Source organism: Eulemur rufifrons, chromosome 5 (genome assembly GCF_041146395.1).
Source record: "Eulemur rufifrons isolate Redbay chromosome 5, OSU_ERuf_1, whole genome shotgun sequence".
NCBI lineage: Eukaryota > Metazoa > Chordata > Mammalia > Primates > Lemuridae > Eulemur > Eulemur rufifrons.
This window is the reverse complement of record NC_090987.1, coordinates 21,281,121-21,425,299: the sequence shown is the minus strand read 5'-3', so window position 1 is coordinate 21,425,299 and position 144,179 is coordinate 21,281,121. Positions and strand designations below refer to the sequence as shown.

Here is a 144,179-nt window from a genome sequence, read left to right as displayed (position 1 = left end):
CTCCACTCAGCTGGGGGAGACAGACAGTAAAATGCGCTTACCGCGGTAGGCATATTTGCTCCCAGTAAGCAAATTTTCAATACATAGAGAGCGTTTCTCACCACGGTGCTTGCTGGGAAGACAAGAGGCAGGGGTGGCCGTGGTGGGCTGCCATTGCTGAGTCAGGGATCGGCATCGCGTGGGGAGGAGACTTTGGGGTTAAAAACAAGTAAGGAAGGCTCGCAGGGAGCAATGTGAGAGTCTAAATCGGCCTGGGAAGTGTGGAGGCTAATGCAACTCCATCTTGGATGCTAACCCACCATGCTGACTTCTGATTAACCCTGTTCTGGGAATGCCTCTAAGATTTTGACTTTATCTACTGTTAGCACATTGAACAAGAGCTCCTGATAAATCCTGCCCTTAGGCAAATTCTGGGCTATGACGCACACAGCATTCCTGCCTTTCCCCGAGGGGTCGACTTCAGCCGTCCTAGGCACGAATACCCTTTCCCTATGGTATACGCCCAGGGCCTTGGCCCGAGACAGGGCTTCTGTTGTCAAGTCCCTACTAAATGTTTCTTTCTGAGAAACTGGATTTGTCAGCCTCTTTGTTCGGTCTTTGGGGGTAGGTTTGCGTAGACCTGCTGGCTGCGGAACAGAAGTCACCCCCAGAGAAGTGTTCTGGGGTATTCTTGGATTAAATGCAAGGGCATCTCAGGGACCTGGAAGTGTTTGACACTCATCCTAGATGAAATGTGAAATTCTTTGATTCTAAGATACCATCTAAAGTTCTTTAACTTCATATCTAAAATAAGTTTTTAAAAGTTAGTCTAATTTTGTGTGTGTATGTCTTCTCTCCCTAAGTGATTGAAAATCCCTTGAATACAAAAACCATATGCTTCTTTTCTTCTTTCTCTTCCCCCTGCAGCCTTGCACAAGTCCAGAAATCCGCTCGTGTCTCCCTTCGTTCCCGCGTCCGAGCATCCTTCCACTGCACAGGCCTGTGCCAGTTGCCACGGGCACCCGACGCTGTCCTGGGCTCCAGCGCAGGAGAGGAAGGAGACACATGGCTGCCCCTGACTGGCTAGAGAGGCCAGAGGAAACAGAAGCTGGAATAACTGCAGTTGTGACAACATGATGCAAAACTGGCCCCAAGAGCTGTCCCATCCCTGGGCTGCCCTAGCCCTGGCCTGGGGCCACTCTGCGTGAGTGTCCGACCCCTCGGCCCCTGCAGGTCTCTGCTCCAAGGCCTCTCCAGCACGAGGCCTCCTGACCACTCCCCAGGGCTCCCTCTCCCCTTACCCGCCCCGTGTCGCTTCATAGTGTGATCACGGCCTGATAGTGTATCGATGTATTGTCTTGGCAATTCCGTGAAGGCAGACCTTGTCCTGTTCACTGCGGAGTCCTCAGCTCCTAACACAGTGCTTGGCACACATGGTGCTCTGGAAATATTTGTTGAGAGAAGGAAGAAAGGTAGGGAAGGAGAGAGGGGAGGAAGAGGGTAGGGGAGGGAGGGAAGATGTGTGAGTTGCCAACACTGGTCGATCTGCGAAGGGCTTCCAGGTGGAGGTGGCCCTGGGCTGGGCCACACAGCACGAGCGGGATTTCTTTCCCTGGGTGGGGAAGAGAGGAACAAGCAGTTCAGGCAAAGGAAACCTGCAAAGTCAAGGAGGCCGGAGGAGCCACAGTGCTGAGTGCTGAGGGTTTGGGGCAGTGAGGCAGGAGGTGAGGCCAGAGAGCTAGATGGGGACATCTCCTGAAGGGCCTCGAGGCTGGCACAGGTGTCCTTGGGTTGTAGGGAATCATGTGGAGCCGTGGAGTGGACGAGAGGGAAGGGCGGTGTGCAGCGGCAGGGAGAGAGAAAACGGGGGGTGGGGGGTAGGGGGTGGGCAGGCTTGTTGGCAGGGGACGGCTGGATTCAGCAGCTCTGTGAGTGCAGCCCAGGGGCAGCCTGAGGGGCTTCATGGAGATGAACCCCTTGCAGGCCCTGCCAGAAGGAAGGTGAACTTGGGGCGCATCTCAATCAGCAGGGCAGGGGGTGGGGGAAAGACGGGCAAGGTCCCAGGGACAAGGTCCCAGAGGCTGACAGCCCTGCTCCTCCCATCTCTGCCTTCCAGACAAACACAATGGACTTATGCTAATTACCCACCCAGGAAACTCCTGCTTAGACAGGGCCCCTCTCCCAGGGGTTTATGACCAGACCTGCCCCTCATTACCTCCCCCGACCCCTACGGCACCCGCCCGGGTCGGCCTTGAGTGTTCCCTCCCCTCATGGTGCCCGGTGCCATCTCAAGGCCAGGATGCAGCCCAGACACAACTCAGCCCCCCACCTCCTTGGCCTGCTTGAAGGAGCGTTGGGGTTTGCTCCCTCCGGGGTCTGGGGGAGGAGGGGGCGCAGGGGCTGGGCTCCTCCCCTCTGTTTGCAGGGCCCCTGGCTGCATGACCCTCTGCACCTTCCCCCTCCACCCCCACAGGAGAGGGGGTCAAGGGTCACCCTGACTCAGGGGCTCCCCCTCAGGACCCTGCCAAGGGGCCAACATCAGGCACCTTGAAGAGGGCACAAACTACCCCAAAATCAGGACGCCATAGAAGCCATCCTGCCCCATTTGGGGGGCTGGGGAAGATCCATTACACTCATATAGCACTGCTCCTTATAGCTCTAAAGTCACTTTTTGGTGCAAAAACATAAAAATGTATTATGTATGATTTGGTATCACATTTGATATATTTAGATAATTTTTCAGAAAAGAAAACCAATCAAACCTCTCTGGGAAAAAGAAATTCCCTCTCCCCCAAATTTTCGAGTTATTTTCACAGCCTTCCTGGCTCTCCTTTGGAGAGAGGCGGGGCAGAGACCCCCGCCCCCGAGCCCGGCTGGGGAGAGGCTGCGCCTTCTGGTGCAGACACGCCCGCCCGGCCCCTCCGTGGGACGTCAAATTGATTAACTTCATCATGGTCGTGAGCTCCCTAATGTTTTTCTTTGAAATGTCTCGGCTCTAAACGATTGTGACCCAAGGCAATTTACAGTTACTTCCATTTTTTTTAATGAAGTCTGATTTAATAGTCGGAATGGTTAATGGCCTCGTCTGTCACACATAATAAAACAGAGCCTAATTGTATTTTAAAAAGGCCCTTTTGGTATGAACAGAAGCAACAACTTGATTGAATTGTGAGAGAGGACTTTGGGGTGTGCTAAGATGGCTTCCCAAAGGCGCCAGACACTTGCTCCCCGAGTTGCCGTTCATCCTCCCCCTCACTCCCAGCATCTTCTTTCTTCCAAAGGAATTTCATAACTCCCTCAACCAGTTGAGACCCACGGCTGTCTGCAGCTTCCTGGGACACCCCATCGAGGGCTCCCAGGGCTTCACACACCCTTCCATAATTACAGCCCTCCAGGCCCTCCCACGGAAGCAAATGGCCTTGCACCCATTTTATACCTGGGAAAACTGAGGCTGGCTTGCCCGACCTGCTCAGAGCCGCAGGGCGGTGAGTCAGTGCCTCAGTGGACACGGTTGCCAGCTGACACTCCCCTCCCAGCCAGACACCCCGCATGCCCTCCTGAGGTAGACTGAGGTCCAGGGACCGGGCCAGGCACCAGCTTGCATCCTGTCCTCTCAGAATCACTGCGGTCAACCCCTGCATCCAACACCCATGGGAAACTGAGGCAAACGGATGCAGTTTACCCAAGAGCCCAGAGCTCACTCAAAAGAACCTGAGGTTCAGTTTTGGGTGATTGAGCACATAACACACTTACCTTCTGTAAAATACAAAAGCGGGTCCCCTCCTGCAGGAGAGCCTGGGAGACCCGCAGAAGTCTGGCAGGAGCTGTCCCCTCACTGGCCTGCCCACCCTAAGTGTCTCTGCACTCTCTGAGCGAGCCCAGCCTGGAGCCTTGGGTCGGGGGCAGGTTTCCCAGTCAGCCAGGCGAGTGTCACAGGTGGGGCGCCGGGGCCTGCTCAGCTCAGGGGCACACACCGCACTGCGTGCCCTGTGGCTCTCCCCTGCAGTGAGGGACATGAGGGACATGAAATGAGCCATGCGACCCTGGGTGGGCGCTCCCCTCTAAGAGGGTCAGCTCCCCCTCTGTACACACGTCCTTGCCTTTCCTGCCCCATCCGGCGCTTGTGAGCTCACTTGGCGTGAACACCGGAGGAAGCACATCATGGGATCACTCGGGAGAGCCCCTGGCTGTGAGGTCACCTCGTGCACGCCCCGACTTCAGTGAGAGCTCGGCTGGGGGCGAGCGAGGGGGCCAGGTGGGCCCACAGAGCCAGCCTGAAGTGAGACTAGATTCCTGGGAGAAGTGCCCAGACCGAGGGGGCGGCTCGCCCAGCCAAGGCATGCACCCTGCAATCCTGGGAAACGGGGTTTGTCTGGACCCTCCCACTCCTCCTCAGGAAGCCTCTTTAAGGGCTGGTGCCTGGAGGAGGGGGAGTAAAAAGCATGTGGGCTCTCGTCCAGTGTCTTTGGCCGGAGGGGCAGCCCGGCAGGACTGCAGAGGTTCTCCTGAGCTTGGCTGGGCAAGAGGCCTGAAGCCAGAACTGGCAGACAGTGTCTAGGGGCAGGGCCCACAGGCCTGCAGGTCTGTCTGGCTTCTCAGTAAAGGAGGGGGCGTCACAAGCAAGGGGTGTCTCCCAGCCCCTGGGCAGTAAGGCGCAGGGAAAGAAGGGCGTGGAGTCAGACAGACCCTGCTCTACCCTGCCCCGCTTCCAAAGTGTGTGATTTGGACCTTGTCCCCGTCTGGAACGGACAGCCAGCGATCGGGACTTGGAGGGTGTGACAGACCACACAGGACCACCCCAAGCAGTCTGGCAGCCTCGTATCCGCATAGGGCCCTGCACTGTCTAAGCCACATCTCCAGCCTGGGCTAATTTCAGCTTCACACCAGGGTCCTCCTCCCTGTGGTTGGCAAGACAGGGCGGTGTTTTTAAAATATTTTCTTTTTAATCTCCATGTCACAGGCGAAGAAGTTGGGGACCAGGGAGATGCGATTTGCCCTCTGCCTTCTCTCCTCTCGCTGTGCTCAGCGCTGCTGCCCAAAAACCCTTCCGTGCCTGCACCACCCTCATCTCCCGCCGCCTCCTCGTGGTCATCACCCCATCTCCCGAGACCCTCCCTTCTCCCTCCTCTGCGGGATCCTTCTCTTTAGTATCAAACATGCGGCATCAACTCTCATCTTTAAAAACACCCATTCCACCCACCTCCTTTTCCAGCTACCACCTCAGTTCTCTGCTCCTGTTTATGGAAAAAACCCCCAAAATCTTACCTCTGTGCTCAAATTGCTCAACTTCCGTTCTCTCCAGGCATCCTCCGTTCAGGATTTTTGTCCACTACCCACAGAGACTGGTCTCGTCAACCACCCATGACCTCCACGTGTTCAGTCTCACGGTCAATCGACCCTCACCTTCTTACCCGCCCCCAGCACTGGACACCGACAAACTCTGTCTTCCTGAAACTTGGCCTCAGGGACAGAACGGTCCCTTCGTTCTTCTCACATTTCACTGGTCATTCCGCTCAGTCGCCTTTCTACTTTCAGCTCATCTTTCCAACCCTTAAACTTTGGAGAATCCAGGGCGTAATCCTCACACCTCCCTTCTACCCAGGCTCACTTCCCGGGTGGTACCTCAGTCCACGGCACCGAGGGCCACCTGCATCCTGCGACTCCAGACTTACATCTCCAGCCCCCGTCCTCCTCCCCTCAACTTCAGGTTTGTATGTTTGGTCGCCTCATCAACAGCTCCTCTTGGAAAAATTCAACACACCCAAAACTAAACTCTTGATTTAAACCCCTGAACTTACTATTCCTCCCAACCCCCAAGTCATCTGACTCGGTTATCGGCAACTCCATACTTCAAGTCTTTAGGTCAAAAACCTTGGGTTTTCAATTCATCAGCAAACCCAAAAGCTGAATCCTTACACCTCTTTTCTCTCTATCCATAACCACTTCCTTGAAGATCTTGCCCATCCCATGACTTCGTATTTACCCATATACTTATCAATTCTAGCCTGCTTCATCCTTTCCTACTTGGCATCATTTCTTTTCAACCTGAAGAGCTTCCTTTAGCATCTTTTACCATGTGGGTCTGCTGGCAACAAGTTCTCTTAGCTTTTATGTATCTGAAAATGTTTTTATTTCACCTTCATTTTTGAAATATATTTTTGGAAGATATAGATTTCTAGGTTGACAAAGGTTTTTTTTCTTTCAGCACTTCAAAGATTCTTTCATTGTCTAGTAACTTTTATTTTTCTGATGAGGAGTCAGCCATTATTCTTATTGGTATGCCCCTGTATGTAATGTGTCTTTTTTCTCTGGCTATTTTTAAAGATATTTTTGTATTTATTTTTGGTGTGCTGGCTTAATGGTTTAACTATGTGTACTCAGGTATGATTTTCTTTATGGCTGTCCTGCTTATGATTTACTGGTATCCTTGGATCTGTGGGTTGCTTTTTTTGAGGAAGCTTGAGAAACTTAGGCTAATATTTCTTCAAATATTTTTCTATCCCAATTGCTCTCTTCTTCTGGAATTCCAATTATATGTGGGTTACACTTCTTGACACAGATCATTGTTCTCTATATTTCTTTCAATATTTTTTCCTCTGTGTTCTTCATTTGGATGATGACTGTAAGTTCAGTGCCTCATTCTTTGGTTGTACCTAATCTGAATTTTCGATTACATTATGTTGTATATTGCAATTCTAGGGTTCCCACTAGGTTTTTTTTTTTGCAATTTCCATATTTATCCTAAAATTTTCCATATATTCACCAATTCATTATTCCTATTGAATCTTCAAAGAACTTATCAAACTTGTTTTAAAATTCTTGTCTGCTAATTCCAACATCTGCATTATCTATCTGCTTCTGTTGACTGATTTTTCTTTGACTGTGAGTCACATCTTCTTGTTTCTTTGTGTTTCTTATAATTTTAGACTGTACATTGGCCATTATGGAGGATTTACTGTACAGACTCTAGGATCGGTTATCTTTCTCTGAAGAGGATTCTTCTAGAAAGCTGTTAAATTACTAGCAGATCCTCTTGCTCCTGAGATGGCTAGATTTTAGATTCTATTATGGTGAGCCTCCTTCAGTTTGGTCTTTAGTCCTAGGGTAAATCCCTTAGTCCTGGGGATGTGTCCTTACTCTTAAGGTGTGGGCTTTCTGGAGTTTCAGTTGAAAGTCCGAGGTCCTTACTAAGCCCCTATACCTTGGAAGGGCTTACATTTTTGTGGGAAGCTGAAAATCTCTGCTCAGCTCTTTCAGTCTTCCTTATTTCCTCCTGGGCACCTTGGAGTTTTGACCCCCACACACACAGTTGAGGAGTCAGGCACGAATTTAAAAAGAGTTTATACCCAGTTTATGGAACTCCCTGCTTTATGATTTCTCCTTTCCTCTTCTATTTCCAGCTTCTCTAGAAGCCTCAGAACAGTAAGACTGCCACTTTCTTCTGCTTGGGTTCTATTCCCTACGTGAATAGGGGGAAAAGCTATTGAAATGTGAATCTTACCCAGCGTGTGGTTCCTTTTTCTCAAGGGTTGAATCTCCTCCAGTATATGTCTGCTTTAGGTCACTCTCCCAGGCTTCCAGAGTTTATAATTATGAATATTATCAGCAGAAGAGTTAGTCTGATTCAAGCTACTCTGTGATTACCAGAAGCTGAAGGTTCAATCTTTTGGTTTTAGATACTATCTCTAATCTGATAACTCCCAAATTTGTATCTATAGCCCCAATGTCTCCCTGATATCCAGATTTGTATATCCAACAGCTTCTGGAATATCACATAGGCTTTTCACACTACATATAAACAGAAGTAATCTCTCAGTCATTTCCCTCACAAAATTATTCCACCTGCAGCCTTCTCTATCTCAGTAGATTCTATCTCCATCCTTTACAGCAAACGTGGAAGACAACCTTGACTCCTCCCTTTCCTCACATTCCACATCCAATCCATCAGCAAATTCTTAAACACATACCCAGACTGAAATGATACAGCTGAGATTTGCATAAAAATAGAATGGTAGGGGGAAAATGGGTAGGAGTGTAAGTGAAACAAGATCAGCCATGAGCTGATAATTGTTGCAGCTAGGTGATGGTTCCACGATTGTGTTATTCTATTCTGTTCTATGTTTGAAATATCATATACATTTCTCAAACTGCTTCTCATCCTGATTGAAGCCACTACAACCTTGCCTGGATTGTTGCAATAGCCTCCTTACTGGGCACATGGCTTCTATCCTTGCCCCTGTATATGTTATTCTCAATTTGGCAGCTAGACCAAAGCAATTGTCTTAAAATTAATTCATATTATGTCACTCTCAGCTCAAAACCTATTAATGGATTTCCAGCTTATTTACTTAAAAAAACCAAAAATCTCACAATAGTCTAGAATGCTCACTGTTACCTACCTTATTAATACTTACTTCTCTACCCTCTTGCTCATAATTAGTTTGTAGAATGTCCCAGTATTTGGATTTTTCTGATGCTGTGTCATGATTAGATTCAGGTTCTATATTTTGGCAGAAAACTCACTGAAGTGATTGATGTGTGTCCTTCTCAGTACTTCACATCAGGAGGTGCATGATGTCTATCTGCCCCATTACTGGTGATGTTCAATTTGATTGCTTTGTTAAAGAGGTTTCCATCATGCCTCTCTTCTGTAAAGATGCATTTTCTCCCTTTGTAATTAATAAATAGTCTGTGCAAATATCCCCACCCCCAAATAACTTTGACCCAATTATTTTACTGTCCATTGATGACCATTGCCGTAGTTAGTTTTTACTATGGTGGCTACATAATGGTGATTTTTCCCACACTTACTGGTTGGTATTATTTGTAAGGACTTACTCTCTTCTCTCCAAGTGGGGACTATTCTGAGGGTTGAGGTTAGTGTCGACTTCTCTGAAATCTGAAGTGATGAGTTTTGGGCAGAGATGGAAACAACATAAGAGAAGTGAACTAGCAACACCAAGATCAAAGAAGACCAGGACAGGCAGAGGAACTAGCAAATGTAAACCCCTGGAGATGGGACAAGCCTGGTGCACTCTAGAAAGAACAAGAGGGCCAGGGGGACCAGAGCACAGTGAATGAGAGGAGAAGGGTGGGAGATAAAGCCGGAGAGGCAGCCCGTTTGGATCATTAGTACATTTTGGGCCATACTAAGGGAGTTTGGCTTCATTCTAAGAACAATAAGAAGGCAGTAAGAAGAATAACAATAAGATCTTGAGCACAGGAGCAACATGATCTGATTTACCCTCTGAAAAGATCAAATTCTCTTACCATTTTTCACCTCTTAGATTGAAAAAGTTGAATAAGTTTGGTAATACATTGGGTTAATGAGCACATAGACAAAAGAGGCATTCTTATTCATAACTAGTGGTAACATATACTGATGCAAATTTTATGGAAGGTAATTCTGCAATAACTCAAAATTGCAAATTTAATTTGGTCTAGTAATTCTACCACTGAGAATTTATCCTACTTGCATATGTGCAAAATGACACAGGTACAGTGTTACTCACTGCAACATTATTTATAACAGTAAAACACTGGCAACAATAGAAATGCCCACCAGCAGGGGACTAATTAAATATACGGTAATGCATCCATACAGTGGAATATTACGCAGTTGGAAAAAGAAATGAGAGTGTTCTTTATTTACTAATATGGAATAATTTCCAAGAAATAATAAATGACAAAATTAGGGTATGGAACAATGGATCTAGTATACTACCATTTAAGGTGGGATAAATATATATAATTGCTTGAATAGTCATGAGCTGCATCTTCGAAGGATAAAAAGGAAATTGGTAATATTGATTATCTCTGAAGAGGAAGAGAAAGACTCCAGTGTCCACCGTCTTAGACTTTTTCAATTTTATATATCAACTTATTTCCTATTTAAAAAAAAATGAAAATTAAAAGCTGACTCTGGCATCTATGTGGAAAAAAGCAGAAACTGGTAGACCAATTGGGGACCCATGTGGTCATTCCTGGAGAGTGGATGGTGGCTGAACCCTGGGGAAAATGGACAGGTGGTGTGTCCTCCACGGCCATTTGGATACTTTCTGTTCCAGAACTCCTGAGCGTTACCATCTCTCAGGATGTTTCTGAAGAAGAAATCATCTCAGTAAAGTCCCCTTGTCAGGCCCAGAGAGAAGGGCCTTGCCAAGACCACATAGCTAGTTGGTGACTAGTGTCTATGAGACTGTAGGTCTCCTGAGTTCCAAGTCAGTGCTGACTCATTTCCAATGATTATAGTCTTAAATCCCACCTGTCTCTTGGCCCACTCTCCAAGCTTCTACCTTTCCCACTGCCCCCACCTGTTCACCCACAGGCAGAACCTACAGATTCTGCTGCCTGCAGCTCTTTTCTCTCTTTAGCCTTCCTTCTTGCCTGCTGTCCAGCTCTGCCTTGGAACTCAGTTATCCCACCCTTCCTACTCTTCCTGAGATCCTGCTACACACGCACAGAGAGAGAGAAAGAGCACGCATACGCGCGCTAAGCTCTCTCAAGGACCAATACCGTAGTGTCTCCATCCACATGATCTCCCAGGGCGACCCTTCAGATCCCTAGCCTCCCTCTCATACACCTACCCCAACATCCTTTCCCACCACCCACCAGGCACAAAACTTGCCCATCCCATATCGCCATTCCTTTGAGTCCTTTTTGCTAACTAAGCTAATTAACAGCAATAGTTCTACCTTCCATCTGTAGCCAGATGTTCACTTCATCACTGCCCTAGGTGAGCTGTATAAAGGATCGGGCAGCTCAAGCTGCCTCCTTTCAGAGCCACCAAGTACAGGTGCTGCTAGGCTCTCCTGACCGCACCATCACTGCTCCTCCAGATGCCTCGAATGGGACCCAGGTCCCCTAAACCCAACGCTGGTCATGCTCCCTGTTCTACTCATTCTTACTTTAACATTCAAACTAAGAACTCAGTGGACTACTCCTGCTCTGCCCTGTAAATATTTGCATGAGGACCAGAGACTCTGGGAACCACTAATGAGAACAACTAATTTTGAGAATGACAGTCCCTTGGGAGGCAGACTGGAATGTTTTTTTCTGGGACATTCACCTAATTCCAAGGATACTGAATTCAACATCTGTCCCCTGTTTTCCTAGAATATTGCTGGGCTAGAGGGTTCTTGAGGCTGAGGTAAGATTTTGTATTTTGGGAGGCTTCCTGTATAGACTCTGTCTTGCTCATGCATCAACAATACTTTGACCCCAGTGACACCACACACAACTATGAAGGAAAGTAGAGTGGACAGCCTTCAGTGTAGGCAAATAAGAAACCACACACCTCAAGGTGGAAATAACTTCCCGTGTGCTCACAGGGTACGGGCTTTGGGCCTAATGCTGCCTTTCCTTGTTTAGTGCTTTATACAGGGGCCCACAGAGTAACGCAGGCAAATATGCATAACAAATGCTTTATTGATAACATACGATATGTTCAATGACATTCCTTGTTTGATATGTTGTCCTTCGTTAGCAATGCATAGTTCAATGTGCTGTGTAAAGTTGCAATGAACACAGTGCACTAATGCAACGTTTCCATCAACCCCTCACACCATGCATCTATATGTTGCCTCAAATAATTTGTATCTGGTTTTCACTGAATAAACCTGTCAGTGCCCTGTTGGGGAATTTGGCTATCATCTCCCCTTCTGATGTCTCAGGTCAGATAAACAACTTAGTTTCAGTTTGGTGACATGAAACATTATCATGAGTGACTTCACTTTGGTTGGTCTGTTGGGGCCTAGTGCAGGGGCTCAACGCAAACCAATGGCCTCCTATAAATTTCATTTAGCTGTACTATGGTACCTGGCTACACCTAAGGCCACCTATGTATCTCAGTGAGCTTGCTTTGCTCAAAATATTTCTGGATTTCTCTTTAAAAACTGTTACCAGAGTTGACTTATGGAGCACTCCGCCCCCCCCCCCCAAAAGCAGTTTCATTGCTTCATTTCCAACCTTTATTGCCAACACCAAATAGCATCTTACATGGTAATCAACTGAGTAATTCATGGCTGTTTCCAAAAGGGAACCTAATAAAGAATCAAACGTACCTAAGGCAGTGCTCAAGGAAGAATTCTCAGTTAACAATTCCTAACAGTAGCATCCCCAGAACAAGCACTGTCACCCAGGGCATCTCTAGAGAGCGAGAGATCAAGAGGATGGACAGGGTCTCTGCACTTCAGGGTCAGATCTTAAGGACTCCAGTTTGTCTGGTTTCTTCCTCCCCACTTCCTCTCTAGTTCCTTAAAGCATATGGCAGATGCCAGTTGGTGGCAAAGGAATGTCAGTTTCCCGGCCAGAAGCAAGCAGGGTGAGTGTGGGGGGTGGGTGGCATTCTATAACCCTGCAATCTGGAAACTGAACCAAGCAGAGGTTAAGGTAACCCGCAGGGGACCTGTGAAACAGACTAGCTGGTCTAGATGTGGGCACTCATGAAGACTGGCCTACCTGCCCCACCTCCACCCTACTCCCCTTCCCGGCGGGCTACAGAGGACTCAGAACCAGAGAGACAATTAAGCACTCTGGAGTCTGTGCCAGGTCTCGCCGATTCCTCTTCCCTCTAGGTCAGAGCTCAAGAACGGGCCAGTGACTCCAATCTTTTAAGAGCTTTGTTGGATGACAGCCAATGTTCAGCCTTGTCTGTCTGTAATTCTCTTTAAATCTTCTGAGGTTTCCCCATTACTGGGCACTCCCTTGCCCCTCTCTCTGCCTGATGATTAAGCTTTTAGGGAGATGTCATTTTTTCCCACCAAGTACCTGTTAGTTGGGCGGAGATGTCTTTTTAATCTCCAACCAAAAAGAACAAACTACCCACTTCCTTTTGATTCACAGCCTGAGACATTCTTGGATATGGAGTGGGGTGGACTTGCTGCAGAAACCTTTTAAAGAGACTGAGTATAATTTGAATGCATAACAGATTTCTACCCCATTTGCCAAAAGCCATCCCAAAGAGGGCTGATGTGGTCTGTTAAATGCTGGTAATTACAGAGTTGAAACACGTACCCTTTCAGACATGAAGTCAGAGGGCTTCTGCCATCTTGGCTGCCTGGACCAGCTGATCCGAGCAGTCACAGAGGAGCCACTGGAAAATAGCACGGCCCAGGTAAATGGGCTGTGAAATGGCTTCTCATCCTGGAAAGAAGTCACCTGACCCAGGAATACTAAGAATCAAGCAAATCCAAATTGTACACATGTGAAAATAAACTAAGTGGTCACCAACCGAGTCATTGCCCTGTTCCTGAACTTCCTGGGATTTTTCCTTGCCCCCTCCTCTCTCTTCCATGCCACTCTCCTCTTGTTCCCCTCCCCACTAAGCTCACCATCGGCACTGCGTTTGTGCTCAGGCTACACTCTCAAAGACAAGTGCTACCTACCTTCTGTGCCCACCTTGGCCCATCCTAATTGCTCCCACTGCTTCCCTGCTGCACTTTGTGCCAGACTGGGCTTTCCATCTTCTGATTCCACACTGCCAGCATTAGCTGCACCCATGACTGCAAATCAAGGTCTTCCCAAATATGGAGTGTCTTTCTCCTACTATGCCCACAATACTAGACACAAACTTGGTGCTTAAAAGGACTGACCAACTAACATACTGGATTTAGAAATATAAATAAAATGGCCCCATGTATCAGCAAGAGCAGCCATGGCTGAACCTTCATATCTTGCACCATCCTTACACCGTGGGGTGCAAATCATGGTTTTCATAATTATGCCAAAACAACTTCTGTGTCTGTCTTGTTCTCTGAAGATAGTACTTACTGACCTCCAGGTTTTTCTGTTGGAATGTGTACTACCATACCCTAAGGAGTGGAGTGCCATGGGGTGTTCATTAGGACCACACTGCAGTAGCTACACTTTCCAGAGACCAGTCTAACCTCTAGCCCCCAGCCCTGAATGTGCAATAAAGAAGGCAAGAACTATTTGCTGTCCATTTGGCTTCCAGGGACAGAGTGAGAACCTAGAGCTTATGGCCTCTCACATTGGAAGGCTGATGCTGCTTTGAAAGCTAACTCTGAAATCCACAGCAGTGCTTCTGCACCCCTAAGGGACCACTTTACATCTCTCAGTTGGATTGAGTGGGTTGGTCCCCAACCCTGCAACTCCCCCATCTCTACCCTCACTCTAAGCACATTTCAAAGCTTGTCACAATCGTTGATCACAAAAGAGAAAATGAGAGCAGCTCATCAAGATGGAACCCTCTGGTAGGCAAAAAACAACGGTATAGGGAGCATACCAAGCATTTCAAGGAAAACAACTTAAAAATTAATGAGCTCTCAGGAAAGGAAGGCATCATGAGAGAATCAACCAAGCTTAGTCTCTGGGCAGCTGCCAGTTGATCAGGCAGCATTTATTGCACACCTACTATGCATGAAACACTGCTGGAAATGAAGTGGACACAAAGATGCAGCACATACATATAAAAAAAAAGTTTGAAGAAAAGTGGTTTTAGTGTCTGACCTCAAGGGGTTTATACCCTACGTGGTACTAATCAAATCTAAAGCATTCCTCCTGAAGGCACCCTGTATTTACATAACCATTTTGTAGCACACAAACTCTCTATGTCAAGGTTTCTTTCAAGTGTCCACATCACTGTCTCCCCAGTGCCCCCATAGGAGTTCTTGTGCACATTTTCTCATGAACATCCAAATGCTGCCGCCAGTTACTACTATGGGAAGGGGGTAATTTTTAATAGGGATGGTTAAAGAAGACTTTGCAGAGGAGATGGAATTTAAACTGGAGCTTAAAGAAGGGATAAATTTAAAAGTGCAGAGGAAAGGTCAGAGAGCCTTCCAAGGCAGAAAAGAGCTCACAATTGAGGAAGAGAGTTAGGTATAGTCTGTTTCACACTGCTATAAAGGAATACCTGAGGCTGGGTAATTTATAAAGAAAAGAGGTTTATTTGGCTAATGATTTGGCAGGTATGATCAGCTTCTCTTGAAAATTTTAGCACTCATTCCATTTAGAAAAGAAAAAATACCAAAAGACTTTTTTCAGAGATGGGAGAGTGGAAATGGGTTTGAGATGAAAGGGAATCTTTCTTTTTTAAACTGTATTATTCATTGTTCAGAAGTTTTGGGTTTTACAAGAAAATGTTCTTAGAGATTATACACAATTGGTAGCTTTAAAAAAATACCAGAAATGAACAATGACCATCTTAAAACTAGTACTTTTTGGGATAGTATATTTATAAATTGGAAAATGAGAAAAGATAGATTCTGGTTTAATAACTGCCTAGATAATTTATTAAAACATTAACAGGCCGGGCGCGGTGGCTCACGCCTGTAATCCTAGCCTGGGAGGCCGAGGTGGGCGGATCGTTTGAGCTCAGGAGTTCGAGACCAGCCTGAGCAAGAGCGAGACCCCATCTCTACTAAAAATAGAAAGAAATTATATGGACAGCTAAAAATATATATAGAAAAAATTAGCCGGGCATGGTGGTGCATGCCTGTAGTCCCAGCTACTCGGGAGGCTGAGGCAGGAGGATCCTTGAGCCCAGGAGTTTGAGGTTGCTGTGAGCTAGGCTGACGCCACGGCACTCACTCTAGCCCGGGCAACAGAGTGAGACTCTGTCTCAAAAAAAAAAAAAAACAAAAAAAACAAACATTAACAAAGAAGAAATCACAAATGTAGCATGTTTAATACTATACATGTCCAAATATTTTCTATGTTTTGTGAAAGTTGTCAGAATCAAAATGGAGGCACTTGTGTTAAAAGAAAAAAAAAAAAAAGATCCTGACAAATAGAGCCGGGGAAGTCCATGAAGAGATGGCTCTCATGCATAAATTCCTGATATCAAAGACTATCACAAAAAACTCCTTAAAAACCACAACCTTGCACAAAGGCTATCACAATCTTACACACAAAATACTTCTGCAAGGACATCTGCCCTGCAACTGCCTGTCCAACCCCAGACTGGAGCCACCCTTGTTATTGATCCTGGTAGCCAAGGACAATCATCTCAAAACAACTATGTAATCCTCCTTTTAAAACCTGTCTTCCTTTACCTTTCTGAATACCCACATAGTTGGCTATGACACATGTATTCCCATTGCAATGCTCTGTTCTCAAATAAATACCATTTTCTTTTAGATAGCCTCTGTTTATTCAGGTTGATATAAACAGTGCCCAGAAGTGGGTCTGAAGCAGGATTCCTTTCAGAAGAAATCGGCAATTCTGGGAACCGGTGTGCAGTACTCACTTGAGCCCTTTGAGCTCTCCACTTACACAGCTCGCCTTTTCTCCCCTGAAGTCTCCTCTGAGGCCAAGCCTCCCTCTTTCTGGTAGAAGCTTTTTATTTGGGATTTGTTTTGGTTATAAGACCACCTTAATAAAGGACTTTACATCCTTCCTGGGATAAGACTTGCATCTCTTTTGGCAAGTCCTTTTTGGTGTAAAGGCAAGTGTCCTTCTGGTTTGGGTACTTTGGTTTCTACAAAATTTACTTTGTCTCTGAAGCATGTCTTTTCTGGTGTTTACTTTTGGTTCTTCTGCACACCCAATTTAATATTTTGTTTGATCGGCATACCTGGTTTAAAACTTCTGTAAATACTCTTGAGTTTCATTTTGGTTTGGTTACACGTGTCTGCAAATGATTTCGCTCTATTCCCTTGTTTCTGAAAACCTTCCAAGAACAAAAAATATTCCAAATGTCAGGCACAGAATGGCTAGTGAAAAGTCACTAGGGCAGTCACCGCCATCTAAGACATCAGTCCCAACTGCAGATGCTCTTTGACACAATTAATAGCATTTTCTTTGCTCTCAAGAGATAAGAAACAAAATGGGGATTCTCAAACATTAAGGCATGCCAGGTTTTCTGGGACTCCAGTCAGCTACATGAGTTTTCTTCAAGCATGTTTTTGGATCAAAGGCCAGTATGGAGATCATCTGAACTCACCAAGTTTATTTTTTCTTAGTAACAAGAGACTACAGTTATAGAGTTAACATGCAGAGTTTCCCAAGTTTTTAATTTTTTTTCTGCCTACTTTGAATCTGCTGACTTTTCCCACAGGTGTTGAGAAATTGCTTAGGGTGAGGGAACAGTTAATTGAAGGATTAACAGTCTAAAAGAAAAAGAACTAGATAAATGTTTATACAAGTTAGGCTCTCAAATCAAACAGGTCAAGATCTTGAGCTAAGGGCAATAATACAAAGTATCTATTTAGCATAAAAATTGCTTTGTCTGCCATGCAGAGGGCCTCCCTCCCCCCAAAAAAGCCAACCTTCCCCCAACAGCTGCTAAAACGCTTTGCTGCCTGCACTGACTTATCAAGCAAACCAAAATGGCAGACAAAAGATTTGTTACTGGGGCTACTTGGGATTTTTTTTTCCTTATACAATGCAGCCAGTCCTTGATAAAAATGTAAACATTTGAATATTTAACCCTAAACTCATTTGAAACTGAAAAAAGGGTAAAAGAAGTTTTTCTTTTAGAGACAGGGTCTTGTTAGTTGCCCAGGCTGGTCTCAAGCCATCCTCCTGCCTCAGCCTCCTGAGCAGCTGGGATAACAGGTGTGCACCACCAAACCCAACCTTAAAAGGGGATTTTTAAAAACCCAAATTGCTTTACCCAAAATTTTGGTCCACAGTCTTCATAAGATTACCAATGGGGCAAATAAAGTTTATCCATGTGAACAGGTTCCATTTTGCTAGAAATATAATTTGGACCCAACTGTCTTTTACAAACTAGTGTCTCTGTATTACTACCTCATGACTAAAATTCTAAAATGAAACATGTAAAATCTTCATGTATGTATATTTAGGTTTACACATATGTTCAAGTATTATGTTGTATGCTGTGTCTACATGGTAAAACCTGGTATTATTGGCCAGAAATCCCTTAAGGAATTCTATTCAGATTGGCTTAGATAAAATGAGTGGTCATACAAAATACATAGCGATTAATCCAAATGCCTTTTAGTTCACATTACTTACATAAATCTTTTGAGAAACAAGGTGGGTTTTTAAAATTGTTGGTAAAACAAAAATGTGTTAAATGGTTAACAGGGTAGTAACTTGAAATGGTGACTTTGTCTAATATCTCATTGTTCACAAGTAATCTAGATATAATTGTTAAAAATAAATTAGGGAAATGTAAATTGGATAAACAAGGCTAAGGGTGGTGGTATGAGCCTGTAGCCCCAGCTTCTCGGGAGGGTGAGGCAGGAGGATCACTTGAGCCCAAGAGTTTGAGACTGCTAATAAGATGGTGCTTGTGAAAATCCACTGCACTCTAGCCTGGGCAACATGACAAGACTTTGTCTCTATAAAAAAAAAAAGTTTAAAATGGGATGTTTATGTGATCTTTTCATGTAATTTGAAGTGTTAAAGTTATGGTAAATTAATATTTATTAACTGTCTGAATCATTTCCAAGTAAGATAAAAACTAAAACATAAATTGCTGAACTTGCATTGTCTTCTTACATTCTATAGAAAGACTAAATATATTCAGGTCTATTTATACACATAAAAATTACATTGGGGGAAAACAAGTTTCTAAAAATTACACAATGGTTCTCATCCATAAAATACTGATATAACAGCTCAAAAATTTTTGCTTCTCAGATTTTCACTAAAAATTAAGGTTAATGAATTGAAATTCTAATATAATTCTGTATACAAAGTGCATCAAAAAGATGCTTTGATGAGGAAAAATAACGCTTAAAAATGGTTTATTGAAAAAAATAATTTTGTCTAAATTCAGAGTTTATTAAAGGTTGTTTCCAAATATGGCCTTAAACAAGATAGAAAGGATACAGTAAGTAGGAGAGAGAAACGTGAAGCCATGGGTATGAGGATGTACTTTTGGTAGGGAATGTTAATAATTTTGTATGAGAAAGAATCTTGCATAGTATATGTGTCCCATAATTAGATAACTAATTATTTAAGAAAGAGAAAGTATAGGACAAAGTAGAGAGTCTAAGCAGGTCATCAAAGTTCTGTGCAGGTCGTGAAAGGTTTATGAAAGGAATTCTTTGTATAATCAAATTGGCTATAATTAGAAGGGGGATTATTTATAGATCTTTCTAAAGATTGAGCTTTTCATGTATATATGTACTGATGCAGCGTATAGTGTATATATAATTATATATATGAATTAGTGTGTATATTATATATACTAACATATACTATGTACATATATACTTACATATAAGGTATATACTAATATAAAACTAAAAAGGTGGGTCCCTAAGTTAGAACAAATTTTTTTTTTTTTTTGAGACAGAGTCTCGCTCTGTTGCCCAGGCTAGAGTGAGTGCCATGGCGTCAGCCTAGCTCACAGCAACCTCAAACTCCTGGGCTTAAGGGATCCTCCTGTCTCAGCCTCCCGAGTAGCTGGGACTACAGGCATGCACCACCATGCCCGGCTAATTTTTTCTATATATATTTTTAGCTGTCCATATAATGTCTTTCTATTTTTAGTAGAGGTGGGGTCTCGCTCTTGCTCAGGCTGGTCTCGAACTCCTGAGCTCAAACGATCCGCCCACCTCGGCCTCCCAGAGAGCTAGGATTACAGGAGTGAGCCACCGCGCCCGGCCAGAACAAATTTTTTTGAAGTACTGATCTGCTCTCAGAAAAATTGTAAAAGGTTTTGATTTTTAATTCTAAAATCTGTTTCTTTAATAGCCATCTTCTAAACCACAATTTCTGTTTCTGTCACATTTCTTCTGGAGAACCAATCAATTTCCCTAGATTCAAGTTAGAAATGGTGCCTTTTTCATTGAAAATGGTAATTTCATGTCTCAAGGTAGAGTTTTCCTCTGGAATCTTCTCAGATTTATATCTCAAAAGTTCAAGTTTTGCCATTTCTCACTGCATATGATTTGCAGGTCAGGCATCATTGCCTTCAGCTCTTTCTCCCTTTGAGAAGGTGCAAAACTTTTTCAATGGCTCTTGTAACTTTTCCCCTCTGGTTCTAACTCTGCTGTTATGACCTAATAATGAAATAATCTGTCTTGAAGGCCTAGAAAAGCAATGTTTTCTTCCAGTATAACTTGATTCTGTATCCTTGGCTCTTCTTAATGTATTTCGATTTTTCAATGTAACCAGGATATTTCTCACGTTTTTCTAAGATCCATGTATTCTCCTGCTCAAGGTACTAGTTTTCTTGTTTACAGTCCTCTATAATATGGTATACACTAATAACCTTGGACACATTCTTCCTGTGTCTGATTAAATTCAATTACCTTTTCAGGTTTGACTTCCATGATACCCAAATAGGCTCCTCATAAGGAGACACAATCACGTTGCAGGTTTTTCTCTACTTTTTAGTAACTGGCCTAAGAAACAAAAGATTTTATGTTTTGTCAAGGTAAATTGCTGCGTTGTCTTTATTAGTTTTTTTGATTACTTAGGAAACTTGAGTTTTGAAAGGGTTACATTTTTTTATCTATGTAACTTTTCTGTATTGCTTTTGAAGTCTTTTGATTATCACTCTGGTTAGATGTTACCAGTGACCTTGTTTTGATCAAGTGTGTTGAACTTTCTGACGTATCTATGACAGCATTCCCCAGGATAAAGTCCTAAATTAAGCCTTTCTGACCTAAAATGACCTTTGAGATTTTCCAGTTGGGTTTCTGGAAAGTTTCAAGGGATGTATATCTCATCTTGTAGAGATGTTAAAATAATGCTTGTTTGATGTATTAAGTTATATGGAAAGCACTGTCAAATGGTAAGTGATACTAGATCTTCTTTCAGGTTGCATTTATGGGTATGTTATTGATATGAATGTTCCAAAGTTGTGCTAAGACACTTAAAAACTATGTCCGTCAGTCCTAATTCTGGTTATGTTATATGCCACAAAAATCAAATTTCCTTGTCAATTTTTGGTTACAGTGAACTTTCATCAAATTTTTAATCATGGTTATTCTAGGTTTTTGTCATCTACAGTCATTGCTTTTTCTCTAAAAGCACCTGTAGTCAGATTCATGGAAAAGACTAACAAATACTCTTAAGCACAGATTTCTAATAACTCATAAACTGAATTTTTATTATTACACACCACTGGTTGTGTGTGTGCACGCACACACATGTGGTTGTCACACATTACTTTTGTGGTAATAGACAATTATGCAAATAGGTTTGAATTTATTTGACATTTCTGAGTTTGACATCTCACTTGCAACGTTTCTGGGAGAAAGATTTGTTAGTAAACCTTCACAGTTAGCATCTCCTGGTATTTTGTATACTGTGCAGATTGCCATCTAATATTGAGCAGCCACTTTCAACTAAATGCTCTCTCCAGTGCTCTCTTTTAATCCTCATAAACACACTGAAAATTAATTTCAACATTTTGGGGGAATTTGAGGAAACAGGGAACTTTGAGGCAGACTGATGAAATCATTTATCTAAAGTCACATAAATTGGCACAATCAGGGTCAAAGCCTCAGACCTCTAAGTCCAACTGCATTTTCCATTACATCAGAAATGATAACCAAAGCTTAAAACTACAGAATGTTATTCTGTCCCAAGTCATTAAAGACTGAGAAAGTTTGTTCAAAGAAGGCAATTGAGTTTTGATTCCACCATCTAAGATAACTGAAGTATTTGACTGTTACAGGACTATTTCTTCAAGCATTCCATCCTCAGCATTCTTGTTAAAATGGTCTTTAAGATACTGCTAATCCCAGTGGACAAAATACTCAGACAACCAAAGAGTCTAAATCGTATAGAACACCCATTTTCCAGTATAATCTTAGAAAGGATTTTATAATCAATACCCCTTTCCAGCCAAGATTAGTTATTCCTTGGTGGCAATGTTGGTTAGGAAAAAAAAAAAAAAAAAAATTCACTCTTACAATGGTCACATATAAATTGGGGAAGAGTGGATACACAAAATATATGCCCACTTTCAAAGGTGATCTTTTGAAGAATATATGAACAAGCCAGATTCTTAGACAGTTTTCCCTTTTGTAATTTCGATTCTGAAAAAATACTAAAACAAATCAAGTAAGTATTCTAAGATAAGGCAGTTTTTTTAGGGACTTCTTTAATTGCAGGGAATTAGGAATAGATTAGAACAAAAGGGGAAGCAGGGCACAGAAACAATGAAGTTGACATTTTGACAAATAAAAATGATACCATATGACATGCTATACAAAAACTGTTAGAAACTTTGAACCCCAAAATTTACTAAATCAAGATAAATTTTATTAACATTTGATTTCATCTTAAATTTAAGTGCCTGGATACTAAAATGATAAAGGATAGAAAACAATGCTAAACATTAAACTTTTAAAACACATTTTGTTAGCAGTTTTCATTTTAGAACTAAAAATTTGAACTTTCTTTTGCTTCTTACTTCTTCCTTCCTTTACGCTGTAACTTGTTGCAGAAAATCCCCCCTTTAACAACTTCAGAGCATCGCAAGAATCCAGTCATTTGGAAGCCACTAATTCTGTTACAGACGAAAGCATTCAATTATCTCTTTAAAATTCAATTCCTTAGAAAATGTGTTTGTGATTGACCCATATATGTTTTTAAAACGTGTTGATACCACATGCCATTATTCAAGATCTTGATTTAAAAGTTGGAATGAAGTAGCTGTGGTTCTTGGGTAAAACAAAGACACTAATCTGTTTTTTCAATATAAAAGGGCAACCTAGATATTTCTATAAAATACTTTTATTCCAGATGGTAAGCTAGGCTTGTTTAAATCTTCATTTTTTCCCACTGTAGTCCTAACAGACTTTTAAACAATCATTTACAAGTGGGTCATCATTTGTATTAAAATCTTATTTACATGGCACTTATACTTTAATAAATAGTGTGACCAAATATTGCCCATAAGTCAATACAGTTTAGAGATAAAAATCTCATGAAAAAAAAAAAGAACTAGTAGGATTTAAAATCAATACATGAATTTTTAGCTTATATTCAAGAGAGGTGGTCTCAGTAGAGAATTGCTGTTGGGCAGTGGTTAAGGCCTCTGATGATTTGATACTTACCAGAAAATCCACACATACATATAATTCTGCTAAAATTTCAGTAGGTTCTCTAAACAAACAATCTGTAAGTGAGCAAGCTATGAGTGAGCAAAATAACAAGTTTCACTTACACATACACATACGCTACCAGCGTTTAGTAGCAACTTTTCCATCCCCAAACATGTAGCCCATCCTTGGCTGGGTTATGGCTGGTATTCTCAGAACCATTATCCCAAAGCGCTCAATACTATAACTTCAATGTAGACTATGAAACCCAAAGCAAACAGATATCTATGGCTTTTAATTCCGAGCTACACCGTAGGTTCTATTATCAGATGTGGGCTTCACAGTAGCATCTATTCAGCCTGTTGTCAATTTTCTACTCACCATACATGGCAGTAGCTCAGTATTTTGTCCAGTTTTCATGCATGCACGTTCAGACATGAGCAAGAATTCTGTTCCAAAACCTCATTTTGACTTCCTTCCAAAGTCTTCTCCATCTCTCCAAATTGAATTTGCCACTGAAAACTGAGTTTAAACAGTATTTTGTCCATCTTCCTGGACCACATTGTTCAGTTCAGAAGCACCTTCTCTTTCCTCTGTGATTACATCTCCTTCATAAACCTCTTTAAAACTAATCTTATTACCACATAACATTAAGAAAGGTGCAGAGGCAGCCAACAAAACTTTTGAAGACAGAATGTAAAAACTGGCAAATCCCTACCTCAAAACTCCATTTACTCTATAACCAATATGATCACGTAAGCTTGAACTCTGGAGCACAATAACACATTCTCTTGTAGCTTCCTAAAGAGCTTGCTTAGTCTCTAAGCATACTGACTTATCATGAACTTGTTACCTGTAAGTCTGATTCCATCTTGCCTTCCACTGATCTGGTTGATTTTAAGACCATTATTACAAGTCTTAACTATGTGCAAAGTAGCATGACATTTGCTTTTTAATAAAATTATCAGTTAAACCAATTATAAAAATTTCCATGCATATTTATTGTAGAAGACTGCTTTTGTTATGTATAAAATTGGCTATTTATTTTTACATTTGTAAACTTTAATTTCTAGGTTGGACTAATTATATAATCTTTTTTAGAGCTAGAGTCTATGTTGTCCAGGCTGGTCTTGAACTCCTGGGCTCATGTGACCCTCTAGCACCAGCCTCCAGAGTAGCTGGGACTATGGATGCATGCTACCACGCCTGGCTATTCATTACATATTTTGATGAAAAGCATGAGTTTGTCAAAAAGGAAGCTGGACAACTATGTGGTACAAACACGTTTTTCAGCAGCAAATGAAGAGTCTTCATGCTAGGTCTTAGACATAGCTGGTGCTTAAAATGACTGCATTGGATCACATCTGTTCAATACTAATATGCCTGCTTCCTGCACTAAAGGGCTTCCAACCTTTGGAAAGAGGAAAAAAGAATATGCCAAGTGGGGAGAGAGGCCATAAACCTTAATACTTCTCCCAAACTCTTCAGTCACTTGATGAGCATGTGCAATCATGGACACTAGGGCCATTATAAAAATCTCTTGGTAGAGATAATCAGTGTCATTACAGCAGGCTAATCAGCAGGAAGTGTTCCCAGTGTGAGGTGACAATCAAGAAGGATCTCTTCTAGTCATTTGTCAACTAAAGGGATGTTGTAGATCAATGTTGAAAGAATCCTTTAAGATTGTTTACACAGTTGCATGTTGTAACAATTTTAGTAAACCTGTTTTAAGTTTTTTTCCAATATGGCAAGTGAGTGACATTCTTGCCTTGAAATAAAAAGTAAGTTTTCCCCCAATAAAAAATTTTTGATAAAACTATGTTAGTCCCTGGGCTGTTCACTGCCAAGCAGGACAGTGTATTTTAGCTTCTGAGTTCCCTTTTTGTTTCATCCTAAAGCATGTTTAAAATTGTTTGAAGAAAACAGTCTGCAAACCAGAAAAATACTAATTCATCTACAGAACTCAGCACTTACAAAGCACAAAGAAAGTCTGCCTGATCTAAAAAGTTTCTTCAGTTTTTCAATTATTTCATGCCAATGATATAACTAATTATGAGTAGAATATGTCTTATCTAGTATTTTTCAATGAAGACTTTAAAAAAAAATATTTGCTTTTTTGTTACAAGCACATTTCACGAGTAAACTTGTCACCTTCTAATTTTTGTTCATGGCAAAAATCTTATGTATTAAATCAATAATTTGGCACAGGAAAGCTCTGAAATGAACTAAAGTGCATAACTAGCACTGTGCAGTGTGTGTGTATGTGTGTGTGTGTAGTATGTTAAGCAGTACCTGTCTGTCTGTCAGAGGGCAGGGGATAATCTTTTTACATAACATCAAATTTAAAAAATAAAAAGATACACTCTTAAGATCATACTTCCATATGTGAAATATACACAATTTTTTGTTTCCTTATATAATTTAGGAAGTGAACACGAAAATGTAATCTCCTCTCAAAAAAGGTCAATTTAAATAAAAATCAATTTAAACAATTAAAAATTAGTCCCATAGTAACACAGTAAACAACTCAAATGGCTTTTTTTAATGCTAGGAAAACCGTCCACCTTTCAATGGTGACAGTACTGTTAACACAGGTAGACAGCAAACAAGGTAAAAAGTGAAAGCACGTACAGATGCACATAAATATATTTAAAAGTTGACCAGAAATCACAGGATATGTAAAGCAATGTTTTCTTTAGCAGAGTTTTTTTTTTTTTTTTTTTGTACTTTAAATAGACTAAAATATTTGGTGTGGGTGGGGGAAGGAAATCAGTATTCAACAATTTTAACTTGAAAACCAGCTGTAATAAAGCCTCAGCTCATTGTTTAATAAAAAGAACCACATCATACTTTTGACAATCATAGAATGAAAGCTTACAAAGAACACATTTAACATCTCCATCACAGTGCACAGAGGATGCAGCCACTGAGGACTACCAAAGGGAAACAAGAACAGAGTCTGCATCCATCATATTGCATTACAAAGTTAGTGCCATACTAGAAAAATCTCACCTCATGTGCTCAGTGTTCTAGCTGGTAAGCACCTTAGGAGTAGGAGGCTAAGGAATTGAGAACAACTGCTCAGTCTGTATCAGGACACTCAATTCCTTCACCTGCCATTGGCTGATGCATTTAATAATTTCAATACAACAGTCACCGAAAGAAATACAATACCACATTCTGGCTTCTTGAACAGGATAGACTGGAAAATGCAGTATAGGCCAGAGCATCAAAGGCTGTTATTTCCTCCCACAAGAAAAGAAATCCACAATCACACTCAGTTATCTTTTACTGTGAAAAATCTAAATTTCAGATTAAATTTAACCCCATAAGGACACATGATCTGTTCTGAACACATAGGTTCAGAAGAATTTAGCTATCTAGTTGCCTCTTCTCTGTTCCATTAAACCACCAGTTACCTTTGCTGGACCACTAAGTGTTAGTCTCACCACCATGATGGTACGTATAGCTATTACTTGATATAAATGTCATGCTCTACCCCTAATAATGTGATCAGAGAACACATACCCCATGAAATATCAGAAATGTTGACAACCACAGTTGCTACTAAGTTCAGCTGCCCTGTGACAACATAAGGAAGTGAGGGCAAATCACAAGACCACCTAAAGTGCTCAGCTCTTCCTGGTGTGCTCGGGACTTGCCTGAGTTTAGCAATGAAAGTCCTGCATCCAGAAAACCCCTCGGTCCCAGGCAACACCAGGGCAGCTGGCTCACTCTTCCCTTAAAATTGCTAGAGAAAAGGTAAGAATTTTCAAGAGCATAAGGCTACCTTTAAGGGCATTAGCCCCCACAAATATTTTTAGGTCACTTGCCAATGGCTAGTTCCTCCAAGCTTGCTAAAAGGCTAGGAAGTCCAGAAATAGCTTATTTAAAGGTGGTAACTTTAAGAATAGTTGGTAGTAATCAAGCAAATTAGTAAGCAGTGTATGAAAGTTCACTCTTGAAATCAGTTTTCAGCCAAATCTTCTAAAGGTTCTTCTGGCTTTGTCCAGTTATATAGTATTTTATTGTATCTTTTTGACATTAATCCAGTTTTGTAGGTCTTTTCACATTCTTTTTTTAGGTGAAAACATTCTTATGCCAACTATTTCCCACATTTTTGCGTCATATATTGAAAAGAAGATTGCCAACTGGAGATACTTCCCGCAGATTACAAAGGCCCAGAATGTTACTTTTAACTGTGCTCCACCAGAAGGTCTGGCCTTGGGAAAAGATGGCAAAAAGAATATTTTCAGATATGAACATTTTTATTTTGCCTACAATGCTATAATCTAGTTTAACAACTGAAGAACTGCTTCCATTTTAATCTCTATAGTTTTTCTTGCTTTTGTATAAAATGGTTAGTGTCACAGCTTCACTATCACTAATAAAAAGATACAAATATTTATGTCTTAAAAGTCAGGGTCAAAAAACCAAAAATGAGGTCTGAGGTAAAGCTGGTATAAGAAAATACTAATCTGGCTTCTGCATTTTGCCAAGAAATAAGGTTTTAAAAAAAAACCCTCAAAACTCATGCATGTTACCTACTTGTTACATATATGATAATTATTTCTCATAAGTTTAATTAATCTGTGTGTATTAGTTATACAAACCAACAAATGATCACATTTTTAAGGCAGGTACATATATTCACCAGAAAACGACCCTACAGTTTCTCGTCAACTTTTTTTTCAGTTTGAACAATCAAGAATGTGAATAATAACAATGGCAAACATATTTTCCTAAGGACTTACTGAAAAAAGGAAAATTTATTGGAAGAACAGAGACTTTAATAAGATTTCTATTCCTACAGACAAATGCTGAGAACCAACTTTGATACAGCATTGTAAAGGGTAGAACTTAATATAGAACTAGAAATATGTCAAGTTACCTAGTGACTAACATTATAAAATAGCCAAAAACTTTAAAGCCACAGGGAAAAAGGAGAACAGTCAATTGCGAGAAATGGAAAATATATAATAGCTAAGTATTTTTATAATTCTGTAACTTCATTTTTGTCCTAATATATTACAGATCTCACTGTTCAATAAATTATCATCTTTAATTAGAAATAGGAAGTAAATCCCTATCTCTATCCCCCACCCAGAAGAGCACATTGGGAATTTTGGAGAAACTAAGAGCTCTTACTTCTTTGGAGGGGAGAAGAATGTCATTTTCCTTGCAATGGTGAATTTTGGGGTCCATTATGGATCTCATGGCAGCAAACCAAGTGACACTGAAGTTAACTAAGGTTAATATGCTCTGGCCAGACCCCCTGTGGGTCAGGGATGGCCCAAGAAACCTTGGAAAATCCAATTCTGTTGAGCACACCTGAGAAAATCAGATCTGAACCACCTTTAGGCTGTAAGATACAGGAAAACTTGACCTTGCAGTGGTACTTCCCTGGGTAACTTAGGCAGTAATGTCACACACCAAGGGAAGAAGAATTAAGAAGGGCACAATCTAACAGGAAGGAAGGGAGGGAGGGAGGAGGGTAGGGAGAAAGAAGGTAAGGTAAGGTAAGGTAAGGGAAAAGGGAAAAAAGGAAGGGGAGAGGAAAGAGAGAAAGGGAGGGAGAGAAGAAAGAAAAGAAAGGAAGGAAGGAAAGGAAGGGAAGGAAGGAAGAAAAGTCAACCCTAAGTTAGTATGTCCCAGAGACCACTGGATGTGTAATAATTTAGTGAAGGAGTATATGACAGAGCTTTATTTGATGTTAATGAGTTCTGGCTGTGATTCTTAGTTTTCAAGTTGCCTAAAAATGGCATACTAACTGAACCGCCAAATTAGGACTCTGGCAGAAAAAAAAAAAAATCTACTCTGGTGGTCTGTCCGTAAAAGGAAAATGCCTACAAGCAAACTAAGAACTTTTTACCAAGATGTGAGATTAAAAACAATGGAATCATTTAACACTGTTAAATTGACCCCAACTGTTAGTTTTCTCTGTGTGTGTATGCGTATATAAATTCATACATATACATTATATACTTTATTTTCTACTAAAAAGATTGAGGCAGTTCTGCTATACATTAAGTTAGCTATAATATCCAAGATAAAATAGCTCCTACTCACAAAATTACATGAACATATGAGACAAGTTCTTATCATAAAGGCTATCATGAGGCTACTGAGTATAGCTCATATTTCCTGGCTGTGAGGCTCAAAATAAGAATTTTACTCCAAGAAATAATTTGCCCCTCAATTACTACATACAAAACATAGTCTATACAAATGAAATATTAATGAAAATTTGAAAAGGAAGGTATAAAAGGAATTCAACAGCAGGATTCTGAATACCTCTGGAGACCACACACTATCATCTTTGCTCCTAGTTGTACTAAATGCATGTTGTAACAATCCAATATGCTTCAAGATGGAAACAGGGCTGGTATTATAGGGAAAACACTGGCTGCAACTGCCAGAAAAGTTCATTAGCTTAAACATAAATTAAAATAGAATCTGATAATTTATGTCAATTGCCAGTCACAAAGACATTTAACTGGAAAGAATTTCTGAGCAATTTTGAGGATTTAAGTGATCGACCAGTTTGAGCTTATCAACCTTCATGGTAAAGAAATTAGGACTTGGGCATAGAAAAGCACCCTCCTTTTTTTTGTTAGTAAGTTCAAAGGAGAGAAACATTCTGATATATGCAGATAAAACATGGCTGACAGGAGAAAGGGCAACCAGCAAGTACCACCTGTATACATGTTGTTAGGAGAAGAGAGGAAGAATAAAATTCAGTTGATGAACAGAAAGAAAACATTTGATATGTCTAAACATCAACACCCTAGATGTGAGTAAGAAAAAAGATCACTCATTGCTCATGTCCACAGATTACTTAGTTATCTAAAGAGATACTTGCAGGGCGGGGTGGGAGTGGGAGGCTTTGGCATGGAGACCGGGACAAACTGGGAAATGGAATGTTCACCTTTTAAAGCAAAGATTGTATGTGAAGACAGATTTTAAGCACAGTGATGATTGCCTTGTGTTACTTTCTATGTCAACCTATTCTACCCTCAGATAAGGAGGGTGCCTAATATTGAATAAATGCCCAAAGTATTTAGCAATTAGAAAAAAAAGAAGGATCTTAAGGGTATATATGGGCAGCTTTTGGAAGAGGTAGAGAAACCAACTGGGTATATCCTCTCTTTTGTTTTTTATTTCCACTAGTAAAACACCAGACTGATTGTTTTTCACCTTCAAAGTCTTAGTCTTGAAGAAACTGACAATAAAAGCATAAATAAAGTGAAATTAAAATAACTTTAACAAATGAGAAAAATCTGATAATGTTTAAAAAGACAGATGAATCAAGCAAAACTGAATATAGTTTAGGTAAAAATTATAACTAGATATTAAGCAATTTGCAGATATATACTCAGAATAAGAATATTTAGTTTTCAAGAAAAGTTAGGCAGATTTCCTTCTGGCAAAATGATAGGTCTGGACTTCACAAGAGCAAGCACAGCTCAAGCGTCAGGACCACATCCTACTCATCTTTTCATTACTCAAAATTTATCACAGTGGCTGGGTAAACAATAGGTATCAACAAATGTTTATTGACTGAATGTATATCATAATGTATAATCAGTATATGATGGGTATAGTTCAAACCTAATCAGGAAAGCTTCTTCAAAGTAGAATGAAAAGAGCACAATCAGTGGTATTCTAAAAGGCTGGTCTAAATCCGGTTACATTTTCTTAGCCAGGGGTTATAAAGGCTTTTCAAACCTATTTTAGAAAACAATCAAACTCTTTTTTTCAAAAAAAGTCTTATGTAGGACTCGAATATAGAATAACACTAAAGCTGACGCTGGTTAGATCAAAGACAGTGGAAACTTCACCAGCCTCTAAGCCCCCAAGCCAGCCCCAAGGTATCTTTGTAGAACCCACTGGGAAAACCACCATTGATATTAGAAACGTGACAGAAAGCATGGTCATTCAGTTCTCAGGTTAACTGAGAAAATCACCAGTACTGTGGAGGATAAATTCTAAATAATGTTGTTAGTTTAATAAAGACAAAATTCAACAAAGAGGAGACCCTATCACTTAAAAGAAAGAAAACCATACCTAGAAAGGGGAGGGAAATCAATAAAAATTAGGCCACAGTAGATAAAATGCAAAAACCAGTATCTCATTAAAAAGCATTAAACATATTCACACAAATGTATTCACCACCATGATGAAGTCGACTGCTCAACAGGTATAACTACTCAATACAACAGGTATTTCCAAAGAGTCCTAATTTCTTATTTTACAGAAAAGTCACATCAGACTTGTAGAGATGTGCTCCACTACTGAAATGCCATAGTAGGCACCGCTTCATTTAACGTATCAATGCAGGAGTAACTGCCAGAATCTTCTACCACTTTCAAAGTTGTTCTATGCCCCCAGAACTGTTCCCTAACATCACTACAAGTTCTCAAGTAAGTAAAAACTTCCAAAGGGCAGAAGCACCACTCATTATCTCCAGCCAGCCTGATACCTGGGACATTTACTCTAATCACAGGATGGGCAGAAGTCATAGTGGGCAGCAGGAAGGCCGGGAGCAAGCAGCAGGTCACTACAATGGTGAGAGTTTGCACAGGGAAGGTTTGTTAAATTAAGTGCTACTGACCTGGTGCAAATGAGAAATTTTTACAGCAAAGGTTTGAGGAGGAAGATATACTAGTGAGAATGATATGAAGCAGACTATCACAAAATAAGGCCACCTTCAACATATTATAAACTGTAGAACCATTCTGATCTTCAAGTTTGGATTTGTATAGAGGTTTCTATATAAAGCATTAATACCTACTCATGAGTTTCCTTTAATATATGAGCCTTTGCATGTGATGCTGTTCTCTTCGCCAGAATGCTTATCTCCCCTGGCTCTCCACGTTGCTTGCTCCTTCAATGGCAGGTGTGAGTTCCAGCATCACTTCCTCAGAGGTGCTCCTTGATGTCCTACCTGAAGCATCCCATCTGTTATTCTCTAGCACAGTACCCTGTTTATCTCCTTCATAGACAAGTAAGATGATTAAGGGTTAGTGTAACTGCTGTTTCAGCAAAGGCAGGAACTGTAGTTGTCTTGTTCACCTTTACCCAAAGGCTAAGAAATAAGAAAGTTCCTGGCACATAACAGGTGAACAATAAATATTTGTCGAATGAATAAAAAATTACTATACCAAATTTACATGAACACATACATATACACACAAATATAGGAAAGTGGGGAGTTTCCAATAGAAAACAACCAAATGCTGGAAGTATCAAAATGATACTTATAGATACAGGTGAATATGATTTCCAAGAACAAGTACCAAAGACATCTATCTTCAAAAATATGAAAATTTACGAAAAGAGGATCAGGAGTGGTTATTTTCCATTTCTACTGAGATGCAAACAAGAAATTTTCAAATTGTAATGAGTCAACATTAGACATAGTAACTATCTGCTGCAGAATGGACTACCAACAGAGCTTCTGGAATCTCCTTGCACTGCAGAGCATAAAATATGGTCAACTACATATCCAGGATTAGTTAAGAACAGCTCAGACTGCAGGTAATAAGCTAAAAAACTTGCTAAATGGCTTCGCCCCCAATTTTTAAAATTCTGAATTCATAATTATATAGAGTAACATTCAATTTATAAATTGAATACAACATACTTTAAAAACAGATGACCCTTATCTGCTGATCATACCTTACCATTACTTTTCTAGGTATTTTGCAGAAACAATTATATTTACAAAAGGTCCATTTCATAATACAATCTGGTAATTAAATCAAATGGAACTATTCAAATCAAAGAGCAGAAGGTCTGCTCTTGAAATATTTTAAAATACCTTTTTAAAAAGGGTTATTTATAGATTAGCTTTAAAAAAAAGGATAAATACATTGAAGTAATTCTCGTATATCCCTGAAAATAATCATATTACCACCTGTGCATTTTCTACGAGGTGGAAGGATAAATCAATAGAGTGCTAGGTTATACAAGTCAATTATCACCTGTTGAAATTTGGTGTAAGACAAGGGGACTTACTCTGTATGAATTTTTACTGTACTCCAGAATTAACTGGTGCCAGCAATATCAGTGCAACTATTACTGGTGATGATGTCATGCTACGCTGTTTTGGTATCAGGACAAAAGGGGGAATGGAGACAAGAGGCTTGGAAAGATTTTCAGTATGGTTTCCTTATAATAACATTTAGCAGTAAATTAAAAAAAAAAAAAATACAAAAAGAATGACTGTTTAAGCCCCACTGAACACATTAAGGTCAAGGATTTCAAAAGTTAATCCACTTTTCTTCCCCCAAGAGTTTATTTTTGGTAAAAGGCAGAAAAATTAGTTTTTCTACAAGGAAAATTTGCTTCTAAATGATAATTTGAAAATCTTGATATATATTATATATTAAAAAAGACACACAAAAATAACAGAGAAGTGGAAATAACAGATTAAGTACTATAACTTTATAAAGGCTTGCCTAGATCGAGAAGCAGCACACACACACCTCATTTATGCAAACTAAAAATGTATATAAACAGCACAATACTGTGATACTGTATCATGATACATTACCTGTACACATAACTACTACTGTTATTAATAAACCTTTGGGACACTCAGTTTTATGCCCAACAAGACATCATTAAGTCTTTAAAATCTTCTCTTCCTCCTTTATGAGAGGGTATTTCTAGACACTAATTTTCCCATCTAATATTCAAATATAGGAAACAGATTCCACAAGGTGCTTTAATTGATGAGACCTCAAGTGCTGTTTTCTCTCTTGAATTTTTGGATAGTCAACAGTCCATGGGGACCACACACAAATACTATGACAGAAGAGTTGTTACATTAAGTCTTTTGATGGGACTTGACTGGTGACAAAGCTTTATGACATGCTTGAGCAACGCACTGACGGGGATCCCATCTGAGTTAATACTTTGTCCAACCACTGTAGAGGTCCATTCAGATGAAGTTCAATCCAGCACGGGGTACTTGTTACTGTCTGCCTTCTGTTTAAAAGAATACAAAAAAAAAGATTATGAAATTAAAAGGTTGTATACATTATAATCTAATTTCTTTGGAATAATAAATTCTGGACATCTGATTATTATTTTGAAAAATGGCTGATCCTTGAAGTACTTTCAGTGACTTTTTTTCTTTTTAAGAGATCTACAGAAGTATTCATTTCCCATCAAATTACAATTAGTAAGGTGACCTTATTATTTATCATGCATCCTAATAGGACACCTCTGAGAGAGAATGTATAAGGAGAGATATAAACCAGGACTGTCCCAAGCAAACTGAGAGAGACATATGGTCACCCCACTTATTAATTAAATCAACCACAGAATAGTGGATACAAAAATATCAAACAGAGTCTAAACGGAACGCAGTTCAAATTTAAAAGTCTACCAAAACAAAAACACAACTGTGACCCACGCTAAATCCTTATCAGAGAATGTTAGAGTTGAACTTACCCTGACAAAGCCAGTGAATAACATCCCTTTTAGCAACATCATTCAGACTCTTAATAAAAAACACCTCTGGTGCTTCAACAAAAAAGGCTACTCTCTGGGAATTACATATTCAATGCCATCTTGTCACTTCTATGCACTGATTTTAGTTCTGTCTTATTTGCTATATATAATAATAAACCTGCTTGTTTCTACAAAGTAATTGCCCTTCAAACACGAGAAAAGTCCATTATCAAGTCTTCATCTCCAAGCAACACAAGCGCAATACAGCTTAAAACTATTCCCAAGGATGTGATTTTCTGTAGCAGATAGTGTCAGTGCCCCCACTATACCCTTCAGATTTTTCACTGTGCTCTAGCCAACTTCCAATTGCAAGTATCTGAATTCTATGCCGGAGAACTTCTCTGTCATGCCCACATGTGTAGCAGGCTAAAGCTGTCAGGAAATTAACATCCCCAGGAGCAGCCCTCAACTAACTGACATCTACACAACCAGGGCTTCTTTCTCCCCTGGGTGGGATAGTTCTGTAGGTTCTCTGTTTCCCAAAATTTCCCTGAGGGTGCAAACTCTAATGACGCACCAACTGTGGCTTAATAATGGTACAGGCTACCTTCCCCTCCCCCCACCACTTCCCCTTCAGAAATAATTCTTAATCCAGGTCACAGAAAGGACGTAGGTTGAAGAAGACCGCCACTACACTTATTTGGGCACAACTGTACCATGATCCATCCCTCCTACCTGTTTATGCACTTCTGTTCACTTAACTCAGACATATTTCTCAATTTAAAATGAATTCTTCATACATGGAAATTCCTTGCTTACTACATTACCTAGTTGTTATGCTGACAATCAAGTTGGCATTAACAAAACTGAATAATAGTTTTAGAAACCTAACTATCAGGTCTACCTCCTCAGCTTTAGCATCATTAAAGATGACAAGTTCCTGGTAGCTACCCACAATTCACAGATATATGGGTATTTGACATTTTGATTTGTAAACGTTATAGGAAACTACTTGATTATCCAAAGTACCTGACTACAAATACCTATAAAAACATACTGTATATTACTGCTTATAATTATAGATTTTAATTTATCTCTGTGTTAAACAATGATAGAGTCCACAGTAAATGATGGGCAGTATCTCTTTCTACCAATTAAAAAAAATAAAACTATTCTTAGCAGAAGACCTATAGATATATATGGAATTCTCCCTGTCCTACGTAGTTCACTCTTAATTCCACTAAATTCCAACCATATTCTCTGCATTATTCTAACATTTTGAAGGAAAAGAAAAAGTCTGACCTGAAAACTTCCTATCAGATGTACCACTGAATCTGATTTTACTATCAACTCAGATTGAGTGAAGTCCAAAGTTTTGAAAAACAGCATTCAGCATTCTTTAAAGGTATCACATCTCAAAAGGGTACTGATCAAAAGAGAACCATAGCAAAATCACAAAATGAATTATTCGACCAATATAAGTCAGACAAAATAATGACAAGTCTTCATTCTAAGATATAAAGACTGGTATATAAAAGTATTATTCAACAAGCAGACCTCCAACCTTACCATCTCAATAGTCAGATGCCTCACAAAACTTGTTTAAGAGAGGGAATCAAGTCCAAATCAAATGAGATTAAGTTCTGAAGGGACCAAATTGCTGGATGAAGCAGGAATACAATTACGATACTGTATGAGTATTTCCTAAGCAGGCACGCAGAGAGAGTAAGCAATCAGAGTTGAAGAAAGACTAAGTATTTTACTTAAGTTCTATCCTTTAATATGGTGAAGAAGTCTTCTCTCTCTTTGATGTGGAATCCAGTCAATTATTTAATTTGGTAATAACCTAGTCTATCTCATCCACTGATGACAAATTAGTTTTTGTAAAACGCAGTTATGCAATTATCACTACTATCCTCAGAGAAGAGGTAAGAGTTAGGAGGGCTGTCTTCCAGTTCCATTTCAACCATTTACAATGAGACCCTGGGCAAATTATCAAACTTTTCTAAGCCTATTTTCAATTATGTATTAGTTTGAATCATTTGTTACCTACAAAGATTGCAATTTCACATATTTAAACCTCATAGGGAAAGGAGTAACAATAGAAACAGTAATTCTTAGATACTACATTTAAAACACAGCATGGTGCTTGGCATATCAGCAAGTACCCCTTCTACTCCTGAATAAAGTTCTACCTCTTCACCTAATTCAACTCATCTCAACCTATTTGTTCAGTCTCATTTTTCTCTACTTTCTATACTCCACATTAAACTGCTACTCTATTGTCAGAATTATCACTTCCCACCCTGCTCACCACCCCCATCTATGACTACTTAAATCCTACTGATCTTTTAGACCAGACCATGGGCCATCAACAGTGAAAATGTCTCTTTCCAGGAACTGACATAAACTTTCAAATATACCTCTTTTACGGTATAACACTCTGCATACGTTACAATACATACGTACATATGTTTTAATCATATCTTCTATAATGCCAGCCCAGTAACATGCAACAGTTTTGAATCCAGAGGCCACCAACTTTCTTTCATCATCTTACATAAACATCTACTGATTCCATTACCTCAATACACAGATAAAAATGAACTCCAGAAGATGCAGAGAATGAGATAAAAAGACATACTGTGAAAATTGAACTGAATATGTATTTCATACCGATATTCTGCTCCCCACCCTTTCACAAAACTCATTCTTATGGTGCACATTCTAGTTAGTTGATACACGGCTTCAAAACCCTGATTAACAGACTGAGCCAGAAGAGCAGCAAATTCCTGGTTGTTGAAGATCTTCAGATTACAGCCTATGATTGAAAAAAGTAAAAGAAATTGCGTAAAAAAGTATCATTATTGAGAAATAATTATAAAAGAGCTATAGGTTCTAGAATATGAGCATGCAATCATCTCCTAATTCCTAAAATTAGCAACTAGAAAAACTAAGCAAGTTGATGTATAGGTTTATCTACATTGTTCGATCCATACCTGGTGGAATTTTACACACTGTTGCAGGGTGCCAGCCATATCTCTGATTGCAATTGGGGCTCTGCACAAAGATTGCACTATCACTTAGGCACTCAGCAAAAACTTCCCCACCTATGTAATACAAGCGCACTCCTCTTCCTAAAATAAAATACATACAGGATTAGTTTATAACATTTACTATTTTAGTCTGATTCTTGAAGTCTTGTTGGAATTCTAAAATGATATAAGGCATTTCCAGGACCTTTTTCATACCTATGTTTTTCTGAAGTCTAACATTGAAATATATCATTTTATGTTTTTCCAAGTTTTTAAAATAATTTTATTGATTTTTAAAATACATACATACTTATCAAAAGTAGTTAAAGAATGAAGAAAAGTACATGAATAGCAAAATAGTCTCATACAGATTATACATTATTTTAAAATAAGTTAAAGAAATTAATTTAATTTTGAAGGAACTGGATAAATATATCTTCATTACAACAGTCTTTCATTAAAGAATCCACTAAGGTTAAGAAAAAAGATAAAAAAAAAAAGCAAGAGGTTTAGAATCATTTGCCCTTGCAAAAACCCTATGTTATGGTGGCAACTGAATCTCTAAATGTATAAGCAGAATTAGGTAAGAAAAAATTACGGGCCGGGCGCGGTGACTCACGCCTGTAATCCTAGTACTCTGGGAGGCTGAGGTGGGCGGATCATTTGAGCTCAGGAGTTCGAGACCAGCCTGAGCAAGAGCGAAACCCCACCTCTACTAAAAATAGAAAGAAATTATATGGACAGCTAAAAATATATATAGAAAAAATTAGCCGGGCATGGTGGCGCGTGCCTATAGTCCCAGCTACTTGGGAGGCTGAGACAGGAGGATCGCTTGAGCTCAGGAGTTTGAGGTTGCTGTGAGCTAGGCTGATGCCACGGCACTCACTCTAGCCTGGGGAACAGAGTGAGACTCTGTCTCAAAAAAAAAAAAAAAAAATTACGGAGAGATTTTAATATACTTCTTTCAGAATCTGACAGATCAAAGACACAAAATAACACGAGATATAAGGCTTTTTAAAAACAACTGTGATAGGCAGAGTTCTGAGATGGCACCTAAAAGTCTCAGCCCTGGTGCACACACACCTTTGTGATTCAAACACTAGGTGCTACCATTAAGGGATTTTTCAGATATACTCAGTCAACCTTAAGAAGGGAAGATTATCTTTGGTGGGCCTGACTTAATCAGACAATCCTTTAAAATGGACTAGGCACTCCTGAACTAAAGTGATTCAACACAAGAGGCACACTCTACTGCTAGCTTTGAGGATAGCAGGGACAAATGTGGCAAGGAAATGAGGACCTCAGTGCTACACCTGCAAGGAACTGAATTCTGCCACAACTATGTGAGCTTAGAAGAGGACCTCAAACTCCAGATGAAAATGCAGCCCAGCCAATACCTCAATTTCACCCTCGTTAGACCCTGAGGAGAAGGCCACCGAAACCATGTCTGGACTCCTGACCCACAGAAACTGAGAGACAATACATTTGTTTCGTTTTAGGCCACTGAGTGTGTGGTAATTTGTTACACAGCAAAAGAAAATTAACAAAACAACCAACAAGCCAGATTTAAATGTAGAACTTGGTACCCTGGTTCTGCGATTATACGATATTATAAAATAATCAATCACGTACTTGGCCATTAGAAAAACACTGAGTTTAAAAAGTAGAGATTTTTCAGACTATATTCTCTGATCAAAACCACCTATTACACTAGAAATCAAAAGTAAAAAGATGATCTAACTTCTGCATGAAGCTAAGTAACAGACTGTAGTCACTATCATTTTGCAGTATCAAAAATCACTCTGGTAATCAACATTATTTCTCACAGGAGGTGATGGGTAATAATAACTAAAAAAGTAGAAGCAAACTCTTATTAAAAGAAGTTACTTTAAGGTGATGACAATGATGTTCAAGCATTAGTAGCTATCAACCTTTTCCACCTCACTGTTAAAAAAAAATACTAAGGACCCCAAAGAGCTTTTCTTTATGTAGATTACATTATGGAAACTTACCATACTAGATACAAAAACTGAGATTTAAAAAAATGTATTAATCATTTAAAAATCAAAACAAATCCATTACATATTAACATAAATAATGTTTATGTAAACAACTGTATTTCCAAAGTAAAAAAATTACCGAGAAGACTGGCAATGTTTCACATTTTTTTAAATCTCCTGAATGTCTGGCCTAACAGAAAAAGAATTGGATTCTCAAATCAGATCTACATTTCATCTCTTATAAAATCACATGCCATGTAGCCTCTGGACTTACAAGAGAATGAGAGTGAAAATGGCAAACAGCATCTTACTACCATTATGAAAATAGTCTAGACTTCAAGAACTTGCTGAAAGAGTTTCTGGGACCACCAGAGGTCCCAGACCACATTTTGAGATCCTCTGAATTACATTTTGAATTATATTAAATGGTAGTTCTTGTTCTAGATATTTCAACTCAGAATAATAGGGAGAGGATTTGATTTAATATACGAACTCACCGAAGGGAGAAAAAACCCTGAAGATATAAACAAACTGGGGAAAAAGGGATTCACAAAAATCATAACCTCAAAATCAGAACATGGCAATTTTATGACTTGTAGAGACTCAGCAAATTCAAATTATTTCAACACACATTTATTGAAGGACTTTCCACTATCAAGGGTGCCAAATAAAGAACAGTCAAAAATAAGAGTCTGCTGATTGAAGAATCACCAGGATCTATTAGAAGCAATGAAGCCCGTGCACTTAACCAACAGAAAGAACACTGGTTTTTCTGTGCACAAGCTCTTGCATACCACATAATGCCCACAGTAGGAGTATATAGCATTATGGCATTGGTTTTCACACAGGAAAAATAAAGCATACCTATATGCCTTCTTGTCATTTCTACTGTAGCATTTCGGTTAACGTTGGAGAGTAAACCTAAGCAGAACCTCTCTGAATTTGATGGATCTGTAAAGCCATCTACAGTGAGTGAGGGCTGTGATGCATGGAAGGTTTCTCCAACCCTCTGGTTTAATTCGTAATACGCTATTGAACACCAAAATGCAGGTTCTGAGTAAGTAACTGGCTGCAAATCTGGAAAAAAAAACATAGAAAGAAGAAATGTGTGAACAATTCAAGCTAAAAATAGACTGAATACCATCATCCTTACACGTTCGATGCCAGCATACACTGGCAACAGCTCAGGAAGTAGACATAACATTTTTATCAGTTTCCAAAGATCATATCAAATTTTCAATATTTTTAATATAGAACTCCAGTTTCCATAGATCATACCAGATTTTCAATTTTTCAAATTTCCCATGTCATTAAGTCACTTTATGTTGGATTATTTGCTTTACCAACAGTTTTAGTCTAGTTCCTGTTCAAATATAAAACAATCGTAGACCAAAAAGGTCAATTTTCCCTATTTGGTGGATTTCTAAAATGCATTAAAAAGCTAATTTTTGGTAAGATAAACTATATAGAATAAAATTACAGCAAAGATTAATGAGTCAAAAGCCATAAGAAAAACTGTCATAACAAAAGGATACAAAATATGACATATTTTTGACATTTGTCTATTTTATCGTGAGATTCTCAGTGAGTTACCCTAGCTACAAAAACAGAAAACCTATGTAATACGTAAGAACCAAAAAGTAATAAAACACAAAGAATATGAAAGTAGAAACAGAATATGGAATCAAGAGAATACTTATTTCACTGGAAAACTGGATTACATGTATTCAACTTCTGTAATTTTGACTAAAACATACAAGAAATATTATGAACAAAATAAAATCCTGACAACTTTGTAGAATAAATTTTGAACATGGAGAAACTGAAGAGAAATTGTGAAATAGCAAGGCAAAATGAGGGCCAAAAATAGATTACAGAAGAGTTCATACAGTCAATCCCTCACTAGCTGAGGATATTGCTTCCAGGACCAACTCACACCAAAACCTGAAGATGCTCAAGTCCCTGATATAAAACAGCATAGTATGTACATAAAACCTATGCACATCCTCTCATATACTTTAAATCACCTCTAAATTACTTATAACTACCTAATACAACGTGAACAGTTGTATTTTTAATGTTTTATTTTCTAAAAATATTTTCAATCTGAGGTTGGTTCAATCTGCAGATGGAACCTGAAGATATAGAGGGGCTGACTGCGTACATACACACATACATATCTGTACATACACATACTCTCTCTCATATATATACCCCCGTACCACATTTATGTGATATTTGTATGTGTGTGTATGTATTTATACATACTTCTTACATTACAAGACATATCATAAAATAAACATACTCATAAAAATCTAGCCATATTAGTTTATAAAATTTTCCATGAATAAAGAATGTGATTCCAATGAATAAAAATATTGTTTCTTATACCCATATGTGCCAGTAGAAAACTTTTAGTAATATTGAGGCACACTATCAATATCCTTTTTAAAAAGCACTAATTTAAACCACTTCAATAATTATTTTAATATTCATTAAGATCCCTTTCTTATATATAAGACAAATAACTTCCAGAGAGGACTTTTCTTATTAAGTAAATGATATAGTAAAAAAGCGGTGGGAGGAAAGTATCTGCAACTTACCCAAGCTATGATTAACAGGGGAAAGAGTAGTAGGAGACAGTTCTGCTGGAGAACCTAAAACAAAAGGATTCAATTTCAAAATAGATGTTCAAGTATTTCCAGAACTTCTGATCAAGTAATAAAATTGGCTGTACCTGGTTGTAATTATCACCAATAATACACAGATTATTTAAATCCCCAAAATTCAAACTATATTAACTATTTTAGTTTAATTTGGGGGGCTTCAACATATAAAAGGTACAAAAGGTAATAAACAGTCTCATCTTCTACCTAGCCAGTTCACTGTCCCCAAAGCTTCTAATACTGAAAATTCCTTGTATAAGCAAACATATTTCTGTTGTGTCCTCCCCGTCATACACAAATGGTAACACAATGCTGAACCTCCATGTTACTTATACTATCACAGATTGTTTATGTTGATATGTTTCCTTAGTATTTCCTTGTCTGTTTATCTACCTATCAGCTACATAACATTACATTATGATCCCATATTGATGGATATGCAGGCTATTTTCAATATTTTGCTTTAAGAAAAAAGATTATGACTAATTTTGTACATTTTGCATAATTCCAATTATGTGTGAATTTTTTTAGTTCATTGTTACAAATACATTTTGACCTTTCTTAGTTGTACCTGTTGTACAGATTTTTCAACTGAGGAATAAAAGAGAACATAACTGTGTTTTGTAAGAATGTTCTGTCTTCTAAAAAATATTCATTATCTGTTCTCTATTTCTGATTCATCTAGTTATCTGGGTGCTGCCATTTCACCTTTGTTGCCTGGTATTTTGTCTTGGTTATAATGGTGTGTGATAAGGAGAGGTACATAAGGCGGTCTGACCTATCTTTTTCTACATTTAGGCCATTGGTGTAAGCTTGGGAGCTGTGGGTCTTTTAGATAACTTCCCCTAAATGTGTAAGAGAATGGTGATCATAAGACAAAATGTATTCTGTATTTATAATAAGATTATTTAACAACATTTACAGCATCTTTTCATGCCATTCACTTTTAAATGCCACAGTAACAGCTGTCCATCATAGGACAAAAAAAAGAACAATGTTGCTTCAAGGATAGAGTTCTTTAACATCTAGGCATCTTAGGAAGACATTTGGAAAGCCAAATATAATCTGCATGAAGACCTTTGCAATAAGATGTATGTTATTTTCAATGATCATTACAGTCTCTGACTTTCTTAGCTATCTGCTACACCTAACACCTGTGAGTATGATTAGCTGCAGCAGAAGCTCCTTTATCTGGGAGTCCTTAAAATGGAATGATTTAAACAACAAAATTACTGTAAAATTTCCCTCTTCCACCAATGTTAATTCATTTAAAAATAATTCAGATTTGCCTAACTTCAGAATGTGTTAGTGTAAGATGTACAGAAAGATCGGTGGTATAATTTGTTGGGTTGTGACATTAAGGCGTCTAATCCTTAAGATACAGACAGGGTAGAATCAATCAAAGAAGACAATTACAATGACATCAAAGTGATTTCACTAATAACCTATTAGGTCTGGTCAGTTATATATTTTATTACACAACTGGTTTAAAGCTTTAATGTATGTAATGTCTATATATGTTAAAATTTTTCTTGAGTTAACTAAATATGAGAAATTTAATCAAATTAGGTCAGATACAAGGTATTTTGTGTAAGCAATCTACTATAATTCAGAACTCACTATTAAGTTAAAGGAGCATTAAAAAGCTGATCCTCATCTCTCATCCTCAAATTCCTCTGAAAATCTGTTAGTGGGCTAATTATGGTGTTGTATCATGAAGAGATATTTATTCACAGAGTAACTAAAATTTTAAACAAGAGTGTTTAAAAAGAAATAAAAGCACATGAGTATTCTCAGATTTTCATTCACTCTAAGAAGAAAATTGTAACAATTATCCTGCAGAGTAGCATATGTTAATTCTTCAGTGATAACATGGCCCCCATTCACTGCAGGTTCAGATCTGGTTAAACAAAGATAGAAGAATTTGTTTGTTATGTTTCTCAACTCCAGATTTAAAAGGAGTATCTGTGGTGAGTTTCAAACAATTCAAGAAATGTATCTCTAATTATTAGGAATTCTGAAAGACATTTTTTACCTGTGTCCATACTTTGATTCAACTGTTGATCACTTGTTTCGCCATCTTCGCTGATATACCCAGGAGGTGGCGTTTCTACAAAAGTTATAAAAACCAAATCAAGTATAATTACAATGTAATCTTGCCACCTTTTCTTCCAACTACCAAAGATAACCAATGAATCACTCCAAATAACAAATAAGAATGTTATATAACATTATTATAAAAAGCAATACTGGATACTGAGGGCTTATGACTGAGGTTCTCAAACAAGTCTCAAAGGTGAATCCTTAAAACCTACTTGTTACACAATCCAGCTCCCTGGACATATTTTCTTAGACATTATTTACATATCTGGATCATTCCCATATGTATATATTCTGGGGCAAGAGCCAAAAATATAACTTCAAAGACACCTCAGTTCTGAATTAGTAGGCTTCAAAGACATTAGTACCTACATTTTTTTTAAAACTAATGAACAGCATGGATGGGTACTTAGGAGATCAAAGGACACACACACACATACACACGATTTCAGATTACAAAAGTAATAGAGGCTTACATCTTACACTAAATTCTATAAGGCAAAATATAATAGTACGGTTCAGGACTGGTCTAGCCTGAATTCTACCTAAAAAGTGTATTTCTCCAGGGATATCTAACTGGTAAATTCTAAGTGTTTAAAGTAGAAAATTCAATTCAAATATAGACTACTTCACAAAACTGAAGTAAAATACTCCCTGAAAATAAATATTAAGATTCTAATGTGTCATTTCCAACACACTTTGTGAACAAAATGTTTATATTCAGGAGGCATCTGAACAGCTGAATAAGCTTCTCATAAAATAAAAAACATCTAAACAATTTCATCAACTATAATTTTAAGGAGGAAAAATAGGTTCATAAGATTTAACAGTTTAACATTTACACTGCTGAAGAGTTTTAAGCAATTCAAGACAATGGAGGCACATACCTAAAAAGAGCTTTGTAATTACCAAAAAGGAGAGAGAGAAATGGGCATTAAAGAAGATTTCCTTTATTAACCCTTTACAATCTCTCTTCAGTAAGCTAACTAAAATTTTAAGTTTTTAAATATCGAACTTTTCATTTAAGTGTCAGTATCCCCAAATTTTTAATAATTTTAAATTTTTAATTCTAAGAATAAAATATCTTCATATAATCAAACAATAAAGAACACAAAATAAGAATAATGTATATCATTATGTTTGGTTAAAGCTAATAAATTTAAATAGAGCTAAGTTTTGCCAGTTTAACTGCCAATGTCTCAAAGATCTAAACAGAAAGAAATGTTGAACTTTAAAATACTTAGTATTTCCTTACTTTTCTCCATTATTATTTATGTATAAAATAATAAAGCTTTTAGCATTTTAGAGAAAAATGTAAAAATTTCTTCTGAAGTGGAATAAAAAGTGAAACTTTTAGTTTTGTTATCACTAGGAGATGGATAAAGCTTCACTGTTCTGAAAAGCAATATCCACTTCTGATTTTCTACTTCATAAAATTCTCAAAACTAAACAATTAAAAGAATAAAAAAGAAAAGTAAAAGCCACTAAATATTCTGATTAACATTCTTCCAAATAATTACTGGGTATGTGCCTTACAAGACAATATGCTTACAACCTAAGTTTCCTAGTACTGCTAAATAACAGTAATTCCTGCATCACACTTAAAATGCCTCCTCCCTCCCCCCACACATACACAAAACTCCACTCCAAGCTACATTTATAAAAGACAAACCACCCAGGAAATGCCCTGTTTTATACTCCCACATTCTCATCCTAGTCTATCATACGTCTCTCCCCTTTCCTCCTAACTTCTCAAAAAGTTTATATTTCCTAGCAACCCAAAAAGTAGGTTTAAATCCTTTTTTGGAATAAAATAGTAATCAAAGAAATGTGCATTAAAACACTTCCAAAACCACTTCCCATCTGTAACACTAGCTATTTTAAAAAAGCATTTCTTCCTTTTCTTCTATTTCTAACACTGTTTTCAATGAACAAACATTAGATGGGATACATTAAGAAATAATTATTTAATGTACTTGAAGGTCTTAATTTCTTACTTTTTTAATAAAAATATGTGTAAAATAGAAGAACATTAGGAAAGGAGAAAAAATTGAGACTAAAAATCGTCATCCTAATATCACACCTTTTGTTTGTCCTAGGGAGAAAAACCAAACATACAAAAAGGGAAACATAACAAGAGAAGTAACAAAATATTAGCTGTTGTCCTAAAAAATAGTAAAAACTAAAAGGGCAGGTATGGTACCATAGAATATTACTGTATCACATAATACAACAGTTCCAGCGAAATTTGAGAAGCATGTAGTTTAATTCATTTTTCATCAGGAGTTACTGAGGTGCAAATGAAATGTAATTAAAATAGAGGTTTTGTGATTTTCAGTATAAGTACTGCTAAACCTACAGAGCTAAAATATTATATCTCCTATAGAAATGTTACATTTCTCTTAAACATTTTCAAATTATCTAAGAAAAAGTGATTATTTGGTAGATTTTTAGTTACATGTATTTCAGGAATACTTTCTTCCTATTATCATTTATTTTGCTTACATTCTGCATCTCTCTCAGCTTCAACAACTAAGACAAACTTACTAAGATCTTTTCTTTTCTGCTTCTCACAGTACTTTGATTAAAGCCACTGCAAAAGAAAATGAAATATAAAGTAAAACTTTTCTCCAAACAAAACTGTTTAATGCACTAGGCTTATATATTTCACAAAATAATCACTCAACAAATCAGATTCTTCTATTCAAAATCCAGAAGCATTTTTTAAAAAGTGAAACAATTACTAATACTTGAATGTTTATGAACAAAATTTGTATCTATCCAAGTTCTAGGAGATTCAGAAGGCAAAAATACCTGGGATATAATTACTCTGCGGCTCAATTCCTGCTGGGAAATTAGTGTTTTCTGGAATGGAATGGGTATAATCATCCAGAGGCGGTAGTTCTGTTAGGATCTCAGTGTGCCGTGGCACTAATACTGGAGGCAAAACTGAAAAAGTTAATGAGAAATCCAAGTTAATGGCAAAAAGCAAAAGGGGAGGTGGATACTTTAATATAAGTTTTCACCAAGGAGAAGAGGAAAAAGAGGAAAAAGAAGAAAGTAGCTTAATTTTTAAAAGTTAGGATCCACCTATTTGGCATATAATAGTTACTGAGAAACTGACAAATCTGATTATGGCTTAAACTTATTGTGTACTCCACCATCTAACTTGCCACACTCTAATTATCTCGTACTTTCAGGAACAATGTGACCCTGGTAATAATATATTATCATAGAAGTTCATAAATTCCCATTGGAAAAGTTGAGGAAAGATTAATTTGATTTGTAAAATCAGATTCAGGGGATTTTCTAAAAATATAGCTATATGCTTTCTTTAAAAAGTTTCAAGTAGACAGCTAAAGAAATGAAGTCTTGCTACAAGCTTCACTAAACTGCTTATACACAAATGATGTCATTAAAGTACTTCTAAAAACACTCAAAGAACAAAATGCTTTAAAACAAGTCACTGCAGCAGAGAAGTTAGCAGTGTATCAGTTTAGCTCTAAGCAGACAGCAAATCTGTGGGATTTCCTGGGTATTACTTTGATGCCAAGTGATATGCTAGTCCAAGAAACTGACATACCTTTCCCTCTAAGATATGTTTTTCCATAAAAAAAAAATTCAAAAAATGAAAAGCATTTTTAATTACCACCAAATAATATGCTGAATTTAAAGTAAATTAGAATTTTACACTAAAATTTCCCTGGGTCACAAGAATACCTAAATATACGTAAGTTTAGGCATTTAATTTGAAATCAGGAAAAAAACCTGCTATTTTCCTACCTGGTGTCTCAACTCTCTGATAGTGGTAAGGGTTTACACATACTTCATCCTTTTTAAGATTAAAAGCATATTCGCAGTTTTCAATTGCCTTGAGTTCATGATGACTGTGAAGATCAGGCCAGCGCCACAATCGGCAATATATAACGTGTGGCAATCCTTTTCGGTGGGATACCTGAAGACGACCATCAAGAGACCTAGTGAAAAGCAAGGGGAAAAGGAGGGAACTTTAAAAAAAAATAGGTGCAGTCAAATGGGCTAACTAGTACAATAACAGCATAAAGAAAGAAATGATAGCCATTTAGTTAGTTTTAGTGAGAATCAGGAAGAAAAATGTACTTTTTAGTGGATCTGATAAAAAAAGTATGCAGCAGCACTAGATGTTTCTTATAAATATGCTACATAAATGACTCAAATGCCAATGAAAGGCTAACTACTTGGGAGAAACTGATTTTTACAAAAGAATATTATAACAATTATGCTTGAAAAACTTTGTCAACTTCTACATTTAGTATATCAAACTTTTTAGAGATGCTTCTAAGGGCATTAATTCTGTAGGTGACTAAATAGTCAAAAACAGAACTAGTTTGTGAAGAATGGTAAATACTAACAATGATGTGATAATAACTTACTCAGACTAATGTAACTCATTACCCAGTTGTGACTGCTTTGAGAACTGAGGTATATGTATATAGTTCACACATAAATGCAGATGGTGATGAATATGATGAGATGAAATGGACAAATATCATATACTCAAAAAAGAGAATGAGGTGATAAAAAAAGTAACATAAAACAAGCTAGCCTGCTGTTGATTGTGGAATAAGGGCTTCAGTAAATATGTATTTATTAGTATAAAGATGAGATTTCAATGATAACAAGAAATTTAGCAAAACTGGTCATGTATCCACTTAAAAATTAGGCCAACAACAGATTATAATCTAATCTCAAACTAAAATGAGTATATAGTTATAAAAGTTCTTATTCTTTAGGGGATGCAATAATTTAAAGAAGATTCAAAACTAGAATTGCATTGATCAAAACATCAGCTGAAACATTTAATATATTTTTAATACTGGCAAGCAGATATTTTAAATGCTATGCCTTATTTTACATTAAGGAAACATCCTAGACAAAATTATACTAAGCAACCCAGTATAGGTCTTCCAAAACATCCCCCCACCCACAAGATCTCTAAGATTTGATAGAGGGCAGAATATTCACCTGGTTTGTTCAGAGAAGCTGTAAAGGCCTGTTGTATCCCACTGATCTATCGTATTTGGTGTACTCAGTCCCCAAATTTCAGAGCAAGTGCTGTGCATAAATTGAAAAACAAAAAATTGATGTGAACATGGAAGCATGGTTATTCAAAGTACCATGATGTAAAACATGGAGAATGTACAGAATACTTCCTTCACCCAGAAAATATAAATTGCTTCACTTTTTCACAGGCATTTAGTGCTAGTTACTATATTTTCTATATGAAGGAAGCCAATAAAATGGAACATGTGACTCCAGATAAGTTATGATTATGTTTTTAAAATGTGAACACCAATGCTCTCTAGCTTAATGAATCATACCTAAAATGCCCTTTCTAATTTCCTCTACTCAAAACAAAAGATCTAATACCTATGCCATGGATCTTACTAACAGTGCTTCATATTATAATCCAATTTAAAAAAAAAAATTATCTGAACACAGATGCTAACTGATATTTTTAATGTAGGAAAAATCCCAAGTAAAATAGATACATATCCACAGTTACGGTTTTCACATTATTTGGTCATGATACTTAAATATTGAGTTTTACTGAAAATTATTACTGTAGTCTTATCACCAGTATGGACAAAGTAGTAGATTTTGAAGTCATTCTAATATAGCATACCATCTTAAAATTTTTCTTCACATTTCTTTGCAGAACATGGGCAGCCCAGAGACAATTCTTCCTATTTTCCGTGCCACTACTTCATTTCAAAGTAACTTCTGGTCAGTGGGAGATGGGAAGAAGAGCTTAAAAGGAAGTTTTGGAATGGAACTGCCAAGTCTCTCAGGTACTAAGCTGTACTTTTAAGTCAAAAGGTAATTTCTGAAATTCAGTTCTATTTCTCACATATGACAAAATCATCAAAATTTCAAGGAGTAGTAAGGAATGCTTCAAAACTACTTTTGAAAATAGATCAAACAACTGATTAAATTCCAAATGTACACATTGCTAGTGAGCTAACTAGACCAACATTTCAAAGGGAAATGGTAGAAAGTGCTGACTTCCTGTGGCCAGGCAACACAGTCACCTGGTATGCTGGGTTTCAGTGGTACAAGTTCTCTTGAACAGTCATCAGGCTGGAGGAAAATGTCATGCCCTGCTTTGGGGGCTACAGTAACTCAACAGGAAAAAAAAAAAAAAGTCAGAAAATTTCTAGCACCTCCCTGAAGTATTTTACAGATTCTCTTGCTTTTTCAGACTTCAAAATTTACCAGATTATAAAAGTCAGAAAAAGCCAACTAATTAGAAGATAACTTAGACCTTTTCTTTTTTCTCAAAGATATACTGATTTAAAAAAATGAAACAAATAGTTCCTTTACTTAAAAGATATTGATTAAATTTCTATTGGAAACATATAGCATGATGCAGTTTAAATCACAATCCAATCACTTAAATTCTAGAGACCTGTAAGTCTGAATTTAAGGAAGAAATATTATACAGTTGATACTTCTTTCTTTGAAAATGATTAACAGAAGTGTAGATATCAAGAGGCTGTTCTGCTCTTATGATACCAGAAAGAACATTTCACTTAAGTTATTCTGGGACTGACGTGAGTACCAGAATCTAAAATACAGCATGAAGAGCTTAAATTGTGCTTTATTTAAGCCATGAAAGGAATCAGAGAAGAATAAACAGTAATTGTTAAGAAATTGCAATCAATCTAGTGGCTAACAGAGGCCCCTAACTTAGCCACTTTCCAAATGCATCACAGGGCGTATTTATTTAAGCCTCAGCTCTATCATTTATTATACTATCTCCCTCACAGAATTGGAAGGTTTTTGAAAAAATGTTAAATTTGCCTCTAGCTAGTAAAAGCTCTATGTGTATATAAGAAAAAAACATTTTTAAAAAGAATCCAATTTATAACAAAACACAATTTGCCCTCCATATCCAAAGGTTCCACATCCCTGAATTTAGCCAACCATGAATCGAAAATATTAAAATCAAACAAACAAAACCCCTAAAGACTAAAAAAACAATGCAACAATAAAAAAAGACAAACTTAAAAATATACAGTATAACAACTATTTACACAGCATTTACATTGTTTTAGGTATTATGAGTAATTTAGAGATGATTTAAAGTATATGGGAGGATTTGATATCTATGGGGAATCCTAGAATCGATCTGCCATGGATACTGAGGGCCGCATACAAAGCTTCTAGATAAATATAAATGTGTTAAAACTATACAAAGAAACATTTTGAACATAACTGAAGACAAAAGTATATCAAGCGAAGAACAAAACATGTATGTCCCTAGACAGGAAGGTAACATCATAAAGATATTAATTCCATCAAATTTATATATTTGATGTAATCTCAATAAAAATAACAAATCATTTAAAGATGCAGATGAGATTATTCCAAATATTATAAAATGCCAAAATAAATAGGTATGACCAGGACAACTCTAACAAAAGAGTAAAGACTGGCCCTGACAGATTCTGAAACACACCATAAATTCTCAATAATTAAAACAGTATGCACATAAAATATTACAATATGTTGAAATAAGATGTAATACACCATAAACCAATTACGATGCTGGCCCTGCATCAATATACAGAGAGAGGAGCAGGCACACCTGTGTTTCTCATGCAAAGTCCTGAAGTTCTTCGTGTGGAACCCAATTTCTTAAAGGCAGATTATCCCCTATCAACTGTCTAACTTTCTTCCTTACATATCTAACTTGAATTAAAGAGATGTGGCGAAGAGAGGTGGAATAGATATTGAAATCATAAAGATACTAATATACCAATAACATTTGATGGCATACAGCATATCAGCTGATCACTAACAGGATGACTTGGTGGTAAAACTGGCAGAAATCCTTATCAAATTTACCTAGTAATCACTTTTACAATAAGTATAAGTAAAATTAATACACTGAAGACTTTCTTCATATAAGAATAAACTAACCTTTGAAAACTGAAGTTAAAATTTAAAAAATCTTGTGGGTGATTTACAAATTATATACTTACACACATTTAAATTAATATTTTTCACTTTGGTTCAATCACTCAGACATTACATGTTTGTGTGAATTAATGTACTTTTTTTGTATTAAGGACACGTATATTTATTCACATATTTGCTATAGAGAGATATAAGAGAAGCAATGAGAACCAAGTTCAAGAACACAACACCTACTTTGGGCAAAAGAGGGCTCGTATCACAGAATCTGTTAAACCTTTAAACTAGTTTTACTGTTCCTGCCACATTTGTATGATTTCCTGCTTCAGTTAAACAACTAATGTCAAAAGTAATATACCGGTTATATTCATTTATTATTTTTCCTAATCTTCTTGCCTAGAGTGTATTTCTTCTACAAATCAAAAGGGGTAACAATCTAGGTTGTCACTGTCGAAAGCGACAACCTAGTGCTGAACACTGAGTAAAATTAAAGGGGTTAATAAATTAACAGAACGACATCAACAAAAAAGTTACTTGAGTATCCAGCTCTTGGTTACTGATATATTCATGTAATACGGACTTCTAGGTAATAACTTGTAACTATGCATCCATAATTATTTCTACTTACAATCGGATAATTCTTTCATTTTTATATATGACTTGAGGCTAAAAGTTTGTATTTGAAATAGCTCAGGAATGAAGAGCTAATCATTGTAACAATAAAAAGAAAGTCTCCATATTTGTATGTTCTGTCTGAATACTCCACCATCACTACAAAAGTTGCTGGATGGGGAATGGAAAACAAGAAAACACCTTCCTCCTCCATAGCTTTTTACCTTCCCTCCACTACCCAAAAAGGATCTTTAGGAACCGCGTTATCCTTAACAAATTACCAAAGGATACAAGTGAACAAATTAAGAAGCTTTCATTGGCTACAGAAAACTTACCCAAAAGCTGCCCACACTTATTTTAAGCATTTTCTATGTGCTTTACAGACATTAATCAATTTATACATAAACCCTACAACCTAAATTAACATTACCATTGTTTTCAAAAAAGAATGAAAGAAACCTGAGTAATTAAATAACTCAAAAGGTCATGGAGCTAATGTGATAAAAACCAGAATTTGTAACTACTTCTGGCTGGCTTAAAAGCCTAAATTCTTCAGGGTACACACTTCTGTAGAATGATGGTTTAAATTAGTTGTTTCAATCTTTTATAAGAGTGGAAACTTTTTTTAAAGAAATGCAAATGTTACTGAAAGACAAAAAATAGACTGAAGTATTTAATTATAAATGTTTATATGTCATTTACTTATCATGTCACTGAAAACAATGTGATTGTTGATTAAACCAAAATTCTTAATTGATGATTAACAATGATACCTTTTATTTGCCTCACAATCTAATTTTTCCCTCTATATTTTGTTTTGTTTGCAAAACGTAGACAATCCTGAGAAATAAGTATTAATAGCTGGAAATCCAATTTTTTGTTACATTTGTAAATGCTAACAACTATATCTCTTGAAAATGGGATATTTTTGAATAAAAATTGAGAAATGTAAAAAAATATAGCAGGAAATTTGTTACAAAAATTTGAATCATCAATAATAGCTAATGAGCACTTGTATTCCCTCATAATTAAGGGATAATTGGGCAATAATTAAATCTGGAGACAGTTTAACAGGGCCCTTAACTGGCTTAAACCTTCACTCTGTACAGAAAATGTTTTTCAATTTTATCTTATAGCAATAAAATACTAATCATTCAAAAGCAAACTCCTTCAACAAATACGCATCCTAGGATATGAGGGTTTCAAAACAGAGTATGTCTACATTCTAGGTACCTGAGCTGTACTTAGCTCTCAATGGAGCTCACCACACTGTGCTATGGTACTCTTATTTGTATAATTTTATAAGAATGCACACAAAATTTTAAAAAAATATACTAATGCTGAGACTTCCTAATCAATAACACAATGTAAATTCAAGCATTATGTCCAGAGATGTCAGAAATAGCTTTATTCTAAAGTCTTTGATGCTTATGAAGTAAGGACAATTTTAACCATCCATTCTATTACAAAAGTTTGAGTAAAGCCTTGTAGAGCTGATGCCTATACATTTATAAGAATCAAGCAAACTTTTTTGGGGGAGACCTCAGAAAAAGTTCCACCAATTTCCAAGTATCTATTCCAACTTCTCAGATACCTCAGTGAACATGCATTCTATCCCCTCCTCATTTTTGTATTACAAAAAAATCTCAAACATCCATTAAAGTAAAAAAAAAAAAAAAGGGCTATAGAGTAAGCACCCATACATACTCATCAGCTAGATTCTACAATTAACAATTGTTTTATTTGCTCTATCATATATCTACCCACCTAACCTTCTCTCTATCCATTAATTTATATTATTTTTTGATATGTTAAAAATGAAGTAGCAAACAGTTCAACTCTAGACACTTAAGCATGCATATTAACTAGAGTTCACTGTTGACGGTTTTTTTTGAAGTAAAATCCACACAGCATGAAACACAAATCTTAATGGTACCATTTGAGATTTATCAAATGCATAAATTGTATAGCTCTCAACCCTATCAAGAGCATCACTCATGCCCTTTTCTCAGTCAATTTCTGCCATCCATTCCCCCATCCCTAGAGGCAACCATTAGTCTGATTTTTTTTTCACCATAGGTTTAGTGTCTTCTGGAACATCATATAAATGGAATTAAACAGCACATATTCTTTTAGGTCTGGCTCTTTTGACTCAGCAAAATTTTGAGAGTCATCTGTGTTAACATATATGATAGCAACCTGTTCTTTTTAGTGCTGAGGAGTTTTCCAATACATGAACAAATCATAATTTGTTCAGTCATTCTTATATTGACGAACATCTGATCTGTATTCAGGTTTTTAACTATTGTGAATAAAACTGCTACGAAAACTCAAGTGTGCACACATCTTTTCGTGGACATATGCTTTCATTTTTTGGGTAAACACCTAGAAGTGAAATTCTTGAGTCACTGGGTGAATGTATGTTTTGTTTTATAATAAAATGCCAGAACTTTTCCCAGGGCAGAAGTACCACTTTCTACTCCCTCCTTCCACATATGAGAGCTCCTGGTTGCTCCACAGCTTCATTCACATTTGGTATGGTCCCTTTAATTATAGATATTCTGGTGGTTGTGCAGTGGTATTTCATTGTGGTTTCAAGTTTTATTTTCCTGATGTCTAATAATAATGCACACTTTTCTATTATATTTCTTTACTGGATCTTTATATCTTCAGTGAAGTAACCAACTCTTTTGTTCACTTTAAAAATTGGGCTATTTTTCATTATTGAGTCATAAAAATTCTTTATAAATTCTAGATACAATCCTCTGTCAGAAGTATGTTTTGCAAATATTTTCTCCCACTCTGACTTGCTTATTCATTTTTTAGCAATGTCTTTTGATGAGATGCTTTTTATATTGAGGAAGTCTAAGTTAGCAACTTTCATGGTTATTGCTTTCTACATACTTAAAACAATTTTGTCTACCCCCAATCACAAATATTTTATTCTATATGTATTACAACAAGCTTTATAGTTTTAGCTTTCTGATTAGGGCTATAACTCATCTGGAATTAATTTCTTTTGAATGGTGTAAGGTGGAGATAGGCTCATTCTTCCATACGGATATCCAGCTATTCCAGCACTATTTGCTGAAAGACTTTCCTTTCCCTACTGGGTTAATTTGACAACTTTCTTGCAAATCAAATAAGGATACAAGTATTTATCTATTTGGGGGCTATTTTATGTCATTTATCCATTTGTTTTTATGCTAGTATTATCACACTGTACTGATTACTATGGCTTCAAAGTCAGGTGATTTAAATCCTCTAACTTAATATTACTGAGTTTTCCAATTCACAAATAAGATGTATCTGTCAACTTATTGTATAGTAATTCCAATATGTAGATTGTCTTGGGGTTGGTCTCCTCATGAGAAAGGGTCACGTTTTCTTCACTCTTCATATGTTAAGTAATTTAGGATTGTATGCTGGATATTGTGAGTTTTATGTGATAGAGGTTCTAGTTTATGTTACATTCTCCCAGTAAGTGTTAATTTTTGTTTTAGCAGACAATGAACCTGGTTGCACTGAAATGAACCCCCAAACTGCCTTTGAGCAATTCAGATCAGTGTTTTACCTTGAGCTGGGCTGTACTGTCTATCCTACACATGTGAGTTTAGCAGTCAGCTGATTTTGAAAAAGTTTATAAGCAGAATCTGGGGCTCCCCTTGCACAGCTCTTTCCTTGCTGTGATTTCCCCCCACTCTTCAGTAGCTGTGGTTGTCCCAACTCTTATCTCTGGTTCATCAGACCAGAAAGACAGTGGGTTTTTTATTGGCATTTGGCTAGCCTGCACTCTTAGCATGGACAAAAGCTACAAAACAGGAAATTCACTCATGTCATTCCCTTTTTCCAAGTGTCAAATCCCCTCTCCCCTCTAAAATAGGTCTGTTTTTGTTTATTCTCCAGGACCTTGTATTATTTTTAGAATTTTGCACAAAGTTTGTTATTTGAGGGAGTGTCAATCTGGTAAGAACATACCTGGCTATATGAGAATCAGAACTTCTTCATCACTTTTAATTTCTCAGCAAGATTTTGAAATTTCATGTAGAGATCATGTATCTTTTTTAAAAATGTATTCCTAAGGATTTATTTCATTGATGCTACTATTCATGGAATGTTCTTAATATCACTTTGATTTGTTTACTGCTAGTATTTAGAAAAATACAATTATCTTTTAAACATTAAACCTGTGTGTCTGGTTAAATTTACTCATTTGCTCTAGTGGCTGTATTTATAGATTCTTTAGGATTTCCTACATAAATCACGTCACCTACAAATAGAATTTTGAAACATTCTTTCAGATCTTTATACCTTTTATATTTTGTTTTCCTGATTCACTACACTTGCTGGGTCTTCCACTAAATTAATGAACTGAAGACACAAGAGTGGACATTCTTGTCTTGTTTTTGATCTTAGAGAAAACATAATATTTCATCATTAAGTATATTCTTTACTGTTAGCTTTTCTTAAGTATTCTTTATCAAAGGACGTATTTATATTTCTCAATTGCCAAGAGTGTTTATCATGAATGATGAATTCTGTTTGAGCAGGTGAGGTGATGGTATGGTTTTCCTCCTTTGTTAATGCAATGAATTACACTGATTAATTTCTGAAAGTCTAAAAACTAACCTTACATTGTTGGGATATACCCCACTCAATCATGATGTGGTCTCCTTTTTGCATACCACTAGCCTGTATTTTAACACTTTTTCCATCTATGTTCATGGCATATTAATCTGTAATCTTTCTCCTATTAGTGCCATCTTTGTCAGGTTTTGGTATGGGCCTCATAAAACAACACTTGTTTTCTGAGTTTCTATGAGACTGGTATTATTTCTTGCCCAAGTGTTTGAATTTACCAGTAAAACCACCTGCACACAGAGTTTGCCTTGTGGGAAAGATTTTGATTATGAATTCAATTTATTTAATCATTATAGGATAATCCAGATTTTCTGTTTCTTCTTGTAGTAGTTGGAGGCAACCTAAATTTCCTCTTACATATAGTCATCAAATTTAATGGTGTAAAGTTTATAATATTTGCTTATGATCCTTTTAACATCTGTAGGACCTACTATGATAATCCTTCTTTCATTACTGATACAGGCACTTGGTGGTTGTGGGCTCTCTCACTCTTTTTTTCTTAATCAGTCTAAGAGGACTTTATCTTTCTAAAGAACTAGCTTTTGGCTTTGTTAATTATTGTCTCTTTCTGGCCATTGATTTCTGCTCTTATTTTTAGTATTTCTTTCTCTATTTAGTTTCCATTTTATCTTTTTTTTCCTCCTAGTTTCTCAGATGAAATCTTAGGTAACTTTTTTCTTTAAAGCTCTACATTTCTCACTAAGCACTGTTTTAGCTGCATCCCACATATTTGGTATGTTGTATTTTCATTATCATTTGGCTTGAAATATATTCTAATTTATTTTGTGGTTTTTTTTCCCCCTAAATAACCCACAAGTTAGAGCTCTGTTGTTTAATTTCCAACTGTCAAGAGATGTCTTACTGGTATTAATTTCTAATGTATTCTATTAGTGGCAGAGAACATAACCTGTGGATTTCATCTTTTAAAGTTTATTTGCCACTCATGCCCTGCAAAGTCTTTCTTGGTGAGGTTACCACAAACACTTGAAAAGACTGTATATTCTACCAACATTGAGTTTAGTATCTGTAAGTATCAAGCAGGTAGTTAACAATGCAACTTAAAACCTCTGTGTCTTCACTGGTTTTTTTTCCTGTCTAACTGAACTCTCCAACTGTAACTGTGGAGTGATTGTGCCCCATTAATTCTATCAAGTTTTGCTGCATGTATTTAAGTTCCACTACACAACAGATACACATTTATTGTTATGACCTCCTGATGTCAGTACTTTAGAGATATCATTTTAGAATCTTCTGGCTCCAATGTTTCTGAACACCTGTCATTCATACATTGCTCTTTATGTTACATACCATTTTTCACTAGCTGCTTTAAGATTGATTCTTTCATCAGTTTGACTATGATACACCTAAGTGTGGTTTTCTTTTTATTTACCCTGCTGGAGTTTAATAGAGAATCTAACTCTATTTTTAATATTTGACTGCTAATAGCTTTCAAGCCCCACCATTCCCTCTTCCCCTTCTGCCTTAAAATCTGGGCAAGCTGGTAAGAAAGCTGGGGTGCTCCCTTTTCAGGTGCTAGGGGAATTTCAAACCAGGCAAATCTTGGCACATGCATGAGTATAAGAACCAGCCCCTAGCCCCATCCCTTAACCACCATAAAACCCCAAGCCAGTCTCCTATCACTGCTCTCTCAAGTCATTTCTGAACCAACTTGGGAGCCTCCCCTGCTCTACTCAGAAAGCCTCATTATGTAATAAACTTTTTCATGCCCTCTTGGTGCACACGTAGGTGGCAATATCAGTCTCACATCAAAATCAAATTTTAGGGGTGAGTCTACCCCAATATAGTTCACACTACGCATTTTACTACAATGTATCAGGCACAGTACTAGGCCCTTACACATATTAGATCACTAGCCCTCCAACAATGCCATGAATTAGGCATTGTAATCCCCACTTGACAAATGAGGTTAACAGAAGCACAGAGATAAAGTACTATGTCTAAGGCCATACAGATAGCAGGAGTAACATTATTCTGACTCTCATAGTTACAAAAAAGAAACAAATAATACAAACTTAGCAAGTCAAAACTAAAACAATAACATTGGTATAGTATCCCAGATCTGTAAAACATTTATAGAACATGCTTAATTATAAAAACTAAAAATTCCACTACAAGGGGTGTTTTCTCAGGAAAGAAAATTTCTTTTAACAAATAAATTGGTAGTGCCCTTTCCAAATTACAATAGGGGGACTGGGTTTTCAAATATTTATTTATTAATACATAAATAACTTTATGTATTAATAAATAAATAAGAGAGAGACAACAGAATTTCCATAGTCACAGTCCTGTAAGTCACATAGTCTTATAAGAATGAAATGGATATTTCTAATCATCTTTGGTATGGTACAGCCCTTCTTAGAAGCAGTAGGAAGGACCGGGTGATGATTAAACAAGCTTTCCCAATATTTTTCACCTCTACTTGTAAATTTCGTATTAAAAGCACTACTTTGAGATCTTGCTAGATGTTTCTACTGCCTTTGAAAAACAACAAAATATCTCCCACACATGTAAAACAGTCCCCACCATTGAAAAAATTTAAATATCAATTCTAAAGATGGTGCTTGGAATAATTCAAGCCTTTCCAAAAACAAACTTTTACTTTAAAAAATAAATAAAGCTAACATTCTAAAGGGCTCAGGCATATTTTCTTTATATTATTTCTTTAATAATATAGCTCACAGATTTTCTACATTTATCTTCATATATACTGTTTTTAACAATTTAAAAAAACAGTATTCTAAATAACAAAAGAAATGTTAACACCAAATATAAGTACATGTCATTCTAATCTTTTAAAATAAATCCATAAAAGTCTGGAATATATAGTGGGCCCCCTATATCCACAGGTTCTACATACGTAGATCGAAAATATTTGTGGTAAAAATATAAAACAACAAGAAAAAATATAAATAAAAAGTAATATAGTATAACTACATAGCATTTACATCATATTATGTATTATAAGCAATCTAGAGAGGATTTAAAGTATACAAGAGGATGTGCACAGATTATACACAAATACTATGCCCTATGAGAAGCAGGTGCTAGAACCAATCTCCTGAGGATACCAACGGATGACTACACATCAAACATAAAACAAGGACTGCAATACAGAATGTGACTCTGAAATGCAGCTTTTTACATTTCTGTAAATGTACATTCTGTAAATGTAAATCATATTTTTGTAATGCTTGACTCTGGTTGTAAAGAAATGTTCAGGTAACATGTTATAATACTTAGGTTAAAATGTTTCAGTGCACAGATTAATGCATTATTTATATCTGTTAATTCAAATGATATAAGCCATCATATAAAAACTATGGGAGAAAACTATTTTAAGTTACTTACAGCATTTTTTCATTATAAATATCTGTTCACTAACTCTGGACTTTCACATCATCTTCAACATAAATCTAACTCTCCTTCACCTCCCCAACATTCACTAGCCTAGCAAACTTGGGAGAAATTATATCCTCTTACATAAAGATAAAGCCATAAAGATAAGCAAAGTTTTAAAAGAAAAAAAGCTGGGGTAAAGGAGTTAGGCAGAAATCTCCTTATGTATTTCAGTTCTAATGTTACTAATTTAAGCATTATCAGTGATCATGGTTTCATAAGAGCCTCAAAAAGACCATTTCACAATGCTTCACATAATAACCCAAAGGCAGAATTAAAAACTGGATTTGAGAATAAAGACTAACCTAATCCTTCAAGGAAAAAAACAAGGATGGTAATAGAAGAAAACTCTTGTTATAACAGTTACAATAAAATAGTTTATTTGAAAATAAAGCATCACTAGATAATTTTACAGGTATCATAGTTAAATATTTTGTGTTTAGAAAAATTTTTTTGTTTTGTTAAAATAAAACATATTCCACGCAGATGCATGTAACATCTCTCTATTCTCCCCATATAGTCTCCCTGTCCCCAGCAACCAGTGAATTTGGAATCCTAAATTTTCAAGAGGAGGATATAGACAACTCACGAAATAAGCAGGGCTTGGTGAGCTCCCTACCCCCTCAACCCTGTATCATTGCTTTCCAAAAAGCTTTACTCAAACTGCTTTCATCCTTTCTGCACAAAAATCTCAAAACAGATCTCAAGGCTTTCCCAGTCATGTCCGGATGTATGTATTAACAATAAATCTCTCTTTAGAAATTAAAAATTCAGCCTGATCTAAGCCAAAATCCTACTCATTTAATTTTACTCACTCCACCTCCTCCAGGACTCTGCAGCTATTATTTTTAAGGCCCCTCCAGGTTCTGGAATAGCAGGAAGAAGAACAATCTTATGTGGCTGACTAGACTGTAATCTGATGTGACAATAATGTGGTGGTGGGGCCCTGTGGCAGTCCAATACTGACTCTTACCTACAGTTAGTTCCTGATGTAGGAACTACTCAGGCTGGTCTGCGAGGATCACTGTGACCCTCTGACCAAGTTGGGCCTCTTGATCCTTTCAAGACAAGACAACTTCAGCTATCTTACTTTATTCAGTCCACAGGAGAATTCTTGCATCTTTGACCCATAGAACTCTGAAAGTGCTGGCCATTCCCGTAGTGCCCTTTCTTCATTCTACTAATACAGAGGCAACTCCAGCTGGTATCTCACTTTTTAGACTTTTTTGGATAGAAGTCAGGTACCAGTCTATTCATCTCTCAAACCTCACCAGACACATGTCAAACTGAGAAGTTCTTGTGAAGTCCTTCAAATCGGACTTTAAAAGGTGAAATGCCACAACATATACTATTCTCTCCAAAGAAGTTCTCACTATGGGGTCCTTCTCCTGAGCTTACTAGATTTGTACAGTCTATAGGTGAGTGATGGGTTTAACTGTAGCAATGCTTGCCTCAGGGAATCCTTCCTGCAAATCCTGCATGAATGGGGTGGCACCTCAATTTTGAACGTAGGTTACTTATCATCTATTGTTCTCATCACTTTCTCCCCTGGGGTCATTTGCAAATTCTAGGTACAGGCTGAGGATTGCGCTTGGTCTGAGAAAAGTAACTCAGTTACTGAGGAAAAGCAGCACAGTAGAACTTTTGACACTCACAAGAGCATCCTTCCTCAAAACGCTTATCAGATATTAAAGCTGGGCAGGGCGCGGTGGCTCACGCCTGTAATCCTAGCACTCTGGGAGGCCGAGGCGGGTGGATTGCTCAAGGTCAGGAGTTCGAGACCAGCCTGAGCGAGACCCTGTCTCTACTAAAAATAGAAAGACATTATATGGACAACTAAAAATCTATACAGATATTAAAGCTGAAGCTAAAGAGCTAACCTCATACTACAAAAGGGTAGAAGTGAATATCCCACAGTGTTTGAGGGATTAGGTGACAGCCTGCCAAGCTTTCAATCAAAATCCCAGGACAGCCCTGATTGCCGCAAAGGTAGAAACCAGTGGTAGACTAAGCCAAATTAAAATGGCAATCCAGCTCAATCCCTGTATAGATTCAGGTGATCAGTCTCTCTCACTATCTATCTGACATAGGTAGGTATGGTCAAATACTCTTCTGGGGAAGCCATCAATTGAAGCATTCTTTCATATGTGAATTTTATATAATGTATGCAATATACAGCATACAATCAAAATTACATGATGTGTAAGGCAGGAAAATGTGACTGATAAAAGGACAAACAGACAATAATAGAAGTAGACCATTAGATGATCCAGATATTAGAGTTGACAGAGACTTTAAAGTAACTATTATAAATATAAAGAAAAATAGAGAAAATGGATTATTTCAGCAGAGATTTGGGATCTATAATATCAAAGGAATATACTAAAGCTGAAAAATATAATACTTGACAAGAACTGATTATACGGTTTTAACAGCAGACTGGATACAGCACAAAAACAGGAATAGTAAACTGAAAGGTCAATAGAAAATATACAAATTGAAAAAAAAAAAAAGAATGCAAAGAACAGAGCGTAACATTTTAATTTTAGATTAAAGAAGATTTAAAGCAAGATGGTAAGATATCTTGAACTGGTGTTTTACTATTATTTTATCTCTCCACAACCACAGAGTTACCAGTGATGAAACAGCCTTCTCCTAATTCTTCCTTTTTTCCACCCAACTCAACTTAGGCATCAATATTTCTCCAGAAGGAAATGTTCCTCAATCCTCCTCTGGCCATAGCTCCCCGAGCATACTTCTTTCACCTACCACATCTTATGAAATTATCTTTTTAAGTTTACCCCCCTTACTAGAAAGTAAGCAGCTTAAGAGCAAAGACTACATTTTAACACCAGTGAGGAAGAACATAGCAGGCATGTAGTGGGCATTTAATAAATGTTTACTGAACTGAGATGCCATGTATTACACAATAAAAAATTAAGTATAGCCTGACTACTTCTTAGCCAATTTACCAGCAAGTTTTGTCAGTGCTACTTCTAAAACACATACTAAATCCATTCACTTCGTGTACTAGCACAGTCACCATGCCAGTTAAGACTCTGTCATATTGAATTAAGATTCCTCTCACAGCCTCCTGATTTCCCTTTTTCCTCAGACCCTACTGCACACATACTGCTATCCCCTCATCATTTGTCTCCAGCAGCCAGAATGATCTTTGTAAAATGTAAATTTTAAAAATCCTTTAAAAAATGGATTTTTAAAAAGTCCATTTAAAAATAATTATTTGCTGCCCCTTGTACTTAGACTAACATCCAAACTCTCACAGTGCCCTACGATGCCCTACATAAGTGAACCCATTCCAAGTTTTGTACTCCTGCACTGCACTCCTTTTAAATCCTCTAGTACAAGAAGCTACTTCCGAGTCTTTACACTGGCTCCTTCCTTTGCCTAGAAGACTCTCCCCTCAGCTAGCTGCTGTTTCTTGGAGCTCAGCTCAAGTGTCACAATCAAAGCCAAAGCAGCTTTTTTATTCCTCGGTCAATATCACTGCACTTGTCTTCTTAGCACTCATTACCACCTCAAGTTATATTATTTTGCTCACTTGTTTACTGTATCTATCCCTTAAAAAGACAGGAACTTTGTGTTTTGTTCATCATTTTCCCCCCATGTATCTATAAACAGTGCCTCACATATATCAGGCACTCAATAAGCATCTGTAAAACAAAAGAATAAACCAAGAAAAGTGACCCTTATTTAAGATTTCCATGAAACAAGTCAGGAAAAAGAGACAGTCTACCAAACAAGGCAGGAAACATTCTACTGTTAGTATTTCCAAGTGGACAGGCTGGTGCTACTGGGATCTATCATCTACAGCATCAGGAGTTTATTTCTCAAAGTTCACTGGAAACAAGTAGAATGGTTCACACGCCATATACTAGTCCACATGTATGACACTGCAAACACTCATTTTAGAGAATTCTCTATTTTTGACACTCCCCAAAAAACCTATAATGTACACAGAAAAGTAGTATAACATTTAAAAACCCACCTGCCACTTTATAAAAAAATAATACTTCTGACAATGTTACTTGCCTATAAATGATTAAATTTATACTCAGAAAACTTCAGTCTCTTAAGCAACAGGTCCTTCCAATATGAGATGGGTCTTCAAGCATGTTCTGACTACTACCTCCAACACTTAAGAAGCTGCCTCACACATTGGTCTTTCTTAGAAGTTAATACTGCAACTCAAACAAAAACTATCTAAAATTCATTAAAAAGTTAGCAGCCTTTTTTAATTCCTTACTGATGGAAGTTTTGACGAAGGGAGGAGAAAACCGTGAGTCACTACCATGCTAGTGATAGAAAAAGCTTTAATTCTTTATTCACATATCATCAAATAATAGAAATGAGGATAACACAAATTTAGGCAATGAAGATAAAACAATAAATCTAAGTATCTTATTTTGCTTGATTCAGCCTTCTCACTGCTTGAGAAATTGATCAGTAAAACATGTCAACTAGTAAAACAAAATTTATACAATAAGTTAAAAACATTCATATTTTAATCATCACTATTTACAGGTAACTTGAACACAAATTCAATAACTTTCCTTCAGACTCCCTTACACAATTTCCAGAAGTATGATCATCAAACTTGGGATCTAAGGACACTTACCTTGGTATGGTAACACATTTAGTATTACAGTTTTGAGTGGTGATGGCTTTCTCAAGCTCATCTAATCGTCCTGTTTTCTTTAGCTTCTTCACCAGACTTTTCACTGCTTTCTCACACCACTTTTCTTCTTGCCCATTCTGCTCTCCTCCGCCTGCTCCTCCAGACCCGCCAGCTGATTTCTTCCATCCCAGCAGTCTCTTCACAACTGGCGGAGTGAATGGCAAGATGGACGACATGTTCTTACCAACAGCAGCAAGCCACACCGGGAAAACAGCCTCCTGGGCCAAACCTAGCAAAGACAGTGACAGGATGATGCACAGACCAACTTTAACATCAAGTAATAATTTCAACATACTACAGAAAGCAAACTATAAAATGATATAGAAATTCATATTATTACTTTCAACAACAGACTTTCTGAAGTCTTTTCTACCCATGAAAATGTTATCGTTACTAACTTAAAGAAATTATGGGAACAAACTCTTCTAAAAACAAGACTATAAGGACTCCCAGTCTTGCTGGCAAATATAATAATTTTGCATGTAAAATCTTTATCACCACTTTGAATAATTTTCACTACCAATACTACTTTAACTCTTAATAGTGTCAATAATTAAAATATTTTCACAAAAAGGAAGTTTTTCTCACTTTTTAGGATTTTAATCTATTCTCAAAAGACTTAAGAAAAATACATAAAAAATTAACAAGCTCACTCCCTCCCAAGTTTTAAAATTTCATAAGTATCAAAAACAAAATCTTAAGTTATTATAAGGAGGGAAAATGCATCAAGTATAAAGTAAACAAGAATAAAGAAATAAAAATAAATAGAGTCTGTGGAGAAAAGGTTTGGTTCACTTTCACTTGCCCTTGAGAAGATCTTTAATTCAGTCTCTTCTTTTTTTTTTTTTTTTTTTTGAGACAGAGTCTCACTCTGTTGCCCCGGCTAGAGTGAGTGCCGTGGCGTCAGCCTAGCTCACAGCAACCTCAAACTCCTGAGCTCAAGTGATCCTCCTGTCTCAGCCTCCCGAGTAGCTGGGACTACAGGCATGTGCCACCATGCCCGGCTAATTTTTTCTATATATATTTTTAGCTGTCCATATAATTTCTTTCTATTTTTAGTAGAGATGGGGTCTCACTCTTGCTCAGGCTGGTCTCGAACTCCTGAGCTCAAACGATCCGCCCACCTCGGCCTCCCAGAGTGCTAGGATTACAGGCGTGAGCCACCGCGCCCGGCCCAGTCTCTTCTTTTTTAAGATATATTTTTATCTAAGTAACAATGTGCATAGTGAGTAAAGTCCAATATAGTTTCTCTTCCCACCATGAGGTACAATTCTTCTAGTTACCCTTTGTTAATTTCTATCTATTATAATACAGTCAAAGACCACACTCAATTATTAAAAGCCAAAGAATTTTGCTGAGGCTTTGTTTATGGCCCAACATACGGTAAATTCTTACAACTTCCATGTGCAAGGAAAAAGGTTAATTCTATCATCAACGGTTCCGATGTTCTATATGTGATAATTAGATCAAGTCAGTTAACTGTGATGTACATATCCTCTATACACCTGTTCCCATCATGACTGTGTATTTGTCTATTTTAATTCAAAATTTTTAAAAATTGGTTTATAGATGTTCAAGCTATGTTACTGGGTACAGATTTAGGATTGTGATAACTCTGGTGGATCAATCCCCTTACATTATACAATGTAGTTCCCTTTTTCTAACTAATGCTTATTGTATTAAAATCTACTTTGCCTGATTAGCATAACTACAACTTCTTTTTTTCAGTCAGCTTCTGATGGTGTAACTTCCCCCACTGTTTTTTCTCAACCTTAGTGGGTACTTACATTTAAGGTGTGTCTCTTTTAAGAAGCAAATAGTTGAGGGATTATTATTTGTCCAGTCTGATAATTTTTGCCATTTACTTAGAATATTTAGTCCATTTCCATTTAATATGACTATTAATTTCATTGCCTATTTTATGATGCCTTTTTCTTTGTTGCCTTCTTTTGAATTTATCATATTCTATTATTTCAATTTTACTCTCTATTCATTTGTTATACATTCTTTTACTTTTAGTGGTTACCCTAGATAGTTCCTTATTCACCCTTTACTTATTACCATCTCATACATATACTTTTACTACTTCCTCCATAATGCCGGAATCACAGAATACTGCTAAGTAGTAGTTTTGTTATAAACAAGACAACCTCTGGTTTGTCCCTGTTCCAAGGGACATGTGAAAGGCTAGCTGGCAAGTAGATCTTTATCTTCTGGGTCCCTAGATACTGTAAGAATTGCTTTGTTTTAAAAATATTTTTGGTTTAGCTCTTTAGCCTATGCAACTTCAGAATCTGGCAAATGTCTAGAGGAGGAAGAAACTGGGTGTGTTGAAAATCATCAGTGTGTATTCACCACTTCCTCAAAGGCTTTCAACTCTCACCTATTGTTCTCAAGGTCCCTTCCCCCAGAGAATCTTTATCTCAACACTACAGGACTAGAAGAAATCCCAATCTCCTTCTCTAAAATTTTGATTTATCTCTTCCGCCCAGTTGAACTATGGAATTTAGCAAATATATTGAGGGAGTCCTTTCTCTGTGTTTAAAGGTCCTTCACGTTTCCAATTTGCCACTCAGGCTCCAGCCCAAAGGCCTCCCTCTTCTAGTTTGTGTCCATGAAAAACTATGCCTCATACTCAGCTGTAGACCTCTCAGCTCACTAGCAAAAGGTATTCCCCCAGATCCAGAATTTTACTTTCTGTAATCATTTTTACTTCCACAATTCTCTATTTCTAAATATACAAATTTTGTAAGTTACTTGGCTTTTCTAGTAAAGAGTCTTGTATTACAGAGAACTATTCCACTGTAGCCAAAAAAAAAAAAAAATCCTTATTCCCTTTCAATGGTAAAATTTCCCCCAAATCTATCAGTTCAAATTAACATGGATGGCTTTAATTTCAAAATAAGAGACAAAATCACTTACAACTTGAAGACAGAACTAGAGAGTTAAGATTTGAGAAGAATGGAAAAGATTTAGAAACCCAGCTCTGAGAAATACTATAGAAAATCAACAAGGGTGACATAACAGAAATTTTATCAGGTATATATTATTATCAGACTATATATTAAAAAGGATCTCCTAGGAGGAATTCCACTTCTGATTAGGATGTAAGTCACAATAGACCACTGCCTTCATCCCAACAATCAAAACTAGCCAGGATAAGCTATAAAAATCAAGGTTTTTCTGAACCATCAGAGAGCTAAGGATACAAAGTAACCTAAGTAGAACTAATTTCCAAGTGTTGAGCCTTGATAGAAGAGAGGCCCACAGATAGTCTCCTTCCTGGTAGAGTAGCTAAAGAGGAAGTATCTTGCCATAGGTGAGAGTAAGAAAAAAAAACAGGCTAAATTTTAATGAATTTTAACAATAACACATACAGTGACACGACATATTAGAATTCCAAGGATCTTATACAGCAAATCTACATCCACCCAATGACTCATTCTGTAGGTCTTCAAGTGCATGCCAAACTATTAATATGTCAAAGGTTGGGGAACAGGGCTGGAAAGCTAAAGCAGATCTCCTAAGAAGCTGAAGATCTCCCTCAAATGCAAGGAATCTACCCTCTGCAGGGGTGGACCTGCCACCAGGCAGGAGAGGCAAGAGAAAACAATCCAAGAGATTCCAGACATTCAGCTGTCAAGGACTGGGGGTGGGACTTGAAATATGAGAGAAACTTCCACCTAGATATTCTGGATATTGAACTACCAAGGCTGGAGGGCAGGAATGCTAAGAGAAACTTCTGGAAGGTATTACTAGCAGAAAGATATCTCACCAGGCACAAAAGCCTGGGGCAAGACTGATTGGAGAGGCAAAAAAAAAACAAAAACAAAAACAAAAAAACCCCACAAACAAACAACAAAACACCAACCTCCAGAACGACCAAGAAACTGACAGCTGTGCTATACAGAAATCTCCCATGGTTCAGAAAGCTGGTGATTCAGATACAAAGCAAAAAATAGATATCCAAAATCGCACTCAGACAACACACCTTGCACAAAGGAACATCTTACTGCTTTTTTCTCAAAACACTTGAACTACATCAAACTAAAGTTGCAACGCCCAGGACTAGCTCAACTACACATCATACATCATATTGACTTAGCCCCACAATGTCTGACTCAAGAAATGATGGGCCATTTTCTAGAGGAAAATAATATTTACATCAATCTCTATTGTTTTTATACAAATGTTCAGCATCCAATCAAAAATTACAAGGCATAGGGAGTAACAAACATAGTCAAAAGATGAAATTATGAATATAATCAGAGAGGGACCAGATGTTGAAATTATCAGACACAGACCTTAAAATAAATATGATGAAAACACTAAAGAATGTGACTGAGGACAAAGATGACATGCATAACAGAAATTTCATCATTGACACTGAAGTTATAACAGTGGATCATAGAGAAATGTTAGAAATGAAAAATACGCTATCAGAAATAAAAGATTTCATCTGAGTTTAATAAGACAGAAATGAGCAGTAAACTTAAAGACAAGCCAAATTAAAGCATTCAAACTGAAACACAAAGAGTGAAACAAAGTGTGGGATAAAACTCAGAACACCTAAGACCAAATGTCAACTGGGTTTAACTGGAGTGCCAGAGGAAGACAAAAGAGAGAATGAGGCAGAAAAAATATGAAGAGATGATGGCCAGAAACTTTTTAAGAAATAGGGTCTCATCTCACTGTTGCCCAGGCTGGAGTGCAGTGGTGCAATCACAGCTCAATGCAGCCTCAAACTCCTGAGCTCAAGCGATCCTCCTGCCTCAGTCTCCCAAGTAGCTGGGACTACAGGTGTGTGCCACCACTCCAGCTTTTTTTATTTTTTGTAGAGACAGGGTCTTGCTATGTTAATACCCAGGCTAATCTCGAACTACTGGCCTCAAGCAATCCTCCCGCCTTAGCCTTCCAAAGCACTGGGATTACAGTCATGACCCACTGTGCCCCGCCAGAAACTTTTCAAAAGTGATGACAGATACCAACCTACAGATGCAAAGGAAACACAGTCACAGTCAATCTGCTGAATATTAAAGGTAAAAGTAAAGATTAAAGGCCAAGTATCAGCAGGATGACAGTTAAGAATCCCCGGAAACCATAGACACAAGGGGAATCTGCACTCATTCACAAACTCTTTTCCAAGGGCCTCAACTGAGTGCTCTTGAAAAATGCAAGAAAGAGGAGAGAGCTCCTCCCCCTTGGTGGCATCTCATATGAAGCAAATGCCTTGAACCATGAGGTGATGTGTAGGAAAGCCTCCCACGAGCAAAGCAAAGATCTTGCCTCAAGGGGAAGAGGAGAACAAAAGCCATGTGCTGTTGGGTGGGGGTGGAAGAGTGTTTGTGGAGCAGAATTTACTTGCCTACCTACCACATACAAACAAGCCTTTCACCATGAAACATTAACCATAGTCTACAGCTAGAGGAAGGCAAGAAACATTGCTACCACCAGTCTTAGATAAAGGTACACTGATGCTGAAAAATGAGAAGCAAAAGCTGTCTGACATTGGGACAGGGACAAGAAACTGGCTTGGGCCCAAGACCCTGCATTAATACACAGCAAAGGTCTGTCCCTACCAGATGCAAAAATGCTTAACAAAATATTAGCAAATCATAACCAGCAACATATATAGAAAAGGTCATCATAACCAAGTAGGGTTTATCTCAAGGAGCAAAATTGGTTTAACATTCAAAAATCATGTACCTCATTTACAGAATGAAGGAGACAATCCCTATGATTCTCTCAAATGAGCAAGGAAAAAAAGCATTGACAATGTTAATTCAACACCTATCCATAATTTAAAATTCAGCAAAACTAGAAAAGGGAAAATTCTTCAATCTGAAAAGGAGATCTATGAAAAACCTAGCTAGTATCATATGTAACAGGAAAATACTAAATCTCTTCCTTATAACTGAGAGTAAGACAAGGATGTCCACTGTCACTATTTTTCACTGCATTGGATGTTTTAGCCAGGACAATGAGGCAAAAAAAAAAAAAAGAAAAAGAAAAACAGAAAAAAAAAAAAAAGAAAGAAAAGAAAGGCATTGAAAGGGTGAATGAATGACCCAAAGACTGGAAAGAAAGATTGACTTTACTCTCTGGTGATACGATTGTCTATATAAAAAACTGCATGAAATCTACAAAAACACTAGAACTAGTAAGTAAATTTAGCAAGATTTCAAGACACACGGTCAAAAGGCAAGGTCAACATACAAACACTAAGTGTATTTCTATATACAAGCAAAAAATAAGTGGAAAATGAAATTTCAAGATATACACTTGCAACAACTACACATCGAAAGAAAGATACTCAAGACCTCTGCACCAAGAATTGCAAAATATTGCTTAGTAAAATGAAAAAGCCATGAACAAACAAAGATAGACCATGTTAATAGAGTGGAAGACTCAATATTGTTTCAATGTCCATTCTTCTCAATTTGATACATGGATTCAATGTAATCCCTATAAAAATTTTAGCAGTTTTTTAAAAGAATTGATAAAATGATGTTAAAATTCATATGGAAACAAAAAAGAACTAGAATAACCAAACCAATCATAAAGACAAAAAAAAAAAAAAAAAAGAAAGAAAACTGGAAGACTTACATAAACTTATCTCAAGACTGGCTTACAAAACTTAGTAACCAAAAGAGTATAGGGTGGGCATATGAAAAAAGAAAAATCAGTGAAACAGAAGAGCCCAGAAATAGATCCACACATATACAGTCAACTCATTTTCCAAGGCATCAAGTCAATCTACCTTTCAACAATATGGAAGTAATAAGCCTCAACCATGATCTCATACCATCCTCAATGGGAAAGCAGAATCTTAAACCCTTAGAGGAAAACACAGAATATTTTCATGACCTTAAGATAAAAAAGGCACTAGCCATAAAAGAAATACAGGTTGAGCATCCTAAACCTGAAATCAAAAATCCAGAACACTCCAAAATTCATAACTTTTTGAGTGTCAACATGGTGCTCAAAGGAAACACTCATTAGAGTATATAATGCAAATATCCCCAAAATACAAAAAAATATGAAACACTTCTGGTCCCAAGCATATTGGATAAGGGATACTCGAAACCTGTATATATAAAGTAAACCACCAAAATTTTAAATGCTTATCAAAAGACATCACTGAAAAGTAAGTAGGCAAATCACAGATGGGGGGAAAAATTTATAGTGTGTATATCTAACAAAGGACTATCATGTAGACTGTATAAAGAACTCCTACAAATCAAAAAAAAAGATAAAACTCAATTATTTGTTAAATAAGAAAAGGACAAATTACAAACATTTCATAAAGATGGATGCAGGAGCATACTAAGAGATGTTTAATATCATCGATCATCAGGAAAATACAAAGTAAAATCACAAGGTAATACCATTTCACACCATCTAGAATGGCTTAAAAAATTTCTGACACTACCAAATGTTGGTGAGGATGTGGAGTATATTAGCATGCTATTGCTGCTGTAAGCAAATTATCACCAACCCAGTGTGCCTTATAACAGCACAAATTTAGCAAAATCAGTTTCAATGGACTAAAGTCAAGGTATTGGCAGGGCTGGTTCCTTCTGGAGAGTCTGAGAGGAAGTTCATTTCCTTAACTTTTCCAACTTTAAGTGACTGCCTGTAGTCCTTGGCTTGTGCTCCCTCCCTCCATCTTCAGAGCACATCACTCCAATCTCTGCTGCCACACTGCCTTCTCTGTAGTCAAATCGCCCTCTACCCCCTTCTAATAAGGGCACTTGCCATTATATGTCAGGCCCACTTAGAAAATCCAGGATAATCTCCCCATCTCAAAATCCTTAACTTAATCACATCTATAAAGTCTCTTCTGCAATATAAAATAGCATTCACAGTTTCTGAGGATTAGAAGCAGAATACCTTTGGGGACCACTGGTCAGCCTACCACATGGAACAAATGGAATGCTTATAAAACTGCTGACAGAAGTGGTAAAATGGTATAGCACCTCTAGAAAACTGTCAAGTTCCTAAAAAGTTAATCTATCCTATTCCATGCCTACATATATAGTCAAGGAAAATAAAAACATATGTCCACAAAAAGAGACCTGTACAAGAATGTTCATAGTAGCCACATTCATAGTAGCCAAAAACTGGAAACAGTCAAAATATCAACAAGAAAACAAACAAACAAAATGCAGTATATTCATACAAAATACTGCTCAGGAATAAAAATGAGTGAGCTACTTACACACTCTACAACAGGGATGAATCTCAAGAACATCATGCTGGGCAAAAGACAAAAAATATGTATATTAGACTAACATTTATGACTTCTCCAACAGGCAAAACTAATCTAATGATAAAAGTCAAAATGATTGTGTCAGAGGGATTGGAGAAGGGAAATGGGAATGCTTGGGCAGAGGCAAAAAGTACCTTTCTGGGATGATAAAATTGTTTCCTATTTTTTTTGAGAGGTAGTCACATGTGAGTACATAATTATCAAAACTCACAGAACTGAACATTTAAAGTTTGTGCATTTCATCAGAGGTAAATTACAATTCAAAAAAATTTTTTAAGTTTCTGAATACATTAGAAAGTTCCTAAATAAAGTTAGATTTTTTTTTTTACTTAAGAATGTCTCAAAACCTTCAATATGCCAATGTGCATTGCAAATTTCAAAAGGGAGGAGGTTGCAACTGACCAAAGATGTAAGCCTAGAGGTGTCTACCCCCAACAAGCAGGTAGCCTCTGCAAGGACATCTAGGCAAACGTGGGAGGATGGGACAGAGTGTGTGGGAGAGGGGGAGTACTGTTTTGAGGACAAAAAGTGAGAGCTCAAATGAAATCCAGTCACAAAGTTATCTGAAGTACTGAAAGTATGGTTGCTGTAACAGAGCTATACTGTAGACCCTTGAACAATGCAAGTATAAACTGTGTGGGTCTACTTATACATGAATTTTTTTTCAATAAATATATGAGAAAAATTTTTGAAGATTTGTAACAATTTGAAAAAAACTCACAGATGAGCCATGTAGCCTAGAAATATCAAAAAAATTAAGAAAAAAGTTATGTCATGAATGCATTAAATATACGTAGATACTAGTCTATTTTATTATTTACTACCATAGAATATACACACATCTATTATAAATAAAAAGTTAAAATTTATCAAAACTTACACAAACACAGACCATACATGATACCATTTATAGTCAAGGGAAATGTAAACAATCATAAATACACAGTATTAAATTACTGTACTACTGTAATAATTTCATAACCACCTCCTGCTGGTATTGCAATGAGCTCAAGTGTTGCAAGTATCCGCTTAAAACGCCATGTGATGCTAATCAACTCCACATGAGCAGTTCATCTCTCCAGTAAATCAATCACAGTAAAAAGTGATCTCTCATGGTTCTCCCACATTTTTCATCATGTTTAGTGCAATACTGTAAACCCTGAATAACACCATGGAACCCATACAAAGTACCATTAATGATGCTGGAAGTGCTCCCAAGAAGCAGAGAAGTTGTGACATTACAAGAAAAAGTTGAACTGCTTGATATGTCCTGTAGAATGAGTGAGGTCTGCAAGCCGCAGCTGCCGGCCATTTCAAAATAAATGAATCCAGCATAAGGACCACTATAAAAAAAGGCAATTTGTGAAGCAGTCACTGCAGCTATTCCAGCAGGTACAAAAACCTTGCACTTTTTACTCAATCTTTTTATCTCGTATTGAAAATGTAGCTATTATGTGGGTGCAGGATTGCTATAAGAAAGGGACACCTAGAGACTCTGAGAAAAGGCGAAGCCACAACATAAAGTAAAAGGAAGGTGAAGGATATAAAGCTGGAAATTTTAATGCCAGCAAAGGATGGTCTGATTTTAGAAAGAGGTTTGGCTTAAAAAATGTCAAGATAATGGGAGAAGCAGCTTCTGCCAACCAAGAGGCAGCAGATGAGTTTCCAGATGCCATTAAGAAAATCATTGAGGAGAAAGGACAGGCTATCTGCCTAAATAGGTTTTTAATGCAGACAAAAGTGTCCTGTTCTGGGGAAAAATGCCACAAAGGACATTTATTAGTAAGGAAGAGAAGTGAGCACCAGGATTTAAGGCAGAAAGGGATAAGCTAACTACTGTTTTATGCAGATACAGTGAGGTTTATGATCAGGACTGCCCTGATAAAGCTGCTACCCCTTTAGCCTTGAAGGGACAAGATAAACACCAGCTGCCAGTCTTTTGGTTGTACAATAAGAAGGGCTGACAATAAGAACCCTTTTTCTGGACTGGCTCCATTGACGCTTTATCCCTGAAGTTCCCCAGTAAGGGCTGCCTTTTAAAGTTCTTTTGCTACCAGACAATGCCCCTGGCCACCCAAAACCCTGTGAGTTCAACAAAGAAAGTGCCAAAGTGGTGTACTTGCCCCCAAACGCGTTTCTAATTCAATCTCTAGATTGGGGGGGTCATAAAGACCTTTAAGGCTCATTACACACAATACTCTATGGAAAGGTCAATGCTATGGAAGAGAACCCTGATAGAATATCATGAAAGTCTTCAAGGATTACACCATTGAAGATGCCATCGTTGCTGCAGAAAAAGCCGTGAAAGTCATCAAGCCTGAAACAATAAATTCCTGCTGGAAAAAACTGTTTCAATGTTGTGTATGACTTCACAGGATTTACAACCCAGCCAATCAAGGAAATCACGAAAGAGACTGTGGATACAGCCCCCAAAAAAGGGTGTGTGAAGGGTTTCAAGATACGGATCTTAGAACTAACACACCACACCCAAGGACTGAACAGAAGATAACTTGAGGGAGATGAGTGCTTCCAAACTAGTGCCAGACGGTGAGGAAGAAAACGTAAAAGCAGCAGTGCCATAAGACAAACTGATAATAGGCAATCTGGTAGAAGGGTTCCTATAATCCAAGACTGCTTTTGCTTTCTTTTACGACATGGGCCCTTCTATGATATGGGCACTCAAACTAAAGCAAATGATAGGAGGAAGATTGGTACAGCGTAGAAACATTTTTAAAGAAATTAAAAAGCAGAAAGTCAGAAATTACAATGTATTTCCGTAAGGTCACACAGAGTGTGCCTGCTTCTCCCACCTCCCTTTTTACCTCCTCCACCTCTTCCACCTCTGCCACCCCTGAGACAGCAAGATCAACTCCCCCTCTTCTTCCTCCTCTCAGCCTACTCAGGGTGAAGAGGATAAGGATGAAGACTTTTATGATAATTCACTTTCACTTAATGCATAGGAAATATATTTTCTCTTCCTTATAATTTTCTTTTGTTGTTTTTCTGAGACAGGGTCTTGCTCTGTTGACCAGGGTAGACTCCAGTGGCATCATCATAGCTCCCTGCAACCTCAAACTCCTGGGCTCAAGTGATCCTCCTGCCTCAGCCTCCCAAGTAGCTAAGACTACAGGCACACAACACCATGTCCAGTTGACTGTTCTATTTTTTGTACAGACAGGGTCTTGCTATCATGCCCAGGCTGGTCTCAAACTCCTGGCCTCAAGTGATCCTCCGACCTTGGCCTCTCAAAGTGCTGGGATTACAGGTGTGAGCCACTGCACCCAGCCTTACGATTTTCTTAATAACATTTTTTCTCTAGCTTACTTTATTGTAGGAATACAGTCTACAACATGTTAACATATAAAATATGTGTTAACCAACTATTTGTTATCAGTAAGACTTCTGGTCAACAGTAGGCTATTAGTAGTTAAGTTTTGGGGGAATCAAGCTATACGCAGGTTTTTGACTATGCAAGGGGTCAGCAACCCAACCGCTGTGTTGTTCCAGGGTCAACTGTACATTTACTAAAAAAGAAATGTTAAGTATAATCTCATAAAAGGACTATGAATTCTCAAGACTATTCTCAAAAATGGTCTCTCAACTAAAGATACTTAGGCTTTAGCACAGTGTGCTAGGAAATAATGGTCACAACCTAATTAGTAATCATATTTATTCCCCTCAAAAGGGAAAAAATAATGGGTCCTCAAGTTCAATTCAGGAGACTGGCTTCAGGGTCTCTAGGAAAAGATAACATAGTATGCTGAATTTCATAAATTTGGCCATGTAAACTCTTTTTTAGGGACACGTGGAATTCCACATAACAATGCTGCATTGGCAACATTGGGAACCCAGCTAAGACAAAATCTGAAAGGAGACTGGGTGTGGCGGCCCATGCCTGTAATCCCAGCACTTTAGGAGGCCCAGAGCAAGAGGATCACTTGAGGCCAGGAGTTCAAAACCAGTCTTGGCAACATACAAGACCCTGTCTCTACCAAAAAATAATAATTAGCCAGGCATGGTGGCACGCACCTGTAGTACCAGCTATGCTAGAGACTGAGGCACGAGGATCACTTGAGCCTAGAAGTTTGAGGCTGCAGTGAGCTATGATCACACCACTGCACTCCAGCCTGGGTGACAGAGCAAAACCCAGCCCCTAAAAGAAAAACAAATTTGAAACGAGCCAATAAATAGGATTATGTGACTTTCATTAGCAATGTAACACAAATGGCAGGAAAGTGAGGTTTGCTCAAAGTTAGGGAATTGTAAGGCAAGTAAAGGAGCAACAGTGAGAACCCAACAGTAGTCCTATTAAACTGTCTATAGTGGTAGACCTTATTTATAATAATACACACAAATAACCACCATAAGTATATAAAGCTACAACTTGATAAAATAAACATCAAACTCTGTCAAACACACATAATAATCTACCAACCAGAAGTCTGCGACTACCAGGCAGCAAAAGGTATACCTCACTAACTTTGGCCCCTGCTGAATTACTACTCTGAGCCACAAAGTATGCCTAAGGAAGCCAACCACATGCCTTAATACCATGTGACACAATCTTATCCTAACACAGAGAACATGATTAATTCAAACTCTGGAAGAGAAAGACATCACAAAAGTGACACCATAGCAGAAGTCTGAAGAGAGAGATAGTACACCAGGCACAAAGTTCAGCATGTTTCCTAAAAACAGGAAACATTTTAGGAGCGACAAAAAAAAAAAAAAAAAAAAAAAAAAAATCAAATCTAGGTTACTGCTAGAATATGGAGTACAGGCAGCACTGTGGTAGGAGATGAGGCCAGACCAGAAAAAAAAGCTGAAGGCAGAAATTAGTGCTAGTGATAGGAAATTAACTCAGTTATTTCAGAGACAATTCTCATGTCCTATTGACCAACTGGATGTGCAGTCTAGAGAAAAGGAGCACTCAAAGATAACTGATATACTACCTAATGTAACTGAACAACATATAATAGTACATTAATCACTATTTGGAACAAGGAAAGAGGAACAAACCTGAAAGCTAAGGTTACAGGGTCAGTTTTATACATGCCTTTATGTAAGTTAACTGTGTTCATCACATGGCTAGGAGGCAAGATAAAATACAGCAGACTCAGGAAAGGAGGTAATCAGTGCACAAATGAGAGTGTACCCAAGCTGGGCAGCACAACTATAGTCCTGAAGAAAAGTAAAGCAGCCAGTGCCTAGGTTTGATTTCTGAGGACTGTTCAGGCCTGTTTCAGCTCCATACCAATTTCATCCTTAGAACAAACCCTCTTTTTAAGCTAGCATGAGTGATCCCTGTTCCTTGTGAAAAACTAACAGAAAAAAACAAATATAAAAAGAATCTACCTAGCAGTGTCTATATCTTTGGCTGTTATTCCCTTCACAAGAATTTAGCCAAAAGAAACGAATAAAAATCAAACTTCTGTATAATCAGCAAAAATTAAAGGGATTTCCAATATCAGAAAGAACCTGAGTTAACAGTTTTTCTGTTACACTTTTGTTAGGTGAAATATTTCCTGTGAGTTGAGCTATCCTCTTGGGGATCTAAAGTTTTCTATAAAACCTTTAAAATGTTTTTTCCTCATGGAAATGAAAACACCATGTTTAAGCCTATTCCGGACCATCCTAATGGTCACATGACCTGGTATTACCACATGATCTCAGTGTCCTATGTCTTACAGCAGCAGTTATAACCACTCTGGAACTAAGCGAACAAACCCTTAACAGTTACCAGCCTCACCTTTTCATGTCTTAGTACCCATGGCTGGCTGACATCTAACTACCTCTAGAGAATTTTTTAATTATGTAATAAAATAATATTTGTTGGTAATGATCATAATACATTTCAACAAGTTGAGCATTTATTTTAAATAACTAATGAATTATATTTAGCCAGTATTTTTGAAATGTAAATAGATTGTAGGTTGAAAAGGAAGAAACAGTAGTATGTTCCAAGTTAAAAACAAATGGAATAAAAAAATAACTAGACAAAACTAGATTTATGATAAAGTTGTTATCAAAATGTGAATGACTCATTTACAGATTATATAGATTTCCTTCAGCAGTGTGGCAGCAAGCTCTCTACTGAAGAAAGTTTTTTCAATATTTGCAAGAATTAAAATGTAAGTTCAGATGCCAAGTCTGTGTCTAATTCCAGCAATAAGCGATACTTACATAATGCAGGTTTCAAAAGAACAGGAAGACTTTATCCTCACACAGCTGAATAAGAAAGCTTATCAAATGATACCTTAGTAAAACTGGGATTCTAAAATTACTCACTGGAAAGTTTCAATTAGGTAAGAGATCTGATTATCCTGAACTTGTAGTAAATAAAGCCTTCAAGTTATGACTCTGTAATAGTTTGATAAATAGCATTCTCTGCATGTTTTATTAAATTACAGTGTATATTCTTTGCAGAGTCTTCAACTATGTTGTACTTTTCTTACTGTTTTTATTCTGACATAAACCCTATCATTGAATTATTACAAAAAAAATCTCTAAATCCATATAATTATTTTTTACTTTCTTATGTTGTCTTTTGGAACATACAAATTTATATTTTAATCTAAAATCTTTAATGACACAGCTCTGCTTCTTTTCAAAGAAATCTCATTCTGCCCCCAAATACAGTAGGAAACATTTATTGAGTACACTTTTAAGTCTAAAAGTCCAGTAAGCATGAATTTACTGAATCCTAAGAACAAAGTAGGGTAGGTACTATTATTTACAAAGGAGGACTGAGGCACAAAGAAGTACCCTGATGTGTAGAGAATCCCCCCTAGATATTCTTACAGACATTTTAGTTTTACTTTTCATATTTAGGTTTCTAATACATCAGATATTTGTTTTTAAGAGGTCAGACAGTGATCCACACATCTCCCATAAGGACAGCTTGTTGTATCAGCACCACTTACTGAAGCTTACCTTTCAGCAATTCATAATGCCGCCCCATCACATAGCAAATCCCTATTAAATAAAGGCCTGATTGTGTGCTTTCTATTCTGTTCATTGAACCTGTTTGTTCACACATAATATCACAGAATTTTAATTACCATTGTTTTCTAGTTAGTCTTGATATTTAACAGGGTGAGTCCCCTCTCCTTACTATTCAAACTTGTGTTACTCTTATTTTGTTTAGCATGACAAGTTCCACAAAACCCTACAGGATTTTGATTGGAAGTGCCATGAATTTGCATTAATTTGTGGAGAACGTATTTGTAAGATCAAGTGTTCCTATTAGGAAAATGGGAAGTTTCCATTTATTTTGGACTCAATAGCCATTAGTAAGCTGTATTACTTTCTCCATAAAAGGTCTCATGTCGGCCGGGCACAGTGGCTCACGTCTGTAATCCTAGCATTTTGGGAGGCCAAGGCGGGAGGATCGCTTGAGGTCAGGAGTTCGAGACCAGCCTGAGCAAGAGCGAGACCCTGTCTCTACTAAAAATAGAAAGAAATGATTTGTACAGCTAAAAAATATATAGAGAGAAAAAAAAATTAGCCGGGCATGGTGGCGCATGTCTGTAGTCCCAGCTACTCAGGAGGCTGAGACAGTAGGATTGCTTGAGCCCAGGAGTTTGAGGTTGCTATGAGCTGTGATAGCACCACTGTGCTCCAATCAAGGCAACAGAGACCCTATCTCAAAAAAAAATAAAAATAAAAAAAATTAAAAAATTAAAAAAAAAAACAGTGTAAGAAAGCCACTGCTTTAAAACATATACTAAGGAGTAGAAATGTTGCACGGTAGGACATGTACATATACAACTTTACTAAGTACTGCCAAAATGGTTGCACCAATGGTCATTGCTGCCAGGGAACCATGAGTTCTTGTTTTACCCAATATCACCAACGCTTGACATTATTTCGTCCCTCTAATTTTGGCCAATAAGATGAGTGCAACATAGAAGGCTGTTAAACTCCTTCTCTGACTACTAAGGAGTTTGAGAGTATTTTCACATTTTTTTACCTTTTAAATTCTCATCCCATAAATTACTTGTTCACATTCACTATCTTTTCCTTAATTCACAGCAATTATTTGTGTATTCTAGATGCTAATCTTTTGTCAATTATACATTCTGCGTATGTTTTCACTTAGCAAGTAACATGTAAAACATATTTTACATGTTACTTTCTTATACTTCGGCATTTTAATGTGCTCAAATTTATCAATTATTTTAAATCCTATACAAAGTATACATTGGCATCTTGTTAAAAATCCTTCCACATGCTGTTATCTAGAAGTCATAAAGTCTAATGTTTTGCTTTTCACCTTTAGTTAACTAATCTACTTGGAATTTATTTCTGATGGTGTGAGGTCTCTTCCCCTTGCCAACAGAGATAACTAAGCACGTCAACATCATGTACTGACTTTTTCCCTACCAATTTATGATGCTACTTATGTTTCTGGGCTTTTGTTTTTTTCTTCCATTATTCTATATCTGAGGTAAAAACCATCATATCTTTATCACTAAAGCTATATAATATGTCCTGATATCTGATAAAGTGAATTCCATTTCACCTGCTGGAAGATTTTAACTGGAATGACAATGAATCTGTCAGTGGAAGAAAACTGACATCTTTATGATACTTTATCTTCCATTCATAAACACAAATATCTCTTCTCATGATTTTAATGTCTCTTAAAACTTTCTCCATTAAGGTCTCACACATTTTTGTTGTATTTTTCCCTATTTTGTAGGTTTTGTTGCCATTTTAAATGGTGACTTTTTAAAATGTCAATGTTGTTTGTTGCTGCTACACACAAATGCATTGGTTTTTATATTTTTTTAAAAAAAAATCAACTTTATTGAGACAAAACTTAACGCAATAAAATGTACAGATGTTAAGTATGGAGTTTGACGAATTCTGACAAATGTTTTACATCTATACAACCACCATCCCAATCAAGACAGAACACTTCCATCATCCCAGAAGTCCCTTTGTGTCCCTTTGCAGTCAGTCCACCCTCCCCGTCCCAGGGAGATCTGATCTGATTTCTATCACCAAGTATTAATTTAACCTGTTCTAGAAATTCATATAAATGGAATTATACCATATGTACTCTTCTGTGTTTTAACTGACACTTTAGTAAGTTCTCTTATATTCCTAGTTTGCTAAGCATTTTTGTCATGAACAAGTACTAAATTTTATCATATGCCTTTCCCCTGTTATCTATCAAGATTATCATATGGCTTTTCTCCTTCAATATACAAATGTGATGAATTTTATTTATGGGTTTTCTAATGTTTAATCATCCTTACATTCTTGAGACAACCCCTAATTAGTCGTGGCATTTTAAGTAAATGCTAGTACCTTACAATGTACAATTTTTATTGCCATGTTCAACAGAGAAACATGGCCTATGTGTTCGCCTTTTCATACTACCTGATTGGGGTTATCAAGGTTATAGCGGCTTGCAAAATGGTTTATTTTCTGTAACATTTTGTATAGATTGGAATTGATTCTTCACGTTTGACAGTACTTGTCCATCTGGGGTTTTTCACTTGGAGCTTGGTGTAGGTAGATTTCTAACTATGAATTTAAATTTTTAAATCATAAATCTAGTCAAGTTTCCAATTTTTATTAAGCCAATTTGGGTAATTTATTTTGCTAGAAATTTTCCGCTTTACCTTTTCCAAATTTAAAGGAGTAAAGCTATTCAGTTATTTTTAGTTTTTAAATTTCAGTTTGTCTACAGTTATACCCTCTTTTCATCTCTAATACATCCAATACATTCTTGTTCTATTCTATCAACCTTGGCAAACTTAAATCTTTTCAGCTCAGCACCTTGGTTTAGTTAACTATAAGGTTTTTTTTTTTTTAATTAATGTCTACTCTTAACTTTATTATTTCCTTCCTTTCTCTAACCCATTACCTTCTGACTCATATTATATAGTCAGCACATCAATTTTTAACTTCTTATATGGTTAGGTCATAAATTTTCATCAATTTATTATTTTACTAATAAACATTAAGGTTCTAAACACTAGGTTCTAAACTTCCCATAAAGGAAAATGCACTTTTGTTGTATCCCAGTTTTGAATATTCTGTTCTAAGTATCTTCTAATTTTCACTGAGTTGTTCTTTATTTCATAAGTTTAGAAATAAGTTTTTTAGTATACAACTACAGATTTGGGGATTTGTTACTACCCTCCTCTACCATGTCACTAACTGCACTGAATTCTATGCAATTTGTCAACACTTGCTTTGAAGTCTAGCACATAACCAGTTTTTGTAAAATTCCATGGGTACTTGAAAAGAATATATTTTCTGTAATTGTTAGGTGCTTGTTAACTGTACTCTTCCAATCTTTTATAACCTTGTAATTTTTTTACCTACCTTTTCTTAAATTACTAGAAGTGTGCTAAAATTTCCTAATACAATCACACATTTGTTGATTTATCCTTGCAATTCTGCCAATTTTACCTTACAAATCACACCTAGGTTTTTTCCATTCCTTCACTTTTAAACCATGTCATCATACTTTTAGGAATATCTCTACTAATAAAAAGCATTTAGTTGGATTTTTTTTTATTCTCCTTTAACCAGCAAATTTAACCTGAAATTATGTATTGGAGATATTTAAGCTTATTTTTACCATCTTGTGTTTTCTAATTCTTATGCCTTTTCTTTGTTCCTTTTCTGCTTCTCTGCATTATACTGGAATGATCATATCTTTATTCATTTCCAACCTTTATCTCCACCAACTTGGAGTTACACATTCTATCAATATTTCAGTTCTTCTGGAGGGTAACTCTTAAATGTTTTTAATGGAAAACTAACCCATCAGTGGATTACAGGTGAAGACAGGAGCCTATTAAAAACTATAATGAAGGAATTAAAGAACAGAATCTCATGAGGATAAGGAGAAGGAGTAAGGAGAAAACAGAAGCAGAATTTTACAAGCTGGCAAATGGATGAGCAGTAACTGAACAGGTCAGAGACCACTAACTCTAGGCTACTCGTAGGGCAAGCTGAAAAACATCCTAATTTATACAGACTCTTCAAAAGCTTAAGGAACCATGCACCAGTCATATCAGGAATTGAGGGTCAGGAGGGAGGAGGAGATAAAATAGGTAGGACTAGGTGAGAGCTATTGGAAAAGGAATTAGATTCTTAGATCCACTCCTGCACTCTATGTCCCTGGGTAACTGCCCCTCCGCATCAATGTTTATTCTCTGCAGAGGGTAAAGCAGTATCCCTGGCCAGGTATAACTGGGAAGGAAAACAGAAGGAATAAAGGAACACGAGCCCATTGTATGCTAAATGTAGACAGCCCCAAACCCCTTCCTGCACTGGGTTCTGGCTCCCAAATGCAGTGAAATTTCTACCCAGTCAGATTGAAAGACTCTTCTCTAGGGTACCTGACCAGTCTAGAAGGAAAGGCATAAAGATATTAATAGTGAGAGTTTACCAACCAATAGCCCATTCAGATCCCTCTACACTGAAACTCTAAAGAGACAAGCTTCACCCACATGCTCAGTTTCTGATCAGCTTTTTAGACCTCTGCTTCTTAATCAAGGATTACTCTGATTATCTGAGGAAAAATGGCAAGCAAAAACAGAAAAATGCAGCTCCAAGAAAATTAAGACTATACAGAAAAAGAAAACACTTTAAACATCATCAATGTAGCCAGAGATTAGCAACCCTGAAGCAAGAGCAGCATGCTCTCAAAAGGAGCACTCAGAGAACAGGATAGCTCTCAGGTAGCTTGACAGCTCATGACAGCAGAAATAGGAAAAAAGGAAACACACATGCAAGCATGCACACACACACACACACACACACACACACACTAAACAGAAGGGTTGGTACACAAAGTAGAGGAAATCTTCCAGAAAGCAGAAAAGAAAGATGGAAAATAGTAGAGAAAAATAAAGAAAATTGAAGGACCAGTTCTAGAGGTCCAGCGTTCAAACAGGAGTTCCAGAAAGACATCAGAGATAATGGAGTGTAGGAGGTCAAACAAAGAAATCAAGAAAAAGCCCCTGAACTGAAACATAGGAGTTTCCAAATGGAAAGGGCCCACTGAGACCCCAATTCAATAGATGGAAACACACCTACATCAAGGCCCATAGCAGTGAAACTTCAAAATGCCAGAAACTAAGAAAGAGCCTAAAGTTTCCAAGGAGAAAAAAATAGGTAATATAGAAAAGAATCAGAATGTCTTAGTGGTTCTGTCAACAGGAATACTGTAAGTGAAGTCAAGAGACAAATGCCTTCCCAATTCTGGCGGCTGCAAGTCTGAGAACAGGGTACCAGCACTGTGAGGGCCCTCTTCTGGGTTGGAGACGGCCACCTTTTAGTGGTATTCTCATTTGGAGGAGATAGTTCCAGGGTCTCTTTTGTAACGACACTAATCCCATTCATGACCTAATCACCTCCCAAAGATCCCAACTTTAATACCATTATATTGGGAGCTACAAGATGAACTTGATAAACTTTAATGATTTAATAACTTTATTAATTTAACCCAGTATATCTAAAATATTATCATCTCAATATGCAATCAGTATTAAAAACTATTGTGACATTTGACATTCTATTTTTGGTACTAAGTGTTACAGAAACCCAGTGTTCATTTTACACTTGCAGCCCATCTCAGTTCAGACTAGCTACATTTCAAGTGCCCAATACTCACATGTAGCAAGGATACCCAAGAAGCTAGTAACAGTGGTTACATTTCTGAAGTGTAACTGGGCAGCAGGAGGTAGGAGATGTAAGGGAGACTTATTTTTTTCGTATTTACTGTTTTGTTCCTTTTGACTTTTATACCATGTGCACATATAACTTATTCAAAAAATGAATAAAGCACCTTCTCTAAAATAAAATAACAAATGTAGATATTCTTTGACTTACTCCTAGAAATCTTTCTGATAGACATAACTGCGTAGGTGCCAAATGATGTATAAACAAAGTTATCTGTTGCATTTTCTTGGTTTTCTTTTTATTAGTTTTTATTTCAGAATATTACAGGGGTACAAACGTTTAGGTTACACATTCTGTCTTTGCACAACCCAGTCAGAGCTACAGCATGCCCATCCCCCCAACAGTGCACACCACACCCTGTTGCATTGTTTTTAATGCCACAAGACTGGAAAAAACCTAAATGTCCATCAACAGAGGACTGATGAAATATGTTACAGACACCCATACAAAAGATTATGCAACCCATTATGTACTGACATGGAATAATCTACAAGATGTACTATTAGTGAAATATATGACCATTTGTCCTAAAAGGTAATATACACACAAAGTTGCCCATAGATGAATGAAACCTCTGGAGCAATAATACACAAAAACCTTTGTAAAGGCAATTGGCTGGCAAGGGACCGGCTGGCAAAGAGACTTTTCACTACGTATCCTCTGAATTCCAAATTACAATAATCTATTACCTATACGAAAATTCACCATTCCATGTCTAGCTACAGATTTATTTTGATTTATCCTGCTTTACCTTGTGGTGCTATTTAAGTTCATCTGAAGACTAGTTTTTTCCTAGTTCTTCCATAGAAAAGTTTGAGGCATCTTTCTTCCATAAGCCCAGATGTTTCAATGCTGTCAGAACAGTTTTTATGTGTTTCTTCTTTTTAAGCATACGGTTCCCAGAATTCTGTCTCCTTTCTTCAAATGGCTTTACAACCTCCTCCCCAGCTACTGGATCCTATCTCTAATAAACTACCTAAGGCCAGCTTTCCCTTAAAACTGATTTTTCTAAGTCTAGTACCTGGACATTTTCTCTCTCTTTCTTAAGATCAACTATAAACATACATAAAAGAAAACTTGTCTTAACATTTTATCCTACATTTCCATGTATTTGCAGTAGGAGAAATGGCCTAATCTTTGTCTGTTCTAGCATGTCTGTGTCATTTTAAGAAATTTAGATAAAGAGAGGATAGACAATAACAGCAATCACTGGAAGTAGTATGATCACTGAGAAAAGACTGCTAAGGTTGGCCATTCATCTGAAAGGGTAGTGGGAAGGGAAATATGAAAAGGAGTGGTAAAAAACACTTTACAAAGTTGAAGTCAAGAACAGAGAAACTGATTAAATACAGAAAGCAAACATACCTTGCACTTTTAAAAGGTATAGAATAGAAATTCCAGTATCTTCAAACTACAGAGAAATACAAAATATTTCCCAAACACCTCTATGGATTTTTATTTCGGAAAAAAAAAAAAAAAAAAAACCAAAATTGATTATTTCAACATAAAATTCTTTAAATATGATGGTACTACCTCGTATTGAACACCTAAGGTCCCACTGGAAATAGTATAAAATCATTGTACAGTCGGCCCTCTGTAGCCCTGGGTTCTACATCCATGGATTCAACCAACCTTGGATAGAAAATATTTGAAAAATAATGTTTCAGCTGTACTGAGCATGTAGACTTTTTTCCTTGTCATTATCCCTTAAACAACACAGTATAGCAACTATTTACATAGCATTTACACTGTATTAGGTATTAGGTAATCTAGAGAGGATTTAAAGAATACAGGAGGATGTACATAGGTTATATGCAAATACTACACTTTATATTCAGAACTTGAGCATTCTCAGATTTTGGTATCCTCAGGAGGGCCTAGAATCAATTCCCCACAGAAACCAAGGGACAACAGTAACATTTTCAGCAATCTACATTCAAACATATCACAGAAGAGAAAAAAGCAGTATCATCAATGACTTGGAATTTTATAACTGTTTTAGTCACAGAAATCATTAGTAACTGGACAACAGAAAGCATTAAAAAAAAGTTAAGACACATAAAAACCAATTTTAGGCCGGGCGCGGTGGCTCACGCCTGTAATCCTAGCACTCTGGGAGGCCGAGGTGGGCGGATCGTTTGAGCTCAGGAGTTCGAGACCAGCCTGAGCAAGAGCGAGACCCCACCTCTACTAAAAATAGAAAGAAATTATATGGACAGCTAAAAATATATATAGAAAAAATTAGCCGGGCATGGTGGCGCATGCCTGTAGTCCCAGCTACTCGGGAGGCTGAGACAGGAGGATCGCTTGAGCTCAGGAGTTTGAGGTTGCTGTGAGCTAGGCTGACGCCACGGCACTCACTCTAGCCAGGGCAACAGAGTGAGACTCTGTCTCAAAAAAAAAAACAAAAAAACAAAAAAACCAATTTTAAAAAATAAGGATTTCTCAATTCTCACTGTAACTATTAATATGTTCTTTCCAAAGTATAAGCTAGTAAGGAAAAACACTGCCAAATGGAAACCTAAGTTGGCCCCATGGTGAATAATGGGTAATGTGCCTTTTTAAAACAAAAGCAAACAAAAAATATTCATGTGTTCAATTTTATAGACTGTCAAATGTAATGCGGAAGTTTCAATTTTACCCTAGAAGCAAGTCATTAGTTCAGTGAAAGTCCACATTACCAAGGAACTGCTATGTAAGAAATTTTTTTACCTAAAAGTTATATTCCTTTCACCTTTAATGAGTTGTATGGAATCCATATCTCTATATTCAGCATGCAAACACACAACTTACATAATGGTTTATTATCCCCAGATTAAAAAAAAAGCACCTATCAGGTGACGTACATGGGCCTAGACTCAATTCAGCACAAATATTAAGTACTCCAATTACCCTTCAAATTCCCGGAGTCTGTCTTGATCCTCTCCTGAAGCAGTAACTAACACCTACATCAAATCATCTGGGCAGAGTCCTGAGGCTGTAAAAGTTTAATTAAAAAAAAGTTACACTAGCACTGTCCAATAGAACTTTCCACAATGATGAATGTCCTTTATCTGTGCTGTCCGATACAGTAGTTATCAGACACACAGGGCTACCTAAATTTAGATTTAATTAACTAAAAGTAAATAAAATTTAACATTCAGTTCCTCAGCCACAGTACCTACATCTCAAATGCCAAATAGCCACATGTGGCTGGCAGCTACCTGTTAGCCAGTGAGGTCCATAGCAAAGATTTCTCTAAGACCTGTTGTTCCACCGTGGTCCTTCAAAGGCTTCCTGGGGTAAGTACTAGCAGAAAACTGATCTGACTGGGCTTTGACAACTGCCCATTCTCCCTCCCACAAAAGAGCTTTACTCCTTTTATCTGTTTTACATTTTGAGACTGCATATTTCTCTCTTAAGGCTTTCTGGTTGCTGCTGTGTGTGCAAGTGAGTGCTTTAAAGTCTCAAACTACTGGTTCAGAGCAGAAAGACCCAACGGATGAGGCTTGGGCCAAAGCTGGACCCTCCTGATACTTAAAACGTTTTAAAAAGAAAAGCTTAATTGACAGCCTAACATGAAGTACAGCCTAACCACCTGTCTGCGAAGTATTTAAAAAGTTGATACACACACAGAAAATTTGTGTTCTCTGCCACAAATAAAGCATTTCTGGTCAACAAGAAAGTTTCAATAGTTCATTCAAATCAAGGGAGCAGGCTCGAGGGCCCAGCTCCCACTGCATCATTTAAAAGGACTCTGCAAATCAGATTTGCCACCCCACATTTTGAAACGGAAGATGTGATTAAGATGGATCACATCCTTAATGTTCACAAGACCTTAACCATTATCTCTCTACAGAATTTTTGGAAGCAGCTGAAGCAGCATATGAAAATGCAATTCACTTTTAAACACAGGCAAATTACGTGATCACAGATTTGCTAGGCTACTTCTTCAGATCAAAAGTGTTTTTTGACTTGAGACTCAAGGTAATGAACAGATGGACTTCCAGTGGTTCACCCAAGATTATCTTCCTTACTAGCTGAATACCTTAGACCTGAAACTATATCCTTTTCCCCCCAAAAAATGATGGAAAGTAAGGCCATGTAGATTATTCAAGGAAATGCAAGTTTTCAGATATAAATGAGGCATGTATACTGAACAGACAGCAACTATAGTCTACACTCACTTTCCATTGCCCTACAGCCCTGAGGCCAATGTAATCCCAGATTTTGAAAAATTACAGAGCTACCTGGAAGAATCAGTGACAATTACACAGTAAATTCACACATTTTAATAAAAATGAATCACTTTAGGATTTCTACTTTTTTAAGAGTACAAATCTTAAGATACATCTAAATAACCAAGCACCTGTCTAATCAGCATGGCTCAGTTACAAATAAGACGAACCCACTGAGTTAAAGGAAAACTCACACTCTAGAATGTGAGGTAAGCACATAAGTCACAGAATTACTCTAGTATTTCTCGGTATCCGGCCAACTAGAGGCAATGTCTAAATCCACCTGGCTTAGCAAAATTACATTCTTCCTAGATGAAATTGCTGAATTAAAGCTGACAGCTATCTCTGAGGTGTAAATCTAGAATCAGCATTGAAATATGCCCTAACTGAATACATCATAATTATACCAACCTGAAGAAATAATCAAAATTGGTCAGTGACAAGCAATAAGCCTCTAACTATGCATTTTTAAATTAATAAGGCTGGATTACTTTTGTACTGCTGTTAAAAAAAACTCCTATTTTTTTAATAGCCGAGGCTACATTATTACAAGGTCACCAATAATTATTTGATGGAGTAGATGGTTTAGAAAGTAACCTTAAAGTAGGGAGGAAGAAGATCCAAAAACAATTATCAAAGCAAATACTGGGCAAAAGTCACATGTAATATGAGTCAAGGAGCCCTCAACAGAGATTGACCAACTATCCACACTTGCTTTGTCCTAGAAATCTCTAACATACTCTATCTCAAAGACTGAGTGAAAAGTTTTACAAGACACGTCCACAGATTAAAAACAAACAAAAAAAGATTTCCTCTGGGAAAAAGGTATGCCATAGGGTGCTACACCACTTAGATCTCCTTTCTTTACTATACTAACTAGCATAAAGACTTTTCAGTGTGGAATCATGACCCCCTGAATGACAAAACAAACGAAAAACATCTTTTTCATAGTAGGTACTACGGATCTATCATGAAATAAGTCATAAGCTATACAGCATAATGTCCTATCCCTTTAAGAACATTTGTTAATCATCCTGAATGACAATCTAAAGAATATTATGTAGATTGCTGCACTCTTAAACAGATTTTCCCAAACATGCCTTAAGTTAATTGAAGAACATTCATTACTATGCTTTCAGGTCTGGTCCTGCACTGAATGGCCCCAGACATGCTAGTCAGGCTTTCAATATTTGTTTTTGTGTCTTGTAGATTATCTCTATTATCCTCACCAGGCTGTTATCTGTTTTTTCTTACAATAGACAGTAGGCTAACAGTCCCCCATCTTCCTACCCACCCCACAACTACATGCCCCTTAACCTCCCACACTAGCCATAATCTACGTGTTTCTCACCTACTGTAGGCTTAGAAGCCAGAAACTCTGCTTTCCAGAAACATTTTAAATAAATGCCAACAGGTTCTAACTAAGGGTCTCCAAGGCTTTCCTATGCTTTAAGGTATGGACTTGGACAATTTGGCTACCCCAAGCCTTTGTGGCTTACTGTCTGCTTTTCAAGGATATTAGTGGATTAGAAAGAGCCCAAATAACTGAAACCCACAACTAGAAGAAAAGAGGAGATCATTTGGGAGGACCCTTATGTCTGAAGCAATGTTCTAGCTATTTTAATCGTGATCATTTAATCCTTATAATAACCTTAAAAGGTAAGGGTTATTACTGCCATTTTCAGCCAGAAAAATCAAGGTTCAAGGGTTAAGGAGTAATTTGCCCAATATTGTAAACTGAGAAACCAAACATTAGCCTAGGGCTCTACTCCAAAACCCAAGGCCTTTCCACTACATGAGATTGCTGCCCAAACCTGTCTCTCAGTTTAACCAATTATTTTTATACTTTACTCCTGATTCTTTGACTGGAACCTGACTGATTCAAGTTTGCTTTCTTTCCTTAACCTGTTTCTATAACTAAAAGGCAATGGGTAATCAAATTTAGGACAAATGACACATACCTCTGCAAGCATATGCTCTTGGCAACAAACACATTTCTGAAAGACTGGCCATATCTTCAGTTTGTATAAGCCGTGTAATATTGGTGCCAAGTTCCCCCCAAAAATATACTGATAATATAGCGACTGTTCCCAGTGAACTGTAAGTTAACACTTCACATCTTCCCTAGTGCTATCCTCCACATTTCATAGGAAGCAATGCAAGCATACTTTACGAATTGGTTCAGTGATGAATTTATTGCATGTTCCCTCCATTTGTACATTAACAATTTTCTTACTCTCAACACTGGGGAATGAGGAGTTTCCATATTTCCAATTCCATTAATGAACAGGGATGTACTTGTTTGCTGTTAGATACTTTATTGCCTAGTTCACAGCCTGACACACAGAAAAAGCTGTTTTTGAATAAATGCCACGTGTTCAATAAACACAAGTTATTTGTTAAATAAATACATAACCTTTCCTGAACTAGTTTTGAATTCTTTACATTTCACATTTTCTGACATACCTTTGCAACACTTACAAAAACTAAGGGCCTAAAAATGGCTCTCCTACTCCCATGAAAAAACAAGAAATCTAAAAGACATGCCCCTCTCCACCCTCTAAAAATGACTCTTGTCCCAAGAATATGAATAAATCTCCATCTGCCAGACTGCACTAAATACAGCTTTTACATGCATTACAAAAACACCTGTATAAAAAAGCTGCTACCTACAGCACCAAACCAACAGAATCAAAACCAAACAATAAGGAAAGCCGTCAGACCTAAAGTCAAAACTGACATTTGCAAAATGTAAAAATTCAATAGATCTTTGACCAGCAGTTTATGCAGCTAAATTGAGGTGTTTTCACTTATGTATTTTCCCTCAAATGTGAAGTAATAAGACTTATAGCAATAGGATTCTAATATTTTCAATTTGAAAATAAAAAGGAGACCTCTTGCCATCTTGAAGTAGAAACCACCTTTGTTCTTATTAAAGAGAACTTTTGGTGAAACACAAAATTATCCCCAATATTTCTACCTAAGAGTTAAAACACATACCAAACCTGACAAGCCACAAACAGGAAATCACCCTGCAGTTTCTTACAAGACTATTATTTCATGAACTTTACAGATTGTCTAAAGAATTGACCACTTATGACTAGGTACAGGTAGGTTACAACCTTGAAAAACCAAACTTTTCTTGAACACCTATAATCCAAAATCACTTTAGAAGGTGTAGCTATCAAGTAAAAAAACCAAGCTCTCAGAGCTATTTCTTACTTACAAGAAGCCCAGAAATGAATGTTTCCAATCACATTACATTAATTAAACCTAGCCAATGAACTTCCTTAAACTCAATTAAATCCAGCAGATTTTAACATTAAAAGTGGGCACTCTCTTTAGAAATGCCCAAAGGCAAAAACTATTTATATTTACTACCACAGCTAAGTTTATGGCAAAGACTAAAGAACTTCACAAAATAAAAGCAGTAGTACTTTCTGAATTTAATATAAATGCTTGCTAAATGACCTTTTGGTGGAGGAAATTCTTTAAATATATTCTATGGGTTTTTTTTAAAGGCAAACGAAAAAAACCCTCAAACTATGCTACATTTATAAAGTCCATTTTACATTATTTCTCCCATCTCCGTGTTGCACTTGCTTCACTACTTCATGTATTAAAACTGTCCAAACTTCATTTAACTATATGACTTACACACTTCTCTGTAAGAGGAAAATTTTTTAAAAGGGGCAAAATGAAGCAGCAAATATGTTTTCAGAATAACAGCAAATTTATTCTCGTTAGGCTCCAAGAAAACATCCTATCAGTAATACAGGTTCAATTCATATGAAATCAGAAAGAAAATGAAAAGGAATTTTGGAAATTAATTCACATTTCAGGGACCACTTCTGAAAAGATGAAATTACTCCAAGTGGGTTTGACAGGTTATTTATTATGACGTTTATTTATTTATTGTTATTTTACATATGTGGTTTTAAAAGTTTAACATGCCAAAATTCCGGATAGTCCAAACTACAGCAACAAACAAGATATGACTTTGATGAAAAATACTGCTCGCAAATTCGTTTTACCTGGAGACTTTTTTCTTAAAGGTTTGACTGACAACTGGTAGTATTTAGCTTTTAAAGGGTCAAGAGATAGGAATAACAAAACTAACCTGGGTGTTGTTTTTCTTTTGTTTAGGATCAAAAGAAAACCATAACCACGTAAGTAAAGTAAGTAAAAGACAAAAGTACCTGACCTAAGGACTGTATCCCCCACAAGACAACAAAAAATTAAAGTTGCAATTCTGAAAACCAAGTTTGAAATACGTGAAATCAATTAGCATGCTTTCTACAGGCGTGTGATAAAAGCTAATGGGCTCCACTCACACAGCAACTTTCACAACTGAGTAAAGGATGATCCCGACAGAGTATCAGCCGTGTGCGTGTTTGGGTTAGAGTACACACCAGCAATTCAAAACCCAAGAGTATTATGGCTAACAAAGGTTACAGGACCAAAATAAAAAAAGTGGAAGCAAAGTATTACCCGCTCCTAACAGGGCTTCCCAACAACTCCTAAAACAAGAGCTTTGGCCCTTCGGCTTTAAAAATCAGAACCACAAACTACCGAGCGCGTTGGCCGCGGAGGGGAAGGAACGCAGGCGGTCCCCGCCCCGGGCCCGGTCGGGCACGCAGCTCCGGGACGCCGAGCCCCAGCCCTCCCGGCCCGGACCCCCGTGCAAGGGCCAGCGCGCCCACGACCCCGAACTCGCCACACCCCAACCCCCACCCCACTGTGGCCATGTGACACGGCCAACCACCCCGGCCCCGGCCAAACACAAACACACCCCTAGCCCGAGGCCCGCGGGCGCCCAGGCTTTACCTACACCGAGGGGCCGGGTCCCGCCCCGTCAGCTCCGGGGGGTCCGGGACCTTTTGTTCCTTCCTCTTCCGATGGGATGGAGGGGGCTGGGAGGGGAAGAGGGGAATGGGCGATTGGAGGCGGAACTGAAAACACTCCCGGCCGCCGTCTTCCCGCCCCGCCCCGCCCCGCCCCCAAGCCGGGCCCGGCCGGCCGCCCTGGCGCACAGGAGGGTGGGGGCTCGGCCGCCGCCCGCGGGGAAGGAGGGCTGAGGGCGCGCGCCCCGCGCCGCCCCTCCTCCCCTCAGGCGCGCGCCCGCATCCCCTCCCGGCCGCCCGCGCGGCCGCGCCCTCACCGCCGGCCCACCTCCGCTTCCGCCCTCCGCCCTCGACCGCCGGCCGCCGCGGCGCAGCGCACCCACCTCCCGGCGGCTCGCACCGCGCTCGCGGGCTGCTGGCTGGCGAGCTGCTTCTCCGCCGCCGCGGCCGCGCGGGTAGACCCGCCTCCCACCCCGGGCCGCGAGCCCCGCCGATTCGCCGGCGCAGCCCCGGGGCTGGCACCCTGCCGCCCGCTGATTGGCGCCCCCAGCCGCCCGTTAGGGCGCGAGGCACGCCGGCCGAGCGCCGCGCGGGGCGCGCACGGAAGACGGAGGGAGCGGAGGAGGAAAGGAAGGAGGCCGAGCGCCACGGCAAGGGCCGTGGGGCGAGCAGGGCGCGGGGAGTCGCGGGCCACCGCCTCCCCACCTCCCTTTGCCTTCGGCCCGCTCCGCCTCCTGGCCGGACCGGCGGCGCCCGCAGCCAATCAGGGTGCGGGGAGCTCGGGGTGTGAGCCGCGCGTCTGGGGCCTCGAATCGGAAGGGAGACGTCGCTCGCTGATTGGTCCCGCCTCCCCCGTCGAGCGTGAGGCGAGGCGGGGCGCGGCCGGGCGGGTTGGGACGCTCGCGGTTTCGCTTGAGTTAGTCTCCGGCGCGCTCCCACAGGGCCCGGGGGAGGGGATCGGAGGCCTGCAGCCTTCCGCGGTGGAAGGCGACCGAGGCGACCAGTGGGCCCCGGAACCCTCCCAGCTCCTTGCCAGCGCCGTTGGGAGGGGCCTGGCGGGGGCCGCCGCCTCGTCCACTTTCCGTCGTGAAGCTGGGAGTGGGCACGTGCTCATCCCCGGGGGAGGCCTCGGGCCTGCCCGAAGGCCAGGACGCGCCCGGGACAGACAGAGGCTTCAGGAGATGCCCCGGTACCAGCCCGCCGCTGGGCGCGCCCTATGCAAATCAGCGGGCGAGTGGGCGGGGTCCTCGTGCTGCCGACTGGGGCGAGTCCGAGATGTAAATAAGCCGAGAGCACGGGGCTTTGACGTGCCGGTGGGACTAGGGTACCAGGTATTTTTGTCTAACCTGCTTCGTGGTACCATCTTCAGTAAAAATGACATTAATGCATGTTCCAAATGATCCTTGTGAAGTCTAAAAGATAAGTGCTGTCACCATGCCCATTCATTGCTGGGTTGTTTTCCCTTCCCTTTACTGTCGTGGCGATGTTCTGGGCCCCAACTTCAGACATCCGCCTTACAGGAGGCGGCAAGGCCCTAAACTTATGGCTGCCCAGGGGGTAACCCCTCTCAGGGGTAACCTTGTTGCTTTTACCTTAGGGACACCCAAGCCTCTGCTGACAAAATATTGAACCCAACTAATCACATCAAGTATCTATTAAGCGCCTTCTGTGTTAGGGAGCACCGCAGAACTAAAGGTGAAAAGAAACTTCGGTCTCACACAGGTAGTTGGTGGCAGAGACAAGACTAGAATACAGTTTTCTTGGCTGCCTGTGCAGCACTCATTCTCGTGTGCTTCATAGATTTAATTGGGGATTCAAGGTAAGCAAGCGGGAAAGAATATCTAGCAATACATATCAGTAATCAGGAAGTACCAAATGAGCATTTCCAACAGTAAGAGTTTTTGAAGTATGCTCTTGTCAGAATTGAAGGCATCCCAGAGGAGGTGCCTTCAGGTGGACCCTGAGCGATATTTGGCCATCCCCTAAATCATACAGGTTTTCCAGATGTCTTTTCCAAATCTCCATCATTTCCACTATTTCTCTACTCAGACGTGGAAGTACTTTTCTCATGGAAAGGTTGCAATGAAGAGCATGAACCCTGCAGTCAGGCATCAGGCAAATTGTAGTTCTGAATGCAGTTCTGTTCCAAATCTGTGATCTTTGGCAAGTGGAACTCACCTGCAATGATACTTAAATACAGTTGTGTGATGAGTAAATAAAACAATCAATATGAAAGTGAATAGCACAGGGCTTTGAAGTTACAGGAAAGCCAATGATCGTTAACTTTCCTTCTCTTCTGTTGTGTGCAAGCATTTATGCAAAGATGAACTTATTAGACAGAAATTCTTCCTTCGAAAGTTTACTTCTGTGGTGGTTTCCCCATGGTCAGTTTAGAGGCAGCCCTACTAACCTCTTTTCAAAAATAGTTTGTGAAGGAGATTCACGAAGCCAATTGGAGCTGTTCCACCTCCTGTGCCTTGTTTCCACTTTCCAGAGCCACCAGGCTAGGGCAAAGCCTGTTCAACTTAGAATTAGAAAGGCTGTTTCTGGTCCTTCTTCCTGCTAACACAAGTCAACAGTAATATGACTTTTGTCAATATGGAATGGCCATATTCCAATGTGGAAAGCTACCCTGGGTCACACAAATATTTTCTCCTATGTGAACAGGATGTGAATTTGGGTGTACACCTAGGTAGTAGGGGTATGTACAAAAGCAGAGCTGGCTGGGATTCCAGAAAAATCTGCTCATAGTAGGGGAGGTAGGTACTTTGAGGTTACATTAATTCAGTGGGTAGCATGCCCGAGGGCTAAGTTAGAACATCTCTCCAAAGTATCAGACTTCCATTTTTCCTAAATGAAAGAGTTATAGACCCATAACTCTTCCGTTCGTTCAGGAAAGCCTTCCAGGATCTATAGGATTGTTGAAAGGGGAGGAGGGGCAGTCTGGCTTCTAATGTAACCCCAAGGGGCTTAGAAATGGGAGCATGCCTACTGTCCCCTCTGCTAGAAATGCGTCTAAACCAAAGTGGGTCAAGACAGAAACTGAAGGCACATAGTGCAGGGATTGCCATGGCAACAATCAGCTTGGAAATCCACTAGGGTACCTCGAGATCTATCAGTAGGTCCCTATTGTATAAATTATATTGAGTGAGTCTTATTTTTATATGTATAGAAACCAAGTTTAACCCTTCATTACACATGACACTGTCAAATCAATTAAATCAATTCAGAATCCATTTGAAAGTGGCTAAATGCACTAGAAAGACACATAAGAAAAAAATGGTAATAGTGGTCACTTCTGGAAAGAGCCTCAGGGTCTTAAGTAGAAAACTTAAATTTCATCATTATTTCTTCCATAGTTTGATTTTTTAAAAATATATATCCCTTTCTCAAAAGACAACTCATATTTCATCTCCTCTCTATCTATAAAGCCCTTCCTGGCTACCTCTGCCTAAAGCTGTATCACTCACCTGTGAATTTTCTCTCTTATAGTCTGGATGATATACATACCAGGACTTCATTTTGATTAATGTCTTGATCCATTAGGTTAGTCTTCAGCAGTGTTTTAACTTCTCATGTATGTATATTTGTCTCCCCATCCAGACTATAAATTCCTGAAGGACAAGGGCAGCTTATCCTAAGTTGTCTTCCCACACTCTTACCAAAATACTAAGTAATTAAAGAAAAGTGAAATATAGCATTTGTGTAACAGAAAAGCGACATGTGTGTCTCAGGTCTGCAAGCATTCTACACAGCTTTGCCCCATCCTTCCAGTCTTTAGTTGCCTTCAATACAACTGCTGCATCTCTTGTCAACATCCAAGCTCTACATTTGCTTATCCTAGTGAGACTGAGTTGCAATGAACATCACTACATCTTAAGAAAAGATCCAGTTATTTGCAACTGAAAGGACACTGATTAAATGAGATAACCTACATAAAATGTAAAGAACAAATGTGTGGGTTACTTTTATTGTAAATGATAATGATGAAATCCAACACTAGCTGGATTTTTATATCAATACAATGAAATTTCATGTTTTAAATGAATTTATGTTGAGGATACGTACCCATGCCTCTACACACATACATACACACAGTCCTTATTCACATGCTAGTTTTTGCGAAAAAGAAAAAGTATTTAACATTTGATGAGAAATGCTAGAGACAAGAATAAGGAATATGTAAGAAAAAAGCATGAATAGGTGTTTGTCAAATACCTGTTATGTGCCTACTATAAAAGCATTAGTTGATCATATGGGAAAATTCTCATTCTTTGCCCAAAGTCACTCAAAAAAATAAGACATACATGAAGGGTCTTTTATAATTAAAGAGAAAGAAATTGAAAGAGAAATCATCTCTGATTGAAAGAAAAATATATGGCAAAACAAGTTATATTTCTCATCATTCTCTAGGCATCTGATAATTATTATATTTCTTGTCTATACTAAAGATATAAATGAACATTGGATTAATGGATCATTGGATAACTAATCCAGTGGTTTTTTCAAATATTACTTGGAAAATCACAATACAATTCCAATGTAATGAGTGCTCCCATAAAGGCATTTAAATTATTATCTGAGATCTACATATTTTGGAAAAAGACTAAACAGGAGCCAATGTCTAGAACTGTGAAAGAACAATATACAAAGTGTTTAAAGTTCTATTGTGAGAGGAGATTATTCGGTAGTTCTATGTGAACAATAGGGCCTTATGCCTTGATTATAATTGTCTGTGTGTGACAATATTGACTGAGTCAGGCTGCTGCTAGGCAGGATAAGCGTATGAAGGTATAATACTCTTGGAAAATGTCAAGCATATTAGCATAATTGCTCTGATGAAGACTGAAGAGCTTATTTAACATAGCTGACTAGAGTAGACAATAGATGCATAATCAGTGTCCTAATTATTGAATTAATGAGTCCCAATTGTTTGTCCTTACTGTAAACAGTCCTTAGCTATGAAAAAGACATTTTGCTGAAGGAGTCTGACAATTATGTTAGCTGACAAGTGGCCAGAATGTAATTAATGGTGGGAGAGAGCCAATTACTATTGGGTCCTAAAGACTTCGATGGTGGGTTTCTAGGGATACATTATATAGCTACATAGAGGTTTCATATCAGCTTCTCCTTGCCTTTATATCATCGTGGAGCCTGATTCAATGCTCTTAGTTTGCAGTTAAGGAAACTGAGCCCTGGGCTTCCCCAAAGTCCTATGACCACTTAGTGCCAGGGATTATGCACATACTATCTGCATCTTCTGCTCTGACACTTGCCTACTAACTCTTCCACCTGTCCCTGGTCTGCACTCAGACCCATGCTGCAAAACAACCATTCTGAACCTTTGCCACTCTTCGTACTCCCAGTTTCCATTACAATGTGTGTGCATAGTCCTCACCAGCTATTTAATGGTGCAAATAGAGGCACATTTCCTACCCAAATCTAAATCCCCCATGATAGATGAACGAAACTGTCTCCAGACCCACCTTTCCAGCCACTTTCTGTGAAAGACTTGCTCCTCCTTCTGAAGTCTTTTTCCTCCACCTACTCTCTGCTCCCTTGACCACCCAGTCTAAGTTAGCACTACCATCTCCCTACACACACACGTCACACTCTGTCACATCACATTTTAATATTTTTCTTCGAAACTCTTATCTTTATCTGGAATCATAATGTCAATTTATTTCTATACTGATTTATCATTTGTCACCCCTCCCCACTGAATAAGAGCTCTACCAGAGAAGATGTGTCCGTTTTGTTCACCACTGTATCCCTAACTTAAGCATGTCTATTTTGTTCACCATAGTGTCCTAATTCAAGCATACATAGTAGGCATTCAAATACTTTTGAATGGATGGGTAATTTTCACTCAAGTTCACTCGAACTCAGCATGTCAAAACAGAATTGATCATCTCCTGCTTTCCTATGTGGGCGTGTCTTAGCCCAGTTCCCTAGAAAACAGAGCCCAATGTAAGGATTAAGTGTTGATGCTTTGTTTAGGAGGTATAATCCCAGGGCAGCAGTAGTGAGGCAAAGGGGAAGGAAAAATGGGGAACAATGCATGGTGATGCATTACTGTGCTAAACACTGCTTCCTGACAAGCCTTGGAGAAATAAATCCTGTCTCAGCAGGTGCAGCTGCTTGGCCATACAGGACACCTCCAGACAGAAAGTTTAGAGACATGATACCTTGAAACAATCGGAAAAAGGAAGGAATTTTATCCTTTTGTCCCCTGTCTCCTATTGGTCATAGCTTGTCCCACTCACTGGGAGTTAACTTTCCCAGTTTTGTTATCCATTTTCTTTGACAGTCACTCAGAAAGCCAGGTTCCGTGCCCTGGAGCCCAGAAGTGGTGGGAGGAAACTGGGTAAGTGGCTGGTTGGCCTCAGGCAGTCAAACCACAGGGACTTAATTAAGTCTCTTAGGGTGGCAGCTGAGACAGAGCAAGAGGTCAAGGGTCCCAGAGATAGTGAGGCCCAAAAAATCTGAGAAGACACATAAACTGAGCATGATATAAGGTAATTATTACCAAAAGGTAGGACCAGGTTTGTTTTTCTCGCTACGTTATATCCAGCACCTAAGTACAATTAAGTGCTAATTAAACATTTGTTGAACACATGAATGCATGCATGCTTAAATGGCACCACCACCTACCCAGTCTACTTAAACACAAACCTTGGAATCATCCATGATCTTCCTTCTTAATTCCTATATCAAAATGAGGGCAAAATTCCTATTGGCTCTACCTACTTAATATATCTCAGATCCAATGCCTCCTCTCCATGCTCACTGCCTTGATTCATATCTTTCGTTGGAATTACTGCTGTCACTCCTTAACTGGCCTTTCTATCTCTAGTCTTGTTCCCCTCCAATTCATTCTCCTCCCTGCTGCTGGAATTTTCTTGTTTAAGAGCATATTTTCTGAATGCAAATCTGGTGTCACTACCTCAATTAAGTTAATAGTTTCCTCCCCATCCCCCAGGATAAAATCACGACTCTTTGGCATAACCTAAGAGATCTTTCATGATCTATCCCAGGCCAATCTCTGTAGCTTCACATCTCGGTACTCACCACCTTGCTTCTTGTACCCCAGCCAGACTGAACTCCTGAGAGTTTTCCTAGTACACCATGACCTCTTATTCCCCAGTGTCTGTGCTGTGCTCTTTGTTCAGCTGGAATGCACTTGCCCCTTTGTGCCTGACCAACCTGTACTCATCCTTCAAAGCTTTGATTCCACGTAGCCCCATTCAGCCATTGATCCCTCCCTATACAGACACACACCCATTCAGTATTCATTGTCAAAATCAGGTTCTTAGTTGCAAGCAGCAGAAGAAACTGATGTTGGCTGACTTAAGGAGAAAGGGAATTTGTGGAAAGGACATTGGGTGGCTGACACAATTATTGCTGGGAAGGCTGCAGAAACGGGCTCAGACAAGAAGCAAGAGCAAGGAAGGCTGGGCAGCAGTCGGGAACACAGCCAAGACACAGCACAGCTTGCTGGGGTAGGAGGCAACCATCACTGCCACCACCATTCCACACAGGATACCTCGGCTGCACTTCCAATCTGATGGCACTGGACGCCAGTACTACCCACCGCTCACACTACTGGCCCTGTTGCTCCTGGAAACCAGATGTCAAGGTAGTGCCTGCTATTGTCACCAGAATGAATCCTCCACCAAACCCACTTTACATTGCTAGAGCCCTCTCTTTGAAGCCTGGGGCAGGTGCATTAGGTAGACCAAGCTTAACATATGTTCTGTGTTCTACTTGTGGGCAGGGCTGGGAAAGTAAGGAGCTGACATTATTTCTGGCTTCTGTATTATAATTGGGATCTGCTCTTCTCCAGTAATCAGAGGGAATTCTCCAAAGGAAAAGGGGTCAGATGCTGGGGATGCCCTAAATGACAAATGTCCACCCTGTTCTCAAATTTGCTCAGCAAATGAATTGCGCATCTTCCCGTGCCAGATTCTCTTTGCAGCACTAGGGATTCAAAAATGAATAAAGTGATCACTTCGTACCCGCTAAGATGGCTACGGTCAAAAAGACAGAAAATAATTGTTCTCAAAGTTGTGGATGAATTGGAACCTTCCTGTGTTGCCAGTGAGAATGTAAAGTGGTGTAGTCACTTTAACAATCACTCTGGCAGTACCTTGAAAGATTAAACAGAGAAACCAAATAATCCAGCAGTTCTACTCCTAGGTATACACCCCAAGGAAAGGGCAACATATGTCCTTGCAAAAACTTTTGCACAAATGTTCATAGCAGCGTTATTCATAAGAGCCAAAAGGTGGAAACAACACAAGTGTCCACCAACAGATGAGTGGATGAGCAAAATGTGGCATATCCATACAATGGAATATTATTCAGCCATGAAAAGGAATGAAGTATTGAGATGTGCTGCCAGATGGGTGAATCTCAGACTTGAAACATAATGCTAAGTGAAAGCAGCCAGTCACAAAGGCCACATACTGTATGATTCCATTTATGTGAAACATCCAGAATAGGGCAACTTATAAAGACAAAGTAGGTTAGTGTTATATTTGGCGAGGGCTGGGAATGGAGCGGGCAGGATGCAGAGTGATGCTCATAAGCACATGATTTCATTCTGGCAACAAAAATGTTTTAAAATTAGATTATGGTGTTGATCGTATATCTCTGTGACTATATAAAAAACCATTGAATCATATACTTTGGGGATTGTGTGGTATGCGAATGATGTCTCAATAAAGCTGTGTTTTAAAAATGAATACAATTTTTAAAAAGGCTCCTTTTCCTTAAGAAGTGGATATGCTTAGGGGACAGCAAAGAGACCCTAAGTTAACAAGTAACAATACTCCTACCCCTTTTTCCTCTTCCCCATCACAGTCTTACTTACATCTTTTTTTATTGTCTTTCTCTGAACGGTGAGATCCTTGAGGTAAGCTCTGTGTCTTTGAACTTTGGGTCACCTGGGACAGGTGCAGTACCTGGCATACAGTAGGCTTACAATAATTGTTTGTTGAATGGTGAATAAATAAAAAAGAGCCCAAATTGGCACTTGGGTATCTCAAGACCCAGACCAGACTCCTTTCAACTACACCCACTACCCTGGTGCTGGAGACTTACTCCCCGACTCTGACAGCCAGCCAGAGAGAAGTCTGCACCAAAAACAATCGTGTTTTCTACAAGCTGTCAGTTTCCAGGTACGTGTTTACATTTTACACCATAAACACAATTCTGCTGTTTCCTTTCTAATTGTGCTATGTGCTTCGAATAATCTTTTCACTCCCTCATTTACAGCTGTCTCCCTCGAGCTCATCACACAGCAGCAGCTTTGCTGGCGTCTTTAGCATCCTGTAATCACGACTCCTCACCTGCTGGCTGGTCAGCACTGAGTGGGGCTTTCTGGCCTATGTGCATGGGGTTTCGAAGGCCCACAGTTTAGAGATTTGATTTGTCACTTACCAAGAAGCACAAAGTGGAACTATTACAAGCAAAGCTTATATAGAAAATTAATTTTTTTCACAGGCTTCTCAGGTTTAACTTTGCAACAAATGTTCTCTACTACTTTTCAAAAACAGTTTCATTGAGATACAATTCACATACCATAAAATTCAACCATTTAAACCGCACACTTCAATGGTTTTGGTATATTCACAGAACTGGGCAACCATCATCACTTCTAATTTTAGAACATTTGTATTACTCCCAAAATAAACCCCTTCCTGGTAGCATTCACTTCCCATTCCTCCATCCCTAACCAACTACTAATCTACTTTTTGTCTTTATAGATTTGCCCATTGTGAGTGTTTCATGTAAGTGGAATTGTATAGTATGTGGGCTTTTTTGTGACTGGGTTCTTTGACTTGGTATGTTTTCAAGCTTCGTCTATGTTGCAGCATATATCAGTACTTCATTCTTTTTCATAGCTGAGTAATATTCCATAATATGTATATACCACATTTTGTTTATCCTTTCATCAGTTGATAGGCATTTAGGTTGTTTCCACTTTTGCCTCTTATGAATAATGCTGCTCTAAACATTCATGCATGTTTCTCTACTACTTTTTAAAACAGAAGTTTGTTCTAAAATTTCCTCCACCCTTCTGATGCTCTGTCTCTACGTAGGCTGCCCAGCAGTTTACAAGATTCTGCCAGGCTTTTAATAATGGATTATTTATGAATATTGAAGGTCTAAGATTTACCTGGGAAACGTACAGACTTCTTGTTATTGTAACTGCTTACCAATACATATAATATTTCACTGAACTAATGAAAACGATTATCTCTCCAATGACATTTTGTGACTTCTGTTAAGACATGCCAAGGAGCCAACTTTCTCATGCATTCAACAAGTGTTCTTGGAGAGTCTGCTCTGTATCAGGAACTGTCCACTGTACTGAGAAGACAAGGATTAGGATACAGTCTTTGCCAACCGGAACCTTCCATTCTGTTAAAGGAGACAACCACAGGAGAGGCAGTTCACCTAGCCCTTGGTGGTCAGGCAGGCAAATTATACTTAGGAAGATACCGCTGGGAGTTAGCCAGGCAAAGAGCCAAGAAAGCAAAGCCCCAAATGTGAGAGGGGCATGCCTAGATGGGACAGAGGGAGAGGAAAAAGGAGAGAGAAGGGAAGGGCATGAGAATGCAGGGAAAGACATAAAGCTGGACGAATAAGGAGGAGCCACATTGTTCAGGGCTTTGAATGCCAAGCTAAGGAAAAGACCCTCTGCTTGAAAGGGAAGGATTAAAAATCCAGCAGACTTAAACATTCACTCAAAAGTTTATTGAAAAATGTACATCACCTGGGTAATAGCAAAACTTTATCCCTACAAAAAGTAGAAAAATTAGCTGGGTGTGATGACACATGCCTGTAGTTCCAGCTACTTAGGAGGCTGAAGCAGGAGGATCACTTGAGCCCAGGAGTTTGAGGTTGCAGTGAGCTATGAAACGCCACTGCTCTCTCTAGCCCTGGCAAAAGAGCAAGATCTTGTCTCAAAAAAAAAAAAAAAAGAAAGAAAAGGAAAGAAAGAAGAAAAGAAGGAAGGAAAGAAAGAAGCAAGGAAAGAAGGAAGAGAGGGAGGGAGGACAGCAGTAATTATATCAAACAAAATAAAATTTAAGGCATAAAGCCCATCCAGGAATGAAAGGGTACATCATATATAATAAAAGTAGCAATCTAACTAGAATATATAGTAATCATAAATTTATGTTCACCTAACCACACAGCCTTTAAATATGAAATATAAAAACTGATATTTATAAGGAGATTTATAAGGAGAAATAGACAATTCTATAATCACAGTGCAAAACATTAACCTGCTTTTTTTTTTAGAGCTACTAGATCAAGCAGACAAAAAATCAGAAAGGATATAGAAGGTTTGAATAATAGTATCAAGAAATACGACCTAATATTTTGTTTAGAAAACTCTGCTGGTTGGGAAGTTGGTTAACAGGGTCTTTTGGAGAAGACTAGAACAAAACTTTGTAGGTCTGGGCTTTGGAACATGAGGGCATCCTCAACAGATAAGCCTAGGCCTCACAAATTCTGAATTCCAGGGCAGGGTCCGAGAGGTGCCCATTGTCCTTAGAAGAGGAGGAAAAGCTCAAGATATGGGTTCCTGGCTTGAATGGGTCACTTTGAGTAAATCACTTTGATCTTTATAAACTTTAGATTTTTTCCCTACAGAATAGAGATAATAATAAGACATACATCTCTGGGGTTTGTTACAAGCAGCTAATGCCTGTGCAGAACTTAGCAGAATGCTTGGCACTTACTAAGTGCCAAACACATACTGAATGCCTTGTGCAAAGCATGATGATAGTTGTAAAAGTTACTGATACAAAGACAGTGCATAGAACCTGCTTTCAAAGTAGCAAAATGACAGTGATGGTCCAGCAACAATTGACAGGGACTGCTTCTTCACTTAGCCAGGCAAGACTATGCCCCAGCTCCACCATTTTCTATGTGCCTTTTTCCCTACTTTGTTAAATTGAGATGATAATGGTGCTTATCAAATGGGGTTGTTGGGAGAAATAATTGGGATAATGCATCAAGCATAGTCTTGGACACATCAAAAATTTTCAGCAGGGGTGACTAATATTACTTGTAGGATTCAGTAAATAACTATTGTTACTAATAATACTAATAAGGATAAGTTGTGGAAAGTGATGCAAAGAGTTAAGATAAATGAGGATGAAGATAAGACCAAAGGATTTGCTTGAAAATATATCTCGATGTACCCAAGTCCAGAATAGCAGCAGGAACAGTTATTATTTGGTACTAGAAAAGTATTTCTCTCTCCTTAGGCTAACATCTTTGATATTTTGTAGGATTATCAAATTCAGCTACTCGGGGCTTTTAATTCTCTCATAACAATGGCCACATCACAGTTCTTTGACAAGAGCCAACTGATGGAAGCATTGAAGTGTATCATTAGGGATCTGGATTGTAAAATCAATAGGAAGCACCTGTCACTTTCTGGTGATGGGAGTCGTGTTCTCAAATAATGCCTGAAGATTAATCTTAATGTTTTAATACAGATCATTACATTTCCTTTGCTACCAACACTTTCACATTCATTAATTGTGTTCTCTGAATTTCGCAATATCTTCCTAAGATAGGTCTGGGCACATATGATTTTTCCCATTTTTTAGAAGAGTAGACAGAAATATGGAGTTGGACTACTCATCCTAAGGTAGCTAATTAATGGCAAAACTAAGACTAGAATCCAACTGTTCATTCAAGTCCATTAAAACTCACTCATTTTCCAAGAGAAATAACACGGGTCAAAGAATTTTGTACAGATAACATAGAAGTCAAAGAAAGTAGGTGAATCAATTCAACAAAGATGTTCTATACTCAGAATAACCACCCGTCTTAGTCTGTTCCTGCTGCTATAGCAAAACACTGTAGATAGGTGATTTATAAACAACAGATATTGCTCACAATTCTGGAGGCTGGGAAGTCCAAGATCAGGCTGGCTGATTCAGTGTCTGGTGAGGACCCATTCCTCATAGGTGGTGCTGTCTACATGTCCTCACATGGCTGAAGGGGAAAAGAAACCAATTTGCTCCCTAAAGCCCATTTATAACAGCACTAATCCCATCCATAAGAGTAGAGCTCTCATGGCCTAATCACCTCCTAAAGGCCCCACCTCTTAATACTATTGCATTGGGGATTAAGTTTCAACATGAATTTTGGAGGAACACAAACACTCAAACCATAGCACCACCTAATGAATGAACTGGTGTCTTCTTTTAACAAATAGTATTTGCCCTGGCTCTCAGAAAATATGGAACCTCAATTATTGCCCTGTTAGAGTTTAAATTTAGCAAAGAAGGACAGCAGAAGCGAGAAATTTTTTCAAAGGAGAGAGAAAATGTATAATAGGCTCACAAAACTGCTTCAGTGGTATAGTGACACTTAATATTTCGCCTGCCCAACACATACATCCCTTTCTTTAGGGAACTGTGCCTCCCTTCTTTACAAACTGCTCCTCCTTCAGTTATAATAATCCTACAGGGGCTACCATATTCTTAGGTGACCTCAAACTTATGGTCATAAATGGTTGGTTCAGGAGTGGGCACCAGGCCCAACCTGTGCCCATCAGAACCCTACCCAGGGTCACCATTAGTCCATATGACTTTTGTGCAGATTAGAAAAAGTGGCCCTTCCTCAAGACAATTTACACTCATCTGTGGGGAAATTGTTGAAATCTATAATGTTAATGGTGTGAATGGCACCCCTGGGTTTGCACGGTGACTCTAACAGCAGGATTTTTGAACTTCAGATGAAAAACAATATGCCAGGCAGTGTCTCTCCAGTGCAGAGACAACAAAATTCAAGAGCTTAGGACAGACATCCACCCTGCTATGTGGAAAAGGCTGGTCTGCAGTGAGACAGGATGAAGTCAATGTGTGGAAAGAAGCCAAAATGCAGAACAGAGGGAAATGGTTCTAGTCATATTTGGGGCCATAATTCCAGTTATTCCTAAAAACGCAACTGTATCTCTCCCTCTCTCATTGTTTGGATGTTCAACGCTTTCTTTTTTTCCACAAGCCAAAATGTTCCCCTTTTTTGCTGATGCAAAATCAAATAGAATTTTTGTTATTTGCAAATAATGCAGCTGTGAATTTAATTTCACTAATTTCCACATCCCTCAATTTTAAAAGCAAATGGGGAGGGCACATTAGCTTTAATCTCTACTTGATCAAGTATGATTTTTACACAAAGGGAAACGGCTCTGTTTCTATCTATTCCTACCCAGTAAGTTGTTTCTCATTCTATGTCCATGCCTAAAAAGAAAATGACATGTTGGCTGCCTGCTTTAATTGTGTGTAATCACTGAAATTTGCAGTCCTATCCTGTGGTGTGCTCCGAGACCTCTCCTCATGGGGCGTTCTTTCAGTGTGTTTTGTTGGCAGTAGCTGTAGCAATTAGAAAATTGGGAAATGTATAAAATCCAGAGGGATATCAATTTTGGCATTTCTTTCTTTTAGTCAATGTTGTTGTTAGAAATGTGTAGGGCCCTGGAAAAAATTAAATGGAACCATGGGCTCTACTCCTGACATACACAGCTTATTCTGTTCCAAGAATCACTTCCCATCCCCATAGTAATTCCAACCATGGGAGGATTGAGTCTAATGGGGCCTTTCCTGGAGGGAAAAGCTGCCCACTCAGCTTGTTTAGAGGCCAGTGTCTAGAAGGCCATCTTCCTCCCTGGTGCATATGACCCTTTCTCATGCTTCTCTTTGTCAGGCTAGACTTGAATTTGTACTTACAGCCACATATGCAGAGCAGGAAGATTGAGCCTTATTTGTGTACATGCATGCACACGTCTGATAGGGTGCAATTATAAAGTCATAAGACTAATTTTAAAACAAACATAGAAGAAGTGAGGCCCATTCTTTTCTTCTTGTCCAACATGCCTTAAAAGCATATTTCCTGGTGAGGCATGGTAGCTCACACCTGTAATCCTAGTGCTTTGGGAGGCTGAGGCGGGAAAATCGCCTAAGCCCAGGAGTTTGACACCAGCCTGAGCAACATGGCAAGACCCTGTCTCTACAAAAAGATAGAAAAATTAGCTGAGTTTTGTGGCCCCATCTGTAGTCCCATCTACTCAGGAGGCTGGGGCAAGAGGATTGTTTGTGCCCAGAAGTTGGAAGTTGCAGTGAGCTGTGATAACACCACTGCACTCTAGCCTGGGCAACAGAGTGAGATCCTGTCTCAAAAAAAAAAAAAATAAAAGTGTATTTCTTCCTTGGAAACAGGATACCTGGCAAATAAGGTAGATAATCAAGCTGCAGTATGTAATTTTGGGTCCCAAAAAAAAGTATTATTAACTTATAAGACTGGTTTTCTATATGGCTCCAAAGCTGCTTCTAAAGCCAATTTTCAAAGGAACTCAGCAAAGAACTTCCAGCAGTGAAAGCATCCTTAGAATAATTGTGTAACCTTCTAAAGAGATTACTCAGGAGGAAAACCAGTCATTTAGATATAAGAGGTTGTCTATGCTTGCCATTCAAGAAAGTTAAGTGACAAAAAGCACAAACTAATGCATCTGCATCAGATACAGTGATATAGTAATAACTACAGAGACCATGGAGAGAGTCCAAAGTCAGACCTCTCCTGCTCAGGTGGAAGAACAGAGGAGAAAGGTTGATGTAGTGCAAGAAGGCCAGGTGCTAGGATCCCTATTTTTTTCCTCCCCACATATGCCAGGCAGGTGCTTAAACATGCAAATAAGTTTTGGGAAGCCCAAGGACGTTGGGACTAGCAGCTCATTTCCCTGGAAATGCAGGAAATGCAGGAAAAAACCTACCCGTGGCTACTTGGAGCACAGAGGTAGCTGAGACAGCTTTAGCAGGAGATGGGCAGTTAGGTGGACCATGTGCTCCTGGTTCTCCGTGGCCTGCTTGCAGCTAGCAAAAGTTCCACACAAAGCCAAATGCCCTGGAATACAACAGTGCTGAGAGGATCAGGAGACCAGCAGAAGCAAACGAGACTAAATTGCTGGCTCACAGACCCCAGTAATGTAATCTAGCACATAATCACAAGAGGCCACGTGGGGACAAGTGCTCTTCAGCAGTTACAGGTTCAGGTTCTATCCCTGAGCCGCTGACACCCCATGGGGGATTGGTCTCTGAGAAGTATGAATTTGTGAATTGAAAATCGCATGTTTAGGCCGGGTGCAGTGGCTCACGCCTGTAATCCTGACACTCTGGGAGGCTGAGGCAGGAGGATCGCTTGAGGTCAGGAGTTTGAGACCAGCCTGAGCAAGAGCAAGATCCTGTCTCTACTAAAAATAGAAAAAATTAGCCGGCATGGTGGCACACACCTGTAGTCTTAGCCACTCAGGAGGCTAAGGCAGGAGGATCCCTTGAGCCCAGGAGTTTGAGGTTGCTGTGAGCTAGGCTGATGCCATGGCACTCTAGCCCAGGTGACAGAGCAAGACTGTCTCAAAAGAGAAGAAAAAAGAAAATAGCATGTTTAAGCCAGAAGAGATGGGAATACTATTCATTGGAAGTCTTAGGGCTTCCCGTCACCCAGTGGGGAGATGCTCATGAGGAATATCAGAGATATTTTGATGAAATATTGATATTTAATATTAACTATCAATTCAATGTTAAATAATGAAACTATATTTTCTTAATACAGCTAAGTGGAACTCGAGTAATCTGCAACTTTGCTCATGTAGTACCTTTTTTCTTTTTTTCACTTTTCTTTCATAAGTTTTATTTTTTCTATTATATATTTCTGTGTTTTACAAATGTCTACAATAATAATTACATAAAATTACATTTTTATAAAAGCATGTATTATCTTTGAAATTAAAAAAGTACAATAAATATTTTTTAAAAATATTTTTGTATATTAAACAAGGTCAGAAGAGACTCCAGGGTGGTGTTTTAGTTAAGATTATTTTCTGTAAAGTGTACCATGAAAATTCAAAGGTTAACAAAGTTGAGCCTCCTTGATTTCATTATTCACCCATATGAGTATATTTTATGTGTTTTTTTAAGATGAAAACAAGCCATCCCCTGCACTGATTTTCAATTATCTGTACTCTGGAAGTCCAGCACACCCTTGCCTAATTAAGCATATGCTTGCTGGGATTAGCGCGGGAGAGGAGATTTACCGCCTAGCGAGGCTCTCCCAGCTCCCAGCGCCATCTGTGCACCGAACCGTGCCCAGAGCGATTTGGTGATTCACTGGAACCTGCCTAAGAGTCTGGCGAGGCTCCGGCAGAAAACAGGATATGGTAATTCTCTTGAGGCTTAGCCCAGCTCTGCTGTGGTTTCCTTGATATGCTCTCTGATTCCCCAAGACCAGCCTTGGGGTTTTATTGCTGTGCAGTGATGGGTGTTTCCACATGCACGCCCTGGTTCAGAATGAATTAGACAATGACTTTGTGAGCTTGTTTGTTATTTCTCCCTGATGCCCAGAGAATGGAGTCTCTTACTCAAGGTCACGCCGTTAGCTAGTGCAAGGAGGAGGATGGGACCCGGGCACCAAACCGTTCATCCAGGGAGTGCTACAGCGTCTGAGGAAAACACAGCCCAAAGTAACCACTTGTTACCCATCAACAGTCACGAAACCTCTTTTCGTTTTTACGACCTATTTGAGCGTGACTCAAGCTCAAACTAATCTGGTCCCACCTGGAATTCACCACAAGTGATTTCTAAACTTGGGCAGGGCTAAATTGTATTTAAATACAGATATTCTCCTCTTTGGATCCCCAAATGCTGCCCTTTCCAGATCCCCCCTGTGCCTGCCATTAACTGGGGTTTCTTGGTAAGGCAGCTAAAGTTTATTATTATTATTATGTTATTATTATTATTTTGACAGGTTATACAAGCACGTTGTACAGAAGTCAAAAAGTACCAAAAAAGTAACCAGTGAAATATAATTCTCATTCTTACACTACTCAGTTCTTCTCCCCAGAGAAAACTGCTGGGATCAGAGTTTTGGGTATCCTTCTAGAATGATACTGTGAATATACACGTATATATATTTATGTATACACAGGTCATTTTTAAAAACGGAGGGAGGTATGCTCTTTACCCTGTTGGCCATTGCTTTGTTCCACTTAATACATCTTGACTATTGTTCCATGTTAGCACACAGGAAACAAGGCAGCTATGTATTTTCAGTGCCAAATATACCTCCAAATCTGTGATATTCTGTGTCCATTTACGTGCAACAAAGACTGTGCCTTCTATTCCTTTTGGGATTATGGCCGGAAGGATTTTAACAACGAATGATCAGGAAATACGTAAACACGTGCACATACATAGACGTTGGATACTCTCCATTTACAAACCCAGTAAACTGCCACAGTATCAGGCCATGGAACCTGGCACCTTAGTGTTGGAAGGGACCTTAAACGTTATATGGTTTGACTTTATGCCCAGTAAAAGAATCCTTTTCACATTCTTCCTGATGGTGTCACCTAACCTGTGCTTGAGGGAAGCTCCACGGAATCCCTATTCCTTTCAAAACAAGCCATTTTCCATCTAGAACATTTACAGTCTTATAAATATTTGTTTTTATTTGTTTTTGTTTTGTTTTTTTTCAGAGACAGGGTCTCACTATGTTGCCCAGGCTGGAATGCAGTGGCTATTCACAGGTGCAATCATAGCTCACTGTGGTCTCGAACTCTTGGCCTTAAGCGATTCTCCTACCACAGCCTCCTGAGTAGCTAAGACTACAAGCACATAGCACTGCCTGGCTTACAGCCTCCTGTTAAGGTAAAACTTGACTTCCTAGTGGTCCTTTGAGGAGTCCGATGACTGCTGCCATGGCACTTCCAGTCTTGTCTTCAGACTATACTTCTCCAGGGCCTTCAACTGCTCCACAAGCACGCAGGGGTCCACACCTCTACTGTCCTGGGCAGGCGCCTGGCTGCCACATTATCTGAAAAGGGGCACTCAGACCCAGGTGAGGCCATGCAGCTGGGGCCTGGCCAACACAGAGCGATAAGCACACAGTTGTGCCCAGGAACCAAAGGACATTCACACCACCATGCCCAGTTAATCTTTCCATTTTTTATAGAGACGGGGTCTCACCATGTTGCTCAAGCTGGTCTCAAACTCCTGGCCTCAAGCATTCCACTCACCTTGGCCTCCAAAAGTGCTAGGATTACAGATGTGAGCCATCATGCCTGGCCAAGATTTTATATCTTAGATCACAAGAAGTGCAGAGGTAAACAGCCCAGGTTTGGTGCAACGGGTCTACAAAGTCTCCACTTTCTCAAGCAACTTCGTTCCGCTCTCCCATCCTTAGCACGTGATGTTCGTCTTCATGGTTAGCCATGGTTGCAAAATGACTATTCAACATCTTGCCTCCGTCTAGCCAGAATGAAGAAGAAAACCCCAAGGAAGAAAGGCTGTCATTTAGATGGGGAAAGAAAAGCCTTCCCAGAAATACCCAACACACCTCCAGTTAACTCTCCTCGCTAGGGGCTGTGTCACGTGTTCGTCCGTATTGTGAAGGAGCCGGGGAAATGTATTTTTGGGAGCAGGCGCATTGCTGCTCAGGATTAAATTAGTAAAGAAAATCAGCTGCATACCATGTTGGCGACTAACAGGGTCTGCACACCCTCTAAACACGCACTACTCCCCAAGGGTGAGGGAATCCTTAGCCTTTTGTTCTTTTTATATATACTACCCCTGCATCTGACTCTAGAAGCTTCTCTATTTCTGACATCCAAGCTTTGGAATCCTCCTTGATTTCTTCCTCTCCTAGCCTCTCTCTTCCGATCAAACACCAAGTCCTGCGATTTCTTGCATGGAAATAGATCTTACGTTCAGCTATTTCTTTGGGGGCCACTGTCACCACCCCCACTGCAAGGCCTCACTACTCGGAAGTAAAGCATGGCAGCAGCCTCCTGACTCGTCCACACCTTCAGTGTCCTCCCTGTCGCATTGCTATCCGCCACTGCCATACTCCTCTTTATCACATACACTTGTGATCTTGTCACTCCCCTGCTTATCCCATTCAGTGTCTGCACATCACCCACCAGGCAATGTCACACAGGCAGGATGGCAGCTGGGATTGCCAGAGTTGTAAAACTATTGCCACAATCAACTTTAGAACATTTTCCTAACTCCCATTAGCAATTGCTCCCCATTTCCACCCAAACCCCCCAGGCCTAGGAAACCACCAATGTACTTTCTGTCTTTATAGATTTTCCTATTCTGCTTATTTCATATAAATGAAATCATATACTATATAGTCCTTTGTGACTTGCTTCCTTCACTTAGAATAATGTTTTCAAGGTTCATCCATGTGTTAGCATATATCAATACTTCATTCCTTTTCATGGTCAAATAATATTCCATTGTCTGGATATACCACATTTTATTTATTCACCATTTATCCATTCTGTTTATCCATTCATCATTAGTTGAAGGGCAGGTGGGTTGTTGCCACGTTGGGGCTCTTATAAAAATGCTGCTTTGAACACTCATGTACAAGTTTTTGTGTGGACATATGTTTTCATTTCTCTTGGACCCTCTATTATTAACTCCTCCTAAAATAGGGGTTAGCTAACTTTTCCAGCAAAAGGTCATGAGGTAAATATTCTAGGCTTTATAAGACAGAAAATCTCTATAGAGATGACTTAACTATGCCATTGCAGTGCAAGAGTAGCCATAGACAATATGAAACCATATAGGCATCACTGCATTCTAATAACATATTTATGGACACTGAAATTTGAAATGTCATATATTATAATTTTCACATACCATGAAATAACATTTATCTTTTGATTTTTTTCCAGCCATTTAAAAATGTAGGCATCATTCTCAGCTCACAAGCCATACAAAGACAAGTAGCAGGCCGGATTTGGCCCAGGGGCCACGTTTTGTCAACTCTTGCTCTATAACACATCGTGTTTATTTCCTTCAAAGCATTTGTCACAAACCTTGTATGACTATTTGTTTAGTTATTTGCTCTACATTTCCTCCCACAAGAATGCAAGCTTATTGGATGGTAGACAATCAACATTTGGTTGAATTAGTAAACGTACACTAAGTTCTCATTGATCCCCTAGCAATAGACATTTGAGTTGTTTTCAACTTTCTGAAGCTACAAAGGATGCTTCCAGAAATGATTCGGCCCATAGGCATAAATATTTTAAGCTTTAATGGATTTGACAAATGCTCCTTTTAAAAAAGTTGTATTAACAAACATATGAATGTGCCCATTTTCCCATACCTTGTCCAACATTAGGTATTATCTAGCGGACAAACAAAGTAAGAATGAAATTTATATGTGTAAAGTGGTATTAGTGATGGCATGGACTTTTTCTTAATTATTTTACCTTGATTTGTAAGAGCGCTCATGGATTTGTACATAAGGAAAATTAGCCCCTTTAACCATCAAATGTCAAACAAAAATAAGCTTTTGCAGTGATTTTACGTTTTGATTTTTGGACCTTTGGCTTTTTTTTAGAATGTCCTTTTTTTCCCCATACAAAAAGTTTACATTTTTTAAGTTGTCAGATTAATCAAATGTTTCCTTTATTGCTTGTAGTTTTCACATCATGTTTAGAAAGGTCTTTCTCATTCCAAGATTATAAAAATAATTCATCCCTGTTTTTTTCTAATAAACTTATGTTTTCTTTCTCGCTCTTTCTTTCTTTAAACATTTTATCCTTTGAATTATTGGTAATGACCACTAGGACCGGTGAGGCAGGCAATCAGCTTTAATTTGTTCTAAACAATGAAGTGGGTATCTATATAAGCCCTATTTCCTCTGCTGATTTGACATGCCAATTTTAAAAGATACTGAATTTCCAAAGACAATAGGTATATTTAGGGCGATATTCAAAATATTTAAAAACACATACAATACAGAATCCCCCCCCCCAATCAATTGGAACAGGGCATGGACACATCATGGAAAAGGGCCCATGAAAAGGGACACAGGGTAGGCACGGGTAACCAGTGTGGCATGGGCTGCACCAGCTTCATTTCCAGACTTGGCTCCTCCATCCACCTACTGATTCCTGCTCTTTCACCTCTAAGAACAGGACCCCTGGGGCTTTGGTTCCAGAAGGCCTCATTAAATGCCTGACCCAACAATGAAAACACCCACCCCTAGACTTTTGTTAAATTTGATCATAAATGGCCTGATATATTTATTTATTTATTTATTTTTTTATTTATTTTGAGACAGAGCCTTGCTCTGTTGCCCTGAATAGAGTGCCGTGGCATCAGCATAGCTCACAGCAACCTCAAACTCCTGGGCTCAAGCGATCCTCCTGCCTCAGCCTCCCAAATAGCTGGGACTACAGGCACACAACACCATGCCTGGCTAATTTTTCTATATATATTTTTAGCTGTCCATATAATTTCTATTTTTTTTAGTAGAGACGGGGTGTCGCTCTTGCTCAGGCTGGTCTCGAACTCCTGAGCTCAAAGGATCTGCCCACCTGGGCCTCCCAGAGTGCTAGGATTACAGGCATGAGCCACAGTGCCCGGCCTTTAAATGGCCTGATATTTAAGTGACTTTTGCTCAAGGATTCTGTTACTTGCAGCTCAAAGCATCTCATCCAACACATGGGTTATGTGTGTGCGCAGGTGATCATGTGCATCTGCCCCATTTATCAGCTTTTAGTATCACTATAAGGACTGAAATTCTCGCTTTATAGGCTTTTAGGAGAGCAGAAAGGGTTCCTTATTTTGTAATGCTCTGGAATATTTGAATAGCGTCAAAATCAATGTGTTCCTTGAAGTATTCACCCATAAAACTCTCCAGGCCCAGCACTTTGACAATTTTCCTCTCAATTTATCCCATTGTTTTTGCTCTTGTTGCTTTTACTAGGGTGCTGTCACTAGGCATTATTGACTGCCCGTGTGACCATCTCAGTATCCATCGCCACCGGAGGTGGAGCTGATACTGTGTGACCCGAAGCCCCCACCCTGAATCACATTGTTAGACTATCTGGAGTGACCCGGAGCTCCCTGACAAACAAAAACATTCCTATCAGGCATGACATTCCAAAGGCTTTAGAGATTACCTCCCAGAAGCTGAGGGCAAAGACCAGACATCTCTTTGGACAAGTTAAATTCTTCACTACACAGCTTCTACGTACCCTTTTATTTACATTTCTAAATCCGTACCTGCTTTGAATTAGAGGAAACAGATATCAGACCTTGGTGCTCTCCTGTCCTTTGGCTCAGTTTTCTTTATACCTGGCAGCTAGAGCCCCTGGCATCTAGGACCAGGTTGGTACCTCCATGGCAGTAAATATGTTGAATGAATGAAGTGCGTATGCATGTGTGAATGAATGAATATTTTTACACTATTCACGGTGTGAGATTGTGGTCATTCTCTAGAAATATCATGGGTGAAGTTTTTTTCTTTGTTTCAGCCGATGTTCTTTCTGGTGGATTTCAGAGAGTGGTGATGCCATCTCTCTGGAAGACAACCCTCTGGTTTTAGAGAAAAGGAAGCTAACATCCACAAAGGCCCCATCGCCTGCCCACTGGTGCGACCGAACTCAGGTTTCCCAACTTCCAAAACTTCTCTAAGCCAGATGCTTTAGTGTCTCTTTTCCTTACAAAAATGGCAATAAAACTCTTTATTTTGAATTAGTGTGTTACTAAACAGCAAAATTCTCTTATTTGGGACATATTGCAGTTGTCCAGCCTGCTTCATTGTCTTGGGATCAATTCATCAGTTCCAGGGCTGGAATAGAATGAAACAGGCACTGATTCCACTTTTGAACAATTGGGAATTCATCGTGTTTGTGTTTATTTTGAGAATTGATTGTCCAGATGAATCCCTCAAAGGGTCCATAGTACTATGGTTTTAAAAGAAGATTTCCTAGTTGGGTCAGTAGCCAAGCTCCTGGCGAGAGGCACGTTCTTCAAAAGTACTTTCTAGATATATTGACTTTGCACCACCCAAGTTGAACCTACAAGCGTGCCCAAGCCCCAGACATCACGTACTGTACCCGTTAAGTGTGAATTTACCCATCCCCTCCTCCCTGCTCCCACCTGCCCTGTGCCCGATGAACCTTACTTCCATATGTACACATAAGCATTGATCAATTAACACCAATTTGATAGTGAGTACATGTGGTGCTTGTGTTTCCATTCTTATGATACTTCACTTTGAAGAATGGGCTCCAGCTCCATCCAGGAGAATACAAGAGGTGCTAGATCACCATTGTTTCTTGTGGCTGAGGAGTACTCCATAGTATACATACACCACATTTCATTAATCCACTCATGGATTGATGGGCACTTGGGTTGTTTCCACATCTTTGCAACTGTGAATTGTGCTGCTCTGAGCATCTGAGTGCAGATGTCTTTTTTATAGAATGTCTTCTTTTCCTTTGGGTAAATACTCATTAAAATAAGTAAATAAGTAAAAAATTACTTTCTAGAGGTAATGCTTGACCTGATAATTAAGATTATAATGAAAAGCCGGTAGACAGCAAGTCCAGGAGCCCAGAATAAGAGGCATTAACATGTATCTTATATGGTGACGTTCCCCAGCAGCCTTCAATGCTCCCCAAGGTTCCTGCCACATTTCTGACCCAAGAATCACCACAAGATTAACAATTACTCAGCACTTACTATGTGCCAGACAATGTTCTAAGTGCCTTATAGCCATTAAACCATTTATTCCTCGCAATACAAGGCGCTATTGTTGTCATCACACCTGCTGGGGAAACTGAAGGACAGAAACATTAAGTAACTTGCTCACGTTTGCCCAGCTGGTAAGTGGTTCTAGATCCAAACACCAGCAGTTTAGCTTGAGTTTGATTTATTGCCTCTCTCTTTCCCACCATGCCCACAGTCATGATCATAATACCAGTTAAATGAAATTAAAATAAACATTAAGGATGTATTAGGTTAACAGGTTAACACAGCACAAATTTATCATCTGGTAGCTTCTGTGGGGCAGGAGTCTAGATGTGGTTTAGCTTGGGTTCTCCTCAAGGGCTCACCAGGTGGAAATAGAGTTGCAGCCAAAGCTGCGCTGTCATCCGAGGCTTGGGTCCTCTTCCACGCTCACTAATCATTGGCAGAATTCAGTTCCTTGTGGTCGTAGGTCTGAGACCCCAGAGGCCGCTATTCTCTGCCGTGTGGCCCTTTCCACACTGTGGCAGGTGCTTCTTCAAGGCCAACAGAAGAGCATTTCTGCTGCTGTGCATCTCTCTGCCTTCTCCATCTCTAACTCGCAGGCTCACCCTATTATGCCAGGCCCGCCCTGGATGATTGCTCTTTCAATTAACTTAAAGTCAGCTGATTAGAGACCTTCATTACCTTTGCAAAATCGCTTCACCTCTGCCACGAACCTAACCACCCACACTCAAAGGGGAGGAGATTATCTAGGACACGTACACCGTGGTAGGGGGTGGGGTATCTTGAGGGCCACCCTAGAATTCTGCCGGCCACAAAAAATAACTTTGAAGCGAAAATGTCACAAAAGGGTAGGACAAGGGGAGCAAGAGAAGGGCAGAGGAGCAACCCCTACATGTAGATCTCTTTGTTGAGCAGCATCTGGTAGAAGCTGTTCCTTTCTCAGCCCCACCGCCTTCCTGTGCCTACCAGCCAGTCACCATCAATACACCCAGGAGTGCCACATGCTGGCTTGTCTTGTTTTAGAAAACCTTTGCACCCGCCAGCCTTATCCTCTGTCTCAATTCTGCCACGAGTGACTCCATCTCAAGTCACATGGCCTTCCCGATCCAGGCCATCAGGGATGGGTGGCCTTGGAGGTATGGGTGTCATTGACAGGGTGGTAAGGGCAGTAAGTGACAGTATTTGACATCACCAAAAGGAAGCTAAGAATAAAAGATAGAGGATATGTGCCAGTTTAGGCCATATCAGCCCCTTCTGAGACATTCTCAAGTGTCTCCAATGGGAGCTTCAGCCCCTGATGGTCAACTTAGTATCAAATAATCTCTTAATCAAATGGTCCTTCTCTTGTAAATTCCCTGGACCCCTCCCACTACCGCTCACACCCTTCTGGCAGTATTTGCCAGATGTCACTCTTACAGATCTGGCGGTAGGAAGAAAGTGAGCTGCGGCTGAAGCAGCAAGCAGCTCCTTCCCTGTCTTGGGACAAAGTTGTCAGTTCAGCTCTCCCAGCAATGAACAGCCCTTCAGCAGCTCCGGAGCCAGGGGCTGTGGGAGAGCAGTTTGTTTGTTTTTTTAAGAGAGAGAGGGTCCATTCAGTTATTTGATAAGACCAGAAGAGCTAAAAATAAAGCCGGGGAGATACACCAGAACAGCAGTCAGAACTCCTTTGTGTTAAAAAAATACCCCCACCCAGGAAGAGCCCTGAATGAAACTGAAGGTAGAGATTCAAGCGATTTAGGGCCAGGGGTGGCATCACTGACCTCTGCATCCACCCCCTTCCGTCTCCCTGTATCCAGGCCAGCACTGTGCTCATGGCATCTGAATAAATATCTAATTTCCATCCAGAGCTTCCATTGCACTTTGTTCTACACAGTAGTTTAGCCTTTGGGGGAGAGGGGAGCTTAGGAAGTCTTTTCATTCATTCAACCAATATGTGTTTAATGCTGGGAAAAGGATTATTTCTGTTCTGGGGACACTAACAATAGACAACGTTTCCTCCTTTATTATGGTAGGTAAAACAGCAAACAAATAATTGTATAATGTAATACAATATATGAGACAGAGTAGTGATAAGTGCTATGAAGTTTTCTTATGAGAATATGATGAAAGCAGTGGTTCTTTTCTCAAAAAAAAAAAAAAAAGTCAGATTCAAGGTTCAATGTTGCCTATAATTTCTAGAAGGTCATGCATCTTCTGAATCTCGTGCACAGAGCTACTCCTCCAGCAGTGGCTCTCAAGCCTACGTAAAGTCTGATTTAGGAGGGCTACTCTAAGGTCTGAGAGTCTTTATGTTTCAAAGTTCCACTGGTGATTCTGCTACTTGGATGGAGTTAAGAACCATTGTTTCAAAGGACCTGATTTCAATCCATGTTATGAAAAAAGCATATACAAATGATAACTTACAGAAGGCCTGCCGGGAAAGACATGCATACCTACAAGACACCTAGCCTGAGGCCTGCACTGAGCTCTTCAGGATTTAAGTGCCTGGGCTAGAAGGTTTTCCAGCCTGGGAGACTAAAGTCCCGTGTGCCACTGAGGCCATCCTTATTTGCCTAGGCCAATCCTTTAATGCAGCACACACACCCCGCCCCTTTTTTAAACACATACCTCCTTTGGATCAAAATTAAAATCTCATCTCTCTCTGGATATTCCAAAATAAAGTCGTTTGTGGAGTGAAATCCCCCAGAAAGAAATGCTGTATTTTCAGTGTAACATCATAAACCAAGACTTCATTTAGCCCCGTTTTAAAAAAATTAATACTATGAAAGTATCACAATGACAATTAGATGGTAACGTCCAACATGCGTTTCTCATACATGCCATACAGTTCCCGTCCTTCCTTGTCCCTCCTTGCCCCTTTTCTGATACCCTTCCCTGAATGCAAGGCTCTACAGCTTATGACAAGGTCATGCATTTCTCTGTTCTCACTATATGATTTCTAGGTAGGAGAATAAATAGATAGGCAAAGAAAGGGAAAATTTGAACAGCCGGGAGTCTTATGTAAAGATGCAAACATTGGCTTTCATTCCTTGATGAAGCCCTATTAGAATGCCAGTAAAGGGATTTTTAAAGTCACAGACCCACACGAATGGGGAAATGGGAGAATAGAAAACAGCAACAAAATGTGAAACCTGAAAAGCAGCTAGAGAAGGAAGGGGTAATTTACTTAGCAGGCACAAGAAAATGGAGAGGAACTTGAATCCTAAGCCAACAGTGCAGAATGTGGGAAACCAAGCCGATCTGTGAGCCAGAATCCCCGTGCGGCTCCAAAGCTGGCAGCACCAGGCGCTTCTGGAAGCGGAGGTGAGGGCGCGGGGTACTAAAATTAGGAGAATTGGTTAAGGTCGGCTGACGAGGCAGTCTCATCTCCATATTCCTTCCCTAAGTCCAGGTGGCCAGGTTCTCCTCCACTGTGGACAAAGATGGGACAGAACAACACTCAGGTCCTCTGGCCTGGGAGAGGCAGGCACCGCAGAGGACAGGAACGTCGAAGTCCCCAGGTGCCATTTCCCCAACACCCAGAAATCTGCCAGCCCGACCTTCACCCTTTAGGCAGGAGCTCGGTGGAGTCTCCTTTGATGATCTGAGCAGCCACACAGGGAAGACCTGAAGATACTGACATGCACCTTCCACAAGAGAAAGACCCAAACACACCAAGATGCAGTTTGCAGTTGGTAAGTTCACTTATAGCCCCGAGCTCTTAATAAGATTCTTTGTCCCCAGGACTTGAGTATAAACAACACCCCTCTGTCTTAAAAAGGGGATAACAGTATCCCTGCAGCATAGGGTTGGTGTAAGGATGAAATGAAATGGTCCTTGTGAAGTGCTTAAAATAGTGCCGGGCACACCGTAGCAGTTATGTAAGTTTGCTATAGATGGATAAGTAGACAAACACAGGATTGCCACACAGCTAAAGAAGTCCTCTAAATGAAAAATAGAGACAAAAACAAATAGAAAATAAAGTTGTTTAAAGAGTCTGCTACTTAGAACAAGAACCAACACCCCCTCTATCCATCATTTATACAAACATAGCTATATAAAATGTATTTATATAGAAATACATATATGTAATATATTATATTAAAATGTATATTTTTATGTATATACACATACACATATACACAAAGAGTTCTTAGAAATGGAAAATACTAGAGAAAATATGAAAAACTTAATAGAAACTTGGAAGTTGAAATTTAGGATATCTCCCAGAAAGGAAAGCAAAAAGTAAAAAAGGTAAAAAATTGGACAGAAAAGAGAATATGATTAAACCAGTCCAGGAGTTCTGACAACTGAGCATAGAAACTCCAGGAAGTAAGAGAAAGAAAAACATAGAGGAGAAGAAATCAAAGAAATAATTCAATAAAATTCCCCAGGCCTGAGATATTTTTTGGACTGGAAACGCCGTGAGTGTCCAAATAGACCCATATGGAGGTACATGATCAGAAAATTCAAAACACTGAATTCAAGTGGATCCTGCCATTTCCAAGGAGAATAAAGAAATTAAGTGTAAAATAATCAAGAATCAGGATGGCAGGAGATTGCTGAGCAGCAATACAGGAAGCAAGAAGGCAAGAGAGCAAGGTCTTCACAGTTCTGGAGGAAAATTGTTTCCAAGTTAGAACAATCTCCAGCCAAACAGCCCATCAAGACATTCTCACACAGTTGAAGTCTGAAAAATTTATTTCCCTTACACTATTTTCCAAAAGCTACTGGGGCATATGCTCCACCAAAATGAGAGAGTAAACCTAGAGGAAGACAAATCTGAGATGCAGGAAACCAGAGAGCCATCTCAAAAGGAGGGGGGCAAGGGATCCCCCAAATGATGGGGACAGGAGATGCCAGGAGGAATGGTGAGTGCCAGTGGTAAAGAAGAGCCAGGCCACACTGGAGTGTGCCCGAAGGCTCTGGAAGAGGTTTCTTCATGAAGAGTAAATCATTAGAAAAACTGACACATACAATTCTCTTGAGAGAAGACAGACAACTGGCCAAGAATTTGGGGTCGAATTAGTGAAACCCAGAAAATACACAAATGAGAAAACAAGATAACTATTCTAGTGAAAACAAAAAGTACAGGAAAGTAAAAGTAATCACAATCTAGCATGTGGCTCAGCTATAGGTAGCCTTCGCCTAGACATAATGCAAAGAATAAATGTAGTTCACCCTCCACACATTCAACTAACTGTGGATCCAAAATATCCAGGAAAAAAACAATAGAAAATAAACAATACAACAATAAAAAAATATATAAAAAAGATATCATATAACTATTTAATATTTACACGGCATCCACATTATATTAGGTACCACAGGTAATCTAGAGGTGAGTTAAATCATATGGGAAGATGTGTAGGTTATATTCAAATATTAATACTACCCCATTTGATGTCAGGGACTTAAGCAGCCTCTGAGTTTGGAATTCTCAGGGGTCCTAGAACCAATCCCCCCTACCCCCCAAATAAATACCAAGGGATGACTGTATTGATTGATCCAAGTGACAGTTTTACTGGGCTGGGAAGCAGGGGTTGGAAAGGGAGCAGTGTGTGTTGGGAATGGCAGGGGGCAAGAGAGCTGAGCGCCGTCGTCCACAATAGCAAGTCATAGGTCGTGGCTAAAGCAGAAAAAGCAAAAGGGACAATTTGGGGATGTTATCTAGAGACACACATGTAAATACCAAAATAATCAGCTGACTGGATAAAAGTGGTTTCTTCTGGGAAGAGAAAAATTAGGCTGGTAAACAATGGACTGCTGTTTTGTTAATGACAAAACTAGAAATATTTGGTTTTATAAAAAACTATGTTTTGTGTGTATAATTTTGAATAAAAATAGAAACTGAAAAAAGTCTATTTTCTTTTCTTTTCTTTCTTTCTTTTTTTTTTTTTTTTTTGAGACAGAGTCTCAACTCTATCACCCTGGCTAGAGTGCCATGGCGTCATCATAGCTCACCATAGCCTCAAACTCCTGGGCTCAAGCAATCCTTCTGCCCCAGCCTCCCTAGTAGCTGGGACTACAGGTGCACACCACCACGCCTGGCAAATTTTTCTATTTTTTGTAGAGATGGGGCCTCGCTCTTAGTTAGGCTGGTCTCCAACTCCTCACCTCAAACAATCCTCCCGCCTCAGCCTCCCAGAGTACTAGGATTACAAGTGTGAGCCACCCATCCGGCCTAAAAAAGAGTTTTAAAAGTATCAAATAGGTAGTAACTGTCTCTTTACCTTTTACACACAGGTGGAGTAGGTCCAGGTGATCTGGAAACGCCCAGATCAGCTTCTTTGTGGCCGTTGTTGCTGTCATTTGGTTTGTTTTTTCCACTTGCATATACTAAAGGCCAAATCCTATGTGTGACCTTTGAGGCCTGACCTCAGGCAATTACAGAGGCTTTACCTGGCCGTGGGCCTTGTGGGAAGAGCTGCCTTCCCCATCGCAGACGTGGGGCACAGGCTGGAGGAGTGCAGTCAAGGACGCAGCCCGAGGGGTGAGTAACCGCCAAGGGACTACTCTTCTTTTAAATGACCGAGATGTTTTCACCACCCTGTTTCCTACCTTGTCTTTCTCCTATTGAGTTCGGCCCCTCGGATATCCCTGCCTCAGACAAAGGTATGCCCCTGGGACTTGCCACGGGTGCACGTTTTGCTGTTTCCCTTCCTTTCCGGGGGCTTCAGCGTCCACATCCTGAAAATGAGGGGACTGGCCTAGCTCTTGTTGAAGGGTTTTTTTTGTTGCACCTGCAAAGTCACTAATACGGCTCCTCCCCGAACTCCTGCAGCATTTACAGCACCTGTACCCAGCAATTTAGCACTTGTTACATCCTCTCCCAAAAGATTAGTTCTGTTTTTGTTTTGCGTTGGGGTGTGCGTGCATGCGTGTGTGCACGTGTGTGTGTGTGATTTAGGCTTATTTCCTCCAAATAGATAAAAATTTCGCTGAGCGCGGTGGGCCCCCTATACCTCCCGTGCTCCACAGCACCTGCTGCAGGTTCAGGCTGTGATTAGGAAAAACTCCATAAAGCAATACTGATGTAGGAGTTTTCTGTGCGATAGGGAAAGAGTCGCTACTGAGTCTTGGTTTTGTTCACTGCTATATCTCCAGCATCAAGAACAGTGCCAGGCACACAGTAAGTGCTCAAAGAAATATTTGTTGGATGAGTGAGTGAATGTACCCAAAAGGAAGGCTAGAATGGGATTTGGTGGCTTGAAATTGAGAAGCATTTTTGAGCCTGTAGAAAAAGCTGTTGTTGCCTCCCAGCTAATGACTGGAAGAGGTAAGAATGGGGATCCCAAACCCTCCACTTTCTTCTCATTAAGGTTCCCAAAGGCAGAATGTAAACAGTGAGGCCTCGCCAGAGAACGGGGTGGCTAAATATTGAAAGCCTTACACTAGGCATCACCACCTATTTCCTGTCTAAGAACTCTTTCCTTAAAGAAATATAGCAGAGGTAAGTACAAGGCACATGAACAAGGACTCTATTGCAGCATGATTTGTAACAGAGAAAAACTGAAGACAACCCAAATGTTTAATGGTAAGGGACTGGTCACAGGGAAAGGTTTACTATATGTTGCTCAATGTAGTACCATAAGACAAAATGATACATGCCTTTGTTTTGTGATATACATTAATGTGTGTGCACATATACATTTATGTAGATACATACATACATGCTTACCTGCATGCATAGAAAACTACTGGAAAGATAACATGAATGAGTATAGTATGAGAGAATTAAAGTCTGGGTTTTGTTTTTTGCCTCTGTATTTTTCCATATTTTTAAAGTTTGCATTGCTTTTTTATTTAGGGAAGAATATATTTTATTCCTTCAAATGACATCATAGGGTATCACTGTGTCCAAGTTTATATAGACAACATTGATGAATATGCCTAATGCATGTTAATAAATACTCAGACAGCAACAGATCACTACCCTCCATTTTGAGATAAGTGGAAATTTATTCTGGGCACACTTAATAGCTGAAGAAGTGTGACTCTGAATGACGTGCCAACTAACTTTAAAGCGTGTAAGTAGCACACCAGGGGACACAGATGTTAAAGGTGACGGGCAAGAAAGCTGAGCCCGTTTTAATGGTGGGGGTGCTGGCCTGGGAGGGGGCACTTAGGCAGGGAGAGGAAGAGGAGCAAACAGAAGACGGAGGCCAAGTGGAGTCAGACACATCATTAAACTTTTACCGTGCGTGCTCCACTCCGTGACAGGTGCTCTGAGAGACATTAGAGACGCAAAAGACTAGTTTATAGTCTAATTAGAAAGACAAGCCTAATACTTATAAAGCCATTAAAGACAACGGCTAGACTGCATTGTTTATAATTAGCGCTAAATAGGGAGATCCGGATGAGTGCTCTGATCATAGTCTAGATTTTAAATATTTAAAGATGCTTTGGGTAGATATGGATGTATTTTTTAAACAGAATTTCATGAAGAATTCAAATCGGCTAAAAATAAGCCAGGGTGGAACATTGGAATAAGGCGACAAATTTTGGGGGGTGTGTGTGATTTTATGCATAACCTCTTAGTGAGGATGTTCCAGGAGATTAGCATCTCGCCAGGAAGATGTGTGAGTGCTTCATCTGTAAGATCAGCAGACTAGTGCTGAGGCCTCTTTTCTCCCAGGAAAGGCTTGATGGGCAGGGAAGATCTATGCGGTCTCAGGCCTCAGGGTGCAGAGGCTGTTAATGGATTTACTGGGGGCAGGAGGGAGCGAACAGAGAGTTTTAAGGAGCTTGGATGTGATGGGCACTGACACGTGATGCAAAAGTGTAAGGCTGGAAGCTGCTGCACATTCCGGGGCCCTGGGCCTGGGTGTGGGTGCGGCAGTGAGCTTGGGCTGCCTCAGCCTTTCTCCTGGCTTCTAGACTTTCCATATCCTAAACCTGACCCAGCACTAAAACTGCCACTTATTCAGGAACCAGAGAGTATAAGATTAGGATTTTTTTCCCCTAATTCCAGAGTAACACCTGTTCATGAGATAATTTAGCAAATACAGAGTCAGACGAGGACATAAAAGTTACCTGTAACTTTCCTTCTGATAGAGTTGCCAAATTTAATAAAGAAAATAGAAGTGCAATATCTGGAAGATACACATACTAAAAATTTATTCATTGTTCATCTGTGAGTCAAACTTAATTGGGCACCCTGTACATTACCTGGCAACCCCACCTTCAGCGGTGATCACAGGAGTTGCCTCCGCTTGCCATTTCTGAATCTCCTTCAGTCGTGGCACTCTTCCTTTACCACACTGGAGTCTGTGCCTCAAACCAAATTTAACTGAACCCCCCCAGAAGTTCTGGGGTTTCTAATGCCACCGCCTCTCTTAGAAGAAGCCTCCCGTGGTTTCCGGCAGCATTTCCCATGTCCTAGGAGGGCTGGCTTTGCCCTGGCACTGCCCCTCTGTGGGCACCGAGAGAGTGGGTTGGGGTGTCTGCAGCAGGCCCCCATTTCCAGGCCCACCCAGTGTGTGATGCCGCCTGGTGCCAGCTGAGTCAACACTATCACCCTGGGAAGAGGCTGAGTCCCTTGCCCCTGAGCCAGACGCCTGACCCAGTTCACTCCCACTAGGCCACAGCCAGCCTCCAACTTGTGGTCAGACTGGTTCCCGATTCAGCAACTTTTAGCGTGACCAGCACCCACGCTGCCAAAGAGGAAACAGACCCAGCCTGCCTTTGGCCCTACATGCTCTGTATCCAGTCCCCAAGCTGGTCTTGGGCCTGGGCTCCTGTGGCTCCGTCCCTTTGGAACACCCTCCTTGTCTCCCTCCTGCCTCCAGGCTCCATAAATCTCCTCTTCAAGCCAAGGCAGCCTTCCTCGGCCTTCATCTTCCCACGCCCATGGCGCTCCCGCCTGCTCCCTCGGGTGTGCAGGGGCCTCGAAGCCCTGCTCAGAAAAGGGGCTGTCCAGGGTTCGTGGCCTGTCCAGTGGTGGGGTGGGATGGAAATTGGGGAAGGGGGACAAAAAGTGGAGAGATACCACCAGGGTTATTTTCTCCCTTCTCTTTCCTTCTAAATGAGGCAAAATCTATTTATTTTGCTTTTAAACAAAGAGTATTTTGGGCACTGCAATGCCTTGCCACATCCCTGCCTGGGACCTTTGTCTATATTTCACATATCACCATTGTGTTGTGCATCTCTCATATATTAGACAAATTGGTTTTTTGTTTTGTTTTTAATAAATGGCTGTGCTTCAGGGAAATTTATTTCAGAATATCATTTCCTTTTAGCAACTCTAGAAAAGACAGACAAACATGGCTGAAAACCCAGCTAATCAATAAGGCGAGGAAAAACTCCCACCTAGGGTCATTCCTAAAGCCGTGCCTGCCAATTCTGCATTCAAGATATTGACACATACAAGTGCTTAGTAAATCAGAGCCGTTCTCCCACTGAATTAAGCGGGTGCTCGCTAAAATAATTACCTGATTTCACGGGAACATGCTATTGACCTCAATCCAAATTCAATTCTGTAGATACTGGGCATTCGAGGAACTATTCCTAAACGTAATCCTTTAATCCACCTTAATCTCCACCCCCACCTCGTTTGCCTGCTGAAATGGAAAAGTCAATCATTGTTGCTGTGCACCAGCCAAAGCTAAGCAGGAGGTACTCCAGCCTTCCGGGGGTGGGGGGGTTGGGGGGGCTGCCCAGGAAAGGGTTAATTCAGAGAGGGGAGTTCAAAGTAGCCCCACAGTGTTGAATCCATTTGCTCCTGATGCATTTTGAGTTTAGTACCACCACCATCACCAAAACTAAGATAAGCAAAAGAGTGAATAGTTTGGTACAAATAACTACTTCTTATGACACCTTTTATTTTTTCTTTTTTGTCTTTAAAAATTACAATCATGCACCTGCTCTTTGTTTTTAAAAAACCCTTAAATCATACAGAAGTATATAAGTAAAAAGTAACTATGGTTCTTCAATTGAATATTAAAAACAGGCTGGGCGTGGTGGCTCAAGCCTGTAAACCTAGCACTTTGGGAGGCCGAATGAGGCAGGAGGATCGCTTGAGGCCAGGAGTTTGAGACCAGCCTGAGCAAGAGTGAGACCCCATCTCTACCAAAAAAAAAAAAAAGAGAGAGAGAGAAAGAAAAAGAAAAATTGTCCAAGTGTGGTGGCATATATCTGTAAGTCCTAGCTACTCGGGAGGCTGAGGAAGGAGGATCACTTGAGCCCAGGAGTTGGAGGTTGCAATGAGCTATGATGCACTACAGGCTGGGTCACAGAGCGAGACCCTGTTTCAAAAAAAAAAAAAAAAAGAAAGAAAGAAAAGAAAAAGAAAATGAAAAACAAAAGGACCATAGTTAAGTATAATTTGCAGGTAACCTTAGACCTGAGGTTTTCAAACCACAGCGGACTGACACCTTCATGCCCAGATATACCAATTGGAAAACAAGAACCAGGCCTTGGAACCTCATAGAGGAAGGTGAGCTGCATGTCTGATGCTCCTTCATTGATTTGTCATTGTTTCCAAGTAGAAATAAATACTAGGTGTTTGAGGACATCTAAAGGAGGCAACGGTGGGGAGAGCTGAAGCTGCTACTCAACACCAAGGCCAACTCCAAAGGACTTCCTCGATGACACCAGACTGCGAGGCACCTGCTCCCTCCGCCCCCTCCTCCCTCTCCGCCTGCCCCCGCAGCACCCTCCCTACGCAGATCCTTGACGGGAGCCCCAGGCCCGGACACTACATACTTGTCTTGCTCCTGATCCGCCACCTCCTGGCTGGGGCCTGGGCACAGGTTATTTAACTTTTGGGACCTCAGCTGTGCTGTGTCAAGTAGAGAAGATAAATATTTTATATTCTTGAAGGCAGGGGCTGTATGGAAAGAATGTATGCAGTGGCTCTTGAGAGAGAAGAGAGGGGACAGGGATCAGAATTCATAGAGGGACATGCTGACAGTGGTCCTCTCCATAAAACGCCCCTCTGCTCCCCAGCACTACGGGAGGGAGTCCCGACACCCCAGGCCCTTCACAAGCCCATTGTCCACCGCCAGCCAGGAGGATCTCTGCTTCACACCGGGAACATGTGAGCTTCTCATAGCTCCTCTCTCAGGACATGCGGTTGTATACCTGCATCCGGATTTGCGGCCTGCTCAAAAAGTCAGCCAACCCGGCCGCAGAGGGCTACATTTCTGGGTGCTGCCAACAGGCTGGAGTCTGGCGGCTGCTGCATGGGCTAGACAAGGCCTGCATTTCCAGCTCACGCCAACTCCCACTCACACGACATCTGCACTTCCAACCTGCTTCTCTTAGCTCATCTGTGTGGACCCAAAAGACCTTTGAGTTTGAGGCCACTGACTGTCCTACCCCATGCCAGGTGCATGGGCCACCCCTGCTGGAATGAGAACAGGACTCTCACCAGGGGGCACACCAAGCCTGTCTCCCCCAGTCTTCAACCCCAGAAACCAGCACAGCAGTGTTCTGGAAGCTCCAGGCCTGGGGCAGGAGCCTCTGTCTGGGCCACCTGTTCCCCAGCCTCCCCGTCCCCTCTCCCAGCAGATACGAAAATTAATCCCCAGATTGACCTTCCATTGTGAAGCTGCGGTTGGGCCGAGTTTCCATCAGTGCCTCCTCCCGTCTCCTCTGGGAGGGCAGCCGGGAGCCTGTCGCTTGTGAGCTCTCACAGACCAGCTGAAGCTCGGGCCCTTTCGAGCACTCTTTTCTCCGGGTTGCCTTTTCCCCTCCTCGGGGTTCTACCCTGACTCCTCTCCCTGCTTCCCCAATTCTTACTTATTTTTTTTTTTTTTTTTGAGACAGTCTCACTCTGTCAACCCTGGTAGAGTGCAGTGGGATCATCATAGCTCACTGCAACCTCAAACTCCTGGGCTCAAGCGATTCTCCTGCCTCAGCCTCCTGAGTAGCTGGGACTACAGGCAGACGCCACCACACCCAGCTAATTTTTCTATTTTTAATAGAGACGGGGTCTCACTCTTGCTCAGGCTGGTTTCCAACTCCTGACCTCAAGCGATCCCCTCACCTCAGCCTCCCAGAGTGCTAGGATTACAGGTGTGAGCCGCTGCACCTGGCCCCACAATTCCTACATTTATTGAAGGCTGGAAAGGTATCATTTGAGTGACTCTGAGGACCACCCACCTCACTCCTCTTGGAAGGCCACAGCTGTGTGGCTATGACTGAGAGCAGGTCAAACTCTTAAGTATCCCAGGAAGAGGATTGGTGGTTCTCAAACTTGAGTGGGCGTCAGAACCACCTGGAGGCTTATTAAAACACAGGCCCCCACCCCCAGCCTCGCGCCCCCACCCCAGAGCCTTTGGTGCAGTAGGGATGGGCTGAGGTCTGACCATTTGCATTTCTCACAAGCTCCGAAGTCAGGCTGGGGCTGCTGGTCCAGGGAACACACTTTGAGAATCACGAATCTCAGGTCGTCCAGAGAAACTCGAGGCTGAAAGAGTCTTCGTCAGACACCCCTCCCCCCAACCTTCTGGTGCAGAGGGCTTCCCTACAGGAAATTAGGGTCCTTGGCACCTGCAGGTTCAGCCATGAGGAAGATTCTGGGCTCTGCTCACCCTCCCTCTCCCTCTCTGCCTCCTGTTTTCTCTCCTGCCCCTCACTGTCCTTCTCTTCCTGCTATGGCTCCGTGTCTGTGTCTCTGGGCCCCGCCACACACACGTCCCCAGTGATGAGCTGGCACTGGATTCGTAGAGTGCGCTCACAGCCATCTGGAGACGCTGGGCCACCCTGACTGACATATGCTAAAATACAGGCGGCAGAAAGACTCTGGGCAAAGACACCAATTTGTTAATTTAATTGAGTCGCAAACAAGCAGGAAGCCAACAGGGTTTGTAGGAAACCTATTAGGTGTTCTCGTGATCAGCCACTGGGCTGGGTCCTGAGCTGAGGCTGGCCTCTGCGGGCAACTGCAAGAGGGGACACTGGCCTGTCCTGCCTCAGGGCTGCCCCACAGTGCAGGGGGGCAGAGATGTTCTGGGGGGCTTGCCTGGTGCAGTGGAGGCCATTAGCAACCCCCGTCCCGCATCCCCCAGACCCCCTTTACTGGGCTGGTGTGCCATAACCGCCCTGTGTCTCCAGACTCCCTTGGGTGAAGGAACACCACCAGCCCCTGCTCCTCCCCTGCTCGGGATCAGCCCAAAGCCAAGGACTGACTGACTGGCTTGGAACCTAAAAGCCAGGCCCCTTACAAAATGTTTGCCTGGGATGAAGGACTCCCATTGCTAAAACTGGGACAGGGCCAGGCAAACCATGACACTTGGTGACGCTACCACTTCCTCATGGTGGTGCTAACGTTGCCACGCAATCTGTGCTCTAGAGCTCCGGATGGGATCACGTTCCCACTTCCCACACTCTCTGGCTGAGCTCCTTCCTGGCCTGTCCTGCTTCTCCTGCTCCTGGGCACATTCACCTGTCAGTCCTGTGTGCTGAATCCTTGCCTCAGGCTCCGCTGCTGGGGAGCCCAGCCTAAAGCTGCGCAGCCCACCCCACCCTCCCTGCCAACGTAAACAAACTACAAAGAGGGGGATTCTTCAGCACTTCTAATGGTTCTGAGGATAAGGAACATTCAAGGGCAATAGTAATAGTAATAATAACAGATATTTGTTGATTTCCAGGGGCCTGTGTGCTTCACTGTGATGCCCCCTAACTCCAGCTAGTCACCAAAGAATCTGTGCCTGTCTTGCACAGAAAGCTGAGGGCTTGAGGCCAGGAACAATCATCTTTCTCTACCTTTACATTTGGTATTTAATATGTGGTCAACGCTGCTCTAAGCACTTTGAAGGAAAGAAAAATGACATAGGCCTCCTGTGTAGCTGTGCTGATGAGACAGTTTCACACAACATCTTATAAGGCCACGTGGATGAGTGCTGGGGCGTGCTGAGGGGTGAGGAGCTCAGAGGAGGGATTGCCCAGGGTGGGCTGGGGGTGTGGGCCGGGAAGCCTCTCAGACGAGGGGCTTTGGCTGGACTCTGAATGGGCCAAGGGTCACAGGAGATGAAAAGGAGCTGGCAGAGGTGGCCAGGACACCACAGCCCAGGCAGGGAGGCACGGGGAGTGTTTGGGAGTCAGGGAGGGGGTGTTTTCTGGAAGGAATGCTTGCATAAGGAAGGAGGGGATGGGATCTGGGGGCCTGGGGTCAGTGCCGAGGAGTTGGTGCTGTGTTCCCTGGACAGAAGAATGAGAATGGCTCCCTGCAAACTGGTCCTTTTGGAGAAAAAACAAGTTGGTTCAAACCTCCGCTGATGGCTGAGAGCATCACTTTCTTCCCAGAAGGATGCAGGCTCCTGATTGGTCGGGTCTGTCACACAGCGAGAGGCACCTAGATAGGCCTTGTCTGTTCCCTCAAGGTGTGACCCCTCCCTGCTCCTGGGCAGGTCACCACAGAAAAGATGTAAGATCGTGCACAAAGAATCCTAGACAGCGGCCGGTCTCCCCTGCCCTCCCTCTGGGTAACTCTCGTCTCTCACCTCCTCAGACCCGCATTCCTGCTGACTCCAGGCTCTCCTCCTCCCCTGCCCCGTGACTATGGCTGCCAGCTACCCTGCTGGAGAGAGACGGGCCACATGGACAGCCAAAGAGGAGCCCTGGAGGCTGAGCCAGTGGCCAGCTGGGCCAGCTGTGAGGTCAGCTTGGGTCCTCCAGCCCCCACCGGGCTGCCCCAACTGACACCACGTAGAGCAGAGACCAGCTTTCCCTGGCGAGGCCTGCCCAGATTGCAGAAACATGAGCTAATCAGCGCCGCACAGGACAGGGGACAGAGCAGGAGGTTTGGAGTCTGCTTCCACTTTGGTCTGATTCCTGGCTCTGCCATTTAACAAGAGCAGCTTACTGCAGGAGAGTGTTCACAAGGACCAGGCTTATGCTGAGTACCTTGCCCCTATAATCTCACGGAGCAGGTAGCATGATTATCCCCATCTTTTCAATGGAGAGAGTGAGACACGGGGCGTTAAGTGATTTGCCAAGATCTACAGTTAGTAAGTGATGAAACTCCATCATCCCCCAAGCCTGTCTGAGTTCAGAGTCCAGATTCCTAGCTGGTCCTATGAGCTGTGTGACCACACCGAGTCGTTCACCTCTCTAGACCTCCCTCTTCTCAACTGTGAAATGCAGACAAAAATATGGAACTGGTGGGGAGTGGTAGTTTATAAAGATGAAATGAGATGGCTCGTGGAGGCCCTGGGCACTGAGCAGTTGCTCATGAAATGCTGGCTCCCTTTCCTCTGCTGTGATGTAGAAACAATGTCCCTGTCCCCTCCTGACAAACACTTGAAATCCTGAAACCTCACGTCCTAACTTATAAATAACAGTGCCACACTCGCCCACGAAAATGTTGCTTAGACTATAATGCACCAGAATCCCTGTCGGAATAAAGATATTAGTAGAAAATAACAGTGATGATTAAACAAAAATTATTAACAAATAAAAAAAGGATTTTTATTTATGGTCATGATAGCATCAGCTTGCAAGGAATGAGGCGCTTAGGAAGGGCCGTGCTAGCCTTGGCTGCGAGCTTGAGAAGCCCTCCAATGCTGCCTGCTGGTTTGGACAAGTGTTGCTGGCTGTTCTGACGCAGGGAGGTGAACTGGTCAAAGATGTGCATCCTAACCTTGAACTTCATCCTCTGCATCTTTCTGTCCCCTGCAGAGTGGCTGGCAGGGTTTGCTCTGAGGATCCACTATCACTCAGCGTGGCCGTGAACAATCAGTGGTTCTCTCCATTCCTTATATTTAATACGTTGCTTCTGCTCCCAGAGAGCCCTATAGCAAGTTCTCCACGAAAGCTCACCCGTGCTGGGCCTCATGTGTAAAACGATGGTTTAATGTACATCGTCTAGAGCACAACTGCATTGGTTGTTAAGTTGTCTCCTTACTAGACTTCATTATCGTTGTGTGTTTGCTCATTTGTGGCTGGCTTTATAATAAGCCGTCCCTAATCTTTTCCATTCCAATATGCATTTTTTGGTCAGTTTTAAACGTGGTTCATGGCCACAGAAGTATGTCACACTCAATTGATCCATTTGTCGAGAGATCAGAGTTTATCTTCTCTTTTGTTGGTTTTATAACAATATTTTCAGGTGCATTTATAAACGTTCGGCATCCTCACAATGACGCCATGGCTCAGTTGCACACCATATTTCTGAATTTAGGTCATCTTTTTTCACGCTGAAAGTTTAGTAACAGTAGAGTAGATAAATAAAGTGTGGTTGATTCATAAGGCAGAACAGTATACAGGAATAGAACTGAACAAACTGTAGCCACACTCGACGACATAGATGAATCTCACGAGTGCAATGTTGAGTGAAAGGAAGTCGGTGCAGGAGGATATGTATGGTGGGGATTCAGTGATGCATTCCCGGGTGGGAAAGCCACGAGAAAGATGAGGAGGGATTACTGTGAGATCATAGGGACAGACCTGGAGCCTTTCGGGGTCAAGGTTTCATTTCTTGACCTTGAGGTGGTTACCCATCTGTTTGCTTTAGAATATTTTGTTAGGTCCATACATTTATGTGCTTTTGACAATTAAAAGGTTGAAAAATAACCACTGCAGATACTGAATTGAGTAGGAATTTTGCAAAGGCAAAATTCTATTCCATTTGCCAGTTATAGGCTTCCTGATTTATCATTTATATTTCTGAGTTTGCCAGTTAAGCTTAACTGAAATTCATCCAACACCAGATAAATCTGAGGGTGAGGACTTCACAATCTGAAAACTGCAGAATCGTGTTAGGTTTTGCTACACTACAGGCATTGCGCTGGGTGGGTGTCTTAGTCATCCTATTGGAAAAACAGAACCATTCTATAGTCGTCCGAGTGGAAAAAGAGAACCAATAGGGTGTGAATATATATAGAAAGAGATTTATCATAAGGAATTGACTCACATGATTATGGAGGCTGGCAAGTCCAAAATCTGCAGTGGACCAGCAAGCTACAGACGCAGAAGCGCTGATATTCCAGACTGCTGTAGAACCAGGGAGGGCCAACGTTGAAGGTGAAGTTCAAAGGCAGTCTGCTGAGGGAGGCCAGTCTTTTTGTTCTATTCAACTGATTGGGTAAGGCCCACCCACATTAAGGAAGGCAATATACTTCACCCAAAGTCCACTGATTGAAATGTTAATTTCATCGAAAAACACTCTCACAGAAACACCCAGAATAATGTTCAACAAATAGTTGGGCATCTCACTGCCAATTGTTTATGTGTCAACTTGGTTGGCTACCTACCTGGTTTGCAGCCTCATGAATTGCTCACTCTGACCCCTACTCTGCACAAAGCACTTAAATACCTTGTTGCACAGCTGGGGAACAGCAGAGGCAGGAGTTAAATTGAAGTCTGTGTGACATCAAATATTAGTAGTAAGCAAGCTTTTATTTTTTTTTGGAATGAGGGCCAATTCAAGAAAAAAATAAATATGTTTATGGGCTGCATATTTTCATTTCATTTCATTTTCATCCAAAATAAAAATAACTTAATTGAATCTCATGCGGGAAAATGTATTTTAAAATATAATTACCGAACTTAGTGATGGGAAATCGCCTGTTCTTTTAGTGACTACAATAGTGTATCTGGGCATATTTGAGAGGAAGCAGCTTTCTAATATTTCACCCTGTCAGAGAAGCGAAGTGAGCTGAGTATTGCACGTTCCTGTGCTCTGGAACATACCAGAAAGGTGGGTGAGGACTGGCAGGCTTAGCTTTAGGAGGGAAAGGACACAGCTGGGTAAACCTGCCAAAGGAAACCCCAGGGCGCTGTCCAAGGCTTCAGAGGCTGATGGCTCTGGCTTTTTCTCTTGTCTAATCTCACGTCAAAACTTAAGGCTTGCCCATCCCTAGAGGTAGAGTATTATTGGCACAGCACTTAACTTTAGCAACCTTGACCTGATGCTCTTTGGGGGCTACAGATGCAATGGTCTCAGACAGACAGCAAGGAGAAGGAGGTGGGAAGGGTGCATAGAGGGTGAGTCACGGAGGAAGAGAGGAGAAAAGGCAAGCACGCGAGAGGCGTTTTCTGAGAAAGTGGGGAGAAAGGAGCTGGTTAAGGAGGTCTGATTGTTAAAGAAAGGGGCCGTGATGGAATTCACGGGCCGGCGGAGTGGGGGGGATCGGGGGGCAGGTTGCGGGCGTGCAGACTGGAAGGGTGAGCACATTTCCCCTGCAGAAGGAGGAACACGGGGCCCCCAGAGAGGAGGGCTGGGCAGTTTGGGGAGGACAGGGGTGTCGGAGAGCTGTGGTAGGTGGAGGTGCTAGGGATGGTCCTGCGGATATTGTGTTGCCATGGCAACGAGCAACCGGCCTGATGTGTACATGACTTTGTCTCCTTTTTTACAAGTTGTATATCAGAGGAAAGAGCACGCGCTTTAGAATAGGATCCCAAAATTAATTTGAAATTCAACTTAAAATAGTGTTACTACAATGTCATATCAATATTAATGCCAATTTGTATTTATGTGACATGGTACTTACGTGATGTTGGTAAAAAAGAGGATATTATGTATCCTTTCTCATAATGTTGGAGGAGAGTTAAATGTGATAATAAATAGAAAGTTCCAGGCACAGAGCTGGCTCCCTTTCTTCCCGGTCTCATCTTGAGTGTTGGGAGCCCTGTGACTTTTCAGTGGTAGTCACTGTTTGTCTGTCATTTTCTCTCTCTGGTGGGATGGAAGCAGGGACTAGCTCACAGTGGGGGAGCAGAAGGGGAGGGGACTGGGAGTCAGACTGGGGGTGAGACCATGGCGATGCCACTCACTGACTGTGTCCTTGGGCACGACATTCACCAGTCAAAGCTCTGTTTCTTGTCCCCTGCACAGCGGGTCTATGACACCTACGTTGCAGGGGTGTTGTGAGCATCAGGGAGGATGCGTGCTCCAAGCCTGTCTCAGTAGCCCTAAACAAATGACTGTCCCCAGAGCAGCGAGGTCAGAGCTAAGCAGAGAAAGTGCTCAGTAGGTACTTGTGGAACTTGCCAGTGAAAATGCTCGCACTGCACAACTTGAGCGCCGAGCGTGTGAGTGAGGGGCTCGCACAGCAGTGCAGCAGCACGGGGGCCACGGAGCCCAGGCACACACCCTCAGACCCCACCAGCTGCCCAGGGTCAGACGTGCATGTGTCCCTGAGTGGTCGGCAGGGGCTCGTTCCCAGGTCACGGCAGCGTCAGATCAGCCTCCTCAGACCTCCACTCCACGGACCCATTTGTCAGGGCAGACACTCGCTTCCTGCATCCCCTCTTCCCCTGACTTTGCAATGCCCAGATCTGGTGGAAAATTAAAACCCACTTTGTGGGATTCCCCAGAGATGAGAGAGAGCCTAGAGCAGAAGTTTAACGCTGGAATTAGTGCTCACTGGGCACCGGCAGTGCCAGCCTCGGTTGAAGTCCTCTGATCCCAGAGCATGGGAGCCATACACTTCCTAGCGGTGGCCAGGCCACGAGAGTTCTACTTTTCAAGGAGAGAGGTTACAGGCCCTTGGAGGCCTCAAGGGTGGTCTCCTCCTGTCCTGCTCATGGCCTCCACATGTGCACACATCTGGCTGTAGCCATTGGGTTAGGCCTGACTGCAGGGCTGCAGTCCTGCCCAACATGAAGGGGTCTCACCAGGGGATACTCGTGGCTGCTTTCAACGGCATGTCACCTGAAGGCCTACCCCTCTGCCTATCCAGAGCCTGACCCCAACACTCTATCTTGAGTGTGTGGGCAAGCCCTTAGGCCAATCCAAATACTTACCATCCCTTCAAAGGTGTTCCAGTCTTCCTCCTCCATGCAGCCTTCCCTGACCACTCCAGCCCGGCTCATCAGCCTGTCTTCTGACCCCCACCTGCCCTTGGGGACATGTAGTTTAGGCTACGCTTATGCACACGTGTGCTGTTTGATTGTCTTCCACATGAAGGGCTCTAGTCTCCTGAGCTAGTGAGGCCGGCCCATGGCTCTTTTCCTCCTTTCCCATCTCTGCCCAACACATGGCCTCCAGCCTAGCCCCAGCCACCGTCCTCTGGGCCCTGTGCCTCTGCAAAGCCTTCTAAATGGCCTGCTGTACCCACTCCCACTGTGGCACAGTCCATGCACCAGCCAGAGGGCTCTCTTTGAAAAGCAGCACTGTGATCTCAAGTTTCACTCCCTGCCAGTCACCTGGAAAGCTGATGGCTTTGCAGTGTCCTCAGCGTGGCTCACGAGCCCTGTATGATCTCACGACAGCCAGACAAACATAACAGTAGCCACTGGTTACTGTCATTCGTCTCCCTAGAGTATAAGTCCGGCGAGGCAGGGACCGCGTCAGCCCTGGCCACGCTGCCTGTGACTGGTTCTCCCCACCCAAGCACCGCTGCGCTTGGGCTGGACTCGGTCTCTCCTCTGCACCCAGGCAAATGGAAAGCGGAGATTTAGCTGAGAGCCAGCTTGAAAAGGATGAACCATCCACAATCCCGGGGCGGGAGGGCGGGACGGCAGTTGTGCGGGAGGCTGACCAGGCCGTGAATGTCTCGCCTCAGCTGAGCCAGCCATTCGCAGTCACAGGGCTCGATTCCAGTTGCTGACTGCTCTCAGTTTTCTGCTTGTGACAAATCATTAAAGCCAGGCTCTGTCCCTGCTCCCTGCCACTTCATTTTAATATTAATTGCAGCCAAAGCAAATTAGAACAAATCTGCTGTTCCTGAAACACGCCGTGCATGACAGAGCCAAATGTAAGTGATTTTATTTTTACACAAGTTATTTATGTGACTGCTCTCTTCTATTGGTGCTGATAGAAAGATGACTGCCTTTGAAATAAGTGGATTCCTCACCGTCAAACAGCCAGGAGGTGGCTGCTGGGAGACTGATAGATCCCGAGATGATCCAGCTGTACCCCAAGCTTTGGAGGGAAGAAAGAGGAAGAAAATGCCCATGTCCTGATCGGCAAGGGGCTGGGTTTGCTTTGTGGGTATCCTCCCATCCAGAGCATTGGTCAAATGCGTATCCCAAAGTCCCATCCGTCTTGTGGCATGTCAGATGGAGACCAGAATTGTCAGTCTCAGAGCTGCAGCTCCTCAACTGCTGCCCCAGGCAAGTGACTCGTGTCAAAACAGACCCTTTGTCCTCACCACCTCCTTGGAATATGCAGAGGGGTTGTGCCTGGGGAACTTGAGCTGCCAAGCTTTGCTTGGGAGACCTTGAATGAAAATGTTGGCCACTTCTTGGTGGCAGGGCATGCTGGCTTGAGCACATCCAAGAGGCAGGCAAAGCATTTATTTAGGAAAACAGCAAAACAGGGTGAAAATAAAAGAGGAAGAGAATTATTAAACTTTTGATATTTGATCCTCCCTTCAATGTGGAAAAATATGAACATCAGTAGACTTTCTGCTGTGTCATTGTAATTTAGATGTACGTGTGGGAGTGGGCTGAGCATCTTGTTGGAGTGTAGGGCTTTAATGATCTTAAACACCCTCTCCCCCATGGAAAGGTGGAGAATGGGAGGGGGTAGGATGTTAGTGATTTGTGTAAGAATTTTACTTTCTGGGAGCCAGAGATAAGCCTGGGAGTTCTTTGTTTGGCAAAGCCAGATCTAGAGAGAAGTAGTTCAGAAGATGGCCTATTTCCTTGTGGATATGAATGTCCTTCCTGGGGCCTAGGAATGTCCTGTGCAGTGCACCTGCAGGGCTTGTTAAAACACAGATTGCTGGGCTGCACCCCAGAGTGTCTGATTCAGGAGGGCCAATGTGGGGCCTAAGAACTTGCATTTCCAACAAGTCCCCAGTGAAGCTAAATTGCAAATGCAGGGACCACACTTTGGGAACCACTGGCCCAGAGCATGGTGTGACCCAAGCTGAGGAGCTGATGTGCAGTTCTGGAGGTGAGCAGGGAGTGTGCAACCTTCAGGGCACTAGGTCAACAGTGGCTGCCATAGCGGGAATCTGTGAAGTGTTGATGATTTCAAGCAGCCAAGTGCTGTTAAATGTTTAATAACTGGCTCTCTGCAGAGAAAAAAAAGCCTTGATTGTAGGTTTTGCCAATTTCTGTGGTGTAAATACTCCCATCAGTTACCCAAAAGATGCCACTGACCGCTGAGACTAGATATGCATAATTAGCTCCTTCAGCATATCAGGGAGGGGAGGTTTACTGGAGAGAAACAGGCCTGTAGCGTGGGGTGTCTGCTGCAATGACTAATAGGGCTGCCACCGCCATGTGGAAGTCCTGACCCTTCTTGCTAGAAGAATAAGAGAGAAAGTACGGGAGTAGAGTGGCCGTAAGAAAACAACTGGTTTGTTCCTCTAAGAGAGAGGAGACTTACATCTGGCCTGCCTGTCCTTCTCTTGTCTGCTGGCCTGGGACACAAAAAATTATTGTGTGTGTTTTGTTTTTTAAAAAATTATATATGTATATGTAAATATTTTTCCTATTTAATAATATTAAATTTTACAAGCCCCAAAAGAAAATAAGCATCACATATTATTCCACCGTGCAGAAATAAACATTATTAATATTTTGGTATATATTCTTTTTAAAAAAATAACACATGAACATTCATAATATTCACACAGGTTTTATGAAGTTGTCCTACATATACTGTTTTGTAACCCAATTCTTACACATAATAGATCATGATGAGCATTTTCTCATGTAATTAAATGTTCTACAACACAATTTGTAATAAGCGAACAGTATTCCCTTATGAAGATATATCACCATTTATCTATTGAATCTCCTGTTCTTGGAAATCTCCTTTGTGTCTGACATTTTCTAATTACAGGCATGCTCTGCTGAACAGCCTTATATCTAAATATTGCCTTCCCATGATTATTTCTTAGGATTCAGTTTTCTAACGGGGAACACTCAAGCAAAAGTGTGCATGTTTTTAAACTTTTGATTCATAGTGTCAAATTACCTTCCAGAAAGACCATCACTGTTTATACTCCCATAAGTAGCATTTGCAAGCCCATTTAATCACTCTATTATCAGCACTGGTTTTTACAAGTTCTAAAAAGTCAAATGTATTAGTTAGTTGTTTTTTGTTATTGGTTTGTTGTTGTTGTTGTTTTTACTTTTGTTTTTTGCCTGATAGTGAAACAGTGAAAGAGTTATGTCATGGGAGAGACTGACTGGCATTCGTGTT

At 39.9% G+C, this 144,179-nt stretch overlaps 1 protein-coding gene across 4 annotated transcripts; it reads right to left on the bottom strand.

Moving 5' to 3' along the window:
* Window positions 1-33,367: 33,367 nt before the first annotated feature.
* Window positions 33,368-96,140, bottom strand: SMAD2 (SMAD family member 2). 4 transcript variants are annotated; one of them, XM_069468014.1, is made up of 12 exons: window positions 95,942-96,140; window positions 95,542-95,627; window positions 65,452-65,740; window positions 49,188-49,277; window positions 47,967-48,160; window positions 46,998-47,132; window positions 44,119-44,193; window positions 42,021-42,074; window positions 40,282-40,494; window positions 37,382-37,519; window positions 37,059-37,203; window positions 33,368-33,914 (listed from the first exon to the last, which is right to left on the bottom strand). In XM_069468014.1, exons 3-12 carry the CDS (start codon window positions 65,685-65,687, stop codon window positions 33,791-33,793), a joined length of 1,404 nt encoding a protein of 467 aa, XP_069324115.1. In that variant the 5' UTR covers window positions 65,688-65,740; window positions 95,542-95,627; window positions 95,942-96,140; the 3' UTR covers window positions 33,368-33,790. The 4 variants fall into 4 exon arrangements, with proteins under 4 accessions (XP_069324115.1, XP_069324114.1, XP_069324117.1 ...); XM_069468013.1 differs by having other exon boundaries at window positions 95,546-95,627; XM_069468016.1 differs by lacking the exon at window positions 95,542-95,627.
* Between the last annotated feature and the right edge of the window lie 48,039 nt (window positions 96,141-144,179).

Coding starts and splice junctions, on each gene's coding strand:
- SMAD2 (XM_069468014.1), bottom strand. CDS start 65,687: ATGTCGTCCATCTTGCCATTCACTCCGCCAGTTGTGAAGAGACTGCTG. Junction 47,133..47,966: donor TCAGAGAGTTGAGACACCAG/GTAGGAAAATAG, acceptor TAACTTTTTCAG/TTTTGCCTCCAGTATTAGTG. Junction 33,915..37,058: donor GGGTGGGGAGCAGAATATCG/GTATGAAATACA, acceptor TCTTTTAAACAG/AAGGCAGACAGTAACAAGTA.